The sequence below is a fragment of the Enhydra lutris genome, unplaced genomic scaffold, assembly GCF_002288905.1.
Source record: "Enhydra lutris kenyoni isolate GAN:26980312 unplaced genomic scaffold, ASM228890v2 scaffoldscaffold23, whole genome shotgun sequence".
NCBI classification, from domain to species: Eukaryota; Metazoa; Chordata; class Mammalia; order Carnivora; family Mustelidae; genus Enhydra; species Enhydra lutris.
Genome location: NW_019154107.1, coordinates 24,522,292 through 24,647,207, shown reverse-complemented (window position 1 = coordinate 24,647,207; position 124,916 = coordinate 24,522,292). Strand labels below are relative to the sequence as shown.

Here is a 124,916-nt window from a genome sequence, read left to right as displayed (position 1 = left end):
AAGTGCACTTGAAGTCTGCCAGGCCAGAGAATATCCTCTTGATACTAACGCTTTCATATCAAAATATTAAAAATCGAAGATTCAGTTTCTTCCTTTTCATTTTCTCAGCTCAAGAAACTTTACTTATATCCTAGTTGAACATTTCTCAAAACACAGTTCTTGGGTCACTAACGGGTGAGAAGGGTTCCCCCGGAGAATTGTAAATAGACCTCCAAACGTGTTTCTAGAAACATTGCATGGAATTCTGTAGACTTTAATTTTGTTTCCCTAGTTCTTTTTCTGCTGGCAAGGACAACGACTAGCATCAGGGGCTGTGAAATCTTATGCTTTGCTTAAGTTGTTCTCAGTCACAAAAAGTTGGACAACTACTGCTCTTGGAGCTCTTCTTTGTAATACCTCCCCCTGGGCAGCCTCTGGTCAAGTTGGAAATGTTGCATTCTTTCTCATAGCTACCCCTTACCTACAGATCTGGGCCTTCCTTCAAGACCCATCTGAAATTCTCCTCCCACTGGATGATGCATTCATTTCTTTGCTCGTTCATTACATACATTAAGCAAACATCGGTACCACTGTGCTAAAGGCTGAGAACATAGGAGAACCCTGCAAAGAACGAGTCCCTTAAGTAGCTCATTGTTAGAGGAATTCTGACCTCTGTTAACTTTGCCCTTTCCTTGTACCCCACAACTGAATACTTGTTCATATTCTACTATGCATTACTCTGAAATTGACTTCTTTGTGTTGATTTCTCCTCCTGAATCAGAACACAGTATCGTTTCTGGCTAGGGTTGTCAGAGAAAGTACAGAACATGCAGTTAAATTTGAATTTCAGATAAACAACTAATTTTTTTTTTAGTATGAGTATGTTGCACATGTTGTACGCAACACATTTCTATGAAAAAAGATTACTTGCTGAAATTCAAATGTTAATTGGGCGGCCTGTATTTTTAATTGCCAAACATGGAGACCTTGTTTAGGGCGAAGGTTTGCTTAAATTTTCCTTATATCTCTGAGGACATATGAGAGAAGCCTGGATGTGCAGTCGGTTCTCAAATAAACACTCTTCTGAGCAGCTGTCCATTACTTTGAGGTAGACAGAAAGGTAAAATATTCATCCTGCAAAGGCAGGGACAGTGAATGATGTCTTCTAGCTGGTACTCGCAGCATAGTTAAATCATTTGTGATCTGGAGCTGGCTTCCAAGAAATGGTGGAGTTTAGGGTTTAACTTTTAAAATACCAAATCAGGACAGGAAAGAATCCAGGCCCTAGGGAAATTTTTTCCCCCAGGAGGATCAGGTGGGTGAGTTTGTCTTTTAGTCCTGAACATCCCAAGCCTGAATTTCACATGGGGCATTGGTCTACTGATAATGCCAGGGAATGACTTGTTTCCATCTCAATTGTTTGGATAAATAACCATGGAAATTTAACCCTTAATAGTATTGCTTTATCATCTAGCATTTTGTTATCGATGAACCTTAACACTATTGTTGCAAGGTTGCAGGGTTCTTGTCTCACGGAGTCGAAGAATGAATCTCGCGGATAATAGGGTGAAGTGAAGTGCAAGTTTATTATGGGAAGGTGAGGACAGAAAGGAAAGCTCTCTAGAGTGACGGGGTCCCCAGTGGGTTGCCATCAAGGGCTTTTATGGTCGGACTTTTAGAGAAAACTGACCAGGGAGCTTGGTAACCATGTATAATATTTAAGACAAGCAAGGTGCATTTGTAAAGATTATGCAACGAGCTGGTCTATATTTAGAATAAGCAAGGTGGACTTGTTATGCTCCCTTCTCTCTGGTTATTATGTTGTCTATAACATTTCTCCACATCTGGGATCTCTGTAAGCCTGGTTATGAAGCCCCCTCCCTGTCTCTCCCTACCTAGACTCGCTTGTCCCTTACTCGCTATCTCTGCTGCAAACAGTGTGAGTAAATATACCAGAAGCTGCTCTGGACCAGCGCTGCGGAAACGATCTGACTTTAATGCCCAGACAACATACACAGCTGTTGCCAGACGGTATTCATCCTGATCCCACTGGGTCAAAGTTTTCTATTTGCAACACCGGCTCCAAGTATTGCTTCTTTGGAGCCTGAAAATGCCCGGCTATGTGGACTTCATCAGTAAACTAACACACATAGCAGAATATTCCACAAACAGGAATTGCAGTCGCACAGGATGCCATGGCAACTTCAAAACATTTGAGCTTTTTCATACTTGCGTTTCATAACCAGGAGCCCTGTGTTCTAACCTCAGCTGTAAAAAAAAAAAAAAAGTGTGTGTTGTTGGTTGCAGAAGGAAGGGGTTTCCTATGCATGTGTAATATATATTTGAATTACTATATTCAATATTTTAGTCAGAGAATTACTACATTCAGTATTTTGGTCAGAGATCTGCTCAGGTTTTCTACCTTTTATAATACACATCACGTTTGTGTGGTACATTGCCCGCTTTTTACTTCACTTATTTTTTTTTTTGTATTTTTTATTTATTTAAGTCATCTCTACACCCAACGTGGGGCTCGAACTCACGACCCTGAGATCAAACGTCACATGTTCCACTGACTGAGCCAGCCAGGTGCCCCTACTTCACTTATTTTTATAGTTGTCCATAGATGAAAGCCTTAAAAGGTCTCAACATCCATAGTGAAAAATAAATTTTGTTCTTAAACACCTTCATTTCAATCATGCCTATAAACTGGATTTCTGTTATTCGGAAGACTTCAAGTCAACTCAAGCCCCAGTTGTTAGCATCATTTTGTAATGTGTAAACCACTGGGAATCCTCACGGAACGTGCCTGGTGTGGCAGTCATTAGTAAGCAGATCCTTCTTCTCATCTGATTTCTCAGAGTCCCCAGATTCTTGATTGCGATCGTCATCTCTAATCTGTGGGACACAAATATTTATTTATAAGAAAACACGGAGAGATGATTTCACTCAGGACTACATAAAGATAATCAAAGGATTGATTCTGCATCAGTGACACCCTATGAAATTAGAATCATATACATAAGAGTAATTAATTGAAAATAATGCTGTTCAATCCATAATTACTATCCAGTGGGGCTCTAATAATAGTTTCTAATTTCCTCTTCCCAAAAGAATTTGTGAAAACCTCCACCCCGGTGTTCTTGGGAAATATCTCTTCTGATTGTCTTTTCTTCCTGAACTGAATATTTTGCTGTTTGCTCTTCCTCTGTGTGTCCTACACGGTCCTCGCCATCATCTGTTCTGATATGTCAAACCTTATATAACAAAGGGTTTAGGAGCCCTATTATGATCTGTAGAGATATTCTTAGGCTCAGCAGCAGTCACTGTAAAAAATTCACTTTGGGTACAGTGGGCTTAGCACTTCTGTTGCAAATAAGTTTGTTTGTTTTTTTTTTCAACGTGTTTCGCAATGTGTCTAGAGGTATGGCCTCTATTTTCCTGAAGTCTTGGAGTGTGGTGTCTCTGTCAAGATGTCTGTCCCCCTTTGTCCCTGCCTTGCCTGTGCTATGGAAATTAGGTCACCGGGGAAAGAGCCCTACTCTGGTTCTTTGGGCAGGAAGATTCATTTCCCTTCCCATCTCAACCTTGACTTGATAAGCCAGCTTAGCACATCCTCAAAGCTGTTGGCCTGTCAAGGCAAGTCGTGAGCATCCACCTGTCACCTGTCTTATTCCCCATGAACTCTACTCGAGCCGGTTCCTGACCGATCCCTTGGCCCTGGGACAGGTCTTTCCTTTGGCATCTTATACCAGCCTCCGTACCTTGAGGTGGATCTCTAGCTTCAATCTCAATGTCTAGTGAAAGGCTCTGACTTCAGTCGAAGTCTTGGGCTGCTTGAGGATGCCACTCCCCACCAAACCAGTCGTTGAGGTCAAAAGCAAGGTCTTGGCCTATTGAAAGGGCGCATCTTACCTTCTCATTGTCCCCAAGGAGGGGATTTGGGTGCTCTCTGATTAAGATCCAAGCTGATGTCGGTTACTTCACTGGGCAGACCCAGAGGCCCTGTAACATTTAACAATTGTTAAAATTGTTAAAATTGCAATTTAACATGGTCAAAGAGCTGTCCTGGCTGTCATCATTGGATCCCTGGGTGTATGTTTTTAAAAAGAGTAACAAAGAAGTTGGGAAAAAGAAACCTGTAAGCTCTAGATCTCATTTTAAAACAAATTTTCTAACCCTTGTCAAACTTCCAGTGTTCAAAACCAGTGAAATGTACAACTCAGATAATATCTGGTGACTCTGTTCTGCACAGCCTGCTTCTTTATTGAAACCTCCTGTGGCATCATAAGAAGCTCACCGAAATATCCGTTAATGAAAAGCTGGACAGCAAGAAAGAAGTAATAAGGACATTTTATCTCTTTGGCAGTCTTCTAATAAAAAAAAAATGAAAGGAAAGTAAGTTCCTTTTAATGGACGAAACATGGATATCATCAAGTTGGAAAGGCAAATAAACACTGCTTGGAGCCAGCGACATTCCTGTGTGCTTCTTGGGTTGAGGTGTTGAACTCGACTCCATTGTAGCACAACTTGGGTTCATTAAAATCGTCCGGTTTCATGGTTGTCTTTTCGACGAATAACATCATTTCTTATTTCTAACGGCGTCCTTCCGGTGATGAGCCTAGCGCCTGACACAGACCTGGTGCTCAATAAATCATTCTTAGACGGATGAATAAAGGAGAACGTAAAATCTCTCTTTCTGCAGGAATTTATTATCGATTTGGGAAGAGAAGACTCAAACAGGCGCAAAATTAGATGGCGCTTCCTATCATTTCATTTGTTAATTTTTAACCATTCCTTTCTTATTTTTCACCATTAGTTTCGTGGTATGTGTAACAAGTCCGAAAGGTGGTCAAAGATGGGCTTTGGACACTGGGCTGTGTCCAGTCCTCCCACTGCTCTGGTCTCCACTCTCCCTGGTGTGGTCAGCCTCAATAGCTGATTCACCCCTGTTAGTCCTTCAAGTCCCAGCGGGAAAGCCATTTCCTCCTGGAAGTCCTCCTTGATTGCCTGGGCTAGGTTCTCTAGCCCTGCTATGTGTTCCAGAGCAATATTCAAAATCACACCTGTGATTACTCTTCCTGGATGTCTTCTCTGATGGCGTGTGAGCCCTGAGAGGGCAGAAGGCAGGGGCAAATCTTCTCTTGTTTATCCCTGTCCCAGGCCTCAGCAGAGCAGGTAGGTATCCCATAAATTCTTGTCTAATGACTGAACCTCTTCCCCTTAGGACCACCTTGAGATAGGTCAGGCGCTCTGGAGTGTGAAGCTGGTTCTGGAACCATCGGAAAGTAGAGGCCTGGAGTAGAGGACAACGTGCCCAAGGTGGGTGGTTCATGGCCCAACAGCACCAGCATTCATTACTGGTTGTCGTCAGGGTGGGGCAGTGGGGAACCCATGTTCGGGCCCAGGAGTTGCTTTATACCAAAGCAGGAGAGATGAGGGTTTCTAGAAATCAGGTCAGAGCAGGATCAAGACTTCTGCTACAGGTGACTTAGTCACAGACATGCCCAACCCATCTTCTAGTCTGAGGGCGGCAGAAGCTCAGAATGCTTTGGTAGCAGGTGGATACACGGACTGGGGTGGAATGAGGTGGAGGTTTGCCTCAGAGTTCACCAGACCTGGAGCCAGCAACCCCTTCCCCTTCCCACCTCCAGTCCCACAACTCCCCTACCCTGAACAGAAGCACTTCACACGATTATTTCCTGAAAAGCCACCCTACATTGCTCCTTTCCACTTTTTGAAAGGTGAAGAATGTATTTCTCCTGAAGAAATACACGTCTGTTTTCTTGGGCCATCTCAGCTTAAACACCTTTAATATTGTCGAATCATCCCTATGTTTGGCAAAGCCAGGGTCCCCAGATCCACATCCTAGGGCCACAAATAACTCTGCTCTCTGCTTCACTCTTGCTGAGTTCATTGCGGGCATGAGGGCAGGGGTGAGGGGTAGGGGAAGCACGATGAGAGGGGCTGGGAATCCTTCCCAGGATAGTGATAGCACCGCGCGGTGGATCAAAGTGGGTCTCAGAACTACCGCGCCTTTTACTTTTTTTTCCTTCTGGCTTTTTTTTTTTTTTTTAACCTTGCCTTCGCTCCTCACTGCTTTTATCTCGCTGTCCTCATCTGTAAAATGGGTTGTTGGAAGGCTTAACCGGAATCATGCACGTAAAGCGCTTAATGTGGTGCCTGGGATCTGGAAAGCGCTCGGTGAATACCCGCTATTATTTGTATTGCTCTATTGGGGGACCAGGTAAGGGGCCGAAGGAAGCCATCCCCACGGGCCACCCTCCCAGCGCCCCGCACCCCACCCCAACCCCGGAGCTCCAAAGCACACTAGGGAGGCTGATGGGGAAATACAGACTGTGCAGGAGGCTGGGGGCTAAGGGCCCCCAGGGAGTTCCCCCCGCATCCCCCTCCGCCGTCCCACGTGCAGGCACCAGGTGATCTCTCCGCCCCCGGCGCCCGCCCTCCCCAGGTCTGGGCTGCAGAGCTGCGGGCGGGGGCGGGGCTCGGCGGCGGGGCCCGGGGCGGGCGACATAGCTGCTGGGCGGCGGCGCTACTGCGCTGGGGTAGCAGCGTGGCGGGCGGGGGCCGAGACCTAGACTGCGGAGCAGCGGGCACCCGGGAGGCCCGGAGCGAGGCGAGCGCCATGAGCCGCAAATGCGACGTGGTCGTGGTGGGGGGCGGCATCTCAGGTCAGTCGCGGCGGCGGCCCTCCTTCCTCCCGCGCCGGGACAGGTGGCCGCCTGGGGGGCGGGAGGTGGCGCGCGGGCGGCTAACGGCCGAGGGCCTAGGGCCTTGGGGCGGAGGCTGGTCCCGGACCTTCACCCCAAGACTCTCCGCGCCCTGGCGGGCATTTCGCGTGTCCCGAGCTCCGCGCAAGATCCTCCCTCGCCGGCGGGATATGGTGCGGTCCCAGACAGAAGCGCGGGCAGAAAGTCTGTGGAAAGGCTGGGGCCAGGCTTTGAACTTCTCCCTGCGAAAGCTGCCAGGCCTGCGCTTGGGAGAATTTTAGAGGCGAGGAGAAAGGGGGCCGGCAGATGAGAGATTTCTACTAGGGGGCGACGCCAAGGGCCGTCACTTTTTCCAAGCAAAGGTCAATCCTTTGCTCCAACCTGACCTGGGCTCTCTGCGCCTTCGCTGGAAGCAGGTGTGCGCCACAACATGTTGTAGTTCTTGGTCGCGGGCAAACGCGCTTGAACAGCTCCTGGTTTCGAAAGCAGGGTTTGGACCCTGGGGCGAGCGATTGTCAAAAAAAAAAAACAAAAAAAAAAAACAAAAAAACCCCAAAACAACAAAACAAAACAAAATGATCCCAAGCCTGCTTCTTTGTGTTTCTGTGATTGTCATGGGTCTCCCTGGGGCAGCCGGGACTTTGGGGGCAAAGAGCTCTTCTCCTCTCACCACCTCTTCCCCTCCACCCCCTTAGAGCAGGATTAAGAAGCTGGGTGAACAAGGCCAACAGGGTTGGAATGGAGAAATTTGACTCTGGCCTAGCCTATATGGAGGGTTGGGGACAGATACCACCCTCTGAGACACGGGGATGCGACAGTGCACAAAAGCCAAAGGGAGGGATGGGGTCAGTGGGGAAACTCTGAGGAGGGTAGACTATATGGGGTGGGGTTAGTGGGAATAAGCAGTACTCCTAGAGCAGCCTAACAGACCCCTGCAGATAATTTGGCCCAAACCCCGGGGTCTCCTGGTGGCTGCGAAGTAATTAGGACACTTCCCCAAACCATGGGTGTGTTGGCCAACATTCGCCCTGGCCAGGTCTCAGGAGCAGGCTTGGCCCTTGCTCCCCGGGTGTGGGCAGGATAGAGGTACCTGGTGAATAAACCAAGGCCTTGGATGCCGGGTGCTGATTCTGGTCCCATGCTGGTCCCGTGCTGCTCCCTCCACTCTACCCCTCCTCACCCCTGGGTCAGATCTCAGGCTACCACTTCTGTTTGTGGGGCCCTCCTGAGCTCACTCATGCCAGGCATTGTGTCGGGTGCCGCAGGCCCACAGATGCCTAGGCACAGTGGCGTGCTAAGGTGGGTCAAGGCTATATTGATTCTGTTTCCCTTCAGTATTTTTGGCATCTTATCTCCTCTAGGAACATGGACTTTAAAAGCATATCTACCTAGGTGCTTTAGAAAATATCATTCAGTGCTTTTGGTTGCTGCCTTGCATAACATCCCATCTTACAGAAGCTGAAGGTTTTCTTGCCAGGCCCCCAAAGTCATGTTTTTGCCCCAAGTCTAATGGATTCAGATTTTTCTATTCTGTGCCTCCCCCCTTATTTTGCCCTTTCTGATTCATACGCCAGACCTTCAAGATCACTCAGATTAGTCATGTTGGACGCATTCGGGAAGAGTAGACAAGGGTTTGGCTCTTTTTGCAAGCAGTGGTGAACCTCTGCCTTCACCCTCAAACTCTCAAAAGAGGGGACAAGTGAATAGATCTGCATTTTCTCAAGAACAATGCATGGAATAGGCATTGTTCTGGAAACCAAGAAAGCAGGGCTCCAAGGACTTCACTCAGTTGCTTTATCTGCTACACGAGGGCAATGCTGATTAGTCATAGCTTGCTTTTGCCCTGGAAGACTTGTCCATCTAGGAAGGGAGATGAGATACCCAAATAAAGACTATTCAGGGTCAAAAATGGTACATGCCACAAGAGGAATCCATTCATTAATTCATTATTCATTCATGTAATGACTTCTTACTTCCTGTTCCACATCCTTTCCCGAAAGGAATAAAAGACGAATTAGACAGGGGTGTTGCCCCAGGGGCATTCAGTAGCTAACGTGGGAGACACGTGAGAAACGTGTCCTGATCAGTGAATACTCATGACCTCTGATAAGATGCTTCAGTGCTATAGGCACAGAGTCCCAGGGAAGGTGATTGGAGAGAATGTCAAACTCTGCCTGAGAAAAATCTGGGCAGACTTGACAGAGGAGGTGACATTTGAAGCAGGCCTTAAAGGATGAATAAGGGTTCAGCTGGAGACTACCGGCAGAAAGCAGTTTGAGCTAAGGAACAGCTGATATAAAAACACAAATATGTGAAAGAATATGGTAGCGTGCTTAGGAAGCCTTGAGAACTTCAGTGTGGAGAGTTGCGGGGGTGGGGTCTGGTGGGATGAATTGTGGGGAGGCTGGTACCTCAAACCAAGCAAGTTTAGTTCTTTGTGTGGTCAATGAACGACCACTGAGGGTTTTTCATTCACAGAGTGATGTGTGTCAAGTGAGAGGGATATGGTGATGGTATTAACAAGAAGAGGGGTGTGAAGGGGAAGAGCAGGTTTTGTAGGGGCCCAGAGGACACTGGGGAGAGATGTCTAGCAGGTGGGATGCAGGGAAGAAGTTGGGCTCACTGATGAGCACGGCGGTGAAGGTTTAACTGAAACCACTGAAGCAAATGAAATGAATGGAACCAAGAGAGAATAGGGAGGAAGTTCAGGACAGGCTGGAAGTGGGGCGGGGGTGGAAGGGAGGAAAGTTTCAGTCCTTCTCTGTAGTTTGAGGAGAAAACAGATGCTGAAAGACAGTTAACCTCACATCCTGGCTAAGATATCATCTCCCAGGACTGCCCTCCCGAATCCCCCCAGATTGGATTAGATGCCTCTGTTTTACTCTCCCCTGCCCCCTTGTTCCTTTCCAGGAGTTTGTAATGGCTCACTTTCCCCTCCACTGGGGCTGTGAGCCCCTGGAGCCCAGGGAGGAGACCTTTAACTTTACAGGACAAAATAGCAATTGATTGGCCCCAAAACTCACGTGAAACTCACATTCACTGACTACCAAACCTTTTTGCATTTCCCACCAAATCACATGGGAGGGCGGGAGAAGGGATCAAATCAGAATTTTAGAATTAGTAGGTGACTGCCACAGTGATGGATGTTTAGAAATGCCTGAATTTGACTCTGGGTTTTTAAATTGTGTTAATTATTAGACTTGGGACTTTTTGCTAGCTCTCTGATAGTTTTTTAAGCCATCAGCAAGTTTTAATTGCTCCCTTTAGGATAAACACAGATGTATGGGAGAGGCAGCTGGTTAATATGCAACTTTCTTTTTTGATGTGTGAAAAATTCTGGGGCAGTTGTGGACTAGCTTCTTGAGAAAAGTGCGTGGCCTGGAAAGGCATACCTCCTGAGACCTCCTTTGCCCAAGAGGCACGTGATCTCTGGAGTTTTGACAGAATAACAGCGTTTCCCACATGGAGCTGGAGGGCAGCATACTGTTTCTTGTTCTGAGTCTCAGTTTCAGTGTTTGGGTTGGTGAAACCATGGAAACTTATCTTTTGCCATTCTGGAATGGCTCTTGCTCAGTCCTCAAAATAAAAGCTGGGAAAAAAAAAAAAGGAAGTTCTAAGCAGAAAGGAGGATGTCTTTGCCAGGCTTGAGAGGAGAGTCAGCCATCTGAGGTTGGTTGGTACTCGGCTGAGATCCTGCGATGGTCGGAGCAGCCTGGCTGGTGATCTTTGTGGGCCAGGAGAGCAAGCCTGCCATGGACTGGTGGGCCCGGCCTGGGCAGGGCCTGTCAGAGATGGCCCACGGGGGGATCATAAGTTGAGGGACGCTGTAGGCAGATGCGGCATGTGTGTTAATGGTAAAACTTCATCTTCGCCTTTGATGAAGAAAGGTGGAGGACATCGCTGGGCTCCTAGAACCCCTCTGAATGCTCTGAAAAGTAGTAATGATCTAGAAGTACTCGGCAAACTGTCGATCCCTGTCAAAGAGAGGCTCCAGAGTGAGAGCCAGTATGGCAATGTGATAACAATAGACACTTTAGGGTCAAACAGACCCATTACGGATCCTATTTCCTATCCTTCCCTACTGCGTCACCATAAAAGTCCCATCACTCCCCCTGCTCTTCCGTGGCCTCATCTTCTACATCAGACTCTTAATGCCTTTATTGGTAAGAGGAGGTTGTTGCTAGGATTCAAAAGAATGTACCTGCTGGCCATTACGGCTTCAGTTTATGCTTTTTGGAAAATAGACCCTTGATGAGCCGCTAGGATTTTTCAGTCTGTGGGAGGAGAAGCAGGCATTTCGGTGTGATCACTTCCTCCTGTTCACACACTAATAATTTTTCCTGCCGTGCAGCTTTTATAAGATGGCAGCAGGGGCGGGCATCAGGAGGGACCTGCCTGATTTCAGTCCCCTCCTGTCCCACCCCATCCCTTTACTCCCTCCAGTGAGGGGCCTCCAGAGCTCAGGCTCACGTCAGGCTCTGGGACTCTCTGTATTCGTCATCAGGAGAAACTTCGGCAGCCCCAGATCTGGGTACCAGCCACTGCCTAGCCTGGCTCTTATTCAGATTCTGACCCGGGCCTCATTTCCAGCCACCTGACTCCTGTCTCCCTTATAATCACAAGTGTATGAATAATAATACATGCAAATACTATTGATTCACGAAAGGATTAATTGCTTATTAATAATAAATAAGGGACGCCTGGGTGGCTCAGTGGGTTAAAGCCTCTGCCTTCCTCCCAGGTCATGATCCCAGCGTCCTGGGATGGAGTCCTACATCGGGCTCCTTGCTCAGCAGGGAGTCTGCTTCTCCCTCTGTCTCTGCCTGCCACTCTGTCTGCCTGTGCTCACTCTCTCTGACAAATAAATAAATAAAATCTTAAAAAAAAATAAATAATAACAAAGAGCTGACATTTCGAGTGCCATCCTCATGCTGGGCAAGGCTTTAGGAGCTTGACTTTTTCCAGAAGCTCTGTGAAGGTTAAGAACACCAAAGCCTTGTACCTCCTGCTTGGTTCTAGTACATGGGGCACATTGGTGGGAGGGGCCTGCCGGATGGGCCACGTGGGCAGAGCCAGGTGCCACGAGAAGTGCGATTTCTTCTTTTTTTTTTAAATATTTTATTTATTTATTTGACAGACAGAGAGATCACAAGTAGACAGAGAGATCACAAGTAGGCAGAGAGGCAGGCAGAGAGAGAGGGGGAAGCAGGCTCTCTGCTAAGCAGAGAGCCCAATGCGGGGTTCGATCCCAGGACCCTGGGATCAAGACCTGAGCCGAAGGCAGAGGCTTAACCCACTGAGCCACCCAGGCGCTCCAGAAGCGCGATTTCTAAATCCTTCTGTATCCTCCAGGTTTCAGGCTCAGCTTGGCCATTATCCGTGGCAGCAATTTCCTTTGCATCTGGCAGGACTGTGAGGTCTAGCCCATCCCCCTCTCCCAACCCGCCCTTGTTCTACTGGGCAGTGCTAGAGCCTAAGGTTAAGAGCACAGCGTCTGCCTTGGTTCTACCACGAATTAGCTGTGCCACCTTGAGAGACATCGGTAACCTTCCCAGGTCTTGGTTTTCTCATCCAGAAGAGAGGGATAAGAATGGTATTCCCTTCGCAAAGCGTTGGAAAGGATTAATTGAGAAAATGCAGGCACAGGGCTTGGCATCTGGCAAGCACACAGTGGACACTGGCTACTATTGTTCATCAGGCTGACAAATGGCCACTGACCACAGATGGGTCTGAAATGGCACCGTGTCAGCTGACTCCACTGTCAAACTTCGGGTTGAGGGAACAGTTAGTGGCTGGGCGTGCAGTCCCACACACACACACACACACGCACAGATTCATGGACTATCATCCCGTCTAGGGATGCTGCCTCCCCGCCCTACTTTCTTGGCTTGTACATGATTTACTCACACAGATGATATAAGAAAGCCGGCAGCAAAATTTGAAGAAAAAGCTTAAACTCTAATGACTTTGAAAATATATCGAAGAGGGAAAAGCGTGAGAAATTCTGACTGCAGAACGCATGTCTGTTTTCTGCACACTTCTCATGCATTTGGTGCCCGGCAGACGTTGATGTTAAGATCAGCCCCCCGTTGTTCATTTCAACATTTGTTTCCTTGTTTGATTTCTTCTGCTGCCGGGTGAAAATGTCCTTGCAGAAGCAGCTAGTTCTGGTCTGTTAATCTTCGCCCATTATCAGAGCGGTCCACTTCCTGTGTAACATGAACTTGGGATGTGTTTCCACATCATTTGTTCATGCTCCTGTGGCTCCAGAGACATGCACATCGAGAAGATTTTAGCAATGCGGCCGATAACGAAGGTCATCCAAATTGGTTTTTAAAACACTACAGCTTGTAACTGAAAATCAGCTGCTTCGGCGATTCCTGCATTTTTTAAAAAAGATTTCATTTATTTGACAGAGGGAAAGAGAGAGAGAGCGCGCACAAGCAAGGGGAGTGGTAAGCAGAGGGAGAGGGAGAAGCAGGCTCCCCGCCAAGCAGGGAGCCCAATGTGGGGCTCAATCCCAGGACCCTGGGATCATGACCTGAGCCGAAGGCAGCACCTTAACCGAGGCACCCCGGTGCCCCTCCTGCATTTTTAGAAAAGATTTTACTTATTTATTTATTTATTTGAGAGAGAGAGAGAGAGAGAAGTAGAAAGAGAGCATGAGCAGGGAGGAGAGGGAGAAGCAGTTTCCCTGCAAGCAGGGAGCCCGACACTGGGCTCGATCCCAGGACACTGGGATGGTCCCTCTGGTCAAATTTATCCTATGAACGTGAAGAGCTCATTTAGTTTTAACTTATTTCTCTAACATTTGGACCCGACTCCCATTTCTCATGTTCCTTTGACACAGTAAAGCTCAGAAAATGTTTTCAGGCCAACTGTTACTTTTCCAGATATCCGTAATGATTAACTAGTATGTCATCGCCAAGTTTCAATATGCTAGTACATTTCTTTATTCCTGTCAAGACTCACACTTTATATGCATATGTGTTTGACTGATGATTATGGAAATTGTACTTCTACAGTTTGAATAACATTTAAAATTAGTGACTCTTGGGGCACCTGGGTGGTTCAGTTGGTTATGCATCTCGCTCAATTTTGGCTTGGGTCATGATCTCAGGCTGGTGAGATCGAGTCCCGTGTCGGGCTCTGTGCTCGGTGTGGAGCCTGCTTAAGATTCTCTCTCTTCCTCTCCCTCTGCCCAACCCCCCCATGATGCTTTCTCTCTCTCTAAAAAATAAAAAAAAGGTTAGTGACCATTAAATTATTACAGGTGACAAGACCATAGTCTCATGGCAGATGTCATTCAGCCCCTGGGACAAATGAAATGTGTACAGTTGCTGGTGACCCTGTATCAGAACTACCACTAACCAGGTTCATCTTTGGATTTAATGACTATTTTACTTAGAGTCTTATCAGTTTTAATTTCACTGACCTGTTTAAGCATCTGTGACCCCCTCATCTGACCATAGGCTGCTCAAAATCCAGCACTTTGTGTGCTTTATGTTCCCATCTCTGGTATTTAGTAAGGAAGTATGCCCGCTCTAGCTCCCCAAAATGGAATCACATTGGTAGAATCCCTCCATCAGGCTCATGGGTCCTCCCAGGCTTTGGACCCAGAGAAGGTACACCCCACAGCTAGAAACCTACAGAAAAAAATGGAGTAAACCTTTCACCTTCTTGAGGAAGCAGGGTAACCCAGAAGTTAAATGCAAGGACTCTGGGGGCCTAGGGCTTCGGTTCAAATCCTCCCCCTGTCCCTAACTGTGTAGCTTGGGTTATTACCTACTTCCCCAGAGGCTCCAGATCCTTGTTTATAAAGTGGAGTGAGAGCCCTGGGACTAACTCCTGGAAGGGTCAGTAAGTGTTAACTCTACCATTTTTACAAGTCAACTGGTGGTATTTTTTTTAAAGAGATTTTATTTATTTTAGGGAGAGAGAGAGAGAACACGAGCAGGGGAGAAGCAGAGGGAGAGGGAACAGTCTAGAAGACTCCACCTCAGACTTTGTGCTGAGCACCCAGCCGGTTGCTGGTCTTGATCCCAGGAAGTATTACAAAAATAGTAATTCATGTTTTCCTTCGGAGGTTTTATAACTGGAGTTGAAGGACATGACCGTATTTAAAATTTCCCTCTTTTAAAAAAAAAAATTAAAGAGTTTTCTGCCCAATGGCTGTGAACCCGCTTACTCAGTAACAAACACACGTCTTAGGCAGTCTCAAACACAAAGTGAATAGTTCATCCTATTTGTTATGTCAAAGTTGTCACTGAAACCTACTGTTTTGTGAGAGAAAGGACAAAATCAGAAAGTACCTTCAGGTAGGAATGACCTTTCAAATGTTAGTGGAGTTACCATGGTCCCTGTTTAATGGTATCGTAAGTGGCATGTTCTAGTTAATTTCCACGTCGTGTCAGAAGGTTAAACTCTTGACCTGATGTTCGTCATCTTTTCCATAGGACATTTTTGACTCTGGCCACATCCTCCTCAACATTTATCAGATTTGTGCAATGAGGAAAGTGTCCTGCTAGGTCCTTAATTTGATTTGCTGTCCTGCCAGCGTGAATAACCACTCTCCTTTTGGTTTACAGCTCAAACATTTCCAATGATTCTTTGATGTTGAATTTGGAATCTTGACCTCATGCTTTGGAGTTGGAGCTACTTTTTTTTTTTTTTAAGATTTTATTTATTTATTTGTCAGAGAGAGAGAGAGAGGGAGAGAGTGCATAAGCAGGCAGAGTGGCAGGCAGAAGCAGAGAGAGAGCAGGCTCCCTGCTAAGCAAGGAGCCTGATGCGGGACTCGATCCCAGGACCCTGGGATCATGACCTGAGCTGAAGGCAGTGGCTTAACCGACTGAGCCACCCAGGTGTCCCATGAAGCTACTTTTTAATTCCTGTGATTCCAGTTGTGTTTCTGTCTTTAACTGTGTCTTTATAATTTTGTCTTTAATTCCATCTCGCTGCTTTGGGTTGTTTTTCGGTTTTCTACATTAAAACAGCGAGCTCTTGGGAAAAGCTTTTGTTGTTCAGCAGGGCCCTTTTTTTGTATGATTTAAGATAAAGTAAAGAATTAATAAGCAAATAACTTAATAACCAGAATACCCTCAAAAATGTTTTTAAATTTTTTTAAAGATTTCATTTATTTATTTGAGAGAGAGAGAGAGAGCATGAGAGTGGGGTAAGGGGCAGAGGGAGAAGCAAACTCCCCGCTGAGAAGGGAGCATGGTGTGGGGCTTGATCCCGGGACTCTGGGATCATGACCTGAGTTGAAGGCAGACGCTTAACCAACTGAACCACCCAGGAACCCCTCCCTCAAAAATTTTAAGAAGAAAGGCTATTGATGTAAATGAAAGATGAAATCACAGGGATGCCTGGGTGGTAGCTCAGTCAGTTGAGCATGACTCTTGATTCCGGCTCGGGTCATTATGCCAGAGTCCTGATATTGAGCCCCACACAGCAGGGAGTCTGCTTGTCTCCCTTTCCCTCTGCCCCTCCCCCTGCTTGCACATGCACACAGTCTCTCTCTCTTAAATAAATAAATCTTAAAAAAAGAAGATTCTATCTCTCCCCCTTCCTTTTCTCCCCCCCTCCACTCAAGCATGAGAGCACATTCCCTACCCTTAAAAAAAAAACAACAAAAAGGAAATCACAAAAAAAGGAAAAAAAGAAAGATGAAATCACATTTTTTTCTTGGTGATTTATAGATTAAGGTATTTTTTTTGCGACATTGGAACATTTTTTAATAACACGAATTATAGAAATAATACATATTTACTATGAACATCTGTAAATTGCAGAAAAGGATAAAAGGAAAATGAAAATCACCCATAATTGATCCCCACCAGAAATACCACTGTTAACTAACGCCACCTATATATATATTTTTTCATGTCACCTATTGGATCTGTCTGTTTTTTAGTAAATAATAACACCACTGCTTAATCATGTCTTAACTGCTCATTTCCTATAAGATCTTGGTTACTTTATTATATTTCTTCATAAGATTGTATTTATTTATGCAACTGTCCTATTGCTGAAGATTTGCATTTCGAAACTTCTGCTATTTCAAACAATGCTATTATGAACATCTTTATACCTAAACCATTGTGCATAATTCTGATTATTTCTTTAGGAAGTTTCTAGAAATAAATAATGGGGATCCTTTGAGGGCCTTTAATAATTATCGCAAAATTGTCATTCCCAAGAAAATTTTACCAGTTTACTTTAGGGTGGAATTGTAATAATGGGCTTCTTAGTTACTTCAACAGGCAACCAACAATTGTCCCCACTCCAGCACAATACAGAGAAAGCCGTGGTCCTTCCCCAGTTTGTAGTTGTCACTTAATGAAGATGTAGGGACTAGAGAGTACAAATGTCTTCAGATTTGTAAAATTTCAGTAGTGGCAAGTAAATTTTACTCTCTGCAACTGTTTTTTGCAATGAGTACTTTATGCCCACCATTATCATATTTTTTTATAGTACTTCCAAGTTTTTTGGACACTATTTATCCCATGCATCTAGAAGTTTTTTTTTAAAGATTTTATTCATTTATTTGACAGAGATCACAAGTAGGCAGAGAGGCAGGCAGAGAGAGAGGAGGAAGCAGGCTCCCCACTGAGCAGAGATCCCGATGTGAGGCTCGATCCCAGGACCCTGGGATCATGACCTGAGCCGAAGGCAGAGGCTTTAACCCACTGAGCCACCCAGGCACCCCGCATCTAGAAGTTTGACATCACTAATTAGATCATTCTCTTGTGCTTCAGTGCAGAAAAGGAAACAGCCCTGTAACAAATCATTTTCTATGATTATTTTTACCCATCTAGATAAGACATGGGTATAGCCTTTGTCCAGTTTTTTATAAGAGGATCACACAGCTGTTTCATGTTTTACATTTTATTGTCCTTTCTAGTTTGCATTCCAGTCTGTGCTAGATTTTAGTTTATTTGGAAGTCCTGTAAGATACAGTTGACTGTTTCAGAATAGCCCTTTCAGGCTATGCCAGTTAGTCAAAATCAAACAGCCCTTGTTAAGCACTGATGATAAGTACAAAGGTGTACACGCACATGAGCTCCTCATTTCATCAAATGTGTTTTCCCATCCTATTGTTTCTGCCAGGGAGAAAAAGAAGTCAAATTTGCTCATTCCTTGATGAATTCATTTATTCAATAAATGCTTATCAAATGCCGTATTTACCAAGCATTGGGCTGGCGTGGGAATAGACAGATGGGTAATACAGGTTTCCATCTTTGAGGGGTACGCCAAGCAGAGGGAGACACATACAGCCCCACACAGGTGAATGCTCGGGGGTTGGGGGGTTGCTGAGAAAGATAGGTTCATCTCCAGAGAGGAGAGGAGGATGAAAGCGTCACCTCAGGGCCTCAAAGAACCTGAACAAATATTTAGTGAGAGGATTTATTGGAAAGTTAATTGGCCAATTCAAATATTTTTCCTTAAAGTATAGCTCTACGTGGTTGAAATTTAAATCTGCGCGCTAATATACACAGGCCATTGAAATTTCAGTTTCGCTCTTCTTGTTGTTGGCCCTAAAATGGCAGCGTGGTGGAGGCCATTTGGCTGCCTAAGCCCCCTTTAGGGCAGTTATTCCCCCACCTGCTGAGGGGGCTGGCCGCCTGCTGGTTCACTGTGGAGTCCCTCTGTGGAAATTGCCCTTGACTGAGGGGAGCCGACTCACCCAAGATCATACCCCTTCCTTTGGGGGCACCCTTCAACAGATGCGGGGATACAGAGGCCTGGACCCCTTGCTTCACTTCAGGACAACTCTGATGGACCCTCTCAGCTCTGGAGCTCCCTGTGGGATTGACTGAGGCCTCCGTTGTGACTGCATCTCAGTTCAGCCCTCTGTCCTGCTCCCCTTACTTCTTGACACCTGTTGAACCCTGATGAAGTTCCTATGTGTAGATCTGCCTCAGAGCCTGCCGGCTCTGGACCCTAACCTAGACAGACAAGAGCTGGACGTATTTTCGTTCTGTCCATCACAAGACTTTCTAACCATGAAGTTTGTGTCAGTTGGAGCAGAGGTCCAGGGAGAGTGCTGAGCCCCATCAGTTCTGGATCTTTTAGGTGCCCTGTGCCCCCAGAACAGGGTGGAGAGTGGAGGGTGACCTTTATGTTGGCCCCAACAAACTCCAGGGGATCTAATTCTCTTACCACTCTGGGCTGATTTGAAAACATCTGTGGCAGTGTAGCCAAGGGATAAATAAGGAACAAACAACCATAATCTGTGAGGACGAGACATACAAGGTCATGGACTGTCCATCTATCCTGGGCTACCATTTTGGGTCCAGCACAGATTCTGGGTTCTTTTTTTTTTTTTTAAGTTTTATTTATTTATTTGACAGAGAGAGAGAGAGGGAACACAAGAAGGGGGAGTGGGAGAGGGAGAAGCAGGCGCCCTACTGAACAGGCAGCCCAATGCAGGGCTCGATCCCAGGACCCTGGGATCATGACCTGAGCTGAAGGCAGGTGCTTAACGACTAAGCCCCCCCGCCAGGCACCCCTAGATTCTGGGTTCTTAGCAAAATAGTACTGTTGGTGCGTACCCCTCTTCTTCCCATAATCTTGCTACTGTTTTATGCAGCTTCGCATAGGATTTCTCACAGGGAATTGAAGATACTAAAAGTGGTTGTAAACATGGGCAACAGAATCCAAGATGGTTGAGGGAGAAAGTGAGGGAGCTGGTCGGTAGCGTTTGAGTGGCGAGGTTAACAGGTTGGCGGGCTTTGGTCAAAGGACATTCGTTAATAGAGGGATCTGACAAATGAACTAGAAAAACAAATGAACTAGAAAGATCGTGATCATGAAGGAGTGTGTTGTAGGATTTTGACAGGTAACCTTTTGACTATACTTCTTGGAAATGACCGCTAATAGCATTTAAATGAGTTATAATATTTTGAGTTGGCATGTCCAAAGTTCTATCTTCTGTGCACTTGAACAGATGATTTAAGGAGAGAGAGAGAGAGAGAGAGAGATAAAGATCCTGTTCTTCCCATGCCCCAACAAGCCAAACTAGAGTTAGACCGTTAGTATTACGATGATATTAACACTTTGAGGATTCTGTTCTCTGATTGAAAAAGACAAAACACTTTACTCATGGAGATATCTGTAAAGGAAATCATAGGCTAGTGTCTAATCCTGTGATGTAGCCCCTTATATATTGCTGTTTACCTCACATCTTGGCTGGTAGCAGGCCAAGCTTTTTCTGTGTGCCTGTTGTTAGCCTTTCATCTAGAAAACATGAACGAGTGCCTTCTATGTGCTAGATGCCAGGAATGAACATCCAGAAAGCGTTCCAGCTTAGACACATGCACATACACAAGAAATGAGGTGAAATTACATTTCCTGTGCCTTTTCATTGTTGGCTTGCGCATACCAAAAAAAAAAAAAATCCTTTTTAGATAAAGGATGCCTCCTGTGTACCTTTACAGAGCTCACCTTTGGGCCAAAGTCAGAATGGATGCTGAGATGACTCCGCTCTTGGTTTCCAGGTGCTGTGTCATCTGCTAATTTTTTTCAGGCTTACTCATAGGTGGTATGATCTTTTTGGCCTCCTGAAGGATGAAATATCATACATGCCTTTTATTTCATCGGAAATCGGGCTGCACACAGCTGTGGTCAGAGTCTGAAAGGAAATCACATGGTCCTAGTTGATAAAACGCAGAACATCCAAAGTACACTGCCTGTGATCTGCTTTTCTCCTCTTGTTCCTTTCTCTCTGTTATTGTGGAGAATGTGTCCAAGGGGAAAATGAGTTTTCTGTAGATAAATCAGCCTGTCGGTCCACAATATTGAGCTTCCAGCAGACACGTCTGAGAAATGGGAAAAAGTACAAAGAGGTTAAGATGACTCTAAGGTGTGGCGGGGGAAGCAAAAACAGTTTGTGTGCAGAAGAAAAATTGTCTGGGACTTGGGCTTGCTTTATTCCTGGGTTTTAGTTGGCGAACAAAAACTCTGAAAAGCTGGTGAAAATGACCATTTTTTTTTCCTCCTCCCGTGTTCTTTAAAAGGTATGTTTCAGGAAACCTGTCTTTTAAATCTGGTCCCCTTCCTTCTGGATGAATTCCTTTGGAAGGAATTTGCGGGTTTCAGGATCGCTGGGGAATAAGTTTAAAACCAGTCTTTAAAAGTAAAAGCATTAGTGAATTTAAGTTTCCGGTGAAGATATATACATGAGGGCTAAGATGTATGTATCCTTTTTCTTTGAAAACAGGGCTTGAAAAAAAAAAAAATGTGAGCACTTAGAATTTAAGCCTGTCCTCAAACCATGCGTTCTGTATACAAACTCTTGGCATCATTTTAATATTTTTCAAATATTAGGAAAGCTATAGTGATGATGAGAAGGGACATCTGCAAATAACTTGCAAAAGTGGGATCTTATTCAATTGCTGCTAAAATAATTGCAGGTATGGGCGAAGAACAAACAAAAAACATAGATGCAAAGCGTAGTAATAATATTTGACCGGTATTTCTCAAGGTCCTTGGTTGCATGTAATTCTTGTACACATGAGAAAATCAATATTAGATTTTTTGTTCTCAACAAATCCATGCTTCTTATAAGGTGATATGTGCAGTCTTTCGATCTGTGTAATTTTACATTAAGTGAAAGGTCGGAAAGAGATGAGGAAAGGAAACACAGGTTGAGAGCTTCTATTTCTCTCACACTGTTATTTGTCTGGTTGGATATCGTTGGCTACATCTTTGGTATCTGAGCTTTGTGGTACAGAATGATTCAGGGTATTTGGCCCCTATAAACACTTATTCAACTTTTAGTGTTTTCCAGAGTAGTGCCCACAATCTAAGGAAAGATTTTTCAGCTTCTTATGCTCTGTATTAACTGGACATTTGAAGATATCATTTCTTTTCTTTTCTTTTTTAAGATTTTATTTATTTATTTGAGAGAGAGAGAGGGAGAGAGAGAGCACACAAGCAGGGGGAGAGGCAGAGGGAGAGGGAGAAGCAGGCTCCCTCCTGAGCAAGGAGCCTGATACGGGGCTCGATCCCGTATCTTAAGGTTCTTAAGGTTGATGTGTTCAGCCACATTAAGGACATCCACATTGTTGTACAGCCATCACTGCCATCCCTCCCCAGAATTTTTGTCATCACCCTAAACTGATGTCCTGTCCCCATTAAACATAGATTCCCCATTCCTTGCTTTCCTTAATCCCTAGCAGCCCTCATTCTGCTTTCTGCCCCCCGGCCCCCCGAATTTGACTACTTGGGGAACTTCATATGAATGGAATCATACAGTATTTGTCCTTTTACATATGGCTCATTTCACTTAGCAACATGTCTTCGGGGTGTATCTACCCAATCCATTCTTACACTAAAGGAAGAATAATTTGGTTTTAATGAGGAAAAAAATTCAACTTTTAATATTTTTAAGCCACAAAAAGTGTTTATGGCCAGAAGCGAGGCAAATGAAGTTGTTCAAAGACAAAGCTAATTATCTGTTGGCCTTCGCCACATCCTAACCCTCCTGAGGTGACTCTTACTAATATTTTGGCATATATCCTTCCAGATTGTTCTCCTGGCAGGGCAATCTTTCTAAAATATAAATCTCATGAGTTCCTCCTCTGATTCAGACCCTTTAGTGGCTTCCAGGATTAAGTCCAGAATGATGGCTGTGGCGCAGACACCGGAGGCCTGACCCCTGCCTACCTCAGAAACATCTTCGGCCACCAGTGTCTTGTCTTGGCTCTGCAACCACACCAGCCCACATGTCGCAAGTCCTCAAATAATCCACCTCAGGCTCCCCCCACCGGCCACTTTGGTGACTCTTGACCATCTTTCAGAACTTACTTTAAAACTCATTTTTGGGGACGCCTGGGTGGCTCCATCGGTTAAGCGTCTGCCTTTGACTCAGGTCATGATCCTTGGGTCCTGAGATGGAGCCCCACATCAGTGTCCCTGCTCAGTGGGGTGTCTGCTTCTCAGTCTGCCCTCTCCCCTTCCCCGCACAACTCCTGTGCTCTCTCTCACTCTCTTTCTCAAGTAAATAAAATCTTAAAAAAAAAAAACCTCGTTTTTTTAAGATCTCCATATCTGACAACCTTGTGCAAACTACACTGTGCTCCCCAGTTCTACTCTCCCATGGCATCTGGTTTTACACCATTTCTGTCCTCCCAACTGTAAGGCCCAGGAGGGCAGGCACTCTGTCTCCCACACCACGTTGGATGGTGCTTCTACCTGATGGATTCACAGTCAGTATTAATTTGTTTATTGACTCTTTCCTTAAGAACTACATGAACAACTTTGGTTTTAAATTGCATTTGTATCTTTCTGTGTTACCCACCTCTTCGGAATTACTTCAATACGATTTTTATGATGGGTGTCTACTCAACCCATCATACAAGTATTAAACCACCTAGTTGTAGGAAATTATCTTTTTCATGAAGGGGGTGTCCTTACTTGCCCTGAGTTTTTGTGTCTCGTTTTCGACATCCGGGTCCTCAGCACTTATCTGAAGGCAGCTAGTTCTCAAATCTACCATGCTTTAGAGCACAGTTCCTTATCTGCGCTGCCCACATGCCCAGAACACTGAAAACTGAAACTGTTCTCTCGAGCTTTCAGCAAAACCTGGCCAAAACTGATGTGTTGTGTTTGCTTTTAGTCATATGTTTGACCGCAGACATGATCGGGTGATTTCAAAGCGGTTGTCGCAGCTGTCACTAGGACTGTCCCATAATATATGTCTCTGTACTGGGTTGTCTCTCTAAAATCTGAAAATAATTGAAGTTCTGAAATGTCTTTGTTTCCAAGGGTTTCAGATCAGGGAAGCCTTTTAAAATAGAAAGCAGAAGGGTGGCCTGCAGTGAAAACTGGAATACTGAAAATGAGGCGGCCATATACTGTTATGTTCATCGTGAAGTTTTTGTTTGCTGGTTGGCAGGTTGTTGGTAATGCATGTGGCTCATTGTTCTCAGAAAAGAGACTGTTCTCTGACTATTCTCACTGAACTTTCAGCAAAAAGTTAATGCCTGAGAGTGCCAATAAATTTTCCCAGTTTTAAGCTTTCGGTACTTTTATGGCAACGTTTCCATGGCGTCTGCTTTTCTGCCCCTCTGAGTAGGGCCATCATGTAAACTGAACCCCAGGGATGCCTGGATGGTTCAGTCGGTTAAGCATCTGTCTTCGGCTCAGGTCACGATCTCAGGGTCCTGAGATCAAGTCCCGCATCCGGTTCCTTGCTTAGAAGGGAGTCTGCTTCTCCCTCTCCCTCTCACCTCTGCTCATGCTCACTCGCTCTTTCTCTCTCAAATAAATAAATAAAATCTTAAAAGAAATAAACTGAATCACAGAGGAAAAACTCCCTGTTTAAGATGGGCCACAGCTATTATGGCAATTTAGGGAGAAATTGACATTATTTGTGAACACTTTTAGTCAACAAGATCTAAATTCTAAAGCCATCTCTCTGTGTTGGCTAAACATAACTGCAGAAATCTTCTTTTAATGACTTGACCAATTATCTTTTCAGAGCTTTCTAGTGGGGCAAGGTATGAATATTAGTTGAGAAGAGATGTGTGAGGTGGCCGGTGAGCCTGGAGTTACAGATCAGGATGCCAAATTCAATCCCTTAATTGTTGAACAATAATTACACTGCATTCATCAGTTTAGAAAGTGCAATATAAATAATGTTATTAAGTTCCAAATTTCACAGAACAATTTAATAAAGATGTATTGGTGGTGTTGAAAGAAAAAGCAATTAAGGGAAACAGCTCCCAAGTTTTGAAAAAATAATGTACATCCTTCTCTCCCTTCCCCAATCTGATCATTCGGTTGTAATTGAAGTAAATTATATAAATAGCATGTAGTTCATTTTATTTTTATTTGGTTTGATATACAGTTGACCTTGCGAAAACAGTTCTATCAGTGGGCCTGCATAGAATTTTTTTTCTGAAATCCAGAGGGTTAGTGGCAATATGAAGGAAGATAGATGTGATTTATAGACAGTTTAGGCAATTACGTGACTCTGCTTTATTTTAGGTCTCTAAGAAGTATAAATTTATAACAAAAGTAAACCATTTATGCAGCGAATCCTGGAAATAGTCTAGTAAATAAAACTACTTGCATGAGCTCATGACTAAATAAGTTATTTTTTTATACTACTTCTGGATGAATTATCTGGATGAGTAATTTCATTTTTTAAGTCCTAGCACCCAAAACAACCTCTCTTGGGGCACCTGGGTGGCTCAGTCGGTTAAGTGTCCAACTCTTGATTTCAGCTCAGATCTTGATCTCACGGTCATGCATTCAAGCCCCACGCTGGGCTCCACACCGGGCATGGAACCTACTTAAAACAAAACAAAACAACTGCTCTTAGTAGTTTGGTGTATTTTCTTCCAGCCTTTTTTTTTTTAAGATTTTATTTATTTATTTGACAGAGCGAGATCGCAGGTAGGCAGAGAGAGAGGAGGAAGCAGGCTCCCCACGGAGCAGAGAGCCAGATGCGGGGCCCGATCCCAGGACCCCGGGATCATGACCCGAGCCGAAGGCAGAGGCTTTAACCCACTGAGCCACCGAGGTGCCCCTCTTCCAGCCTTTTTTTTGTGCATTTGTTTTCTCTATGTGTGTGTGTGTGTGTGTGTGTGTGTGCACACCTGTGCCACACATTTATATTGATAGTCATATTACAGACACAATTTTATATCTCTCGCCTGATATAAAAACACAAGCATTTTTCACAATATTGCAGTCTTTCTGAACATAATTTAATTAATATCGAATAGGTGTGTCATAACTTACTTAACCAATATGAGATTATTGGACATTACATATTACATGTGAGTTATTATAAATGACATGGCACTAAAGATCTGTGGAATAATAATTTTTCTATGTGTGGTATTATTTCTTAGAATTGAATCATGGAGTAACAGTTTCTGCTTTAAAGAAATGGACAGTTTCAGGCTTTTGCCAAATTGTTTTTCTCAACTGTTTTACCAGTGATTATTTCAGCCAGAATTTTTCCATCACATTGTTGGTAGCATTTAATATCATAGCCTTCTTTTTTTTTTTCAGTCTTGCAAACTGAGAGCAAAAATGGTATTTCTCAGTGTTTTAAACTGAGAGCTGAAAATGGTTGTTTTTCTTTTTTAATTACTAGTCAAGTTGAAAATTCTTCTTAGGTCTATTATTCAATTATATTTTCTGGGAGGGCTATCTTTAGTTCAAAATTTTTTGAAGATTTTATTTATTTATTTATTTATTTGACAGAGAGAGAGAGAGAGAGAGAGCGAGCGAGTACACAAGCAGGGGGAGCAGCAGAGGTGGAGGCAAAAGCAGGCTCCCCAGTGAGCAGGGAGCCCAAGGTGGGGTCGATCCCAGGATCCTGGGATCATGATCTGAGCCGAAGACAGATTTTTTTTAAAGATTTTATTTATTTATTTGACAGATAGAGATCACAAGTAGACAGAGAGGCAGGCAGAGAGAGAGGGGGAAGCAGGCTCCCCGCTAAGCAAAGAGCCCAATGCGGGGCTCGATCCCAGGACCCTGAGATCATGACCTGAGCCAAAGGCAGAGGCTTAACCCACTGAGCCACCCAGGTGCCCCTCGAAGACAGATGCTTAACTCACTGAGTCACCCAACCATCCCCAGTTCAGTTTTCTTCTTGACTTGTGGTTAGAATCTGGGGTGGAATCCATTCTTCTTTTTGAATGAGCTGGTGTTTCTGTTTCTGAACAGATAGGCAACTAATACTAGAAACATTTTAGCCAAGAGGTTGAAATGCTCATGATGCCCTTGTAATGCATGTAGTCCTCTGTCAGCCCCTCAACCCCTTTTAGTGCAGAGATCTCACACCCAAGGGCTATGGCCATTAGCCACACGGTGATTCTGATACTGTAATTAAGATGGCCTAATCCAATAAGGAAACTTTCTTGAACATGTTTTCCTTGTGGTATTATTCTATGTAAAGTTTGTGTGGTGATTTAACAACTTTTAAATAACTCTGGGGGAGGTCAGTGGTTTCAAAACTCACCCATACTAAGGTCACATGCAAATCTCTGTACACTTTTGGCCACATCAACATACAGGAAGATAGATAAACACTGGCATTGTGTTTGGGTTCATTAGGAGAGACAGAAGGAATTGGGGGGGGTGGATATGGGCCTTGTAAGACACAGAGCTAAGAATGAATGTGGAGACACTGTCACAAAGATCTATACAGAGGAAAGGAACCCCAGAAGTTAGGACTCATGGAATCAAACAGAAATTCAGAGGAATGAAGGGGTACAGAAAAGCATGACATGACAGCATAGCTTTCCAGATTTAAAATCTGCTACTAAACGCTTTTATTTATTTGAAAGAGAGAGAGAGAGAGAGACAGGGTGAGAGAGCACAAGCAGGGAGGAGAGGGAGAAGCAGACTCTCTGCTGAGCAGGGAGCCCAACTCAGGGCTTAATCCCAAGACCCTGGGATTGTGACCTGAGCTGGAGGCAGGGGCTTAGCCAACTGAGCCAGCTAGGCGTCCCTGTGCTACATCAGTTTTTGTGTAGAAATGCGTTCTGATGAAGCCACTGGAGTAAGTCCTTTGTGAAATGAGCCCTTCTTCATCCTTCGCAAATGAGCTCATTGACTTGTCTGAGTTCTTTCCCACCAATAACCGTTATTTCTTGAGGAGACCTACATGCAAGGTGTTCTCCCAGATGCTGGGGATAAAACAGGAAACAGTAGAAGTAAGATCCCTGTCCTCACAGAGGTTATAATCCAGTGAAGAAGGTCACACAATAAATGGCAATGAATCAATCCAATAAATACTACGTACTTACATACATAATACATACCTACCCACATACATACATACAAAGTACCAGCAGGGGTAAGTAGTCCATGAAAAATAAGATAGAGGGAGTGATGGAGCAGAGTCAAGGAATGCCTCTGCCTTAGAGGTCAGGTAGAAGCCGAGACACGAGATGTTGAACATGTAAATATCTGGGGGAAGAATATTACAGGAGATGGGAACAGTCAGTGCAAAGCCCCTATGTTAGGAACAAGTCTGACATGTTCAAAAAGCGGAAAGAAAATCAATATGGCTGGAGTGGCACAAGCCAAGGGTAGTATGACGAGATAGGTAGGCGGGGATGAGGTCCTCCAGGGTCTTGTAAGTGAAGTCATGCCAGGATCACCTCTTTGCAATGTAAGTCACTGGCAGATTTGAAACAGGGAGGTGTCATGAATTTGATGTTGTTTTATAAGATATTCTGTGCTTTGTAAATTGGGAAATCAGAGAAGTAGGAGTGGAAGCAGTTGCAAGGTTATCACAGTAGTCCAGAGGAGAAATGACGTCATCTTACACCAAGGCGGTAGTGGGGGGGGTGCTAAGAAACAGTTGTATTCAGGTAAAATTGACCAGTGGGTGATCAGAGGGTGGGATGGTCAGGTAAAGAAAGATACGAGCCCGATTCTTGAATTTTTGGCCCGAACAACTGAGGGCATTGTGGTACCATTACTGAAACGGAAAAGTCTGGAAAAGAACCAGTTTGGGGGAGGGGACTCGAGCTCTGTTTGGGCTACGTTAAGTTTGAGATGATTATGAAATAGCTGAAGGCACTATGAAGTAGGCAATTTATATATCAAGCTTAAAGGTTCAAGGCTATGGGATTAAGTGAGATCACCCGGGAATGCTTTTTTTTTTTTTTTAAAGATGTTATTTATTTATTTGAGAGAGACAGAGATAGTGAGAAAGAGCGAGAGAGCATGAAAAGGGAGGAGAGGGAGAAGCAGACTCCCCGCTGAGCAAGAAGCCTGATGCGGGACTCGATCCCAGGACCCTGGGCTCAAGACCTGAGCCAAAGGCAGACACTTAACCCGCTGAGCCCCCTAGGTGCCCCTACCTAGCTATGTTTAAAAAAAAAAAAGAGAGATCCAAGAACTGAGTTCTGGTGCTCCTCCAGCATTTAGAGGCTGAAAAGAGAAGGATCCAGCAAAAGATCTGAGCAGGAGCAATGAGTCAGAGAGAAAGAAACTCAAGGAAGTGTGTGGCCCAGATGCAAAGTGAAGACAGTGGGTCAAGAAGGACGAGATCAGAAGCTGCAAAGAGAACCGGTGATTTGAGGACAGAGACTTGACCGATTGGATTTGGCAATAGGAAAATCAGTGGTGGCCTTGACAAGAACAGTCTAGGAGGAATGGTAGGGATGAGGGCCTGACCAGAGTCAGGTGTGGAAAAAGAGACAATGGGTGTAAAGAACTCTTTGCAGAAGTGCAGAGGGGAAGAGTTATAGGCAAAAGGAGATGTTGGGTCACAGGTATTTTGAAGATGGGAGATGCCAGAGCAGGTTTGTGCCCTAATGACTGTGATCCAGGCTAGAGGGAGTGGGAGAAGTACAGGAGCAGCGGAGCAAATCCAGGAGGGAACAGGATCCAGAGTAGGGGAGGGTAGGCTCCCTTAAGAAGCCGCTCATTTAAGGCATAAGAGGTAAAGTAGCGCAGAGAGACACAGGCGAAAGTGTCTGCGCGATTTATTGTGAAAGATGAATGAGTTCAATAAAAAATGAAACAGAGTCATCAGCTGCAAAGGGCTGGGGTGGGTGGTGCCATGTAGGGAGTTAAAGAAAAGGTATGAAATAGCCATTTTGGACAGTGGGAAAGTATACCCTGAAGTTCAAAGGCATCGTTCATTGAGTTACATGAAGGGATCTGTCAAATCGTTCATTGAATTGCAAGAAGGGATCTGTCAAATACAGCGGTCTTAATATTAGCCAAGAGATGTTCAAATATTATTTCTGGTGATGATTAATCAAAAGATACTGCTTAGATTGCACTAGGTGCGTGATAAAAATGTTATCAACAGAGAAAGAAAAATCGCTTTCCCTCCTCTCTGCTGCGGTCAGTGCACATTCATCCAGCTCCTGATATAATTTATCCAGTTGCTTTGTTACAGGTTGAAAAGAAGGTAGTTTAAGGTAATTTTGTGTGTGTGTGCTGCACAGTTTGAAGAAATATTAAAACCTAGGAGGTTATGCTAATATTGTAAGACATGGTTTATAGATAAATCATCTTTACTGAATCAGAAGTTGATGAGATGTTATAAAAAGCCTTCAGGGTCAGTCAGTGTTTGTAGGGCGAAGGAAGGGAAGGAGAAGTAGAGGCATAACCAGTTTCCAGGCCCAGCCTGCCTATCACCCCATAGCAACAGCAGGCCCAGGATATGCAAGTAATTTTGCCCACACCGTCTTTGCATCAACTCCTGCGAGGTATCATCCTGTTTTAGAAACTGAATTTAGGAGGAATTCAGAAGTTCCTTGCCCAAGACTACAGTGTCTCAGAGACCAAGGGCTGGGACTTAATTCTTCCAATTTCAAAGCCAAGTACTTCCCAAAGATGCTGGACTCATTCATTCCCTGAAGAGACATTGTTGGGTATTTACCATGCAACAGGCGATGGGCTGAATACCTTACATATTTTGCCTTAATTTCTTTTCACAACTACTCAGTGAGGTAGGGGATAAATATTTTTATACCTTTTTACAGAGGAAGTTGAGGTTTGAAGAAGGGGATAAATTTGATCATCTTACTAATAGCAGACGCAGAATATGAGAGATGTTTAATTTTGCAGAAAGAGTAACATTTCCTTTTTTTGAGAGTAATATGAAACAATTTAACGTAAGGAATTAAGGCAATTGGATTAGCAGGGGTTGGGGCGCACCCCTCAACATGGAATCTGGCTGAAAGTGCCTGAATTTGTTTTTGATTTGGGGTAACTGAGCAGATCTCCTAAAATGAATGGGAAACTGGATCCCAGTTACAGACACCCCTGAAATAATTTTCCCAAAAAGCAACAGATATTTTGTTTTTCTGTAAATCTTTGCACCAATGTTAATTTTTATGTGACGGGCGCTCTTCTCATAGTGACTCTGACAATTGAATGCAGGATTTCTCACCAAGATTTAGACTGTAATTTTCCCTGAAAAGGATTGAATCTAATCAACATGTAAGTAATTTCATCTGCGTTCATTCTGAGGCCTTATCTTCACAAACACTGCCAGCTTATTTTGGCTTTCTGTTAAGACTTTCATCAGGCCACAAGCTGGGTTTTGGCCGGACCTGAAGAGCTTTCAACGTATCTCTGATCTGTTGGTTTGATATAACAGGAAAAGCCTCTTGAATGGCGTTGATGGGATGAGGGACCAGGAAAACTCAAGGATGAAGCCCTGGTTTTAGAGCTGACTCCTCAGTAGATGACTGGGCCCAAGTCATTAGCCAGAAAAAAACCCTGGGAAAATGGGTAGATTTTGATCATTCATTAGTTTCAGGCTTGTCAATTATCCTTACGTTGTAAATATGAGGAAAGCTAGGAATCTTCTTAGTGGCTTGATGAAGAGCCCTGCTTTGGAACAGGGAGGGCCACCATCTTTGAAGCCATGCAAAGAGCTGAGGTACCAGTGAGGACCCAGGAAAATGGTGCCCTCTGCTGAAACCACATCCTTGTTAATGAGGCGAGGCCCAGAAAGTAGCTTATAGCGAGGTCCTAAACTGGTAGCCCTCAAGCCGAGTCTTCCACAGTTTGGGATGGCTTTCCAGTGCTTTAAAATTTGAGTTTTTTGCAGATTTTCACATAGATTTTTTTTCACATAGATTTTTATTTATTTATTTGAGGGAGAGCCAGATTTTTAAATTTTTATACATTTTTATTTGAGATTTTTTAAAAATTTTTTTATAGATTTTTTTATTTATAGATTTTTATTTATTTGAGAGAGAGAGCCAGAGAGAGCATATGTATGTCAGAGAGAGAGAGAGAGAAGGAGAGAATGAGTGGGGGGGAGGGCTAGAGGGAGAGGTAGAAACAGAAGCAAACTCTTCCCTGAGCAGGAAGCCCCATGAGGGGCTCCATCCCAGGACCCTGGGATCAGGACTTGAGCCAAAGGCAGATGCTTAACTGACTGAGCCACCCAGGTTCCCTTAAAATTTGATTTAAGTACTTTGGTTCAACACACACAGTCTTTATCTCTCCACAACTCTTGGCCCTGTCTCTTATGTTACATCTTCCCACTCACACTTTGCCTACTCGCCCCTCCTCCCCCACTGCTTTTATATTTTCAATCCTTGATTTGGAATGAAAAGGAAAGGCAAGATCTTGCCAGAACCTCAGTATCCATAACTGAGAAGCCCAGGCGATGTAACTTCCAGGGGCTAGCACTTGGGAGGTGTGAGGTAGAAGCAGTTTACCAGAGCATCTGGGAATGTGAAAGAAAAATTCTCTGTAGCCACATCAGCAAGTACTTTTTCTTATTCAGGAAGGCAGAGGCCAGAGTGATACAGGACACGTTTTCTGAAAGTGCTTTTGGGCTGTCAGCTTTGCCTGGAGTTCAGTTATATGTTGAGATAGTCACAGAATGGGCAGCCTGTTTTAAGATGCTGGCAGGAACTTTCTGATGGGGGGGATGCTGGTGGTAGGGGAAAGGCTCTGGATCCACTGCTTTCTATTTTAAAGGAAAAAACCCTGCACATAATTAAAATTTTAGTAAAATGAGACAAATAAGAGAAAATAGAGTGAAAGGACATAAAAGCTTGATGGAAAAGCTGCTATCATTGAATTTTTGAAACACTAGGATTTCAACAGGGTCTTTTATCAAAATTAAAATACTTGAATATTTTAAAGGATTTAAAGGATATTAAAAAATATCCTGTAGGGGTTTTTCTTTCCTCTCCTTTTTCTTTTTGTCCCCTCCTCTCCCCTGTTTTGCCCTCTCCTCCTCTTCCCTCTCTTCTTCCTTTTTTTTTTTGGAGGGCAAATTCCTGAATCCTAGGTGGGATTACCGACTCTTCCTGGTGATGGAAGATGTATTTTGTCTCCTCAGTTGTAGGCTGCTGCCAGAGAAGCCGACCTTGGGCTGGGGGTGATAAAGCAGGAAGGGTTAGCTTCAAGGCTAACAGGTGAAAACAGCTTCTAAGAAAACACGCCTTTGCCATTTGCCCTTATTCCTTCCCACCGGCACGGATCAGCTCACACTCCCCACAGGACACCCACCTTAATGGTGTATGCCAGGAGAGCCATACCTTTTCCTTTTTCTTTATTGCTCCTAGCTTACCGGTTTGGAATTCTAGATACAAGGTCTGTTTGAGTTGAGTCAATTAAAAAACAAAACAAAGAATGAGGACAGTAGCTGCGTGCTGTCTCCCTATTTTGGCAAGAAGAGTGACATGCAATTCCCAGTGACGGGCAGCTTGTGCACCTCTTAGCTCTGTGTCAGCCTGGAACCCCAGTCTAGCACTCCTGGTCATGTGTGCTGTGCAGTTCCAGTACGCACGCTCATGTGCGAATATGCCGGATGCCGAGCACACATCTGCACGCTTCGGTGTGGGTCTAGGTTTACACACTCTCGGGATGCGACTTACAGTCTTAACATGAGTCTACCAGGTTGAAGTTAAAACAAAACAAAACAAAACCAAGAATAGGCACCTGGTGGCTCAGTCAGTTAAGCATCTGTCTTCCACTCAGGTCATGATCTCAGGGTCCTGGGATCAAGCCCCATGTCCGGCTCCCTGCTCAGCGGGGAGCCTGCTTCTCCCTCTGCCTGCCACTCCCCTGGCTTGTGCTCACTGTCGAATAAATAAATGAAATCTAAAACAAACAAACCAACAACCCAGAACTTACTTGGCCTGTGACATTGAGGTCAATGTTTTAATGCTAGAACTGCTTTCTCCACCGCTCTGACTTCTGTTTGAAAGGGGTTGTAAAGACCTAAAAGGACACATTTTCCCCCACACTCATTTCTGAATGGCGCATTTCTGGTTAAGTTCACACTCTTGGCTTGCCGCCATGTTTCCATCCCTCCTGGTCTGAGGGCCCAGAGACCAGGAGCACGTGTTCTGGCAGGCGAAACTTCTCGTATCTGAGCCGTGTGCCACGGCTCTTCCTTGGCCCCGAGAAAAGCAATGAGATTCTGAAGGCAGAATTTTTCTCAGGAAGTTGAATCATTTCATAAATGGCGTCCACCATCATTTAATTTTTGAGTAAAGTTTAATGACAGATTTAACATTTGGCATTCTAAAAATACTACGGAATTTGTATGAAGCGCAGAAATTGTTTAACCTTGGCAAAGTGAATTTCTTAACTCCTATCTCAGAAAGTTCTATTCCTCGTCTCGGTTCTAGGTGATTGACACACCCGGATTATTATTTACTGCTCTGTGTTGAATGCGGCAAGGCCTGTTTTTTTATTTTGCTGCTTACAGCTCAAAGGCTGAAACTCAGATCCTTAAGCTCTGTTACCAGGAGACTCACCCAGCTGCTCATGTAACCCCCGTTTGGGCTGGTGCCCCATTTCCCAGGTCCTGAAATAGCACGGCTGGCCAGCTTCCCTCCCTCTCCACCTAACCCCTACCAAAACCCCAGGGCTCCTCAGCACATAAGAAATGCCAGCCTGGCCTGGCCATCTAGAGCTTTTATCACCATGGTATCCCAAAGAGAGTTCAATGAGCAGTGATGTTACCCTAATATGGAAAAGAAAATTTCCTGTGTGTATTAGTTTGCTAACGCTGCTGTAACAAAGAACCACACACTGGGTGGCTTAAGACAACAGAAGGGTATTGCCTGCAAGTGAGAACTCAAAAATCGAAAAGTGTCAGCAGGGTTGTTCCTTCTGAGCCCTAGGAGGGATAATCTGCTCCGTGTCTTTCTCCTAGCTTCTGATTGTTTGTTGTGATCTGTGACAGTCTGCTGACCTTCAGAGAAGTTTCACCTTGACCTCTAGCTTCATCCTCTCATGGTCTTCGCTGTATGTGCTTGCCTGTCACCAATTTTCCCTTTCTATAAGGACGCCAGTCATACTGGATTAGGTCTTACCCGAATGACCTCATTGTAACTCAACGATCTCCATAACAACCCCATCTCCAAATGAGTTCCCATTCTGAGAGGTTCTGGGTGTTAGGACTTCAACATATGGATTTCGAGAGGGCACAGTTCAACCCCTAACACCACATTGCCCCCAGATTACCTCATCTCATTGTCCTTCGTCTAACTTACAAGACCTGAGAGGTGGCAGCCCACTCTCCCCTCTTCTCCTAGACTCTAGCTGCGGCCCTGCCCCCAGGCCTTCCAGATTCCTGGATTTCCCTTCTCTCTTTGGCCTGCATCCACCTGGGTGATCCTTCTGCACTGCATGTCCTAAGAGAAGAAGGAGAAGGGAAACTTCTATTTCCTATCTTGGTACAATACTGTCTTTTTCCTTCTCTATTCCACCATTTTCCACTTTTCTATAATTTGGTTGAGCCAAGTACATGCCCACCCTCCCCAAGAAGCTCCCTTTTCCAAATACATTGTAGTCACCATCTTCCCACCCCACCGTGGTGTCTCTCCTGCTAAACTTTGCCCTCTTCTAGAAGCAAGCCCTACTTAGACATCAGCTCCTTGAAAACATGCAGCCCAAGGACAATGGTGTAGTTGAGAATATTTGATTTTTTGAGGGAAGAGGGGAGGAGGTTTATTTATTTATTTATTTATTTATTTATTTTGTTTTTGAGAGGAGGATTTTCTGACAGACCTACCACCAATTGTAGCCACACTGACCAAGTGTACTAGTGGCTTTAGGTAGTGTCTCCCAAAATATGTAAGGAGACGTTTCTGCCCTTCTAGAAAATCACTTCCATCCATAGTCCCCCCCCCCAATAAGTTATAGAGATGAAGAATTGACGGAAATAGTATCTCCTGATAGAGACATGCAGTACATTAATTAAAGTCTCTGACAAGTTCAGGTGAACAGAAACTGGTTTAACTTTGTGTGTGTGTGTGTTTATTTTTATTTTATTTTACAGCAGCTTCATAGCACATTGCTAACAACCATCATGGCTTATTACTGACAGCCACTGTTGATACAGGAAAGGTCAGCAAACATTTGTACTTGAACAGTGTTTCATCCATCTTTAAGCTGGGTAAACCTTAAGTATTTTGCAATTAAAAATATATATAATCTAGGAAAATCCACACATTTCCAATTTCAAATAACCAACTTCATAATTTTGATTTTATTGGACAATGTTTTTTAAAACATTGAGATGTAATTAACACATATTCGTTTCAGGTGTACAACCCAATGATTCAATATTTGTATATATTACAAAATGCATCACAAGTCTAGTTAACAGCCACCACATGTAGTTAGAAAAGCTTTTCTCTTGTGATGAGAACTTTTAAGATCTACTCTCTTAGTAAGTTTCAATATCAGTCCTGTATTATTAACTATAGTTGCCATGTTGTATGTTACATCCCTGGAACTTATTTATTTTATAACTGGAAGTTTGTACCTCCTCACCACTTGGCTTAACTTTTTTTTTCCAGAATTTTCTTATTATGAAAATTTTCAGAGAATTATACAGTCAACACTCACATACCAACCAACTGTATTCTATAGTTAACATTTTTCTATTTTTGCTTTTTTCCATTGTAACTATCTATCCATCTCTCTCTCTCTCTCTCTCTCTCTCTATCAATCCGTCTCATTTTTTGATGCATTTCTGAGTAGGTCACAGGTATCAGGACCTTTTCCCCAAAACTACCTTAGCACACCTATCCTTAACCAGCTTTGTTTATGAATTTGTGTGTCATCCCTGTGCAGCAGGGGCCGTGCTAACCTCCTCTGTATTGTTCCAGTTTTAGTATATGTGCTGCCAAAGCAAGCACTAATCAACTTTGTTTAAGTTAGCATTTCTTTGTCTCCCATGAGCACAAAAGTCACATGTGGGTTTTTTTTTAAGATTTTATTTATTTATTAGAGAGAGAGCACGAGCAGGTGGAGGGACAGAGGGCAGAGAGAGAAGCAAACTCCCCACTGAGCAGGAAGTGAGATGTGGGGCTCAATCCCAGGACTCTGAGATCATGACCTAAGCCCAGGACAGACGCTTAACCGACTGAGCCACCCAGGTGTCCCTAAAAGCCATGTGTTTGTTTGTTGTCACAGTAATATGATTAATCTCATCACCTCTTGACACCTGCTGATATCACCCAAATTTTCACAGGAGAGCCTTTGGACACAATGCTTTGGGGTTACGAAATCTCAGCTTATTTAAAATCATTGTCTTGTCTCAGTTAGATTAATCACAGAATGGGAAGGACCAAATTTAATCACAGATGAGGAAAACGAGGCCCAGAAGGTGAGGACTCTTGTCCAAGGTCAGTCATACAGCCAGGCCGAGATCTGTTAGCCTTAGAGCTTTTTCTACAGAATGGTGGTGTTCTGGCTTGTCCTTGAACCTGGCAACATTCCACTCTGGTCGTTGCAGACCGCTGTAGTTGACTTCATTCATCTTTGGTTCACTGGAGTGTTTCAGGGGCAGACAAAGTAAAGCTTCTGGGCCAGGCTCCACACTAGGCTCCCAGAAGATGGAGGGGAGGACCAGACTGTGGCATAGATGGAGTCCTTTGTAACTTCATTTCTTCCAGTTACTTCTTACATCTCACCCCGATTTCTTTTCCCTGGTCATGCCCACATTTTATCCTCTCCTTCCCGAATTCCTAAAATTCATCATCTCGTTTTTCATGAAAAAAGTTTTTTTTAATTTATCTTATTTTATTTTTTTTTATTATGTTCAGTTAGCTAGCATATAGTATATGAAATATATCAAGGTAATCTACAGCAAGCCTCTCACCCTCTTCAGGGCATTTGTAACACCTAGTTCTTTCAGAGACTAGGCTCTAGGGAGTGGGTGAGCCAAAGGGTTCTGAATGATAGCTCTCCCATTTTATATTCCACCTGAAAAAATTTTTGTGATTCTAAAACTCCATAGGAGGGCTACTATCACAGCAATGAGATATGTCCTCCTCAAGTTACATTCAAGGAAATTATCATGGTATTCTATGATTACCCTCTAAACTTAAAAAACAGGGTTTGTTTGGTTTTTTTTTTTTAGTATTTAATTTCTAGCATACTGATTAGATATATCTCAAGAAAATTGCTCTTATCAGTCTAAGATTTCTAGTGGTAACTATTGGTTCCATAGTACTAATCTCCTAAATTTTTGAGGATAAGTACATTTAACTCCTTGTTTTCTGCTACTATTTTCTGATACGAATAGTATTAAAACATTTCTGGGGCATCTGGCTAGCTTAGTCAGCAGAGCACATGACTCTTGATCTCAGGTTTGTGAGTTCAAACCCCATGTTGGGCAGAGATATTACTTAGAAATTCTTCTTTAATTTCATCTGAGAATTCTGTTCTTGATAATCATGACTCTTGGGATCTCAATGATCATTACTTATTAAAGAACCCATAATTATTGAGTGGTTACTATTGATTGATTGATTTTAATTCCAGTATAATTAATGTATGGTGTTCTGTTAGTTTCAGTTGTACAGTATAGTGATTCAACACTTGTATACATTACGCAATGCTCATCACCATAAGTGTACTCTTGATCTCCTTATTTATACATATTCCATGGAATTTCCAAAAGGATTCAAGGCAGGTGATTTAAAAGTTTAGTTTTCTATAACAAGTCTGTGTATTATATTCTTCATTTTAAAAACTGCGATAGACAAAGCTTTAATTTCTGGCTTTGCTTTTTTTTTAATGGGCCTCCATACTGAGGTAAAGTGAAAACAAAGTTTGTCTACCCAGATTACAATATACAAAAGCTGTCCCACTCCTTTCCAGCAACAAAGAGTAAAGATAAAAGCTTGCTTATGAAATAAGATTTATTCTGATTGCTGACATTTTAGGAGAATGTGATCATTTACATATAAAGTCATGATGAGGAAACAGTTTTTATGGCTTTAGACTTATTCTGAAAGGCCTTGGAAGCAATCTCCTTCTGGTATCATCTGGAGAAAGGTTTCTATGGCAACCCACAAACGCTTGATGTTTTTTATTCTTTTCAAGAGCATTAATCATCCCACGGCCTGAGGCTTCGGTAAAGGTCCCCTTCATTTGAGAAGCGATTGTCACTTGGTTTTCTGTTATATATTTTGTTTGTCTTGGGGAAAGCAGAGCAAAGATCTTCCAAGAAGGCTTGGAATCTGTCTTTCTCCTATTTGGCAGCAAAACGTGAATAGTATGGGCCTGGATGTTGTTTCTCAGTGATTGAAATGTTTGGTTTATGTGATGTTGTCTCTCTTTTCCCAAGAGTTGGGTTGATGTGTTCTCCGGACGGAGAAGTCAGTCCGTACTTAAGGAGAAAGAACCATTTGGCCAAAGCACTTAAGCAGTAGTTCAGGGGAGCTGACCTCAAGGACACTGCATGTGTTCCAGAAGCTTTCAGATCGTCCTGTAATACGGGCTCAGGGCTTTGGGCACGGACAGGCTGCAGGTGATTTTTATCCCTGTATTCTTTCCGAGAGAATGAATGAAGATATATTTTAATTTTAAAATTTGACATGCTTTGGAAATATTTTTTTTAACACGGCCATTGTGTATTACAGGAAGTCATGAGACTAATGAAAAACACCCAGGACCTAGAAACAGAACTGGATTTGAGATCTGGCTCTGATGTAGCTGGTTGTGTAATGCCGAGCAAGCCCTCAACTCTCTCTGAGCCTCCAGTTCTTAATCTAAAGAATGGGAATAATAATGCCAGCCTCACGGGTCATGTTAAGGACTGAATGTGTGTGAATCCAGGAAACTACGATGCTATAAACTAGAATGTGGTTAGTATCAGTAGGCTCTTTCTTTCCAACTCTTTCCCTTTGAAAAAGTCAAAGGGGGGCGGCTCCTGGGTGGCTCAGTGGGTTAAAGCCTCTGCATTCGGCTCGGCTCATGATCCTGGGATCGAGCCCCGAGTCTGGCTCTCTGCTCAGCAGGGAGCTGCTTCCCTTTCTCTCTCTCTGCCTGCCTCTCTGCCTACTTGTGATCTCTGTCAAATGAATAAATAAAATCTTTTTTAAAAAAAGAATGAAAAAGTCAAAAGTATCCTTTACCATTTCTTTTTTTAAAGACTTATTTATTGATTTGAGAGACAGAGTTGTGTGCAAGCAGGAGGAGAGAAAAAGAAAAGCAGGCTCCGTGCTGCCAGTGGAGCCCGACCCGGGGCTTGATCCCATGAACCTGAGATCAGCACCTGAGCCAAAACCAAGAGTCAGACACTCAGCGGACTGCGCCACCCAGATGTTCCCCTTTACCATTTCTGGGGCGACTAGAGGAAATCAGTTTCGGTGTGTGCAAATACTTTAGTTTCTTATACTAAATCAAATATACTATGTTTACATAGACACCATTATGGCCGGTTATTTATTTATTGACTAAAGTAATTAAATGTCATCTTTGTTGAAGGATATTAAATGAATCCATTCCGTAATCACCTAAGCGCCAACTGTGTCCTAGCACTGAGGAGACAAAGAACGGATAATTAAATTCTTATCATCCAGGAAATAAGTTTTTTGAGTTTCAGGGCACAGCATGATCCGTTCAGGCAGGTGTCCTACACAAGGTTGCCTGGCTGATGGCAGTGACAGAGAGGGTGCGGTCCAGCCCACATTCCGCCAGCCAAACCATTTGCATGGTTGTGTGCTGCATTTTCCCGAAAGGAAGGGCACCATTTTGAAATTTAGCTAAGGGGTGTGTGCGCATCGTTTTGTAGTTTACACGAAGGCCCAGAATGTGCCGACAGTGACCCTGTTGCTTGTGTGGTCCGTGAGGTTTACTGCAAGGCTCCCAGTGCTTCACCCTTTAGTATGAGGAAAGCTGCTGGGCATGTTTGTTATCTGGAGTCAGAGTGCCTGGATTTGAATACCGTCTCTGCCACTTTTTAGCTGTGTGACCTTGGACATGTGACTTGGCCTCTCTGTGCTTTACTTTTTACATCTACACAGTGTTGTTGCAAGGATAAATTCTTATATGTAAAACACTTCAAAAGAGAAGCTGCCATATGGTCAGTGCTCAAAATGTTAGCTGTTTTGTGACGTTTTTACCTGCCTCTCTACTCTGTGTTGAAAAGTTCAGCAATTAACCATCGAATTCCATCTACAAATACCACTTTCCTTTAATGAATTTATTTCACACAGGCTATATTTTTATCTTACTCAGGCCTTTTGTGTGTGTGTGTGTATTTGTGTTAAATAACTAAAAGGCATTCTCTTTGGAGACATCAAAGAATCCCAGTTCTTTGATCAGAAGGTCACTTGGTTGTTTCTAGAAATTTCTCATAAAACCATTGCTTTGTCAGAAGTGACAGAGGTATCGAGGGCTATTTGCAGATTTTTGGCTTTCATCCTTCCTGGGGGAAGGCTTATATCTTTTACCAGGATTATAAGGTTAGAGATGCTTTGAGGTACAGTGAATTTCTTTGTCAGCCTTTGTTAACATGATACTTTTCTGTGGATGTGGGTAGCTTTAGACTGAGAAAAAAAGTCCTTACGCGGTATTGAAGTACTGATGTTTCATAATGTTGTCAAAACAATTAACTTTTGCATTTTAAAACTCTGAAAAAATTCGTTAAATCTCAGGTTTCGATAGGAAGGACATGAGCCAGAATTGACAAAGCAAAGCACGAGGCGAGACCCGTGGTGATAATGATTTTTCTCTTCCCTCCCTGTCCTAATCCCTCCACCAGTCCTAATACGCCTTGAAAAAACAAAACAAAACAAAACCTTTTGTTTCCAGTACTTTACAGTCTTCCTGTCTCATCTAACTCTTGGGTCGTTTTCCATGACACGACAACTTGGAAGTTTTGAATGCTAATAATTCGACACACCACTGATTTTTGGATATTTAAAATAATCTGGATGTCGTCTGCTCGTGTGGGTTCCAAATCATCAAGATACTCATCACTTTGATGACATCTTTTTCCAGATAAACTGCCTGAGAAGAAAGATGCAATATTTTTATGATTTCATGGCATTAGGCATTAGCCGATCATTACTCACATGTGCTGGGCTCTTTGTCATTCATCCAAGGAAGGCTCTTTGAGCCAAAATACCATAGCCACTGTACCATCTGGAGTCAACAAATGAAATGATCTTATCAGGGACCTGTCAGGACCAGAGGGCTGTCCCTGAATGTGCCAAGATAATTCGGTTGTGAAATATTAATTGATCCTGCATGATCGGCTCCAGTTTAATTAACTTTTTAAAAGTACAAAGTGATTAGAAGCTCATTCCTCAATTGCTTACCGAAGTTAACTATCCATCGAAGAGAACAACTGGCACTTGAAGGGTCCTGTGTTTAGATGGAGAGCAGAATGTTTTAAGATACTTTGCATCAATCAGGGTAATAGGGTTGCCGTATTTTTAATTTTTCCTCTTTGGTCCAAGGGTAGTGGCAAAGAGTTCAGGTTTGGAATTAAGCTGTGACCTGCCATTTACTGAGTGTGTAATCGATGGCAAGTCAGTGAATGTCTCTAAACCTCCGTTGTTGTTGTTTTTTTTTCTTTTTAAAATGAGGATAATAATACCTCTCTGCGCGTTGAAGACCAGAGGAGCTTTGCTTGTAAAGTGCTTCTCCCAGAACAAAACAAGTGCTCCTTGCTTTATGACAGTGGCTATTACTACTGTGAATGTTTTCTTTTTTAAAAACGGCTATTGTTTTTTCACTTGTGTCTGGAAATGATTGCCTAAGTGTTTAAACAGTACCAGTCACGTTACCTAGTGTTTTTCAGGCAAACGTATGTTCGCTACTTTCTGATTTGGGGTTGGTTTCTTTCTTTTTCTTTTTTTCTTTTTTTTTCTTTTCACTCTAGTATGGCATTTTAAAATTCCCAGACTTCCCAGAGAAAGCATCATCCTTCCTATTTTTGTTCTGTGACAAAATGCAGTAAAAGTTCCCAATAACTGGCAGAGGAACGGACTCTTGAGAAATTAACCCTGTTGTAAGCTGGGGCGGCTCTGTGGAGTCCAGTATTTGCTTATTCTTCCATCGGTTAAACCATCATCTTTCCCCCAGTCATCAGTGACGAACCTCTGGTGAGCTACTTCTCAATCTTTTTTTTTTAAGATTTTATTTATTTATTTTGAGAGAGAGAGAGAAAGAGAGAGAGAGCACGAGTTGGGGGGAGGCATAGGGAGAAGGAGAAGCCGACTCCCCATTGAGCAGGGACACCCACCCCCCCGACGCGGGGCTTGATCGCAGGACCCTGGGGTCCCATGACCTGAGCCAAAGTCAGATGCTTGACCCACTGAGCCACCCAGGCGCCCCTTAATTTTAATCATGTCCTGACCAGACTCCCAAGTCCTCAGTTTCTTAGGTTCGCTGAAACTCCCTCCTAAAATTGCAGAGACTTTAAGCCCCCATACATGGACCGGTTATCTTTCAAATCGGTTTTTGCCCCTTGATGTCCAAAAAGCCATTGAACACTGCTCCCCATCCCCCTACCCTGTGAACATTAGACCAGTTGTAAGGTCTGTCCAACCACATGGTCTCATTTTGCCCTATTTAAGGCTATTTTTGTAATTTTCTGTGTATGATCTTTTAAGGCACCTGGGCATGGAGAAGTTGCTATTGAATGGTTTAATAAGATCCTGGCTTGTTTTAATAACTGTTCGTGTTTGGCATCAGATACCGTTGGGTAACTGCGCAGACGAAAAGACAGTGCCATTTGTGGACTACAAAATGCTAGTGTGCATGAGCGATGTCGTATTTCATTCTGAACCCCCTTTGTTTAAGCCTCAGCGTGCTTAGCAGGTCTGAGTTCCACGATAAGAGCGGTTACTACGGCTGCATGTTATTTCATATTTCATTTGTCGAACTGATGCTTGATAAGAGAAATGGCATTGAATTGTCTACAATTTTGAATCTAAATAGAAATGTTTAAAAAATAGATAAATGTAAAAAAAAATTTTTTTTTCCTCATGGAGGTAAAATTAACACTGGAGTTAAAAATCCAAACCTTATCTTTCCAAATGATCGGTTGTGCAATGCTGTGTACACCGTGTGTGGGTGGCCGGGGGCTCTGGCCACCAGCTCAAAGCCCCCTGCCCGGCCTCCAAGGACAGGGCTCAGAAAGACAGATGAACTCAAATAATGAAATGTCAGATCCGGCTCTTTTAAAAAATGGGTTTCCTCGGTTAGGATCGCTGATAGAACAGTGAACGAAGCCTGGGCTTTTCGCTATATCTTTTGCGGTGGGCTCCTATTTTCTGTTAGACGGGTGCTTATCAAAGTGCAAGATACAAGTGTATTTTCAAAACACGCTGAACCAAATAAAGTGCAGATGATCTTCTGAAGTGTAATTTCCCCCTGTAGCAGAACGTGAGAGATGTGATCTATGAAGATGATGGTTCCAAGTCCCCGTGGAAAGCAATATGTGTGGTTTATGAACTCTGAACCTGGACTGAGGCTGCCTGGCTCTTGTGAGAGCTTCTGTGTTTCATTCTCCTCGACCATAAAATGGCAGGATCAATAGTACTTTTTCTCAATGGGTTGTGGCGAGACCTCACTGAATTAGTATATTAAAACAGAACAGCATCTCAAATGTAGTGAGCACTGAATGAGTATTAGCTCTTTTTATAGGAATCTCTCTTTTCTTTTTTTTTACTTTTTTTTTTTTTTTGGACTTGGGGGAGGGCGTCTAAAAATCCCAGAACTATTATTTTTTAAAGACTAAGCTAGAAGCTGTTTCATTTGTCTATAAGGCCCAGCGTCTTGGCATTCCTTGATTTTATTTGATCCCATCAGGCAAATGATGAAGGTAATTAGAATGGAGGAAATTCGGTTATCATGGTGAGAGTTCCAGAGATTTCCTGTCTGAGAACCATCTTACGGAACTCTGTAAGAGTGGTTTTGAAGATATAGGATTTTAAGATCTCTGAGATCAAAAACTTCACCTAGGATGCTTTTATACCAAAAACGACACATACAGATTCTATAGTAAGCTTTATACCTTGTCAAAACTCATTGAACTCATTGAGTAAAGTTTACCATATGTAAATTTTCCTCAATAAAACTTTTTTTTTTAAACTACATTCAGGGTGGTGAGAATGTTCAGGTATTCGTTAAATATTTTTGACTACATTCATAATTAAATAAATCAATGCACCAGGGTCATTTAATTCTTCGGTGATGGGTCACATGGAGAACTAGGACACAGGGTGGGGTTGAATTTCATGTCCTCGGTTTTGAAACTTTACACCAACTTCCAAAAGTTCATGTTGACACAGAATTTAACAATTAATTCTAGGTCCTCTCAATTGCTTTGGAGGCCTACTCTCCCTCTGACTTACTGGGATTTTTTTTTTTTTCAGATTTACTGGAGAATAAAGTCAATTGGCTACGTTTGGTCTGGTGCCTAGTGGGGCTTATACATTTCTCTGAAGTGTGGCCTTTTGTTTTCATTTGTGTTGTCAGACACATAGTCATGCAACTTAGTCCTTAAAGATAGACATGCTGATATAGTAACCAAAGATATTTTAAAGGTTTGGGACATTTACCAGAAATGAAATCCCTTGGGGCCCCTGGGTGGCTCAGTCGGTTGAGCAGCGCCTTCAGCTCAGGTCATGATCGCTGGCTCCTGGGATCGAGCCCCACATCGGGCTCCCTGCTCAGTGGGGTAGCCTGCTTCTCCCTCTCCCTCTGCCTGCTGCTCTGCCTACTTGTGGTCTCTCTCCATCTCTCTAATAAATAAATAAAATATTTTAAGAAAAGAAATGAAATCCCTCTTGTTCTTGCTAGAAATAGCAGCTGGTTTCCCAGACTTGGAATCTGGGCCTCTACTGAGAAACCCTAGGCACGTGTAGGGTGAAGGTAGCAGTAGGCCATGGGAGTGAGCCAACGTGGACCTTTCTCATTGGGGTTAACATGAGGGGTTTACCTGGAGTCCTGTGCAGTGTCTGATTGCGATTTCTTATTGTATTTTCCCCCCAGGCCTGGCGGCGGCCAAGCTTCTACATGACTCTGGCCTGAATGTGGTTGTTCTGGAAGCCCGGGACCGGGTAGGAGGCAGGACTTACACCATCAGGGTAAGACATGAAGGATGGAGATGGAGAAATGGGAGGCTGAAGCTGAGTATTTTTTTTTTTCTTTTCTAAAAGTCTTGAATTTTGTTTGACTCTTAAGAGAGTAGAAATTACTTTGAAACAGGCTCTCTCTCAATTTGCTACCCTTTCCAACATTTTCTTCTGTCTCTTTGTTTACCTAATGGTGCTTGGCACTTGCCTGATGTATTATTGCACCAATAAAGAGGTGTTTAGAATACATCAGTGAATAAAATAAAGATTCCCACCTATGCGAAACTTTGGTTATCTTTGGGGGACAGGGGAGCTAGATGACAAACAAAAAACAGCAGAAAATGACGGATCCCTGACTAATAGGTATCTGGTTATGCTTGGACACCTTCAGGTATAAGGAGCTTTTCTAGTCCCTTTTTCAGAGATCGGTCCTTAGTCACTGGAAGTGAAGCCTATTTGTAGCCATATAGAAAAATTGCTCATGAACATATAAGAACAATTTCAAAGGTTCAAATTATGGCCCAACATTCCCTAATGCTACCTTTCAAATGTCTGGATTAACCACATAGAAGTGATCATTTCCTTTCTTGGTTTTCTCTAGCATTAAGCATCTCAAAATTAGCCTGAAGTACCAAGTAAAGAGAAATTCATCAACAATTCAGAGCTTACAAAAACCAAACCATGATGTGAAAGATGTTGTAAGTGATAGGGTTCAGAAGTCTGTTGCCTATTTAAAGTGCAGTCCAATTTGCTTTAAAGAATGGTTTAATAACTAAGTCACATGAAGGAAGTACCATTGGAAACAGAATCCCATTTTCCATGGATACACCTTAAGGTGTGTCTATAACCCGTGAAATGCCAATTTGCTTATTTCAGAGCTCTTTATATTTATCTTAGGAAGAACATTTTCACAAATATTTTTATTTATTTTTTTCTGTGGGAAAACAGAACCAAAAGGTTAAGTACGTGGACCTTGGAGGATCTTACGTTGGGCCAACTCAGAATCGTATCTTAAGATTAGCCAAGGAGCTAGGATTGGAGACCTACAAAGTGAATGAGGTAGAGCGTCTCATCCACCATGTAAAGGTAAGCCTGGGCCAGCCTTTGGAGTATTTGAAGACTTCTTTCTCGGTCTTTCCATATATGAAGTCCAGCTCCTGCCCTCAGAGAATTTATTGCATTCCTGAATGTTTTCACTATCATTACAGGAGAGCTAACTGGGAATTCTAACCTATTTGGGAGGGTTATTGATGAAGTGGTATTGCCCATTTGGCAAAAAGTTGAACAAAACCAATAGAGAAAAAGATGTTTGTGATTGATTTATTAAATACCTCTATTTGAATAGCTGGGCGCTTTTACATGACACAAAAGCGTGTGTACAGTTTTATAAATACTGCCTTAGACTTCATATTATGAAGGTATTGGTAATATGCCTAACAGTATTTTGAAATTTTGTTATTGTATCCTATATATCATCTAAGGTTACTGTTCTTTGGAGAGTAACATAAAAGTGGCTCAAGCCCTACATTCCATTTTTTGTGGGGAAGCTCCATTGATCTCCCGAAAATTTCTTTGAGTTTACTGGGTCTGCCATTCCCATGATCATTTGTGGCTCATGGTTCCTGCTTCCATGACACCTATATTCATTCACATCTTATAGACTGTGACCCTTGTCTTCCCTTTGATCCATGCCAACCTGTGTTCACATTCACCTCTTTATCTTGATTATCTTCAGATCATCCCAAGCATTTGCAAGCCATAGACTTGACTGAAGTTTTGAGCAATAGGGGTGGGGGGGGGTTAGTTGCAGAAACACAAATAGCTTAGAACTGAATACTGGACATTCTTACTCTAATAAGCATTTAGATCAATGAGCCCCCTGGGGATTTCTCACTGGCCACACTTCTCCATGGATCCAAGTCACCCACCATGTTGCTGTCTTCAGGCTCCCCTCATATCTCCCTGATCCTTATTTTCCGAGCAGCATTGTCTTGGTCCAAAAAGTTACTGTTGTTCTCTGACAAGCAAAGAGTCACCTACTCTGAGTCCAACCCTGGAGTCCCACAGAGAACTGGCAGAGGTTTTGAACTTAAGCTTTTCCTCTCTTCCATACTTGCCCTTTGTGCAAGTGGAAGTGAGCAGTACAAAGACATACTCCTCACTGGTAGAAAGCATCCCTTTTTTAAAAATTTTATTTATTTATTTGAGACAGGGAGAGAGCATGAGAGGGGGAAGGTCAGAGGGAGAAGCAGACTCCCCACTGAGCAGGGATCCTGATGGGGGACCCGATCCCGGGACTCCAGGGTCATGACCCGAGCCGAAGGCAGTTACTTACCCAACTGAACCACTCAGGCGCCTTTGAAATCATCCCTTTAGAAGACAGAAGAAAGTAGCAGTAGTCTGTTTTGATTTACGTTAACAATGTTGACACCCTTATGTTATTTGTGAGTGATAATATCCAGAAGGACATATAACAAACTGTACATTATGAGTCATTTAATAAAACAGGAAATAAGTATCTATCTAATTTGATACAATGAGGGTAATAGATTTCCTTAATTTATACATAAATGTTTTGGTTGACCGTCAGATTTTGCTTTCTAAGACTTACCACCTTGCTTCCATCTGTGTCTAGCAGAAAAAGAGACAAACGAATTAGAAATGAAAGTGTCGCTTGGCGATAGTGCAATGTCTTGCACATCAATCAACAGGCTTAGTAAACATCCGTCATTGGATTCCTTGCTTTTAAATGTAGGTCACGTTGACCTATTTCTTTGTCTTCCCTGTCCTAATATGGAAGACTTGCAGAGAATGATCCAGAACACTGGGCTCTCTTGTAGGTTTTTCCAGACAAAGGAGATGACTAAAGATTATATTCATGTCTCTGTCTTTGTGTGTGCCGGGTTTCTTGGCCGTCAGAAGCTATGCCCAGGATGCTTTGTTCCTCTGGTAAGCTTACAGCTGACATTAACTTCCTTGTGAAAGCGACTGTTTGCAGTCATCAGTTGCGGAAATGATGTTACCCTGGCTACCTGTGCCGCTTTCTTAGACAATTTCAAATAATCTATGTGCAGCTAAGAAAAAAATACAGATAATTAAACAGTGTCTCTGACTTGATACCGGGTAAATACATTATGCCGACAGTGCTCCTTATAAAATATCAGATAAATGTCATTGCTTTTTAAGGATTACAAAAGGAAAAATAGAATTAGAAAATGTGGTTAAAGAAAAACAATTTAAAGACCCTTCCATAACCCTAGCTAGAGAAAATCACTGGAAAATACTCTGGGTTCGTAGATTTTCCTATTTCTCTGTTGCTATTTTCTGACCTCTACTGGAGGAAATGAGAACTATCAGTGCACTTAAAAATATCAGGTACATACATATATACGGATATATATTTGATATACTGACTTACTCTGTAATTAATTCCTACTACCAAGACAACTGAAACACTAATGAGTCTATGAAATAAATGCCTGTTTCGGTCTAGACAGAGGGGTTAATTTGACCTCCCATGGTCAGATCCAGATAATAAATAGCGATAAAGACCTGATGCCTAAGAAGTCCTCCCCTAACCAAACACTTCTCCTCCACTTTCACCGCCTGCATGTGTTCTGCTCATATTTTCTTTGTTTTTAACCTGTGAAAAGCATTTGGGATGGCTGCATCCGTTTCTGGAATTAACGATAACAACTCTGGCTTTCTGTCTCCTTCTACATGCCAAAGAATGCAGTTCTTAAGTTTTTTCCTCTGTCGTGGTAGGCAGTCCTGTAGGCATTTGGCCATTACTCTGTATTGCCTGTTTCTTTTCTTTTTTTTTTTTTAAGATTGTATGTATTTATTTGACAGAGAGAGAGATCACAAGTAGGCAGAGAGGCAGGCAGAGAGAGAGGGGGAAGCAGGCTCCCCGCTGAGCAGAGATGTTGGGCTCGATACCAGGACCCTGGGATCATGACCTGAGCCGAAGGCAGAGACTTAACCCACTGAACCACTCAGGCATCCTCTATTGCCTATTTCAATAACTACTGCTAAGCACAAAATGTAGTTCATGCAAATCTACGATATATTCATGCCTTGTTTCAACAGGAGCCCAACGTGTATTTTTTTTTAAGATTTTAAGATTTTATTTATCTATTTGGAAGAGAGAGAGAGAGCACAGAGGGAGAAGCAGACCCCCCACTGCAGGGCTCGATCCCAGGACCCTGGGATCATGACCTGAGCCAAAGGCAGACGCTTACTGAGCGCCCCAAAAGGCTGTGTTTCTTAAGAAATGATGACTCCCAGTATCACCAGTGCCCTGGCAGCTGTAGAAGGAACAGTTGGCTGATAGATGGAGTGTGTTCATGCCAGCCCCATAACAAGCATCCAGAAATCCCTGCTGTGTGCTGTGATACGCGGAGCCTCTTTACTGTTTGCCTGTAGTGTGTGGGAAATGGTTATCACTACTGAGTGACATTCATTTTTAGTGCTAAGGTTGATCTGTCTTAGGTTGCTACAGTGTGGTTTTCCAAAGCCTCATTCCGGAATAAAAGATGCGATACCAAGCTACATTGGGGTTTCATTGTTGGTGGGGAAAGTGATCACTTCAGCTCAAATCTTTATTAGTTCAGAAGGTGTTTTCCTCACTTCTGAAATCCGTGATGCCTCCGTTAGAGCTTCACAGTCCTGAAATTTTTCATCTGTCTTGCAAATAATCATGCTAATTTCTGCTAGTAGAGTACAGAAGGCGGCTGTTTAGGTACCTTGAAAGTGACTTAGAAGCAGTGTTCTCTTTTAGGGACTGTCTCATTATTAAAGACGGAAAGTCAAAACTTCCTAAGGAACTTCACTATATTTTGATTTACATCTCTTTCTCTTCCATCTAATGTGTGTGTGTGTGTGTGTGTGTGTGTGTGTGTTCTCTCGTTTGTTTTTTATTCTCTTGAAGAAAGTAGAGAACATTTTTGAAGTCTGGTACAATTTAGACTGTCAGCAAATAGAATTTCTCTGTTTCGGAAGCTTTTATGAGTCTGAAGTATGTAACTAGAGTCTAGTCAAACATGAAACTGCTTCAGCCCAACTTCACACTGATAATCATTTACCAACTTAAGCTATCTGGAGAAACTGAGGGGGACAAAAAAAGAGTTCCTCTGGTCTTAGTCGGCTTCCTGGCAGTTAGAAGCCAAGCTCATTGTTAAAGTCCCTCGTGTGTCTCGATGTGGTCAGTGCTTGAAGAGACCTATGAATGAGGACACCTGTCTCAAATATATTGGCTGCCTTTGCTCACACAACCTCTTGAAGGAGGTACCTTTTGGCTCACCACCTCCGTTCATTGAGAACTCCAAAATCAGCTGAAAATCCGGTATACTGAGAGCCCGTAAAAGGGAGCGGAAACTAGGTCTCTTGCAACAAGAGCTGTTGGTGAATTTTGAGAAAGTGATCACAGGTGCTTAACTCACTCTCTGGATCAGGGAACAGCAACAGAATGAGAGCCCAGATATCAAGACATAAAATATTCAAATTACAATTGCATTTGTCACGCAGGACCTCAGCGTCTCCCAGAAATGAGCAAATCAGTGGTGTCCGGTCTTCTTCAGGCTCTTAATATCCCCTTCCTCACACCTCTGCCTCCAGTCCTGTTAATCCAGGGAAATTTCCGTCGAAGTCCAGGTTGCTCTTGCTTCTCTCGTGATGACAGAAGTCCCTGGGAACAGGTTGGGCAGACTCTTGCATTGGGCCCAGGAGCAGCTGCCAGTTTCACATGAATGTCACACGGGCCACACAGAGCTCACTGGCTCCGGGAGTCTGCCCTAGCCGAGATGAGCTTCGTGAACCTTCTCTTCCCCTCCCACCCACATTCCACGACATTTTGTATTTGTTGGAAACAAATATCTCTTATCATTACAGGTTTTGTTTTGTTTTGTTTTGTTTTGTTTTGTTTTTTTAGTGTGGGGAATAGTAATTTCCTCTTCAGAAGAGAAACCCATTTGTCTAGGGATCATTCTAGAAACCGGAGTGCTCATTTGTGTTCTTTAGAAAACACAGGCAGCTTTCGGGCGTGTAATCATTTGCCAAAAATTATGCCTTCAACGGCTGGATTTGGAGCAATGTTTTGAGCTAGGAGATGAATTTATTCTCGGCCTTTGAGTGTTCCATTTGGAACTTAATTTATGATAAAATTAGGAAGCCTCTCCTCTATGTGCAAACACACACATACACACATCTGGATAAACTTGACAGTCGCTAGAATTGCGGGCAGCACATAGTCAGTTTTAAATCACGCTGAAGGCGGAGGGCAGAGAATGTATAGAATTCAGTTACAATGCTGACATTCACTAAAGGAAATAGGCCTTCAGCTTCAGTCTTGTGCCAGATTTGACAGGTCCTATAACGTGTCATCGTGGGGTTCAGCCAAGTAGTCCAAAGAAGATGCAGTGAAAGGGGGCGCTTGGGTGGCTCAGTTGGGTAAGTGTCTGCCTTCGGCTCATATCCTGATCTCAGGGTTCTGCGATCGAACCCCGACTGGGGCTCCCCACCCAGCATGAAGTCTGCTTTTCCCTCTCCTTCCGCTCCTCCCCCCTGCTCGTGCGCTCTCTCTCTCACACACACATAAATAAATAAAATCTTTAAAAAAAGAAGAGGCAGTGACAGGCTCCCAGCTCACCAGAGGCTAATAAGGGCAACCAGGTAACAGTTGGTCAGAGAACGTTAGCAGCCTGCAGTTACCGGGGCATTGTCCGGAAGTACAAGAGGGCCTGGAATGTGCCGCCGTCTCGGCAGCAGCCCCCGGAAAGGCCGACACGTGGATTCCGAGTCTGCTGCTCACGGAGTCCTTGCTTTTCTCCTGGCCTTTGCAACATCCAGCAAATGATAGCAAGAGTGACACTCCTGTGGCACGGACCTCTGGATCCTACCAAGCGAGTGCTTTTCCACATAACATCTTACTTGTGAGTTACTTGGCTGTGAGCTAGAAGTTTTAGCCCCATTTCACAGGTGAGAACATAAAGGCTATGGAGAGATTGATTGCAGAGGGCAGGAAGCGATGGGGTCAGAGCACGATCCAAGGTCTTGGGGTGCCAAGACTACATGGACACCTTGCTGTCCCCTGGATGAGAGGCTTTGCGTCACTTCCTTCTGAGCCCCAGCACTTGGCTTGACTGCTCTCCTTCCTTCCAAACTTACAAGGTTGTGTCTTGGAAAACTCCAGCCGAAGATTTTCCTTTTTGTTAAAATGTTCTGCAGTTGGGGTGCCTGGGTGGCTCAGTTGTTAAGCGTCTGTCTTCAGCTCAGGTCTTGATCCCAGAGTCCTGGGATCGATCCCCGCATCAGGCTCTCTGCTCAGCGGGAAGCCTGCTTCTCCTTCTCCCACTCTCCCTGCGTGTGTTCCCTTACACTGTGTCTCTGTCAAATAAATACATAAAATCTTTAAAAAAATGTTCTGCAGTTGACTACAGTTATCATCCTGGCTCCTTCCCAAGCCCTGTATCCTCCCCACTTTCCTGATGATACCTTGTCCAACCCCGTTTGAAAGTAGGATGAATGGTGTTCCATTATGTGTACCTCAAGATCACATACACACACATACACACACAGCATATTTTGTTTATATTTAACATTCTTGGATTCCTATTTTTATACTTTCACAATTAAAAAAGGTTTTTTAGGTCTGCTTTTTCATGCATGAATATTTCATAGATACTCTCCAATGTCATTAAAAGTACTTTGTTTAAAAAAAAAAGTGCTTTATAGATCCCATTTTAAACAGGTATATAATATTCTGTTGTAAGAACACTCCATAATACAGAGGATATTTTGCCAATCAGTTACTTTCTTTTTTTTTTTTAAAGATTTTTTATTTATTTATTTGACAGAGAGAGATCACGAGTAGGCAGAGAGGCAGGCAGAGAGAGAGGAAGGGAAGCAGGCTCCCTGCTGAGCAGAGAGCCCGATGTGGGACTCGATCCCAGGACCCTGAGATCATGACCTGAGCCGAAGGCAGAGGCTTAACCCACTGAGCCACCCAGGCGCCCCGCCAATCAGTTACTTTCAATAAGGTATCTATACTCTGTTCAAACAGTCCGACATTTATTAAACATCAAACATAGGTCACTAGCATACAAGGTGATAGGCTACATAATTGAATTTGAGACAGTTTGGGCTCTAGCCAGTGTCAGATTTGTGAGATCAAAGGTTCTCTCGTCAGTATAAAAGGAGATTAACCCCCCTACCCAAAAAAGAAAAAAGTGTCAAAGTAAAATACAGCAAACAAAAAAGCAAAACAAAGATTTCCATGCCCCAATCAAACCAGAAAAGATAGCAGCCTCTGATCATAAAATTTGAGAATTGATGGCAAGGAAAACTTTTTAGGTTTCTAATACTGGCTGCTCAAACTCAGAGCTCAACTGTTGCTGAAAGCAGATGTATGACATGTGAAAGCCAGCAATCACGAACTCTTCAACAATTTCCCTCATCGTGCCAAGTCTGGTAAGCACTTGCTGTGCCTTTCAGATTATCCAGACAACAGTCTGGCCAATGCATTCCTACTTCTCTGCCTCTTAATCCTGTGACATCTCCTTCCTGGCTACCTGCACGCTGTCCGCTAAGCCAGTGCCACCCTGTTTATTTATTTAAGTTTTTATTTTCATTCTGGTTAGTTAACATGCAGTGTTATATTAGCTTCAGGTGTACAACAGAGTGACTCAACACTTCCGTACATCACCCAGTGCTCATCACGACAAGTGCCCTCTTTAATCCCCATCCCCTGTTTCACCCAATGGCACCCAATGTAAAATTTGGTCATAACAGCACTCCACTTCAGAGTGTCATCAGATGGGGACTCCAAGAACTCAGGAATCAAGAAGCCTTGGTGAAACTGTTTTTAAACAGTAAACACATTTAAATAAAGAGTTAAATGTAAAGAATAGGAAGAATTATGTTTGGTACTAGAGAATCAACTACAGAATGTATTTTTATTTTTATTTTTTATTTTTACTTACTTATTTGGAAGAGAGAGCACACGAGTGGGGAAGGGGCAGAGGCAGAGAATCTTAAGCAGCCTCTGTGCCGAACACAGAACCCCACGCGGGAGGCAGTCTCATGACCCCAAGATCATGACCTGAGCTGAAAACAGGAGTCAGACATTTAACCGACTTTGCCCCTCAGGCGTCCCCGGACTATATTTTTAAAACAACCTTTATAGGGTAAAAAAACAAAAAAAGAAAAGAAAGAATGCAATCTATAAAATCAGAGTGTGAGGAAGGTGAGAAGAGAAGAAATGTAAGCAAATTGAGTACTAGTGACATCTTCTTTCATAGCATAGAAGCATTCTATACCAAGATTAGACTTGTAGCCAATTAAAAAACCACAGACTCAGATTACTTAATGGTTTTATGATTTTTTTCACTTTTTTTGCTACAGGGGTCTTTCAGGAACCAATATTTCTTGGGGTCATGCAACATTTATTTGAAATTTAAAACTTCCTTCAGTTCACTTCAGTGTGTGTTTCTTCCATTAAATTCAAGTAAGTTTAGGTCATTAAAAATAGCAAATATAGTATGATTTGATTCTCAGATACTTGCATTTCTTTTCTTTGCCCCTTTTTCCCTCCCTACCTCCCCCATTCCTTCCCTCCTCCTTTCCTTTCTTTTTTGTTTCCTTTCTCCCTCTGTCAGTCATCCATTGTGCATTTATCCATTCATTCATCCATCCATCCATCTATCCATCCATCCATCCACCCACCCACTCATCCATCCATCCATCCATCCATCCATCCATCTATCCACCTACCCACCCAGCCACCCATCCATCCATCTTTTTATCTTGTAGATGCTTATAAAGGGGTCTGGAATGTCAGGCACGAAATGCTATAGCTGTTTTTTAACCTGGATGGTGTAATTTGAGATAATTTGCTTCCTGCTTCTTTGAATTTTTTAATACTGCCAGAACTTTTTTTATAAAGAGCTCCTCTTATTTTTATTTTAAAAAATGTAATTAGACTCAGACTCTACCTTTTGGGAGCTCATGGGCCATGAGAAGATGTTTAACTCTGTAATTCACACCTGCCCAGCAGCGATCTCCTGGGTTATATATCCGTTAACAAAGACCAAACTGCTAACAGCTGGGCTTAGTGAGCCCAGCCCTTTGAGTTTAGACAGTCTAGATCCCAAAGCAACTGTTTGAATGCAGAATGTCAAAGCCTCTTATCCTGTTACCAGTGGGCTGCAGAGTTTTCCCAGTGTCTGATACACACACACACACACACACACACACACACACACACACTTCATTGTTGACCCTTTGTGCCACCTTGGCCATGGTATTTATTTGTGCCCTGCTGTCTCCATTTGCAAAAGAAAGGTATTTGTCTTGCTTAGTGCTTTGAGCTTTGAAAGAGAGAAGAGGCTAACTGAAGATACTGGTTAACCTTATCCTTGCCAACGAGGCTGCTCTGATAAACTGAAGTTACTAAGAATGTTTTGATAGGAAGGCTAGAGTCTATTGACTTTGCTTTTGAAAAACTTCTCTAACTATTGTGTGGATTCATAATACTAAGTAAGAATTTGAATGGCAAGGGCACCAGGGAGGATGAAGCTTCTTCGTCTTCTTTTTTTTTTTTTTTAAGATTTTTATTTATTTATTTGACAGACAGTGATCACAAGTAGGCAGAGAGGCAGGCAGAGGGAGAAGGGGAAACAGGCTCCCTGCTGAGCAGAGAACCTGATGCGGGGCTTGATCCCAGGACCCTGGGATCATGACCTGAGCTGAAGGCAGAGGCTTAACCCACGAAGCCACCCAGGCACCCCGAAGCTGTACAGATTCTTACCTAAAGAGAACCAGGCCAATACACTCATCCTGAAAATATTTTTACAGGCTCCTTATACACTGAACTGTAACTCTTCCTTTTAAACCCAGGCTTTTCTCTTTTTTTAAATTTATTTTAATTTTTAATATTTTATTTTATTTTTATTAACATTAACATATATTATTTGTTTCAGGGGTACAGGTCTGTGAATCATCAGGCTTACACAATTCACAGCACTCACCATAGCACATATCCTCCCTAATGTCCATAACCCAGCCACCCCCTCCCTCCCCCCCACCCCCCCCCACCCCCCCTCAGTTTGTTTCCTGAGATTTAGAGTCTCTGATGGTTTGTCTCCCTCCCCTTCTTTATTTGTGTCCCATATTATTAATAGGCTAGGCCATCAGCATTTGGCTACAGCTAAACTTACATGCCCAGACCAACAAGAGAAAATAGATAGTAGAAGAGAGAAAATAAAATCTCCTTTCCTGGTTCTGTTTACCTTCTACGTTTCCGTCATCTCTCCTCTGCGACAATGTCCATATGTGACAATGTTATTGCTAGACCCAGCGAGGCCCTTCCCTTCAGGTTACCGAGTGGCAATGCTGGTATTCTTCTAGAATTGTCAGGAGATAGTAGGTATGTCAGAGTTTACTAAACTCTAAATAACCCAAGGTCAGAGAACCAAAATACATTAATTTTTTTCTTTTTTTTTGACATGTATGTGAAATCTGGGAATACTCACCAAAATAGCTTAAAACAGCACTGCACAGTAGAAATAGATGTGCCACATACGTCATTTAAACTTTCTAGTAACTAGGGACACCTTGGCGGCTCAGTTGTTTGGTTAAGCGTCTGCCTTCGGCTCAGGTTATGATCCCAGGGTCCTGGGATCCAGTCCTGCATCGGGCTCCTTGCTCTGCGGGGAGCCTGCTTCTCCCTCTGCCTGCTGCCCCCCTGCTTGTGCTCTCTCTTTCTCTGACAAATAAATAGATAAAATCTTTAAAAAACATTTAAGAAAATAAATTTTCTAGTAACCATATCGAAAAGTAACAAGAAAGAGCTGAAATCAATTTTAATAATATATTTTACTTAACCCAGTATATTCAAAATAGTGTCCTCTCAGCATGTAGTCAGTATAAAACCTGATAAATGTGGTGTTTTACATTCTTTGTACTAAGCCTCTGACATCTGGTGTGTATCTTGTACTTGTAGCTCATCTCAACTTAGGCTCGCCACATACGAAATGCTCATTAGCCACGTACAGCTCGTGGCTACCGTACTGGGCAGCACAGACCTCATAGGTTAGCAGGGTGCATGTATGTGTGCCGCCATTTCTCAGACATCTTCAATTAAAAAAAAAATAATAACCTGTACCAAACGTACGCCTGGATCTTACACCATCAATCCTTTATCATGCAACAGGTTACCTTCCCTTATGCAACTTCAAATATCTGGCATCACAAAAAACTCGGAAGTAAAACAGAATGATATTCCCTCTATGCATTTTGCTTCCTCATGGCAAACCAGCTTTGAATCACATTGAAAAACTTCTACTGGGGATGCCTGGGTGGGTCAGTCAGTTAAGCATCTGCCTTCTGCTCAAGTCATGATCCCAGGGTCCTGGGATTAAGTCCCGCATCGGGCTCCCTGCTCAGCGGGGAGTCTCCTTCTCCCTCTCTTTTCTCTCCCTTTGCCTTCCCATCTCTTGTGTTCTGTCTCTTTCTCTCTCACTTGCTTTCAAATAAATCAATGAAATCTTTAAAAAATAAAAATAAAAATTCTCTTAGGTGCACAGGGAGGTGCCATGTGTCTGATGTTTTCATGTGTGAGGCAGTAAGCAAATTGGAACTCAGTGAGGTCAAGGTGGTCAGAGATGCTGCCGCGGAAAACTTTTTGAACGCTTCTCAAAACCTTGAAGGACATCGCCGAATGAATTCAAGGGAATAACTTCATGGAGCGTGTAAAACCTTTTTGTAGAGCGTCATTATTACAGCAAAATTGTCAGATGATCCCTAACTCTGACTAACTCTGGAGCAACCATGGAACTGGCCCCAAGTCCTAGAAGTGATTATTGTCTTCAAACACATTTAGAGAAGATTCGCACAAGCACGGAGCTCTGGAGAAGGTAATCCTGCAGATTGGTGGGAGAACTTACTTATCTACGCGTTTCAGCTTTGAGCACAAAGGCTCCTCGTAAAACTCGGAGCAGAGACGCTGCGGAGTGGCATGGCGCCTTTTACTGCTGACATTTACTGTTTCCTCTGTTTTTAAGTTGGCAAATATTAAGGGCCGCTGCCACAGACCGTGTCTGGTCACGTGCAAACCAAGGAAAAATCGTAATTCATAGTCCCCGACAGTTTAGGCTCTCACGTTGAACCAGACACACATGGGCCTTGTGGCCTCTGGCAATTCAGTTAAAGAGTGAATTTAATAATGACAAATAGCCAACGTCTTTTGAGATTTCTCGATGTACCAAGCACCACCCTAAGCATTTGCTATGTGTGATCTCACTGTTAACTCAGAGAAGCCTGATGGTTATGATTCTCCCTTATTTACAAATGAAGTCATGGAAGCACAAAGCCTCTGGGTGATTTGCTCAAGGTCCCCCAGGTGGCAGGTGATGGAGTGTGGGGTCTACAACCCTGATCCATCTCACTCCAGAGTCATAGCCAAGGTGCTGACATGGGAAGAAATCCTACAGAAGGGTGGGGAACGTCCAAAGAAAAGAAGAGGGTAAGGGTGCCAAGAACTGAACTCTCCTCTTCTTCGTGATCAGGTTCTTGCTCCCTCCTGCTGCCCTCTTCTGTCTTACGCCTCGTTTAATCCTCTTTTGACCTCCTGGGACCTACCTGATATCCTAGTGGTATTAGGAGCTCATGGAGGCCACTGACATGAACTGTCCTTTTGGTTAAATCAAGGGCTATTGGGAGACATCGAGTCATCCTATTTCATTCTTCATCCAAACATCTTAAAGTGTATTAAAGGTGCTCATTCTGGGGAAACTGCTAGAACTCTGTGCCATACGAAATAAATATGAGAGTAGACAGCCATACACATGTCTCGGGTTCATTTCATTTTTCCATTGCAAAGTGTAATCATAGTAAGGTTTTAAGAAGCATTGCTTTCTATACAGCTTCAACCATAGGCAGGAAAGAGAAAACTCTATATTTAAGGGTGACCTACGTAGAGTCTGGCAGTCAAGTGATATTCTTATGATACTTGATGACGTTGATCCTTTGGATTAAAAAGGATGGAGTGTCTCTAAAGTCAACTGGTTGTTTTAAGCTGCTACTGCTCTTTCTGAGGCCGGGCTGGTTGTGCCACTGCTATTTTAGGGGCCTCGTATTTTCCCTTCCTGGTTCCAGGCATTTCTCCCAGATCAGTGTTGACCTCTTGTCTACGTATCCAGGCTGAAGCCAAGGTTTCTTGACTGTAGAACCATAGGACCAAAAAAAAAAAAAAAAAAAAAGGCAACAAAAAGTAATTGAAAGAAGGAATAACTAATGTTTTATCACAGCCTCCAAGCACCTATATGATCTACCCCTACCACCCTCGTCAAGCAACACTTTAGTCCCGCCACTCAGGATTCTAGTATGTCCAGTACATTTCTACCCCAGGACTTTTGCACATGGAGACAGATTAAAGATGGCCACAAATTCTCTGATGTTTCTTCCATGGAGAGGCAGAAGCGGGTTCTGTGCTTCCCTTTGAATCTAGGAGGGCCCTATCATTGCTTTGACCAGCAGAGCATGATTGAAGTGATGCTCTTCCAGCCTGGGGGGTCAGGCCTTAAGAAGCTCTCAGGCTCCACTTCTTTCCTGGAAAACTCACCCTTGGCAACTTGAGTGACACTGTGGAGTAAGTCCAGAGACCCTGAGAGCACCCTGCTGGAGAGGACACAGAGAAGCCCACTGGTTACCTGGCCCAGCTGATTCCAGCCTTCAGGCCATCCCTCCCAAGGCACTAAACTAGGGAGCAGAGCTGTCTCGGATTTAACATAGTCCAACCTTCAAATGACTCCAGCCCCAGCTGCTCCACGAGTGACCTCCAGCAAGCACTGCCCAGCTGAGCCCGGTCAACCCACAGAACTGTGAGAGATGAGATGAGATTAATGTTTTAAGCTGTGAAATTGTGGGGTTATGTCTTTCCACAGCTAAAGGTAACCCAAACATACGTGCTATTTCCTCCACTTGGGATGCTCTTTCTCTGGTCTCAACTCAGACACCTCCTCCTCAGGGAGGCCTTCCCTGATTACTCTGTCTTAAGGAGTAGCCTCTCCCCTCCCACCCCCCCACCCCTCGAACTTGTATTCTCTATCCTGAATTTGTCCCCTTCCTGCTTCATTGTTCTCTCACAGCACTTACAAATGCCTGACATCACATCATACATGTATATGTTTTTTTTACCTGCTTTCTCCTGGTAGGTTGCAAGCTCCATATGGGCAGAAATTTTTTTTCTATTTTGTCCACTGCTGTATCTCTGGCACTTGGATTGGGACCCAGCATACAGTAAGCTTTAGATAAATGTTTTTGCATGCATTATTGAAAGAATGGGTCTTTGCCCCTATGTGAGCCTGTCCCTTTTAGAGCACAATTGAGCAGACCTAGATCTGGTGTTGCTTTTAAGGCAAAAGTAAGGACTGTACTAGTCCTATAGAAAAATAAGTGCCTGGGACGCCTGGGTGCCTCAGTTGTTTGGGGCCTGCCTTTGGCTCCGGTTGTAATCCTCAGGTCCTGGGATCGAGTCTTATGTAGGTTTCCTTGCTTGGCAGGGAATCTGCTTCTCCCTCTGTCTGCTGCTTCCCCTGCTTGTGCTCTCTCTCTCTGAGAAAGAAAGAAAGAAAGAAAGAAAGAAAGAAAGAAAGAAAGAAAAGAAAAGAAGGAAGGAAGGAAGGAAGAAGGGAGGGAAGGCGGGAAGGAAGGGAAAAGAAAGGGAGAGAGGGAGGGAGGGAGGAAAGGAGAGGAGAGGAAAGGAAGAAAGAAAAGAGGAAGGAAGGAAGAAAAGAAAAGAAAGGAAAAGAAAAGAAAAAGGAAAAATAAATGCCTACCTTGTACGATGTCAAGAAACCTGGAGTGCCTCCCATCTCAATACACCCACCACCAGCTCCCACCAAAATTCCACAGCTGACGATTACTTTCTTTGTCCCCAAGGTTAAATGACAAACTTACAAATACAGACACAAACAACACAGAAAAATCCTCGTCCTCATGTAACTTACATGTTAGCTGGAGAGGACAGGCAATAAACAAACAAATAAAATACACAGAAAAAACAATTTTTATACCTAAGATAGAATTAGAATTAACCATGTTTGATTTTATATTGCTTTTCACTCCCACTAACAGATACAATGAAGAAAGATAGTAAAGTGAGAAATTAAAAAATGGACGCTTAAGATGAAGTTAATTCAGATGCACCAAAAATTCATAATGCTTTCTCTGAAACTTTTTAAATGTTCTATTTTACCCTCTCAACTCTAACAGGTATATGAGTTCATTTTCAAATGTATTTTAGAGTTAAAATTCAGTTAACCAGAATTATGCAAAAAGCTTTGGGTCTTAAAATCTGTTACTTTTCCCATGTCGAGATTTAATAATTTCTACAAGGGGTTCATACTTTTTAGCCAGATCTGTTAAATCCCTCATATACATTAAAAATGTGCAGTAAAACATCCACTCAGCCACTTTTGAAAAAAATATATACAGTTGACCCTTGAATAACACAGTCTTGAACCACGTGGGTCCACTTATATGTGGATTTTTTACAGTGCTGCAGTACTGCAAATGTATTTCTTTTCCTTATAATTTTCTTTCTTTCTTTAAGAGAGAGAGTTTACAAGGTTTGGGGGTAGAAAATCTTAAGCAGGCTTAAGATAAATATATTCAGCATAGGGCTTGATCTCACAACTCTGAGGTCATGACCTGAGCCAAAATCAAGAGTTGAACACTTAGGGACACCCTGGTGGCTCAGTTGGTTAAGCCGCTGCCTTCGGCTCAGGTCATGACCCCAGGGTCCTGGGAAAGAGTCCCACATTGGGCTCCTTGCTCGGCAGGGAGCCTGCTTCTCTCTCCACCTCTGCCTACCACCCTGCCTGCTTGTATGCTCGATCTCTCTCTCTCTGACAAATAAATAAATAATTAATAAAATCTTAAAAAAAAAAAAAAAAGGCAAAGGCCTTAACCCACTGAGCCACCCAGGCGCCCCCACTTATGATTTTCTTAATAACATTTTCTTTTCCCGAGCTTATTTTATTGTAAGAATATAGTATATAATACATAGGACATACAAAATATGTGTTCATCAACTGTTTACATTATTTACTTCCAGGAGACAGTAGGCCATTAGTAGTTAAGTTTTTGGAGTCAAAAGTTATATGCAGATTTTCAATTGTGTGGTGGTTGGCACCCTAACCCCACATCGTTATATAAAACCAGAAGGTCATGTGTGCTGTGGCGAATGGGGGTGCTTTGGGAGTGGTGTGAGAAAGTGGGATCCTGTTTCAAATAGAGTAGTCAGAGAAGAGGTGATATCTCAACAAAAAACTCTCATCGGTGGGGTTTGCTTGGTGTACATACCAACTTACTGTCACTGGACGGAGAGCTGAGGGATGAGCACAGTTGGTTCTCCTGAGCCAGAATGCACAGGCCCCAACACAACACGGGAAGGTCAGATAGTTGGCATCCAACACTAAATGGTAGAGGGTGTGTAGACAATTACGAGAACATTGGCTTATACGCTAAGTGATAGGCACAGCCATTGGAAGGTATTAAGTTTGCTCAGGAGCAAATAAATATGGGGGTGTGTGTGCGTGCACGCACACACGCGTGTGCCTGCACACCCATGGAAATGTGTGTGTATTTCTTCTTCAAAGTTTCACTTCACTCCAGCCACCGTTCTGCTCTTTTTGGGGGGTAGACACCAAAGAAGAATGTACATCCTTCCGTTTGAAGAGCTGATCCTCTTTCTTCATTCATGCCTTTCTCCAAGAACCCACTAAAATAAAAATGCCATATGTGATCATGGTTTTTAAGACTCTGTGGCTTATTCAACTTGGAGCTTCTCATGAAAGTGAGGTTCAGCACATGTTGGGAAGGCTTACATTATCATCACAATTCGTATATAATACTTCATCTCATTAGTTGGTGATAGAAGTATTCTTAGGATCCTTCTCTGAAGCTCATAACATTCTATTCAAACTGATGTGTATACATTTAGGAAACTTTAGGGTTTTCAACAGATAGTCAGTAATTTTGAAGAGGAACATTTTGAAACTATGCTTAGACCACCCCGTATTTTTCATTGCCATGGTCAGCATTTAAACCAACTGTAAGTCACCGTAAGGTAGCTAGCACCCTGTGGCCTGCCCTGGAATTTGAAGGGATCATATGATACAGTATCCCTGAACAACATTTTAAAATTGAAGTTATGCATAAGCATGGTGTTGGGGTCCTTTTAGGAAACTTCTAAGTTAATTGCTTAATTTGAGGAAGTCTAAACAATACAGATCAAAGAAAAACAAAATATATGTACAGTGACAGATTTCCTGAGCATAAATACATAGGGTTACACATGGAAAAGGCGAAATAGTTGAAAAGAATGTCAGGAAGGAGAAAGAGGTAAGTGCTTACAAATTTAACAGAAGCCATGAATTACAATATATCTTAAACAGCATCTCTCCCAGCTATGAAAGAGATAGCCTTTGTTCCAGTAGTGTTTGCTGATATCTTCTATCTTCCAGCAGCGCCAACATATGTGGGAATGATCATATCAAAGCCTCAAAGCTTCTCATAGCCTTAAAAAAAAAATATATATATATATATATATATATATATATATACATATATATATATATGTATGTATGTGTGTGTGTATATATATATATTATCTAGTGTATTTTGGGGGGCAGTCGAAAGGCAAAACTACTAGTCCATCTGTAATAGTATAGAGATTGAGATCATAGGCTTAGAACCCAGAGGCTGGATTGAAATTTCCGACTCACTACTTTATTAGCTGTGTGATTGGAGGCAAGTTTCTTAAACTGTACCTTTTTGCTTCTTAATCTAAAAAAATGAAGATAATAATAACAACACCGTCTTCCTACAGTCATTGAGAGAGAGAAATGAATTAAATTTGTAAAATCTTGAAAGATTCCCCGGTACCTTACAAGTATTCAGAAAGTGTTAGCCATGATGACAATGGGGGTAGTGGGGGTAATTACTGAGCTTCCCTATCACAATCCTTATTTTTCTTACTCACTTTCTTCTAGCTCATGACTTATCTTTTGCAATGATCTTTTTTCAAGAATATAAAATATAATGGGGCGCCTGGGTGCCTCAGTTGCTTAAGCATCTGCCTTAAGCTCGGGTCATGATCCCAGGGTCCTGGGACTGAGCCCTCCTTTGTGCTCCCTGTTCAGCAGGGAGCCTTCTTCTCCCTCTCCCTCTGCCATCTCCCTACCCCCGCCGACACTTGCGCTCTCTGGCTGTCTTTATCTCTCTGTCAAATAAGTAAATAAAATCTTTTAAAAAATAATATAATACATAAAATAAATAAATCTTTTCAAAAAAGAATATGGAAGTCAATCAAAAGTACCATTTCAGTGAATTTCTTTGAAAAGCTTTCTTCCTGAAAATAATAGTCTCAAATAAGCAGATGCTTCTGGGATAATCCTTTCATCTCAGTACAGTTCATCCCATTTGAATTCCTCAATGGTCTCTAGCGTGTCTTCCACATACAACTCACAAATTGCCCCTTTGCCAGACTTGTCTCTTCCTTTATCTGAATCTCACTCCAGATTTCTCCTGCCGCATCATCTCTTTACTAGACCTCAAATGTTCCTCTAACTGAGATCTGCCCAGCATCCTCCTCACTGTCTCAACAAGGGATTCTCCCTTAAATCAACACAGTTTCACTGCAAGGGATTAATGTTCATGGAGGCAAAACTCCTCTGGGGGCCAAGGAAACCCTTCTATCTGTGCATGGAGTCTCTTTCAATGTATTTCAAAATGGAGTTCTTCCTTCAAAGCGTTGACTTTCTCTTGGGGGAATTTTCTGACTCATCTAAGCGAATCATCATTTTGGTTTGTACCATTAGAGAAAGTAAACATTTTCCTCAAATAATGTATGGAGTGAAAGGTTGGTATGTGTGCCAGTACTGATCAGAGGCTGACTTTGTAACTGTGTGAGTTACGCACTGGAGAGGACAGAGCAGGTTGTAGAGACAGTCAAGGATCTGAATTTCCATCTTGTGAGAACCTCTCTGTAGAGAAATACAGACTAAGTCTGGAGTCACAGGCCTCTGTCAGAGTTCTGGGCTTTTAGGAAATTCACCATGGACCCTCGCCATGTGTAGTTTACTGCTTCCTAGAAACCTCAGTTCTTAGTGTATAATGTGGAACTATTAGTTCCTACCTCCTAATGTGGTCATGAAAAGTGAATATGATAATATATAAAATGACTTCCTATATATATGACTTTCTATACACACACACACGTGTGTGTGTGTGTGTGTGTGTCTTATGTGGCAGAGAAACTCTTTAGGAGGGGATTTTTTTTATATCTAATTTGCTTTTTAGACACAATTTTTCCAGACTTAGGTCGTCACATATCTTCAGATTTCAAAATGATAGTCTAGTAACCCAAAGATGATATTTGACTTCTGAGAAAAAACCCATTTTGAGAAAAATCATTTGTTTTAAAGCCCTAATTTCTCTTTCTTCTTCCTTCCCTTCCTTCCTTCTCTCTCTCTCTTTCTGTCCCTCTCTCTCTCTCCCTCCCCGCCAACCCTCCCCTTCCTCCCTCCCTCCCTCTCTTTCTCTCTCTTTTTCTATTGTACTGTGTCTATACCCAGGTTACAAAAAGCTTTTTCATCTTCTCATTATTCTATACAGTTTAGGGACATCAAAAGCATTTGGATAATGTCTTTGAAAGACCAGGGGTGCACCCATCGTCTAACACGTGTGCCCTCAGGAAAGCTATAGTTGGTCTAGGAAAGCGATGCAGTTGTTGGGGATTGGCGGAGCTGCTCTCTGAGGCTGGGGTTCAGGATCCAGTCCTGGAGGTTCAGAGAGGGCTTGACAGAGAAGGCGACTGGATGAGCACCTTCCCTGACTGGAGGGTGCTGGGATGAGCAGTTAGAGCCTGATTTTTCTGCAAGTAATTCCCAACATGCTGAGTGATGCTGTAAGGGCAGGAAGCTTTGTGCTTCCTCCTCCAAGGTCATCTGCCACGCTCACAGTGGGATTCCCGTGGAGGGTCTGGAGAGCCTCCCTTCGTGGGAGGCTCAAGATAACGACAGCTGGCAATACCTTTCGTGGAATAAAAGTGTAGGGACAGTAGTGATGATATTCATTCGTATTTCCACATTTACTATGTGCGGGGCACTCAGGTAAGAGATGCATACATATTGTCTCACTCATTGCTGACCGTGACACCATGACATTGGCTCTCTTTATATCCACATTATAGAAAGATGTGTTGGAGGGCGCCTGGGTGGCTCAGTGGGTTAAAGCCTCTGCGTTCGGCTCAGGTCATGGTCTCAGGGTCCTAGGATCGAGCCCCACATCGGGCTCTCTGCTCGGCAGGGAGCCTGCTTCCTCTCTCTCTCTCTCTGCCTGTGTCTCTGCCTACTTGTGATCTCGGTCTGTCAAATAAATAAATTAAATGTTTAAAAAAAAAAAGATGTATTGTGAACAAAGAATTTCCTCTGCCCTTCACGGTCCTTCTAGCTGAACTAAGAATCAGATTGACGTGAGACAGATTAACAGCAGAAAATCAAAGTTGATAGCATATGTACTTATGGGGAATCCACACAGACCTGGAAATTCCAAAGCCAGCAAGGCAGCATGAAGCTTCTGTGAGCTAAAGAGAGGGGTAATGGTCTGAGCATACATATAGGAGAAAGACCATTAGGAAGAAGGTGAAAGGAGATGTTCGGAAAAACAAGGTTGCCCTATGATGCAGCTAAGTTTCTTAGGTAAAAGGGAGTCTCTGTTACTAGTTCCCTGCCTCTGGTAAGGCAAGCAGCTGAGGGGGAGGTAAATAGCTTTTCCTGAATCAGCTGGGTTTGGATTGCTTTTAACTCAAGATAATGTTCATGCCAAAGTGGCCCATCTTAGCATGGCCCCCCCCTTGGCCCCTCCAGGTGAGTATGATTGAAGTCACTTGTCTGAATTTATGTGGTTACCTCGTGGCCTGGTGAACACCCCAGGCTGTGCTCTTACCTCTAATGACACGTATGTAGGGACAGAAATGGATCTTTTTCAAGTGATTTCTGGTGTTTGAATATTATAAAATAAGGCTTTGCAGTTATCATGGTTAAGCCAAATATCCCCTTTTTTTAAAGAATTTATTTATTTATTTGACAGAGAGAGATCACAAGTAGGCAGATAGAGAGAGAGAGAGAGAAGCAGGCTTCCTGCTGAGCAGAGAGCCCGATGGAAGACTCGATCCCAGGACCCTGAGATCATGACCTGAGCCAAAGACAGCGGCTTAACCTACTGAGCCACCCAGGCACCCCAACTATCCCTTTTTACTAAGGCTTTTGTATTTGGTTTTATTTCTTTACTGCCCTATAATTCAATTACTGAAAAATCACGTTACCTCCTACTATGAGCTAATTTTTACTCATGACGCTTCCGACACCAGATATGTGGGGATTTTTTCTTTTTTCACACACCTACCAATTCTTTAACTCTCCAGAAACCAACTGGGTGTACTACAATTCAATTTAATTCTAACACTAATTACCCAGAGGTGGCATAGAACCCCAAATTAAGGGCTCAACCCCATAAAATCGCCCCCACTTCAGAGGCCAGTGATAAGTCCCGGGCCTTCTGGTACATCAGTCAAGGTCCGGAAGGGTTGCGAGTACTGGAGCTTCCATCCCCATGGAGTTTGGGGTGGGCCAGCCTCCCAGTACATGGATGTGCCTTTGGTCACCAAACCGGAAGCTCTCTGAACTCCATTGTTTAGGGATTTTTATGGAGGCTTCATTACATAGGCACGATTGACTAAATTGTTGACTAATGGTGACTAGATCAATCTGCGGACTCTTGCCACTCCCCAGAGGACACAAAGTTCCAAGTGTCTAATGACATGGTTGGTTCCTCTGGCAACCAGCTCCCTTCCAGAAGCTCTAGGAGCCCACCAAGAGTCACTTCCTTAGCATAACCTCAGATATGCTTTAAAAGGGGCTTTTATAAATAACAAAGACTCTCTTCTCACCCATATCACTCAGGAAATTCCAAAAGTCTTATAGGCCAGACATTAAGGACAAAGACCAAATATATATTATCACAGTACCATACTTTTGTAGTAAAATATTCCAAACCATAACATATCTATCCAGGCATGGAATTTTACAACTCTTTAATGTTGGCTATTTTTACAAGCACTTTATGTTTTTGTCTGTAAAAAAAACACAACACATTAGATTTCTTAGTTAAACTAGAATATTAGGGTTGGGAAAACTACCTTTTATGTAAATGATTTATGGAGGATCTATGAAGTCTTTCAGTGAGACTAAAAGTGATCTTTTGTCTAAGATTACGGGTAAGCTAACGCAGTTAGCAGAGCATGTTAAAAATACATGGAAGAGAAGATCTCAATATTAAGACTTGTTTAAGATTCATTGGAATTTGGAGGTCATGTGGATTTTAACTCCAAGGTTCTTTCTGAATAACTCAAAACATGTCATAGGAGCTTTCTTAGTTTTTTGTTTTGTTTTGTTTTGTTTTGTTTTTTAGTTCCTTGCAAACATTTTTAAGATGGCAAATTAACTCTGGCTCCTGGCATAAAACTTCACATGAACATTAATGGGATTTTTAAACTATGACCTACGATGTAGAAGTGAGTTTTGCTTTGTTACAAACTTTCTGCTCTCAGTTTCTCCCTTTCGGTCCATAAACCTATCTGAGTACATTTGTGGCTGCTATTGCTATATTTCCCATTTCCTGCAACAAGTCACTGGTGAGGATCATGGGGAAAAAGATTGAGACCTCCCTACTAATCCGACTTCCAGAAAAGCCCTATTCTCAAATGAGGTCCCACTGTGCTCGGTTCTAGACATTTTTCACAAGATTAGCCTGCAGGAAGTAATATGAGGGAGTGCCTTGGGGATCAACAGCTTGGATAGGAGGGCAAGAGCCACAGAGGAAGTCAGACTGTGATGTAGTTTCAGTGGAAGCCTCAAGGGACCCCTGTGTGGCTCAGTCAGTTAAGCATCTCCTTTCCGCTCAGGTCATGATCCCAGGGTCCTGGGATTGAGCACCCCATTGGGCTCCCTGCTCAGCGTGTCCTCGCTTTGCTCTCTCGCTCTCTCTCTCCATGGAAGCCTCAGCCAACCCTGCAAGGAATTCCAAAGATGGGACGACCCTCCAGAGCTGTCCTGAGTGGGGCAAAAGGACAAGAACTTGATACCCTCATATCATTCAGTTGTTGGAAGTGAGTTCCCCAGCGAAGGGGGTGTAACCTTGGATGAAGTGGGTTTTTCGCAGCTGGAGTAATCCCTGAAGGGGGCTAAGGACCAGGGGCTGCCTGCCAGTAATAACGCTAGCAGCTGAAGAAATAACTCCCTTGCTTCTGAATGAGGATGTGGGCAAGCTGATCACAACATCCACCCCATTAGCTACTGGGTAGAGCACTCTTATCTTCAGGAATTCTAGGCCAAGCTTCACTTATCGGGACTTCTGCAGACCTTGCCATTTTGCTAGCAGAATGGACCTGGGCAGAGACTCAGGGTTCCATCAGTGGCCTTTGCCAGATGCAGCCATTTAGCCAAGTGACACCATGAGGCTAGCCACGTGCCACGTTATAATCATGGTGCAGTAATTCTCTGCTTCCGTGACCCTGCCTCTCCAACTAGACTTTGGAACTCCCTGGGACTGTGTCTTATTTCATTTCTTTCTCTTCAGAGCACTGCGCAGTGGCTGTTTCATACCTTGTAGTGAATACATTTTTACCGAGTAAAAGAAGAAATTGCCCAAGTGTCAGTAGCCCTTAAAATTATGATGCTTAGAGATTTTTCTTGGACCCGTCCAAGCCTATCAGTAAGACGATTTTGATTCTCTTCTTCATTTGGCTAAATATAGTGTTAGTTCTAATTTGGTAGTTATCCTTTGCTTTGTCTCGCTGCCTAGGGCTTTTAAAGTTAAATTACATGTAAGCTAGCAGAGTAGAATGGCGATGAGGTGGGCCATGTTGGTGCCTGCCATTGCCTGTGCACTGGGGACCATCCGGATCTTGGATCTCCTGCTGCATGAGTGGTAGCATGAGCAGGGGAACTAGCTTGACTTTAAGCACACCTCATTAACTCTGTGATCCTGGGAAGGTCATTTATCTTAAGACTCACTCTCCTCATCTCTAAAATGGATCAATACACAAATGTTCCTAGAGCATTCCTCTAATAGCCAAAAAGTGAAATGTCCATCCACAGATGAATGGATAAATAAGACATGGTCTGTCCATACAATGGGCTGGTATAGAACCTTGCCACCTGACTCACAGAAATGGCTCTTTAAAAAGAGCCTTAAAAAGGAAGGAAATTCTGATACATGCTACAACATGGATGCATCTGGAAAACACTATGCTACCTGAAATAAATTAAGACACAAAATCCACTTATGGAGTTATCTAGAATAGGCACATTCATAAAAACAGAAAGTGGAATAGAGACTACTAGAACCTAATGGGAGGGGGAAATGAAGGGTTAGTATTCAGTGGGTATGAAGTTTCTGTTTGGGATGGAGAAAATGTTCTGAAAATGGGTAGTGGGGTTGGTTGCCTAACACTGTAAGTGTCCTTAACGGCACTGAACTGTATGCTTAAAGAAAGTTAAAATTGTAATTTTGTGTTATGTATATTTTACCACAATAGAAAAGATTAATTTTAGGATAGGTGAATGATACCTTCAGAAAGCTGTTATTCAAAAATAGGGCTGCGGTGCCTGGGTGGCTCAGTTGGTAGAGCATCCGACTTGATTTCTGGAACAGGTCATGATCTCAGGGTCACAACATCCAGCCCCACCTCAGGCTCTGTGTTGAGCGTGGAGCCTGCTCAAGATTCTCTCTCTCCCTCTCTCTCTCTCTGCCCCTCACCTCAGTTCGCATGTATTCACTCTCTCTCTCTCTCCCTCTACCTCTCTCTCAAATAAATAAATAAATAAAGTTAATAACAGTACCTATCTCACAAAATATTTGTAAGGATTAAGAATGATATACATGAAATACCATACACATGGTGAGTGCCCACCAAAAGGGAGTTGTTACTGGGCATGTCTAATTAAATCAAGCAGTTGCGGGGCGCCTGGGTGGCTCAGTGGGTTAAGCCGCTGCCTTCGGCTCAGGTCATGATCCCAGGTCCTGGGTTCAAGCCCCACATCGGGCTTTCTGCTCAGCGGGGAGCCTGCTTCCTCCTCTCTCTCTGCCTGCCTCTCTGCCTACTTGTGATTTCTCTCTGTCAAATAAATAAATAAAATCTTTAATAAAAAAAAATAAATCAAGCAGTTGCTTCATGCAAAGGAGTGCATGACTGTAAAAGGCACTGTGCTTAAGGAGTAGGGTGTATGGCTCTTTCTTGGGCCTGGAGATGATGTAGGAGTCTTCTCTAATAATAACCCACACCTACACTTGGGTGAGAGCTGTTCTTTCCCAAAGCAGTTCTGCTTCCCCACTGTACCTCACTCCATCCTAACAGAACAGGAGCACTGGTTTACACCTGCCCCTTCCCTCTACTACCCTGGACCTTCCTGTGGTCAGTGGTGATCGCTGTCAAGACAGACTGGGTGGCAATCACCATGGGGCCTTGATCTGACGTCATCAATGAAGAACTCATCACAAACACCTTCCGGACACAGGATCAAGGCACAGCTACCCTCTCGGCATCATCACTATTTGCTGTGACTCTCCTCTAGCCTCTAAAAGTGGCTTCAGACGAACATAGCATCAAATCTTTATTTATTTGTTCATCAGCTATTTATTGAATGAGTAACATTATAGGTACCAGGAGTACACCAGTGAAAAAGACAAAACTTCTACCCTTGCGGGGTCTGCATTCCAGAGGTAGAGGCATTAAACACATATATGAGTAATTCTATCACTTAATCTCATTTGCTAGGAAGACTAATAAAGGGTGCTGAGAAAAACATCTCTGAGGAAGGAACATTTGAGTTGTGATTTGAACACAATGAGGGAGGAGACATGTGAGTATCTGACAGGAAGCTTTGTGTGTTTAAAGACCAGCAAAGAGGCCAGTGTGATCTGAATAAAGGGAGGAAGGTGGTAGATGAGGAAATAGAAGTATGCAATTCTCGTTGACCACGGTAAGGACCTTGGCTTTCTGATAAGCATGATGGAAAGCCATTGGAAGAATTCATTCAGGAAAGACATGCTCTAGTTATATGTTTTAAAGCTCATTCTTGCTGCTAGGAGACCCTGGGGGCCAAAAGTAGAAAGCCAGGGCTGATAGCGGCTTGGACCAGGGAGGTAACAGTGAAGGAGGTGAGACATGGTCGGATTTTTAGATACATCTTTTTGTATAACTGGCAGTGTTTGATGACTGATTCTATTTGGCTGGGAGAAAAAGAGAGGAGTCGAGGGTGATATTTACTCTAAGCAACTGACTTTAGGCACTCTGCGGTTTCACAGATGAATGGATTATTGGTCTCTGACCACTAACAGTGATGGGGAGGCAGGTAGAGAAAAACAATGGAATGAATCAGGAAATTTCACTGGACTCCCTGAAGGGCCATTTCAGCCAGTAGTGAAAACACAGAAATGTAGCGAACAACGATATTGTATAAGAGGATAGTCGTGCTGTCTGTGGAGGATCTCAGGCTCTTGGTGAAGACCACTGGAGACAGCATGGGAGGCTCTGGAAGCCCATGTGTTGAAGAAGATGGACCTTCCTTTGGGAGACATTGAACATGGGCTCAGCCACTCTGCACTCTGAGCACCATGAATTCCCATCTTCGGGGAGGACTAGCAACTGCCTGCCTGACACAGAACGTTGGCAAGGTGTAGGTTACAGATGATGCCAACCACACTGAATGCAACACAACTGGACTCCAGAAAAGGAACTCGTTTTTGAAACTACTTCCTCTTGTTTTGCTCCCTGCAGAAGTCAGTCGGCTACCATCAGTACGGATACTGAGCACTTCTTTCCAAGGAAGGGACCTTAGATAGTGATCTGGAGGTCACCTCGATGCAGCAGCTTGGGCAGGAAGCTTCTCTCCGTGACAGTAGGTCCGTGCTGACTGGGCTGAGATTAAAACCTGAAATTCCTTTCTACTCAAGTAGTCAATGAATTTATGTTTCTTAAGACATTCGGGGGCTGGGTGGCTCAGTTGGTTAAGTGTCTGCCTTCCAGTCCTGGGATCGAACCCTATGTCAGGTTCTCTGCTCAGCGGGGAGCCTGCTTCTCCCTCTCCCTCAGCTGCTCCCCCTGCTTGTGCTCACTCTCTCTGCTAAATAACTATATCAAAGCTTAAAAAAAAAAAAGACATTCCAGGACTCCTTCTTCACCCTGAATTCAGAAGTTACATCAGCCATCAATTTTTTAAAAACAGACTTCTGTCTCAGACCCTAAAGAAGTCCTCTTATTTTTACATGATTTGCCTTAGGTCAGGCTGCTATCACACAATACCAGAGACTGCATGGCTTATAAGCAACAGAAGCTTATTTCTTACGGTTCTAAAGGCTGGAAAGTCGAAGATCAAGGTGCCAGCAGATCCCGTGTGTCTCAAGCCACAGAAGCTCTCCAGAGTCTCTTTTATAAGGGCCTTGTGCTCACCCATGAGGACAGAACCCACCTGGCCCCATGACTTCCCAAAGGCCCCATTTCCTCGTACCATCACACATGGGAGGGTAGGTTCCAACCTATGAATCTTGGGGGGGCAGAGGGGGGACACACAAACATTCAGTCTACAGCTCTGTTCGTCTGGTCTGGTCCGTTCATCCATCCAATCCTTCAAAGCTTGTCAAACACTGATCGAATAGATTACACTCTTCCACGTTGTGGGAGGATGGAAATGTTTGATTCCTTTCCCAGAGGGGCTGGAAAGAGAAGAGATACTCATGTGGAACACTTAGAGAATGCTATCAAGATAATGCGGGCAGGTCCAAGCTAATATGGCAGGGGCTCAAAATGGAGTGAACTTTATATTTAGTGCACTCATTGGGAGTGGGGTGAATCTTGGAAGGCTTCTCAAAGCAAGTGACTGGAGCTGGGCATAGAGAGTAGTTTAAGCTTTTCACTGATGGAAATCTGAAGGGAAAGGACCTTCAAGGGAAGCAGAAGCAATAATGCAGTGGTGACCGATGGGCCGCTGAGATCAGGGTAACTTGTCCCCCTGACCAGAGCACAGAGGCCATCTCCTTGGCAGACATCTTGAGAAACAGGCTCAGGAGTCCGAATTTCATCCAGTGAGCAAGGGCACACACCTGTAGAAGGGAGAGGACGGAGCTGGCCTCCTTCCTATTCCTTGTGAAGTTCATTCATACACCCACCCCAGGATGCTTGCTGGAAGCACCATCCCCCACCTAGACAATCTCATGGTTCCCTCTCTGTCCTTTCTTATCCTTTCCCTCAAATGTCACCTTCTCAGGGAGGCCTTCTTTGACTGCCTTATTTAAAATTGCAGTCAGTCCCAGAGGTGCCTGGATTGCTCAGTGGGTTAAGCATCAGCCTTTGGCTCAGGTCATGATCCCAGGATCCTGGGATCAAGCCCGGCATTGGGCTCCCTGCTTAATCAGGAGTGTCCTTCTCTCTCTCCCTTGCCTCCTCCCACCCCCAGCTCACGCTCTCTCTTTCTCTCTCAAATAAATAAATAAAATCTTTTTAAAAAATCAACCCCAAACCACCAACACTTCCTCTTTGTCTTTCCAGCATTCTTTCTTCAAAGCTCTTACCACCTTCTAATACACTATGTGATTGTCTTATTTCTTTTGTTTAATGCCTGGTTTTTTGTTAGTTTACTTTGCTTTCACCTATTAGAAGGTAAGTTCCCAGGAGAGCAGACACTGTTGTCTGTTGTGGCTCACTTGGCTCACAAATCTGCCCCCGGAGAGGGGAAAGAGTGACAGGCACATGGGAGGTGCTCAGGGACTACTTGAGTGAATGAGGGAATGGGCTGACATGGCAGCCATTTGCAGATGGGCTGGCCTGCTCCTTGCCTGGGAACGGGAGGGACAGCCACAGGAAAGATCTGGCTGATCATTGAGTGCATCATTAGCTCCTACATGGTTTGAGAAACTCAAGTGGTTTCCAGATCGAAATGGCCTTCCAGAGACCTTCTTTATTTTTTTTACAGATTTCATTTATTTATTTGTCAGAGAGACAGAGAGAGAGCACAAGCAGGGAGACAGGCAGGCAGAGGGAGAAGCAGGCTCCCCGCTGAGCAGGGAGCCCGATGCGGAGCTCCATCCCAGGACCCTGGGATCATGACCTGAGCTAAAGGCAGACGCTTAACTGACTCACCCGCCCAGGCACCCCTGGAGACCTTCTTTAAATCAACTGGGCGGTGGCTCATAGAGCAGAGACCTAAGTAAGAGCTTGAGCCCCAAATACACAAACCTGAGGTTAAATTCTCTTCCCACTGCATACAAGCTGTGTGATGTTGAACAATACTCAGCTTCTCTGTGCTTCAGAACTCGGTGGTAAAATGAAACCTATAATTAGCAGTTTACTCACTGGGTTGTTGTGAGAATTAAATTAAATAACTTAATGAAAACTCTTAGCTCCGTGATGTTTCATAATTACTGTTAAGAGGCTGGGGGTGCCTGGGTGGCTCAGTGGGTTATAGCCTCTGCCTTCGGCTTGGGTCATGATCTCAGGGTCCTGGTATCAGGCCCCACATCGGGCTCTCTGCTCAGCGGGGAGCCTGTTTCCCCCTTTCTCTCTGCCTGCCTCTCTGCCTACTTGTGGTCTCTGTCAAATAAGTAAAACTTAAAAAAGAAAAAGAGGCTGGGAAGCTTCCTGATCCAGAGTACTGGCCTTTGTGTGCCTGAATTTAAATCCTGCTGCCGCTTATTAGTTATGAGACCTTAAGCAGATGATCGTTATTTCATCTGCCTCAGTTTCATCAGCTGAAAGGGTCATTGTGCAGATCAAGGAATCCACACATGTAAAGTGCACCAAACAAATCCTAAACAGAGTACACATTCTGTGTTAGCCGTCGTCTCGTTTGTTATTATTGTTCCTGTGGGGCTTTGCCTAATATCTTGGCCATCACCGCCCCCATCTTCCCCATTTCTCCCTACATGGACAATTCCAAGCCTTTCCTGTGCTCCTGGGCTGCTGGCTGGTTCCAAAACCTTTGCCACTGTCTGCCCCTCCCTCCAGCTTCACCATGCAGCGATGCAGTCAGACGACCGTGTCCATGCCAACTCATAGTGCTGAGAAATGTGAATGGGCCCCCCACTCCGGGTGGCTCAGTCGGCTAAGTGTCTGACTTCTGAATTTCTGCTCAGGTCATGATCTCAGGGTCATGACATTGAGCAGAGCATCGGGCTCTGCTGGGCGTGGAGCCTGCTTACAATTCTCTCTGCCTTCCCCTACACTGCTCTCTCCCTGTCCAAAAAAAACATGAACAGAGGAAGAAAGCCATTTGCTACATAGAGTTGACAGGACTTCCTTCCTTTCCCCCCGCCATGGGCGAGATTTTATGTCTTTTCTTCCGAACTGAAAATAGAGATTGAAAGTAAGGCTTGGTCCTCCACAAATTTGTTTATGCCCTAAGCATCGTCCTTGCCAATAGCCATAAAAATGACTGAGTTCTGGAAGGCTGGGTGGTCTGCTCCGACTCCCCACAGGGAGGAAGGGCAAGAGTCCCATGAACAGCAGAGAAGACCTCCTGAGAGGGAAAGGTCGCTCTCGAGGAGCTGGATCTAAGAAGGGCCGCGCCACCTGTCTCTTGGCAGACACCAGGAATAAAATGCCAAAGGGACTTCCTAGATGGGACATAGATCAGGATGTGGGGTCTCTGCCTCCAGAGAACCAGAGTCAGGAGGAGAGCAGGCCATCTGGAGCATTGGAGGTGATGGGAGTGGGGGGGCGTTCCCCAGCCAGCCGGCTTCTGAGAGCCGCTCACCTGCTCACTAACTGGGGCATCCAGCAGGCAGATTTCGGATGTCTTTACTGAGTCCGCTGAGGCTCATGGGCTGCAAAATGAGGTGACGTGACCATCGTGTCCGTTGCTGGGACATAAGCTGCCTACAAGAGACGGCTTTGGGACACAAAGCCTCCTGCAGATTGAAAGTGAGGGGGTGGAGAAACATTCATCATGCAGAGGGAGGTCAAAAGACTATCCAAGTAGCAATACTTACATGGGACAAACTAGACTTTCTTATCTTTGTTTTTATCTGGCTTTGGTATTGGGGTAATACGGGCCTCCTAGAATGATTCTGAATGTGTTCCCTCTATTCCATTATCTGTAAGATGCTGATAAAGATTGTCATTATTATTTTTTTTAAAGATTTTATTTATTTATTTGTCAGAGAGAGAGAGAGAGAGTGAGCACAGGCAGACAGAGTGGTGGAGGGAGAAGCAGGCTCCCCGCGGAGCAAGGAGCCCGACGCGGGACTCGATCCCAGGACCCTGGGATCATGACCTGAGCCGAAGGCAAGACCATGGGGTCTTGGGCTTTTCTGGGCTGGAAGATTTTGAATCCTCATTCAACTTACATTCTCATTACCAGTCTAAGATTTCCTATTTCTTGGATTCAAAATTGATGATAATTCAGTCTTAGGACCTTGTGCAGTTTTAAGAATGATCTGGTTTTCTAAGTGATCTGATTTTTGAGCATATAATTGTTGCTAGTAATCTATTATCGAATTTTTTTTTTTGCTTAGTAGTTAAAGCATTACCATTTTTTGTTTACTTATTTATTTATTTATTTATTTTTTGAAAAACTGGTCATGACTTTCAATGTTATGCTACTGTTTATTCTGCTCTCTATTTTACTTCTGATCTTTGTTATTTCCTTTGAAATTTCAGCTAAGTTTCTTCTCTTTCTAGTTCCTTGTGGTGTCATGTTAAGGTGTTTATTTGAACTCTTTTCCTTTAAAAAAAAAAAGCATATGTAGCATAGATTTCACTCAAACATCTGCTTTTGCTGCAACCCATAGGTTTTGGAATATCATGTGTTCTTTATCTTTTGCTCCGAGACATATTTTGATTACCTCTTTGATTTCTTATTTGGTCCATTGCCTGGGCAGTAGTATGCTGTTTAATATTTACATATTAAATACTTAATATTTACATTGTAGGTTTTCCAGTTCTGTTTTAGTGTTGGGCTTTAGTTTTGTATCATTGTGGTTGGACAATATACTTGGTTGAATTTCCGTCTTCTTTAATTTGTAGTACCTGTCTTGTCTTTTTTTATGTGATTTAACCAGGGGATTCTCCTGTGTGTATTTGAGGAAAACGTGTATTTTATTTTTCTTGGATAGGATGTTTTATTATATATCTTTTAGAGCTATGAATTTTTTTTTAATTTTTAAAAATATAAAAGAAAACAAAAAATCAAACATGAATCTTCAGGCCAAGAATTTTGATTCTGAGAATTTATCCAAAGATAATTAATTGAAAATGTGGATGTGGATTTATAGGTAAGAAGTAGTTGTGTAAATAAAAGGACATTTATCATGATCACCAAACCATTAGCAATGTCTATTTAATGAGCACATCCTGTTTGCTATGTATAAGCCCTTTCACATTATGCAAAAAATTATTGAGAACCTCAAGTAGCCTTTGCTCATGTGACTTTATCTGTATTTGCCACCTTAGAGATTGAAACTGAGAATTTCTCTTGCAAATAAATAAATTTTCTCTCACAAATAAATATAAATCTTTAATAAATAAATAATAAATAAATAAAACATGTAAGTGTATATCATATATTAAAGAGTAACATCATTGTGCTTGCAGACATTTAACTATTTTTACATTGTAGTAAGTGTCCCCTTTTAAAAAATACTCTTGTGTTGGGGCACCTGCATGGCTCAGTCGGTTGATCATCCAACTCTGGGTTTTGGCTTGGATCGTGGTCTTGGGGTCATGGGATCGAGCTCCGGGTCAGGCTCCATCCTCAGCAGCGAGTCTCCTTGAGATTCTCTCTCTTTCTTCTCTCTGCCCCTTCACTCAAGATCTCTCTCTCTCTCTCTCTCTCTCTCAAATAAATAAAATCTTAATAAGTAAATAAATAAACAAATGAAAATACCTTGTATCTCACAGGGCAAATCATACCCCTTCAGCGGCCCCTTCCCACCTGTGTGGAACCCAATTGTGTACCTGGATCATAACAACCTCTGGAGGACGATGGATGCCATGGGGCGAGAGGTAAAGCTTAATAATGCTTCTTTGACTACATTTGTATTTTTCTTTTTTTTTTTTTTTTTTTTAAAGATTTTATTTATTTATTTGTCAGAGAGAGAGAGAAAGCACAGGCAGACAGAATGGCAGGCAGAGGCAGAGGGAGAAGCAGGCTCCCTGATGAGCAAGGAGCCCGATGTGGGACTCGATCCCAGGACGCTGGGATCATGACCTGAGCCGAAGGCAGCTGCTTAACCAACTGAGCCACCCAGGCGTCCCTACATTTGTATTTTTCATAATAAGTTTAGTCCTTCAAAGAAAGAAGGGACAGGGTATCAGCAATGCCTAGCGTGTTGTCTGGAACATAATATCTCTTAGTAAAGATTTAGGAAATGAGCGAATGAACCGATTTTTAACTGCTCAAGGAATGAGGTGTCCAGCAGACCACTGGTCTTACCCCACCAGTGGTGGGGGTAGCAGGGTGGGGAGAAGATCACATATCACTCAGCCTTCCTGGAATGATGTTTCTAATTTAGAAAATCCTCGCAACAGAGCAGAATAAGACTTCTAAGGTCTTTGTGTCGCCATCTTGCTCAACTGTGCAGCCCATAAGTAAGCACACACACAGCTTGACCTGAAAGACTCGTTTAGGCAGCATTTGGTGCAGCTGTCTGACCCGTGTTAAAGAGCCGAATTTATGAATGTTTTCTCTAAATGAGTAACTTAGTGATCGATATTTGGAAAACGGCCCCATTTCATCATAGCCTCCATTTATTGTGCAGGAAGTGTTACTGTAAATTCAATATGGATGCAGTGATATACATCTATAATGGGAAAGCTACACCGACAACATTGTGTTGTGAAAATCATGAATGGGGGAATTTGGAAAGCTTACATTTCCCTTCTTCAACTGGAGTTTCTGGTACTCTTGAAATTGTTATTTGAAATGGAAAATTACATTCATTTTTCTTCTCTGAATCCCTGTCGGACTGTAGATACCCAGTGACGCCCCGTGGAAGGCACCCCTTGCGGAGGAGTGGGACCACATGACAATGAAGGAGCTGCTGGACAAGATCTGCTGGACAGAGTAAGACCCATTAAGCACAGGCATTTACTGTGACCATCTCTCAGGTTTATTTAGCGGTGCCATTCAGCGGGTTCGGAACTGCTTTGTGTCTAAAACCATACCATTTGGCCAGGTGGAATGCTAAAAACTATTGAAACCGGATTCTGTCCCAATGATGTCTATACATCTTTGGAAGAGCGATGCATCACAAAGGTAGTATTACCCCATCAAGTCCTCAGAACAAACCCGAATGTGCCACCATCTTATGTAGAACAACTTAAAGATTGCCAGCCTCCCCGGTGGTCAAGTGTAGAGATGGTGCATTAGTGTATGCATTTGAAACATGTTATGGGATGGTGGGTAACTCTTCAAGGGCTTGAACAGGAACTTCTAGAGAAGTTCTCTCGATAATTCACAGTTGTAGAGGAAACACACATGGCTGGACTAACCGCTCCCCTTTAGCGAAAAACATGTAGCTTTGAGAGCAGGTGTTCATGAGTCATGCATTAAATTCTGGTTGGCAGAGCTGGGAACTGGCTACAAATTGTGGAGGAGACAGAGACAAGATGACATAGAGAGGCTTCACTGCTCTTGGACAGCAGGAAAAAAAGAAAGGATTGTAAGGGTCCCAGCGCATAGTGAATTTGTGGTAAACAGAGTAAGAGAAATGGAAGCCAAATTCAAGGAGATGGTCCTATGATGCTAAACAGCATTAGTTGAGAATATGTCTAGCTCTGGGATTGATTAATTCATTCTTTAGGCATTAGGGAGGGAAGGTGGACACTGAGAACTAAGAATAAGAACAAGTTTTTAGGAATCTCTGAATTTAAGATAATGGAAACAGTCAAAAGACGCAATATTTACAGGGTGTCCGGGTGGCACAGTCGGTTAAGAGTCTGACTCTTAGGTTTCGACTCAGGTCATGATCTCAGGGTGGTGAGAAGGAGCCCTGCGTCAGGCTCCATGCTTAGCACAGAGTCTGCTTGAGATTCTCTCTCCATTTCCCACTACCTCTCCCCCTGCTCACTCACTCTCCAAGATAAATAAATCTTAAAAACATGAAATTTACATACTTCTTGATATACAAATTCAAATTTTTAGAACTTAGCTTAAGAAGGAGAAAGAAAGGAAGAGTTCTGAGAAAGGCAACCAGGGAGAGGGGAGGGAGAGAAAAGGAAAGAAGGAAGTTCAAAGCATTCTTTTTAAAAAGGAAAATCTAAATGTCCAAAAATAAAGGATTGATTAAATTAATAATGAGGCACCAAAAAATGGAATGCTCTACAGTCTTTTAAAATCATGTTATAAAGGGTGTCTGGGTGGCTCAGTCGGTTAAGCATCTGCCTTTGGCTCAGGTCATGATCGTGGTGTCCTAGGATCGAACCCCACATCAGGTTCCCTGTTCAGTAGGAATTCTGCTTCTCCCTCTCCCCCTGCCTCTCACCCACTCATGCTTTCTTTCTCTCTTCCTCTCAAATAAATAAATAAAATTTTTAAAAAATCATGTTGTAGAGAAATATTTAATAGCCTAAAAAATTCATAATGTTTAACACATAGAAAAGCAGGCTGTCATTGAGTATATACAGGATGATACATGATCTCCTTTTTAAAAAGGAAACTGTATATGCAGTGCAAAAACAATGGACATCCATCACAGTGTTTTTTAACACTTAATATTACAGTGCAAACATTTATCCATATCATCGAAAATGCATCATCAAATATTATTATTTTATGGTTGCAGAACATTCCATGGGAAGTGACTACTGTGATGTATTTATTCATCATCATCCTCTTGGACATTCTGGTTACTTCCAGGTTTTGTAATTATTATTATATAATACTCTGTGATAAACATCTTTGTGCTTTTCCTAGGACTTCAACTTTTGAAAGCAACCAATTCTGGAAGAGTAAAACCATATTACTCTCATAAAATTAATGCCTGTTATTAATTATATCTTTTTAAATACTTTAGCTATTTACCACCTTTTTTGAGAGTGCAGTTTGTAATTATAACTTATTTTTATTATAATACAATTTCAGTATTTTAAATTCTATACATTAGATTTTATAAACATAGTAAGTATTTAATTATCTGCATTTGTTTTAGAACTTCCATTATGAAAAACTTTTCATAAATTCAGGGAACTCTTTTCTCTTCAGAGAGTTTTGAAGCCCCTTGAAGCTAGGACTAATTATATTACTTTGGGATTATAGAGATCTGAATTTTTCTACCATAGTTCTTGGCCTAGGCCCACCCCACCACCACGCCCTTAGTGAATATTCTAGGTTGCTGGCTGACAAAATAAAACATTCTGAGATATTAAGATTATATGAACACAAGGTTAATTTTTAACTTTCCCTTTGCAAGATCTACATGCTCTCATTTTCTGGTTTTAAAGAAGTAATCCCCAAAATATCCAACCTATAGTTACTGAAACTGAAGCACAATCATATATTCAAAGAACAATGTTGACCAGTCTTTGAGTTACCATCATTGAAAAAGTGTTTTTCAAAATACAATAAAATAAAACAAATGACAAATAAAACATGTTTTTCAGAAACAGGATACATTTACAGTGTGGTCAAGGCTATGTAAATACACTTTTCAAAACCTGTAACCAAAAAAGAAAAGTCCCAAAATGAAACCAGTGATTATCTTTGGGGGGGTGGGGCAGGAAAATGGAAGATACTCATCCTGTCACCTTCTTACTTTATGAATTTTCCAACTTTTATATAATGTGTATGTATTTTTCATGTAGAAAAAGATAATAACATTTATCTTTTAAAAAGTCAACAGGGCAAAGAACATGAAAATATTATTGCACTAGCTTCCTTGACCTTCCATCCATCAAATGTTGTTCTTCTCATTTCTTTTCTCACTAAAGCTCCCAGAGCAAGTCAAATAAAGGATTAGGAAGGACCTGGCCCTCCAGAGAGAATTGCTTTGAGATCTCCCTCTATTTCAGGCCAGGGTGATTTCTTCCCCACCCAGTTGGCAACAATAACAACTAGAATCACAGCAGTATTTTTGTGCTTAATCTTGGCTGTCTTAGCTGGGCCAGTGTTAAATTTTAGTTGTTGATTACTTGACCTTATGCCCCCCAAGTTTCCTTACAAATTAAGGAAAAAAGGAATAGGACATTGGGAAACAGCAAAGGATGCTTTCTACTTTGAAGTAATATTTTGAATTCATGTCTGGGTGTTTGCTTTAGAGTGATGCCACAAACAGCCTTTGCGAAGAAAACGTGAGTCAGCAATTTCTCGCCCTTCGGTTATCATGAAGAATCTTACAAAACTCACTTTAAGTCTCTTCAACATATGTATTACACTAGTTTCAGGCTAAATGATGGGGACTGTTACAAACACGCTATCAGGTTGTTAGGGCTGCAAACATTGACAGGACCTGGTATGTGTGTTGGGCCTGATTCTGGAAACTTCCAGAGTCAAGGTACTCTAGCATAGAGATGTGGTCCTTGGTGACTATTTGTACTTTTGAGCTTCTCAGCTGCCTAATTAGAAAGCATTTCTAGGTAGTAAAATCATGAGATTTGAATCAGGTATGATCTGGTTTGACATCGTACCATTTAGTAGACTGTGCACGACATACTAACCTCCCTAAGATGCAGTTTTCAGGCTTGTGAACTGGGGGGAAATTGCTGTTTTATAGAATTGTTGTGACATTTCAATAGAGTAGGTTTACTAACCATGGAGAATGAAAGAATTCAATAATGGAAGGCAGTATCATTTATCCTACCCTCCCACCCACTGTCAGCATGACTAGGCGGTAAATTCTGTGTCAGATATAAGCAGATTAACATCACGCAAAATTTATGTTGAAGTCAAAAGGGGGGATTGGCTCTTAGTAAATATGTCCCAGAGTGCACAATCCTACTGGTGAATTTCAGAAATGTTAAATAGGGGCGCCTGGCTGGCTCAGTTGGTAGAACATGCAACTCTTGATCTCAGGGCTGTGGGTTTGAGCCCCATGTTGGGTGTGGAGATTGCTTAAAAATGAAATCTTAAACCAAAAGGTGTTAGATATATCTGAATTGTTGGAATTGTAAGAGATCACTCACTTTGTAATATGCCTCAAGATAGGATATAACTTTTTGCTGTTGACCTGTCAACCCCAAGCAAAAGTTGACCTATCTATGCTCTATTAATTGCTTTCCCCCTTATCCATCCTTTGAGCTTGTCTTACCTTAGACAGTAAAATAACAGAATGAGCTACTGGGACTGGGGTTGCCTGGGTAGCTCAGTCATTTGAGTGTCTAACTTGATTTCAGCTTAGATCATGACCTCTCTCCCTGTGTCAGACTTTGCACTCAGCGCCGATCCTGCTTGCCTCTCTGCCTCTGCTACTTCCCCTGCTCTCTCTTTCACGAAAATAAATAAAATCTTTTAAAAAATAACTGGGACTAATTCCGTACTGGGGACAACACCTAGCATATCCTTTGCACATTATGGATAATTTATTTAATGTTTTAAAAGATTTTATTTATTTGAAAGAGAGAGAGAACAAGCACAAGTGGGAAGGAAGGACAGATGGAGAAGGAGAAGCAGGCTCCCGCTGGGAGCCTGATGAGGGACTCCAACCCAGGACCCCAGGATCATGACCTGAGCCAAAGGCAGACGCTTAACTGACAGAGCCACCCAGGTGCCCCCATTATGGATAATTTAAAAATAATGTTTAACTGATAACCATGTATGCATTCAGTCATCCAACAAATAATTATTGAGTGCTTACTATGTGCCAGACACTAGTTTATTAAAGGGGACACAGGTGAACAAGAAGGTTAAAGATTCCTGTTCTCATTGGTTGATATTGTAGTAGGGGAGACAGGAGTAGAAAATAGTGAACCAGCAATAAAGATAATTTAAGACAACAAGAAGAGTTTTAAAGACACTATACTATGGTAAGATGAAAGCAGATGCCAGGGTACTGGGTAAATGGAAGCTGCTGTTTATTTTCAAGAGGTAGAAGAGTTTGTCTTTCTGAGGAGACATCAGAAGAAGAGAATGTACAGAATGAGGTAGAAAAAGTTGGCCTTGGCTAGATCACTTGGGGCTTTGCAGGCAAAGGTGTAAGATCCAAATCCCACTCTGGTTTCGGTAGGATGCCACTGGTGGGCTTAAACCAAGAGAATGGCATGACTTGATTTATACTATAGAAAGAGCACCACAGTGGGGAGGGCTTAAGAAGCTTCTGGCTTTGAGCACAGTGAATGGACACCAAGGAATGAAGAGTGGAGGTAGAGAGACCAGTCTGGAAGAAATAGTTGCAATACTTCTAACAAAAGATGATGCTTCGTTGATGATGGTAGTGTTGGTGTGATGTAGTGAGAGACAATGGGACTTCCTGGTGGATTGGGCTGGGGGGAGAGTGAGGGAAAGAGAGAAATGAAGGTTGACTTCCAGAGTGTTGGCCTTAGCAGTCGGGCGAATGGTGATGCCTTTTACGGAGGCGGGGATCACAGGAGGAGGAGCAGGCCTGTGGAGAGAAATCATTATACCACAGAATACAGAATACAGGCTGATCCTGAATAAGCTGTTTGGGTGAAGTGGAACATAAATCTCATTCTCACAAGCTCTGATGTCACGTCGTCTAATACTGGATTCTAGGGACAGCTTTCTGCCACCTGCCAAACCGTGCTCAAGTTAGCCAAGGAAATGTATTGCTAGAACAACGTCCAGAGTATGAAGAAGACGTCCTCCCCCTTTTGCTAATTGTGCTCTCGTTTCTTCCTGAGCAGATCTGCCAAGCAGCTGGCCAGTCTCTTTGTGAACCTGTGTGTCACTGCAGAGACTTATGAGGTCTCTGCACTCTGGTTCCTGTGGTATGTGAAGCAGTGTGGGGGCACAACCAGGATCATCTCCACAACCAATGGAGGGCAGGTACTCTCCCATTCTCCCCACTGTTCCAACAGAGGACCACCATGTCTAAATAAAAAGATCGCCACCCTCCTTCAGCCGTGAACAGATGAAGCAAGAGGCAGGCGTGTGGACTTCAGAACTTTACGATGGCAGCTTCACGGGGCTTGTGTGAGGGACAGTCAGTTGTTAGGGACGCAACGTGAGAACCCAGCAGCCAATGGGGCTTTACAGTTACCTAGCTACCTTGCTACACTCTTTTGCAATTTTCCATTTGGATATGCATCGGATTATTTTTCAGAAAGTTTGTAGGAGACCATCCGATGAACATAGCTTGCGCATTTCTTGGAAAGCTCAGAATGGAAAGTCAGAAACAAACGCATTTTCAGTGTCAAACACACACATAACACACAAAATCCATTCTCTCATGCATTCATTCATTCATTCATTCATTCCCTGTTTTCTGAGCCCCAGCATTGTATAAAGCTCTGTGGTAGGCCTAATAGGAATTGAAGTTGAGATCTTAAATAATCTGCTTGCTGGTCATTTTCTTTCCTTTCGCCTTTCTCATTCCCCTCCCCACTCCTCCTCCCTGTCCCCCTCCTTCTCCTTGTCTTTCTCCTCTTTGTCTCTCTCTCCTTCTCCTTCTTCTCAGACCTAATTGAAATATCTTTTACAAAATTACCTGGACTGAAAATTTAAGAGAAGGCAGTCAGCACAACCATGTGCCCAACCATGCAGAACATTCGGAAGCAACAGTCATGTGACCCAGGATGAGACAGGCAGCCTGCAACAGAGTAGGGGGCCTGGGGGTGGGTGGGCCGGGGAGGTTCTCAGCCTGAGTAGCAAGGGATGGAAAAAGAGACTTAGGTGTGCTCAGGCAAATGGTGGTCCAGTGGTGTGTGGGACTTCACCAGACCCAGCAGCCCAACAGAAGAATCTAGATGGGACACCAAACAGGTGTAGTGGCCAGGCAGCTGGGACACGGGGTCAGGCTGAGGACATCCAGCCGAGGATGGAGCGTGGGAATCCATAAGAGTGTGGCATAACAGTCATTTGATTACAAAGTCCCTAATTTTGTCAAAAGCGAGCAATCACTAGTCAGAGAACAAGGGTTGAAGACACGATTCGCAACAGCAAAATGCAATTTACACATCTCACAGAGAGATATGTGAGAAAAACTCACAGCTGAATCTTTGAAACCCATTCCTATATTGTCTACCCATCTCTTGAGTCCTCTTTTCCTTCCAGGAGAGGAAATTTGTGGGCGGATCTGGACAAGTGAGTGAGCGAATAATGGACCTCCTTGGAGACCAAGTGAAGCTGGAGAGGCCCGTGACGCACATTGACCAGACTGGAGAAAATGTCCTTGTGGAGACCCTCAACCATGAGGTGTATGAGGTAACCAAGAGTCTTAAACTAGAGGAAGGAGCCAGAATCCTGTAGATAACCAAAGCTTAAATAAAGCCAAAACTTTCCCAGACTTCATAGACAATCCCTTTGCCGAAGAAGAAAAAGCTACTTCTGTCTGAAAGAAGGGAAAAGAGAACCAGAATATTTGGGGAGAGGGCAGATTTATAAAATCATATGGCATCAACCCTTTGTATTGGGCTCGTATGTAATTAGATACCAAAGAAAATATTTATTTGATAAATATCAAATGCTCTCTGTGTGCCTGGCATTATTCTAGGAGTTGGGAACACAGCAGGGAACAAAGCAGATAAAATTCTTAGCCTTCATTTGGCTTACATTCTAGTGAAGGAGAAAGGCCATAATCAAATATGTGGTTAAGATATAAAGTATCCCAGATGGTGATAAGTACTATAGGAAAAATCAATCAGGGAAGGGGAAGAGGGTGTGCCAGAAGAGGGGGATGAGGGGATAGGTCATGCGATTTTAAATAAGGTCGTGGGGATGGCCTCACTCAGAAGGGGGGATTTTTGCACAGAACCAAAAAAGATGAGGGGTTGAGCCATGTGGTCCTTCCAGGGAAGAACATTCCAAGTAGAATAGCAAATGCAAAGGCCCTGTAGTAGAAGCAGGCCCAGCACGATGAAGAAACAGCAAAGTGGTCAAATGGCAGAATTAAAGGTGTGAGGGGAAGAGTAACAGAAGATGAGATCAGAGCTGTAACAAGGGTCCATTTCTATATATGGCCTTGAAGGTAAGTGTAAGGAACTTGGCTTTGACTCCAATGTGATGAAAAGTCATGGGAGGATTTGAACCAGGGATCAATAAGGGCTGATTTTGGTTTTAACATGATTCGTTCAGTTTTCCTGTTAAGAAGACACACGAGGGGGGGCACCTGGGTGGCTCAGTGGGTTAAAGCCTCTGCCTTCGGCTCAGGTCATGATCTCAGGGTCCTGGGATCGAGCCCCGCATCAGGCTCTCTGCTCAGCGGGGAGCCTGCTTCCTCCTCTCTCTCTGCCTGCCTCTCTGCCTACTTGTGATCTGTCTGTCAAATAAAAAAAAAAAATCTTTAAAAAAAAAAAAAAAAAGAAAAAGAAAAAGAAGACACCCGAGGGGCACCTGGCCAGCTCAGTCAGTCGAGTGTGTGAGCCTTGACCTTGGGGTTGTGGGTTCGAGACCCATATTGGGTGTAGAGATTACTTAAAAATAAAATCTTTAACAACAACAACAAAAAAGACATTCTAAAGGGCCAAGGGTAAAATGAAGGAGAAACATTAGGGAGAAACAAAAACAAAAACAGCCCATGAGCAACGTCTAAGCCTGTTGTTTTTCTTCCAGGCTAAGTATGTGATTAGCGCTGTTCCTCCTATTCTGGGCATGAAGATTCATTTCGATCCCCCCCTGCCAATGATGAGAAACCAGCTGATCACTCGTGTGCCTTTGGGTTCAGTCATCAAGTGTATGGTTTATTATAAGGAGCCCTTCTGGAGGAAGAAAGGTGAGTATGATCAGAAGGTCCAAGAAACTGGGTGCAAAGACATGTATTTGCGTGTAACTGGTTTTATTAGAATGCTGGACATAAAACCTTCCCAGTCCAGGTACTGAGTACCGTTCTAGCCAATTAAATATATTGGCACAAATTCATGGAACTAACTTCCCTTGAACTATGACTCTTTTCATAATCTACTATAAAGTCTTGCTTTATTGTGCCACAAAATCTCGTAAAAATAGTCATTGTCACTTTCTTTTTAAAGTTATCGTCACTTTCTAAAACCATTTTTTGAAGCATGTGTTTATAAAGCCATTCACAAAAGTAGGGATTCTGAAAATTTTCCGGCAATCTTTCATTAGTGTTGAGATTGTACTATATTAAGTTAAGGTGATTCTTTCATTCATGTATATTCAACAGGCGGGCTGTTGTGCCCAGTGAATCACTATAGGGATGCCCACAAAAGTGCTAAATTCCACAACAGTGGAAGTGTTCTAGAGATACTCTGTCCACACAACAGCCACTAGCCACATGTGGGTATCGAAAACTTCAGAGTGGCTAGCGGGGGCACCTGGGTGGCTCAGTCGTTAAGCGGCTACCCTTGGCTCAGGTCATGGTCCCAGGGTCCTGTGATCAAGCCCCGCATCAGGCTCCCTGCTCGGTGGGGAGCCTGCTTCTCCTTCTCCCTGCCACTCCCCCTGCTTGTACTCTCTCTCAAATAAATAAAATCTTTAAATTTTTTTTAAATAAGGAAAAAAATAAAAATTAAAAAGACCAAAGGAATACCTGCTTTAAGAAAAAATTACAGAAGTAAATGTGTTCCCTGTAAAATGTACAAAAAAAAAAAAAGTGAAAATTATCCCTCTCCCTATGGAGAGTGTCCTGGCATGTCCTCCCCTTAGGGAACAACTACTAAAAATTTAAGTTGTTTTTCTTTAGAAATTGATCATATGCAGGGCACCTGGGTGGCTCAGTCCGTTAAGTGTCTGACTCTTGGTTTCAGTTCAGGTCATGATCTCAGGGTTCTGGAATCAAGCCCATGTCGGGTTCCGTGCTCAACAGAGTCTGCTTGAGATTCTCTCCTCCTCCCTCTGGTCCTCCCCTCTTTCTCAAATAAATAAATCTTCAAAAAAAAGAAATTTATCATATACATAGGTAATATTTAAACATATGTATATGTTGAAATAAATATACACTTTGAATATAAATTAAAGAATGTGTGTAACATTTATATGCAAATATAATTTTAAGTAAATATGTATTTTTCCAAAAACATTTTAAAAAAGATACATACTATACTGAAATTCACTTTTTTTTTGGTTAACCATGCACGATAGACATGTCTCCGCATCAGTGAATTTAAATGTACCTCATTTCAACAAGAGAATAAAGAATATTTCACTGTGTGCCTTCATCAAAATTTACCACATAGGTCTGCTGTTGATAGGCATTTCGATTATTTCCAAGCTTTGCCATTACACACAATGCTGCAGTAAATGGCATTCTTCATATAGCTTGGCAAATCCATATAATCAAAAAATCAAAATAAAAAATCAAACCAAAAGTGGAATTTTGAAAGCAATTGACCTGGGTAGACGTTTGAAAATTTTAAAGTTTTATTTATTTGACAGAGAGAAAGATCACAAGTAGGCAGAGGCAGCAGAGAGAGAGGGGGAAGCAGGCTCCCTGCTGAGCAGAGAGCCCAATGTGGGGCTCGATCCCAGGACCCAAGATCATGACCTGAGCTGAAGGCAGAGGCTTTAACCCACTGAGCCACACAGGTGCCCCTAGATGTTTGAAATTTTTGTTAGCATTCCTATCTTCCCAACGTCCTTGCCAACTAGTAATATTTTACTACTAATATTTAAACTTTACCAATCAGCAGAGGAAAATATCCGACTTATCTAGAATGTGTTAATTTTAACCATTAAGAGGCCTTGAGACTTTATTAAATTATTTTGTAAATCACCTATTTATCCTTCACTTGTTCATTTTTTTCTGTATGTGTTGCAAATATTTTGTAAGTATTTTCTGTATGTGTTGCAGTCCTTAACTGTTGTCAGTTTATTTCTGCTTTTGTCACTGTGTCTCTTGTTAAAGGACTTTGTTAAATGTCTAGCTGTCCTTGACTGTCCCTTTCTTTTAAGAGTGAGGCCTGACCAAGCCGACCGGAAGTCAGGTGTACATGGGCTGGACTCCTGAGTGGTCTACCTACAAGTGATAGAAATGTTACCAATGCCACATAGTTTGTCCCAGCACGAACGTGACTTCTCTCTCTGCTCCTTTTTCCTTCATTGCTGCCCAGTGTGCCTTCATGGCTCCGAGGCCAGCTTTGTTCTGGGAAGGAAGTGTCTAAGGAGCCACTCCATCCAGAAAGCAAGGCCTCCATTGAGGACAGCCTGGTATCCTCCACTAGCTCTCTGTCCAGTCTAGCTGACCCCACAGCATCGGTGCTCACGCTCTCTTTTCATCTTGTCTTTCGTGTCTTCTTATAACAGATGATTCCTTGGCTATTTCTCTTGTATCCTTAAGTGTTCTCGAGTTCTTCGATGGACTTAAGACCTTTCTTCTTCCCATACTTCAGTTTCTCTCAACATTTCTTTTGTTCCTGCACACTTGGGGGGCATGCAAACCCCCCTCAATGCAGTGGCTGACTGGGACATTGATTCCTATGGGTGCGCAGTGAGGGAATGTAGAAGAGAGAGAGAGAGAGAAGCAAAGTCAAGTAAAACAAAACAAAACAAAACACCCTTCAAGTGTGTCTGCTCACACACAGGTTGAAGGGGGTGAAACACCCTCAAAGTTCCCTGTTCTTTCTTCCTCCTTTTGAAACCTTCTCATCGGATTTTCTAGACAACATTTGTTCCAGAGTCCTGCATCATAACTTTGTTCATACAACCTCAGATTTGCCTGAAAATGATGGAGGGGAATGAGAGAAGCACTTTGGACCAGAATGAGCTGATGTTGTTTCCAGAGTTGCTCTGGAGATCACGTAATAAATGAGGGTTTGGGAGTCTGTGGAGGCTAGTTTTTCCTGTCCTCTCTGCCCTGTCTCCTGAAAACTGAGAACTAGTTGGCTTAGTCTAAGTGATTCCTCATAAAAAGTGAACATTCAGTCCCTTCTGTTTTACAATAAAGGACTAGTATTTTTTTTACACATCTTTGGTTTTATCTGATTTTTAAAAAAGGATTTCATGTATTTATTTGACAGAAAGAGATCACAAGCAGGCAGAGAGGCAGGCGGAGAGACAAGGGGAAACAGGCTCCCTGCTAAGCAGAGAGCCCGATGCGGGGCTCGATCCCAGGACCCTGGGGATCATCTGAGCTGAAGGCAGATGTCTAACCAGTTGAGCCACCCAGGTGTCCTGGGACACAAGTCTTAATGACAGAGAAGACAAGATTTTATTGAATTGTGGCCTGGATTAATTCATAACATCACGTTGCTTTATTCTGCACCAAGAGGCCTCTACAGTTTGATTTTTCACAAAATGTTGGCTACTCAGCCTTCCTTTTGACATCAGTTTGGTCTGCCTTCGTTATTTAGAGTGTCTCATCTTGGTTTTGGCCTCTATGCTTCCTACATTAAAAACATGTGCTTCACAGTAACTATTATGGGTAGTTTGGTACGGTGATGAATATCTTTTTCCATTTTGCTGTTTTCCAAGATTACTGTGGAACCATGATTATTGAAGGAGAGGAGGCTCCAATTGCCTACACGTTGGATGATACCAAACCTGATGGCAGCTATGCGGCCATAATGGGGTAAGGCGCACTGATGGCGATGCGGGCGCTATTTGGTGTTGACAAAATATTGCGTGCTATTAATAAATGTGCCACAAGGTTTGTTAAATAATTTCTTACCCAATGGATAAACATCTCCAAAATTGACAGTAGAAAAATTCTTAATGCCTTTAAAAATGTATTGTGTTCCAATGGATAATTACTTAGCAAAGACGTAGAATACCAATAACATTTTAAAGTTTGTTATATCCATTTTCTGCTTCATATTTAGTGCTTGGGGTAGATCTATTTTGGTAGCTATCTTTTGTGAAAGCATAATAGAAAGATGACTTAGGGTGTTCTACTAAAAGGGCTTCTTGTGGATCCTGTGTGGACATCAGTGGTCATTGTGTGGGGTGCTGAGATTTTCTGAGTCCCACTAGAGAGGCACCAAGGCCAGCCAGGTCCTCAGCTAGGCAGGGAAAACCAGCACAGACTGGGGATGTCTTGGGGATCAGAACCTGGCCCAGATGGGTGGTTACCTAAAGCAGCCAAAATTGAGATGGGCCCTAAGATATATACAGACTTATTTCCAAGAGAGCCGCTGGGTGATGACAGGGAGCTCAAAGCCAGTTGTCAAGTTGAAGGCAATCAGAGAGCTAGAAACGGAGGCAGATTTTAGAAGGCTGGATGCTAGAGCAGGGGCTGGATGAACTTGGGTGAACATTTGAGACCAAAGGCTCATTCTTGTTGGCCATCACCCACGTGGGGGGAGGTAGCCAATCATTGTATTATCTTAGGCAGAAATTATAGACAGTCATGTGTGTTTTGTCCCTCAAATCCCTGAAGCTGAAGGTGCTTGTTGGTGTCAAGAAAGAACAGAATAAACTAGGATATAATTTGTTTCCTCTGATTGACTTTTCATTTGTTCTCTAGGCTTGTGTGTAGCCATAGAGATGGGGGGGGCACAGAGTAAAAGCAGCCATTAATTTCCCCCTTTCTCTGTTTGTATGTTTTAGATTTATCCTTGCCCACAAAGCCAGAAAACTGGCACGTCTTACCAAAGAGGAAAGGTATGAAACCAAGTGCCTCTTCTCTCTTTCCTTCTTTCCTGCCTACTCGCCTGCCTTTCCATTTTGCTAACTTTTAATTTGAAGACTGCCTCATACCGTGTGTACTGCTAATGCTACGTGTCTGCGATATTAATTATGAAGGTCTTGTAGGAAGGCACAGGGCCAATGACTTAAGAACTAAGTGTTCAAATTAATATTTATTGAGTTTATTGTACATAAGATACCATGCAAGGAGCTAGCTGGAATACAAAAATGGACATAGGCCAGGGGCTGAGAACGTACTGGGGAAGGAGATAACCAGGTAGATAAGTAACTGCAAGGCCGGCCGTCCCTGCATAGCTTGCATGAGTGATGCGTAACAATTAGATTATAAGTGTGGAGGGACACGTTTTCCTGGAGGTGACAATTTCTTCCACAAGTTAATATTCACCCAATTATTTATTCCCACACCTCCCCTAATGCATATTTACCAACTATGAGCCTCTGAATTACTTTATGGCACATTCCTTCCCTGCGTTATCCTGCTTCTCTGTGACTATGGACCCCGCTGCTCTTGGCCGGGGGTATGGATGGACCATTCACCTAAAAAAAAAAAAAAAAAGTCACCACTGGAATATTAAGATCCATCAACGTAGGAGGTTTTGTCTGGCTAATCTACTGCTGGGTCTCCAGTGCCTGGAACAGTGTCTGCAGCAAATCTTTTCCCAGTTTATCTTTTGACCGTATTTATGGTTTATAAGAAAACGTTGACTTTTTATGAAGTTAAATTTATCAGTTTTTAAAATCATGCCTTCGGAATGGCCTCGCATACATTGAAAAGACTTTGCCATTTCAAGATTATTATAAAAACTGCTCACTTTCGGATTACTTTTCTGGTTTCATCTATTACATTGAAGACCTTTGATCCTCAGAAATACATGATGGTGTAAGAAGTCACAGAGGAGGTGAACTTTGTTTCCTTCATGGGGAGCTCTTTGTCCCAGTGCCATTTTATTGAATAATCTGTCTTTCCTTCGTAGGTTTTAATAATACTTTTGAAAATCATTGCCCGACTCTAGATCATCTCTAAGATTCCCTTTAGCATTCTGTAAACATCAGACTTGAAATACCTGTACTCTCACACCTTACCTGACTAATAACTATTGGCTAATGTCCCCAGTCTCCCATGAAAGTAAATTTCTCAAGGGCTACCATTTATTGAACAGCTATTATGTACCACTTCTTCACTGAGCCTCTGTTATGTCCCAGTTATTCTAAAGCATAACTTTCTATGCCATGTACCAGTGGTTCTCAAACCTGAGAATCACTCAGAAGCTTTCTGAGTCAGCAGGTCTGGGGTGGGGTGGGAGAATCTGCATTCCTAACCAGTTCTACAGGAGATGCTGCTGCTGGTGGTGGTCTGAGGACCACACTGTTTTATACCATGGAAGAAAAACAAAATCATGCCCGTTTGTTCAGGGAACTAAAGCTCAGATAGCTTAAGTGACCTGCTCAAGATCTCGTAGTCTTTGAGGGGCGGAAGCAGAATTCAAGGCTATTCCGGCCCCTTCCTCTTTTCACTCGGCCCATTGCCTGGCAGCGGGGCAGTAGGAGGAAGAAGGGAAGCAAGGATCGTGTCCGGATCCCCACCCGCTCCCAGAATCTCTGGCACTTTGCACACTGACACTTAAGAGGTACACAAGGTCATCTTGCAAGAATGACCAAATTGTTGCGTGCCCCCAGCGATGTGGGCCATATATGACTTTCTCTTCCTTCATATTGTTGGTGACCACGTAGAATTCAGACATTTGAAAAAGAACAAAGTGTCCTGTCGAAAAATTAAAATGAAATGGCAAGCGGAAGGAATAGCTCACGGGGTCTTTGAATGAAGGGATGGGTGTCTCTTTTACTTCCTTTCTTTCTTCATTTGCCCTTTTGTCTTTTACTCTCCCCCCACCCATAGGATGAAGAAACTGTGTGAGCTCTATGCGAAAGTTCTGGGCTCCCAAGAAGCTTTGCAAGTAAGACCATGTTTCATCACTTTCCTCAGAGAGAGATCCCTGATTTTGTCCTCAGGGGGCTACCAGGAATAGGCTCATGCAAGTAGGGTTCTAGAAGGCTCCTGTGTTCTCTGATAGTTCAAGAATTCCACAACACTGTTGTGTTGTGGGCGATGCCACACTTGTCCCTGAGTTCAGTGCTCTTCCTGGAGCCGAACACTGGGCCATGCCACTCCCACCTCTGTCAGAAGGTAAGAAGATCAGAGCTTCTGCTACTCCTCGGGAGATCTAGGGTCCTAGCAGCTGGGATGGGAATGCAAACAGTTTCTTTCTCTCTCTCCGATCCTACAAAAAGATGAGGTTCTCATTTGTTTACATGAACTAACATATAAGCATTCCCTAACATCCCCCCCCACCCTCCTCTGTCTCAGAGGTCCAAATCGGGTGGCCTGTCCCTTTCCTGCACATCCCCTTTTCTCTTGTTTTACCCTTGAATATTAGGGGTGCAGAGAAGATATGCCGATTGACTTAGGGTGAACCCTGCCGGCCAAGTTTCACAGACCCCTTTGGAAGTAGTCTGAGAATGAGGACCTTTCGATCTTCAAGTTACACAAAGACTAGCCCCACCCGGCCCAGGCTGGATAGGGTGAGATCACAAGGCCACCGGTGTGATAGGGGCATTTGGTGACCTCCAGAGGGCACACTGTGCCCCTAACCAGTAGATACAGTCACCTCCCTCATCCATATTTAAAGCAATGAATTGGTGTTCTTGTGACATGCACCAGACCGCGGGGGGTTTTAACGTTTGAACATGGATTAAATCACCTTTTGAAAGTGATTATTAGGGGGCACCTGGGTGGCTCAGTGGGTTAAACCTCTGCCTTCAGCTCAGGTCATGATCCCAGGGTCCTGGGATCGAGCCCCACATTGGGCTCTCTGCTCAGCAGGGAGCCTGCTTCCCCCTCTCTCTCTCTGTGCCTGCCTCTCTGCCTACTGTGATCTCTGTCTGTCGAATAGATAAATAAAATCTTTTAAAAAAAAGAAAGTGATTATTAAATGTGGTTATCCATGAAGCATTTGAAGACCATGGAGACCCATGTTCAAATGAGCGGTTAAAGCATGAGAAAAATCTAATGAGGGGGCTAAGAATGTTTACCTTGTTAAGCCTCTTAAATCCAAGTCTCTGCAGTGCTTGCCGTGACTCAGTTGAGCAGCTTCATGGCTTAAACTTCTTACTTCCACACTCCTCTTTCTCAACTTCAAGGCAACTCATTCCCTCCACTCAGGCTAGTGTAGCTTTCGAATCTGTCATGTTTGTTCATTCTTTTAAAGCACAAATTTTTACACCCCTCCCCCCCACACACACATGATGTAGGTGAAACTCATGCTCTTGAGGCTTTGGGGAGTTCCTTTGAACGAGACTGATTGATTGATTGATTGATTTGGAGAGAAACATAATAATAACGAAGAATGTGTTCTGTTTTGGTTTTTTGTGTGTGTGTGCTTCCATAGGCCACTTAACAAGCTTATTTTATTTATTTTTTTAAAAAGATTTTATTTATTTGAGAGAGAGAGTACGAGGGAGGGGAAAAACAGAGGGAGAGGGAGAAGCAGACTCCTCACTGAGCAAGGAGTCCAATGCGAGGCTCGATCTCTGGACCCCAGGATCATGACCTGAGCCGAAGGCAGACACTTGACCGACTGAGCCACCCAGGCAGCCCTAAAACGTTTAAATATAACCGTAGCCTCTAGGCTCAAGGGTAGTGCGAATGTAATAGCAAAACCATCAATATACACACGCTAGAAAAAAATAATTTCATGTCTATTAAAAATGACTGGTTTTTCTGTTTTAAAATGCTGTTCCAGATACTTCCCCTGGGTAGATCCTCAAGCTTTCTTGAAGTTAACGTTCTGAGATATGCTCGGGCTGAGGTGGTGTGTCACTGAGAATCCCTCCAATGACCTGTGAGATGGTTGTTTGGGGAACCCCAGTTGGAAGGGAAAGCAGTTGCTCCCAAATTTAATGTGGGAAAGTCTTTTTTCGAAGAAGAATGTGGATGATTCATTGCGGCTGATAAAAATGAGCTGGTCCTGTCCTTGTTTGCTCTTGGCACAAAGAGGAGCACTTGCTTTAGTCTTGCGTTGGTGTTCATTGTGTGGAAGGAAGCAAGCCCCGGGAGCAGGGAAAGGGGAAAGAGAAAGTCCACCCTCTCTCCTGAGTGGCTGGAAACAGCCAGAGAAGAGTGCTCCCCAGGTGGTGGTTGCCCTCAGATGGAGAGAGGGCACAGGATGTGGCAAGACCACTAGCGACCTGGACCCAGGGACAGCCCTCAACAAGGGCCTTGTGTTCTGTAAACAGGATACATTACACACGACTATCCAACGTGCCCTGGGTGACTGCATATTTCTTAGGCAAAACATTTTTTTCAAAATTTAGTTTCAAGCTGATATTTTTCTCTTAAAACTTACTATGGTGATTTTCATGTCAAAATAACGCTTAATGATAAAGCTTATTTTAGTTATTTTAATAAAGAGCTCGAGCTTTGCAAAATCTTCGCTACTGTTTTGTCTGTTTGTGGCAAAAACATGTTCTTCAGGCCGATAGTTGTTTGCAAGAGCCCAGATCGATAGACGTGTCTCCAGCCCGTGAAAAACACTCATTTTCGTCCATCTAGCTTCCCCTCGCAAAAGCTCACTTCCACCAAAGACATAAGTCTGGTCCTCCTTTTTCTTTTGACAGACATGTTTTTCTGCTGTTCTCTCTGCTCCAACCACTCCAGTAAGCGTAAATCCTTTTTTAAACTTGTCTTGAAACCATTAGGCACTAACAACTTTTTAAAAAGGTAAGACCAATTGAAACGTGGAATGAGACCATAGCAGTTCCTGAATGTTTCCTGAGACATGAATGAACTTTCTCCAGTCAGAATGTCTTCCAAGTTTATTACCAAGGGCATTTACCTGCCCAAAGACGTATCTCTAAGAACATCAGGCTAGTAATAAGGTTCTCTTTCAGACGTATATTGGTACTTCAATATGATGCCCACCAGGCTGTGTTTGATTTATTCTAGAGTAGATAACTTTGTCTGAGTCTCCTCTGAACTCTTGTCTTTCTTTCTTGCAGCCCGTGCACTATGAAGAGAAGAACTGGTGTGAGGAACAGTACTCCGGGGGCTGCTACACCACCTATTTCCCCCCTGGGATCATGACTCAATATGGAAGGTAGAGTAAAAGTGTGCTAAGCTCTCACTGAAATTCCCCGAGCCTGAATCCAAATTCTAAATGGGTTTATGGACCCCTTCTCCTTTTTTATCTTGTAAATGCTAAAAAGGAAGAGAGGGAGAGAGGGAGGAAGGAAGGAAGGAATTCCCAATTTCCTTTGCATCTTGTGAATCTCCTGGGTAAAGTCATTACAACTCTGCCCCATAGAGGTGCCTTGCATTTCTGGAGTCTTCGGAAAGAGCAGTCCCAATCAATATAACCAATGAAGGTGGCCACATAAGAATGGGAGTTTAGATAGTCAGCAGGTTCGCTTACATTGTCAGAAGAATTATCTTTATACCGAGGTTAGAGCTCAGTAAAATTTCCTTCAAATGGAACTGTCGGGGAGCTTGGGTGGCTCAGTCTGTGAAGCGCTGGACTCTTGTTTTTGGCTCAGGTCATGATCTCATGGGTGGTGGCATCGAGCTCCCCATTCGGCTCCAAGCTCAGTGCAGAGTCAGCTTGAGATTCTCTCTCTCCCTCTGCCCCTCCCCCAACTCGTGTGAGTGTGCTCATGCTCTCTCTCTCTTCCTCTCACTCTGTCTCTCCAATAAATAAATAAGTCTTTAAGAAAATGGAACTGTAGAAGTACCTGCATGGGTACAGCATTCATAAAAGCAATCATCAAGTTGGAATTTCTTAGAAGTTTATCACAAAGGACGCTGACCTGCCCAAAGACATATCTCTGAACACATCAGGATAATTAGCCTCTACTTCTGACCTATACTGGTTCTTCGATATGAATTCTAGACTGGAAGTGTAGGGACTTAGGTACAGTCCTGACTCTACCCATAACTAACTTTGTCATCCTGGACAGGTCACTTCTCTCTGGACCTTGCTTTCCTTGGCAGGTGTATGAGAAAGTGCAAGATAGCATACAAGGAATAATAATCAGAATGTTAATGACAACATAAGGAATTTTTTTTAAAAGACTGATTTAATTAATTGGTTTATTTATTTAGAGAGCGTGATTTGGCAAAAGGGGCAGAGGGAGAGGGGGAATCTCAAGCGGCCTCCAGCTAAGCTCAGAGCCTGATGTGGGGCTCAGTCTCACCACCCAGAGATCATGACCTGAGCCAAAAGCAGGAGTCAGACATTTAACCGTCGAGCCACCCGGGTGCCCCAAGAGTTACTTTTTTTTAACACTTTTGCTGAGATATAATTCACATACCATACAATTCACCCAAAGCACACAATTCAGTGGCTTTTAGCATTAACAGTGCGTGCGTCCGAGTAGGACTCACTGGTGTTTAGATGATTGTGTTTGACGATAATGACATGGCGTGGATTGATGATCTACCAGTAACTTTCATGACCATTACAGTAATACTAAGCAAAACAATAATTTTAAGGCAAGAGCTCAATCTCAAAAAGATAAGAAATGTAGGGTAGTGTGAGGAAAAGCCTGTTGGAAGTATGCAGTAAAAAGAGGCTAAGAGTGAATGTGAGCAGATGATCGATCTGTCCACCTAAATCAGTCAAAGAAGGACTAAAAGCTGCTTGTGCGAAGATACACAATGACTTTGGTGAACGCTTTCCTTATCTCCCTGAAGATGGCAAAGTGTCACATACGAGAACATTCTGGGGCCAAAGAGCACCACCTGATTAGCTACTGGGTCATTAAGTTCATTTTTGGATATGCTAAGTATAGAATATGTCCATAGTAATTGCTTCATTCAGGGCGTATTGGCTAAGTGCCAACCGCTTGCCAGCTCCTGTGCTGGAGATGTCCATACCGAGAAAATTCCTCCGTGCTGTGAAGGAGCTGACCGTGTTGGGGGCTGGGGTGGGGATGGGGAGAAGAGAGGAGAGCAAACTTTGACTCTAATGTACTGTGGTAAGTACTCTAATAGATGGGTATACAGATGTCTTGGGTACCCGGGGAGAGATGGGCTAGCCTTACCAAGAGAAATAGAAGAAAGCTTCATAATACACACACTGCCTGAGGAGCGCGGAAGGCAGAGAAGGGTATTGAATGATGCACCCTGGGCAGATGGACACTTACGAGCAAACACTTGGACTCCTTCAAGTTTGTGGGAGGTCTGGGAGAAAGTTCTGTGTGGCTGGGCTCTGAGTCATACTGGGGATTGAATGGAGAATCAGAAAAGTAAATAGGATCCTTTGCCTCCTACAACAGATTCTGGAAGACAAACTTCCCCTTTCAACAAAGAAAGGCCAACCCGAGCAGGACTTTTGGTTTCGGTTTTGTAATGTGATTAGATTTCTGATGGCGGAATGGCAAGCTTCATACTCAGTCGCCTAAGGTGTTGAAGACAATGTCTGTCAGGCCACCGGATGGCGGGGAGCCAAGATTCACCTGCACTGGCTTGACCCTGGCCACACGACAGAAACAGTATAAACCCCATCATGTCAGGCATTCGTGGTGACGGGACAATGCCCTGTTCTCATCTTGATTTCTTCCCAAGGACACGTATCAGGCTTCATATCATCAGCTTCAATTTGGAGGGTAGAGACTAAGGCTCAGCATATCTTGGTGACCTAGCTCCCGGACCAAGCAAGGACTACCTGCCAAAGGGCTTCCCGTGACCCATCAGGTTCATGACATTTGAGGTAGTGCTGTGAGTGAGCTCTTCATGGCCCTGGAAGTAGACAGAAAACACTCTGTTTGCATTTCTAAAGGGTAGACAGAAAAAGGAATTGTAGTGAGGAAGTAATAAAAACATGTAAGGAAAATATTTTACTCCACCAAGCCATGAGAAATATACGTGGAAATAATCCCTTTTTGTGAATATATACTGTCTGCTCACTCACCTGCAAAAGAAGAGACAGGAATTTTTTTTTTTTTAAGAGGCAGAGACAGGGATTTTTGCTTCTCTAGCTGCTGGATTCCACTCCACAACCACCCCCCCCCCGCCACCACAAGGGAAGATTCGCACAGAACAAATAGAGGAAAAATATCTCTTTGTTTGAAATTAATTCTTAGTTTTTACATTCCAATTGTTTGCATGACTAGTTCTCTAAGCCTTTATTCTGTCATCTAATATTTAATTCTAGGATTTGACCAGGCCTTCCAGAGGTTTCCAATTTGTTGTTTGTTCCCTCGATTTGAAAAAAGTGAACATGCACGGGGACCTCTGTGGCTCAAGGAGTTAAGCGCCAAATCTTCATGTTGGCTCAGGTCATGGTCTCAGGGTCGTGAGATCAAGCCCCACATAAGACTTCGTGCTGGGTGCAGAGTCTGCTTGAAATTCTCTCTCTCCCTCTCTCTCTGCCCCTTCCCTCACTCATGAGCTCTAAATAAATAAATAAAATCTTACTAAAAAACAAGAAAAAAGTGAACATGTATAATGTTGATGATGATACATGAGGCAAAGTATAGAGGATAAAAACAGAGACCTTGACATTAAAGCAAGCTGTTTTCCTCCTGTGTAAACAACATTGTTTAATGAACTTGGAAAAAAGGAATTCACCTTCTCTTGCAGGGAATCCTTCCTGAGTACCTTTAGGATCTCCAGGCCTTTCTGGCTGTGGATCGTTCCAGATTATTCCATGTATTACTGGCAGCATTTAATATTCTATAATATCTTCTCTTCTACTTTCTACCCCTTTTTTATTCTTAATGGCTTCAGCGAGGAACAGTGAAGGAAAACCCACCAATTCAAGAAAACCCATTTGGTTTTCTGATAAAAAGTTTGATGGTGTACAGTGTTGACCAGGATAGAGCTTGGGTGTCCACTCTGGACAGCCACATCCCTTCCTTGATATAAAGGAAACCTGAGATAGGATGAATAATGACGGGGCAACAGTGTCCATGTCCCTTATGGTATTTTTGTCAGGGTAACAACAAAGCACCCTTCTTAGAAGCCAAGTTCGGTACACTTCTGTCCCTTTGTATAGCATATGGCCTCTTTTTGCTAACTAGTGTTGATACACAAGGCAAAGCACAGAGGGGGAAAAAAAAACCGACACCAGAGACCTTGACATCTGGTAGACCTAGTTCCAATACTAGGTCTGCTATTTTCTAGCACTGTGACTCTTGGCAAGTTAGTGCATATTTCTTCAAGCGTATTTCTCATGTGTAAAATGGGATAATGATAATAGTAGTTATGTCATGGAACTCTTTAAAAAGGTTAAATAATTCAATAGAGGGAGGAAATATAACTAGGTGACTAAGACTGTGGGTGCTCAGGGTCCCTGGGTGGCACAGTCAGTTAAGCATCCAACTCTTGGTTTTGGCTCAGGTCATGATCTCATGGGTTGTGGGATCGAGCCCCATGTGGGGTTCTGCACTCAGCTGGGAGTCTGCTTGAGGATTCTATCCCTCTGCCCCTGTACTCTCTCTCTCAGATAAATAAGGAAAACTTAAAATAAAAAAAGACTGTGGGGGCTGGAGTCAAATGGCCTGGGTTCAGATATCAGCTCTGCCACCAACTAGCCATAACCTAGAGCCTTACTAGCCATGACCTAGAGTGAATGACTGTCTTTGTTGCTGATTAGATTCCCCAGGAGGCAGACTCTGAAACACAGATTCACATACAGGATATATTCTCGAGACAGCCCTTGAGGTCAGTACTTGCAGAAGTGAGAGGAAGGAAGCAAGAGTGGGCAGAGGGAGAAGTTGTACTGCGGTGAAGGCCTGAGCTGAGCCCATAGGAAGCTCTAGAGCTAGGATGTGCCTTAAGAGTTGTTTCAAGTTGGAGCACAGGGGGAAAGAAGTCCTTATCGCCCCATGGTGCTTAGTCATTGAATGCTCCTGGTTCTGGAAGAAGCATGAGCTTGAGGTGATGCAGTTCTCTTCAGCAGAGCCAATCCCTGGAGAGGATTGACATCCAAAGACATCTTCTGGCAGCACTCCCAGCATCTGGGAATAAATCTTTCATTCCTGAAGTGGGGGGTGGTCTTGGTAGTGTATCACAGTGTCACAGTCCGTGTAACTTAGTATTCTCATCTGCAAAATGGGGATAATCTTAACACTTAATCTTAAGGCTGTGGTGAGGATTAATGCACTTTGAAGAGGGCTTGGCACCCAATAAATCTTAACTGTTATTTAAGCGGTAAAACTCTTAACACAGGTAGCAGTAAGCTCTCAGTGAGTCGCAGGGTTTTTTTGTTTGTTTTTTTGTTTTCAAGATATAGTGAGAGAGAGAGAGAGAGAGAGTGAACAGGGGGAGGGGGCAGAGGGAGAGGGAGACAAGAAAACTCCCTGCTGAGTGCAGAGCCCAGTGCAGGGCTCGATCTCATGACCCTGAGATCATGACCTGAGCCAAAACCAAGAGTCAGATGCTTAACCGACTGAGCCACCCAGACGACCCTAGTGAGTGGTAATTTATGGCCATAGTCAGGCCCACAGATTTGTTACCTGTCACTGATGGAGAAGTCCTTAAAAATCATTGTTCTGTGTCCTCTAAGTGATGGGGAATCCAGAGCTTAATGAGAGGAATTGATTTGCCAAGTCCATTGGTGGACTCCCCAACCAGTAGGGAACTGAGGCAGGTGTCACCTTGCTTGGACCTGGTGAGCCATAAAAGGATTGGGCCCTAATAGTCCCTCATTTCATGTAGGTGAAGCAAATACATACTCCATTGACATCATCCCCTATACCTGTAGGCTCTTGGTGCAGGAGCAGCCTTCAGCTTTTACTCCTTGTCTGTAACAAGGATCATGCAGTAGCTGGAGGCACCTGTGAACGTCATCCCAGAATTGCCCATGAACTCCCAATGCTTAGTATCAGAGGAAACCATCTCTCTGTCTCTCTGAGACTGACCACTTTTACCTCTTCGCTTGTTTCAAGGGTTCTGCGACAGCCCGTGGGCAAGATTTATTTCGCTGGCACTGAGACAGCCACGCACTGGAGTGGTTACATGGAGGGGGCCGTGGAGGCTGGGGAAAGAGCAGCCCGGGAGGTAGGGCCTTGGGTCATGGACTGTGGGAAAGGAGGTAATGCATGGGTCTTATAAGCAGGTCAAAGATGTCTGAGATCCTGGAGGCCAATTCCCCAGTGACCTCCATCTGAAGACCCATGAAACACCATTTTAACAGTATCCTCAAGTGCAATGAACACCTTAACCCAAAAGTAATAATGAAAATATCGATCACATCGCCCAAAGTGAAAAGATCCCATGGGGCAAAAGATCCTGATGGTTATACTTGAGAAATCACCCAGGACTAATGTTATAGAACCCAAAATGTTTTTATGATGACTCAGAATTCATTTATATATTTCCTAACAATCCCTATGTCTCATTCCTATCGAGGCATGTTCATAACTACTCAAATCTATGGTGAGCCCCATGGTTGGGGCTTCTTATGTCATAGCTGAAAGACCTTTCAGAGCCTTTCAAAGATTGAATGAACTATGTTGGCGTTTACCCTGGTGTTTTGGATGGATATCCTGAGAGACAATCAGTTAGTCTTTTATTTAAAGAGGAGATTAGCAGCAGAAAGATGGTGTCAGCTCTGTTACTCACCAAAACCCTCTTTTCAGATCCTGCATGCCATGGGGAAGATCCCTGAGGATGAAATCTGGCAGTCAGAACCAGAGTCAGTGGTAGGTTATTTTTTATTTCATGAATTTTTAAATCCCTTTTCTCTAAAAGCAATTATTTACCAAAAGAACCACTTATAATGGTCATATACCTTTCCCTAAGTGATTTAACGCATGCATGTTTGAAAAGATACCATGAAGGGGTGCTTGGGTGGCTCAGTCAGTTGAGCCTCTGACTCTTGATTTTGGCTCAGGTAAAGATGTATCTTGGAACCCTGAAAAAAATAAGATAAAATTAAGACATTAAAAAAAATTTTTGAAAATTTTAAAAATAAAAAGTACATTAAAAAGAAAACTGAAGGGATCCACGAACTCCCCAAATTGTTTATAGATTTTTGTATATATGTATTAAAGGAGTAAAAGGGGTCTTCTCAAAATTCATGGAAACTACCAAAATTATTTTTAATCAATCTATATTTTAATTTAACTTAATTTCATTAAAATTTTTAATTAAAAAAAAGATCTCAGGATTGTGAGATCGAGCCCTGGGTGGAGCTCATGCTGGGTATGGAGCCTGCTTAAGATTCTCTTTATCCCTCTCTCTTTACCCCCCCCCCCCCCGCCAAAAAAGGGAAGAATTTAAAAAGATACCATGAGCTAGGGTAGATGAGAGATTTAAAAGAAATTGATAAACTTATAGCCTGCCACATCCATTGCAGATTATTAGGAAAAAATACAATTTCTTTTGGTCAGAGAGTTCTTGAACATATTAAGAACTCAATAAACGCCTCCTGAATAAATCTCTTAACAGTGGGTAGGAAATAAAAGGAAAATAAGTCAGCATCCACTGTCTAGGGACCAAGGAGTGGAATGAAAAAGAGCAGATGTAGATTAGAAAAGTATTTTCAATATATGCACTGTCATTTTTGTAATAAAACCCCAGGAAGTTTTCCTGACTGGAAGGAAGGACACAGAGGATAGAGTGAAATGCAGTGCAGAGGACAAGGGTCAAAAAGGTCAAAGTTATTCCTTGATCAGTGTGAAGTCCAAAAGAATAGCCATGCCCGTCCGAGTCATGGCCTCAGTGCTTTTGTCAAAGATGGGACTGGGGGCTGAGTGGACCACAGATCCATTCAACTCAACAAATATTTATCGTGTACTGACTTGGCATCAGCTACCATGCTAAGGGTAGAGCAGTGCTTTCACGGAGCAACAACATGTGGGGAAAAGAGATGATAACCAGAAAGTATAAATGTCATGGAGCAGACTTGTCAAGGTGTAAAAAGTGGAGGCCATTTTAGCCTGGGGTCACAGGAAAGGCTCCGCCAGGAGCCTGTAAAGTAAGACTTGAAGGATGAGTCTGAATTAGCCAAGTAAAGGGCCTAGTGGGGAATGGGGACAAGTGCCATGAGCAGCAGAAACATTGTATTTCCTGGCGTAGAGGTGGGCAGGAGTGGGTCATGTTCAAAGAACTGGAGGAAACAAAGAATTTCTGAAGCAAAGTGAGTAAGCCCCGTACTGACACCAAATGTTCTCTGAACCCAGGACATCCCTGCACAGCCCATCACCACGACCTTCTTGGAGAGACATTTGCCCTCCGTGCCAGGCCTGCTGAGGCTCATTGGGTTGACCGCCATCTTTTCAGCAACCGCCCTTGGCTTCCTGGCCCACAAAAGGGGTCTACTGGTGCGGGTCTAACCAGTGTGTGGGTTTGGGGCAGGGGTTGTAATGAGGTTCCAAAAAGACGTAAAGACTGTAGAATGACGTGGGGAGCGTGAAGATAAGTCAGACTTCTGACCATAAGAAACACGGTATGTCCATTTCCAGTTGACCCCTGCATATAGTCCCTTACCTGGCTTCATGCTCTTTCTTGCCCATTTCCAAGTTTACTGCGCTCAGAATCTTTCTAGTAGTTAAACAGGCTTCCTAAAATCCTCACTGTGCCACAATGCACCTTGCCCATGCACAAAAAACTAGTTTTTTCCCCATCTCTGTGGCTTTGTGCTGGTCCTTTCTCTTAGGTGTAACATCCTTTTTGTCCAAATTCTCTGCACTTGTCCTTCGAATCCTGTATTGTTATAGCTGGGCCTTAGAGAATATCTAGTCTTCACTTTCTTTTGTAGTGTTGATCAAGCCAAGGCCAGGAGAGTTGGAACTTAAATCGCCCAAGTTTCACAATAAGCCACCTGTATCTAGGGGACTAGAACACAAGTCCATTGCTTCTCCCATCCCCCCCAGGGTGTATGCCCCAGTCACCCTCTTCCACTCCCTGCCATGGTCATCGATGGTGTCCCTTTGTGTGGGTTTATGCCATACTAAGTTGTTAGGCGCTCCTCAGTGCTACTCAGTATACATCTTTAAAGTATTACTGTCTTGTGCAGTGTGTCTTCAGCTGATTTCAGTTTCTTTGAGGATAGGAATCTTGCTTTTTCTTCCTTTTGTATCCTCCCATTATGTCTGGATACAAAGTTCAGTATGTATTTGTGCAATTAAAATAAACTTGATTGACCAGATGTCTGTTGTCTTTTCTTTTTGGGTAATGACTTTCAGGGTTTTGACAGATCAAATCAAGACCCAGTATTAGGCATATAATTGTGGCTTTAAACCCTTTGGTCAAAATTTCCTTGAAGCCCAGATGATGATGTGTGTGTGAGCACTTGGTAAATGATTTATAATGATAAAATAAGAATGCTAAAAGACAGCACTCCTTCCTTTCACCCCTCTCAAAAGACCTGTCAAAGTAATTGACATATTAATAAGATCTGTTAACTATTAAGATAATTATAATATTTCAGTTACCCTTTCATATTCTTTATCAGTGCAAAGCTTTACTAGGTACACTCATTAATTTAAAACTACAGTTTCACAGTCCATTAAATCCTATTTAAACTACTTTTTAAATGCTATCATTTCAAAGTATTCATACCTCTCAACTCCCAAGGTCACTTTTTGTCAGAATAGATTTTAAATCCATAAATGACCATTTTCCTACTCTCCTTTAGAAAATGGAATTTATTATTATTAGCATAAATGCAGTTTGAGAAATCTCCACGATTAACCAATAATAGCATAGATTTGCTGATTTTACAGTGACATTTACATTCGTGAATTTATAAGAACTTTAGAGACTAAATGAGGAAGTTAAAGAACCCACTGAGACTATGGGGCACCTGGGCAGCTCAGTCGTTAAGTGTCTGCCTTCGGCTCAGTTCATGATCCCAGGGTCCTGGGATCGAGCCCCACATGGGGGTCCCTGCTCAGCAGAAAGCCTACTTCTCCCTCTCCCACTCCCCCTGTTTGTGATCCCTTTCTCACTGTCTCTCTGTCAAATAAATAAAATCTTTTAAAAAAAAAAAAGAACCCACTAAGACTTTGTATGTAAACAGTGTGATTTTTTGAATCTCTAAAAATGTAATGTACTTGGGATAGAGATGTCTTCTTGAGCATGTTTCCCTTCAAAAAAATTTCCCCCCAAATTTGTCGCATTATTAACTCCCAACACATCCATTAAGAAAGAGTCAAATGGGAATGCAAATCAAAACCACAGTGAGATACCACCTCATGTCTGTTAGAATGACTTACCATCAAAAAGACAAGAGATGGGATGCCTGGATGCCTCCATTGGTTAAGTGTCCAGCTCTTGATTCCAGCTCAGATCATGATCTCAAGGGCATGGAATGGAGCCCCACATCAGGCTCTGCACTGAGTGTGGAATCTGCTAGAGACTCTCTCCCTCTACCTCCCCCCACCCTGCCACTACCCGCTCACGTATGCTGGTGAGGATATGGAGGAAAGGGAAACTTTGTGCATCTTTGGTGGGAATGTAAAATGGTGCAGCCACTATGGAGAACAGTGTGGCGGGTCCTCAAAAAATTAAAAATACAACTGTCTTCTGATCCAGCAATCGCACTACTGGGAATATATCCAAAGAGAATGAGAACACCATGTTGAAGAGATCTCTGCACCCCCCATGTTCACTGCAGCATTATTGACAATAGCCAAGGCATTGGAAACTACCCAAGTGCCCATTGACAGCTGAATGGATAAAGAAGTTGTGGCATTTATATATAAAATGGAATATTATCCAGCCGCATAAAAGGAAATCTTGACATTTGTGACATGGCTGGACCTTGAGAGCACGATGCTAGGAGAAATAAATCAGACAGAAAGACAAATACTATATGATCTCACTTACATGTGGAATCTAAAAACAAAACAACAAAACCCAAACTCATAGAAAAAGAGATCATACTTGTGATTACCAGAGGCAGGGGTTGTGTTGCATGTCAATTATATTTCAATATAACTGGGGGGAAAAGATTTATTGAACTTGCAAAAAGGAAGAATCAAATCAGGAGTTACTTGTTCCAAGAATCTCCCGGACCATTTATCCTCCTTTTGGTCAATGTGGTCCTTATACTTTGTTCTCCAGATGCCCCGTACACAGACCTCGTGTCCGGCATGTACCCCACGGTATGGCCACTGTGCCATCTTGTTGACCTGCGTGATGTCACTGAGGTGCCCAGCCACATTAGGTGCAGTTACCAAGGCAAATCCCAAGATGGACAAAAAATGGGAAACTTCCAAGGAAAGACCTAAAAACTAGTTTCTTCTCTGTTGAAACTCCTTGCCAGTTTTGAGGGTGTAAAAAGAGTGGGGAGAGGTTTATGAAGGGGTAGATTAGTGAAGGGCTCTCTCTGGAGAGAGCTTTTATGCTCTGAGTCCAATGCACCCCAAGAAGGAAGGAGAGGGGTGCTACCTTCTCATCCCAAACCTCGTGAGAGGGGTTTGTTTCCTTTGAGAGCTTGACATACTCCTGAGGAATCTAAAGCCCTAGACTCCGCTCTAGGTGTTTCTGACCAGAGAGCAAGGGACAACCATCACAGAGACGGCCGAGAAATAGAAGCTGAATGGGTATTGAAATTGACCACAAGGAAGGCACTGCCTGTGTTGGGGTAGTCCAAGTCAGAAAGGGCCAGCATGAGAATCTGAATAAAACTCCACAACTGGGGCGCCTGGGTGGCTCAGTCGTTGGGCGTCTGCCTTCGGCTCAGGTCATGACCCCAAGGTCCTGGGATCGAGCCCCGTATCGGGCTCCCTGCTCCATGGGAAGGCTGCTTCTCCCTCTCCCACTTCCCCTGCTTGTGTTCCCTCTCTCGCTGTGTCTCTCTCTGTCAAATAAATAAAAATAAAATAAAATAAAAATAAATAAAACCTCACAAGTGTCCCCACAAGAGTTGGTTCTCATGACAGTCCCAAAGCATATAAATCCATCGTACAAGAGGGCCAGTCAAAGTAGGAGCCTTCACTGAGCCCCCTTGCCTCATCCTTTTCCACACATCCCCCTGAAGTCCCAGAATGTATAGTGGGCAAGCTAAGCAAGGTATACAGAAGGAAAGGAAACGTTAGCCATAGGCTTCTGTGAGTTGGCATGACAGGCCCTGAAATGGGTCCTAACTGGAAGAGAAAAGAAAATCAAACTCTAAATCAAGCTCAAAATAAAATTTAAAAAAAAAACCCAAGTTCAGAGATTTGGTTGTTCTACAATATTGGACATTCAAATTATTGAATTGAAACTGGTTTGTGACTTAAGCCTTAGGACTGCCTCTAATTTAAGAGTGACTGGTAGAGTCACAGACTGCCAGAGTGTTTGAATGCAAGAAGGGGAGGAACATCTCTCCCTGTGCAGGTTTAAATGAACAGTGGAAGAGAAAGAAAGTTGTAATTTCTTTACCACCCATTTCATGTATTGGTGTTCTTATCATCTATTCTTTAGAGCAGAGACTGTTTTTCTATTCATCTTTTCAGCCTTTGTATCTCTTTTTTTTTTTTTTAAAGTTTTTTTTTTTTTGTCAGAGAGAGAGAGGGAGAGAGAGCAAGCACAGGCAGACAGAATGGAAGGCAGAGGCAGAGGGAGAAGCAGGCTCCCCGATGAGCAAGGAGCCCGATGTGGGACTTGATCCCAGGACGCCGGGATCATGACCTGAGCCGAAGGCAGCTGCTCAACCAACTGAGCCACCCAGGCGTCCCAGCCTTTGTATCTCTTATGGTGCCTAAGCCACCATAGTGTCTCAAGATGGATTCCTGTAATTTTCATTGTAGTTCTGCTATTTATAATTCTGACCATCCAGTTACACCTGCTTACACTTTGTAAAGAGGATGTTCCCGTGCCTTCTTTTGCAGAGAGCTCATTTTCATTTTTTCTCAGACTCATTGTGAAAGTACTATCTTCTCGACTGTATGTGAGTCGGCGTAGCACTGATAATGTTTGGATCCAGTTTCCTTTTTGAGTCAATGGAGTCTAAGCAGTGATTCTCAATGGAGGGTGCATAGCAGAATTACTGGGGTGCTTTGGAAAGAACCACATGCCTAAGCTTTACATGGAGAGTTTAATGTAGCAGGTTGGGTAGAGAAAGGGCAAGTGTCTTCGTAAACCTTCTCTGTCAAGGTCCAAAACTGAGCCCTTCTCACAGGACAGCTGCTCTGCCTTCATTCCCTTTCAGCTATCCAGGTATATCAGGGTGAAAAGAAAGTGCTTATAAAACACTTGGAATACGGGCACCTGGGTGGCTCAGTGGGTTAAGCCTCTGCCTTTGGCTCAGGTCATGATCTCAGGGTCAGGATCGAGCCCTACATTGGGCTCTCTGCTCAGTGGGGACTCTGCTTCCCCCTCTCCCTCTGCCTGCCTCTCTGCCTACTTGTGATCTCTCTCTCTCTCTCTCTCTGTCAAGTAAATAAAATCTTAAAAAAAAAAACACACTTAAAATAGAAGGGAACAGTGTCGCCCACTGAAAGCCAAGCATTAAATCCATCACGATAAAGAGTGAGACCTATTTCCTGGATCATAGGAACTACTTGAATCAAGAAGGGCTATCTTTCTATTGGAAAGTATGATTGTCTTTAGCTTGGTCCCAAAGGTTCCCGCAAAGGCAGAGCCTGAAGCAATGGCTTTGATGCAGATCATTTGCTCTAGGAAGTGATCTCAGGGAGCCAAAGGGGGACAAGGAAGAGCGAAACAGGGAAGGAGGGAATGCCAGTCCCCAGGGTTGCAGTATCGAATTGGCCATTGCTGTGGGCTTCTGGGGCTCGGTCCTCCTGGAGAGCCTCTGAGGAGCCACAAGAAATTCATCTCAGACTAGATCACCAGAGGGAGTTGAGGGAGTTAAGGGAGTATTCATCTCCCATCGGCCAAAGTTTTCCGTAGAATGCTTAACTTGCTTTCACTTCCAGGATTGCCCGTGTATCAGAATGGCTGCTGACGGTGCTGTTAGTAACTTGCGCAGCTGGTTGCTGGTTGCTATAGCAACAGCGGGAGTGAAAAGACAGGCTGAGGGGACGTGGTGGTGTCCAAGAGGCGCCCTATAGAGGCTCCTGCGTGGCTCAGTTGGTTAAGCGTCTGCCTTCAGCTCAGGTCATGATCCTGGGGTCCCATCGAACTCCTTGCTCAGAGGGGAGCCTGCTTCTCCCTCATCCTCTGCTCCTCTGGCTGTTTGTGCTTGCTTTCTCTCTCAAAAAATAAAATCTTTTTTAAAAAAAAAGGGTGCCCTATATATAGGGGGCAATATGCAAATTAAAGGAGAAGTGTGGCTTTTTGGGAAGAGCTTCTGAATCTTGGGAATAAATCTGTTTATGTGACATTCTTGTGGGTATTTTAGTTATACAAGTACATTCCAATTTGAGACCTTCGAGACTGCCCAGCTGGGGTAAATCCCATGACTGGTAAGGTCTCATGCAAGAAAGGTGTCTATGAAACACAGTGCTTACCATGCCTGTGGTCTCCTTTCAAAAAGAGTGGTCAGAGGTGGATCCTTGCAACCAGGTCACCTGCTTGTGTGATCTACTACCCTGATGACTGACTGGACCACGGCTGATTCCTGAGTCAAAGAGAGCTCTCTGTGAGTGCTCAATGGCCCATGCATTGACTGGCCCAAAGACTTTCTGTGGCACTGGTGAAGATAAAGGACACAGGTTGCGGGGGAGCCTAAGCCACAGGAATGAGGTGTAATGGTGCCTGATCCTGACACGTGACTTTAGAGTGGCTGCTGTGTCACTTGACCTACTGAGACATCTCAACAATGATGGACGTTCCAGGACATAGTGAGCTGATTTTCTATGGGAACAGAGTGTACTCTGCCAATATTCCTCCCTCCTACCTGCTTTTTTCCAAACTTCAACTCTACTTGTCCTCAGTTACCTAGCCCTCGGTCCTTTAGGCGTTTGTCTCCTGGACAATCTGTCAGGATAGGATCCCTTTATTTCCATCTTCGCCTAGGCCCAGAACTAAAAGGACAAGTCCTCATTTCAACAATAGACTAAACTGGGACACCTGGGTGACTCAGTCGGTGAAACGTCTGCCTTTGTCTCAGGCCATGATCCTGGGGTCCTGGGATTGAGTCCTGCGTCGGGCTCCCTACTCAGCAGGGAGCCTGCTTCTCCCTCTGCCCCTCCCCCCCGTTCATGCTCTTCCTCTCTCTCTCAAATAAATAAATAAATAAAATCTTTAAAAAACAAAACAGAAAACCCAATAGATTTATTTTTTTTTAAGATTTTATTTATTTATTTGACAGAGAGATCACAAGCAGGCAGAGAGGCAGGCAGAGAGAGAGGAGGAAGCAGGCTCCCTGCCGAGCAGAGAGCCCGATGCGGGGCTCGATCCCAGGACTCTGAGATCATGACCTGAGCCGAAGGCAGAGGCCTAACCCACTGAGCCACCCAGGCGCCCCAACCCAATAGATTTAAACCTTGTAAACCAAACAAAATAGTCTAGAATGTTCTGGACTCTAGGGGACTGTGTAGACAAACTGGTGTACTGTGGTGGTGAACTTGCTCTTACTGTTTGTTTCCTGCCAGTTTGTTTTTTAAGTGCTGAGAAGACTCGTTTGAGCTGGAAATTCTCCTGGAGAGTGACCTTAATGACATTTCGGTCTATGGACACTAGAAGCCAAGCTCCTGTATTGGAAATAATTAATCTAATCAGACCTTGCACTAACCCCGGGCTCCTCCTTTCTGATGTGATTGCTCTTGTCATTTCTGCTGAGACCATGCAGTGAGTCACTGATATATCATATACCAGTCCAGCAGAATGACCTTCAGCCTCTGGCCCCCATCCATGATCCCTTTGACCTCTTCTTTCACCTTTCTTTACCTCTCTAATCCCCAACCATTTCTTCCTTAAGCATTCTAGTCCAGTTGATTCTCCTTGAATATTTACTTTCCTGCAAGGCAAAAGGCTGAGTGGCACTGAGTTTTCGTACTTGACGTTGACATATCCAATTGCCTTCCCTCTAGGCCATTTCATTGTATTATATTTTCTTTTCCCTAACTTGCTGTCAAGAGCTTTTCAATACCAAAATCTTCCCTGGGTTATAGAAAAGCAGGGAGAAAGTCCTGGAGTTATGGTGGAGGATTGGGTGGTGGGGGACACTGAGAAAAAGACCAATCACTGTTTCGGAAGAGGGTGAGAGGTGGCTTGGGCCATAAGCCCCTCATCCCCATGACCCATCCCTCTTCTCTGACCTAGTGTTGTCCTCTATCTGCTCTTCTCCTCTTCTTCTGCTTAAACTCCAGTGCTGCCACATGCTTGGGCCCTAGTCCCCTGGTCAAGGCTAGGCTTAGATTAATAGAACTCCTTCTAGAGTCCATGGCTCACAGTGATGCTGGCCCTTCGGACTAGGCCTCTCTATGTTTTAGAAGTACTCCAAGGACAAGACTGTTTTCAAAATCACATTTTTCTAAAAGCTGCTAGGCATGCTAAAATCAGGAAATAAATGGTGTCCTTAGGTAACAGAAGAGCCTCCCTGCCAACCCCCACCTCCTTGAGCCCCATTTATTTTAGGCACCCAATGCCAAAGTTACCACTGAAGCAAAGGACAGGGTAAGCGATGAAACCCACTGTAGAAAAGAGCAGTATAGGAACCACACTCACAGAAGGGGTTCTAGACTTACAGGCCATTCCCATTGGCAATGGCCATGTCTTTTGAGCCACAGATTAGGGCAGAATGTTGGGTATTAGACTTACTCCATATGCATCCTTCCACTCTCTTCCTAAAGGAGTCTGTTTTGCTCAGTTATTCACCTACTGCTCTGCTGCCACACCCTCAGCCCCAAGATGTGGGTACTGTTTAGTCTAAGCCAATGGTGGGGCGTCTGTTTCCTTTGTTAATGAATGACTTAAGCCTCACCATGTTACGTGATTCTGACTCATGGAACAAAAGACGTGTTCTTGGGGGGTATGCTGGAGCCTCCAGGAGAGTAAGTTTTTTTAAGATTTTATTTTTAAGTAACCTCTACATCCAACATGGGGCTTGAACTTGAATTTACAACCCCGAGATCAAGAGTCCCATGCCTTACCAACCAAAACCATCAGGTGCCCCAGGGTCCCTCACTCTTAAAAACAGACGCATGAAATAAAAAGTCCCATCCCATCCTTCCCAGGGACACTGCAAGTGTCTGGATGAGATATTTGTAGTTGCTACAGCCATCTAGCTTTCAAGCCTAGGACAAGTCCTAGCACAGATCAGGTCAGGGCCACAAAAGTCTCAGAGGTATGGAGCTGTATCCCTGATGCACCCTACTTACAGCCTAGACTGTCTCAGGATGGCTGCCACGTGAGAAATAAGTTCAACAAGTTCAAATATGTTTTCTGGCACTTAGAGTCCAAAGCATCCTAAAAGACCCACCTGCCTTAACACAATTTAAGATCTCCTTATAAAACTGTCTTTGGATAATAATTGTGCTCATTATTAATTATATTATAATAATAGCTCCCTTTCATTAAACATGTATTATTTACAAGACATTGTACATCATCTCTTTTAACCCCGAAATCACCCCCATCATCTCCATGTTACAGATGAGGAGTCTGTGTCTCAGAGATGCTATGAGGCAAAGGTCTCAGAATCAGTAAGAGGTGGACATGAGCTTCAGATGCACCCGGGAGGGGTGCCTGGGTGGCTCAGTCAGTTGGGCCTCTGCCTTCAGCTCAGGTCATGATCTCGGGGTCCTGGGATCGAGACCCGCATTGAGATCTGCACTCAACGGGGCATTTGCTCTTCCCTCTCACTCTCCCTCTCCCTCTGTGAGCATTCTCTCTCTCTCTCTCTCTCTCTCTCTCTTTCTCTCTCAAATAGGAAAATAAAGTCTTTTTAAAAAATAAAATTAAATTTTTTTTTAAAAAGAGTTATCTGGAATACCAAGGACCTGATCTTTCTGAGTTACTGGTATTTCCAAAGCTTAGATATTTTTTTTTTGAAACAGCTTTTCTCTTGCTCTCTTACCACTCAGTCTAACCCCAATATCTTCTTCATATGTTCTTCTGCCCATTGCATTATATGGTTTAAAGAATGATTACCATTCAACCACAACTCAGCAAACATACATGGAATACTATTTATCCCAGATCTTTTTCTTGGTGCTGGGAATAGAATCGTGACCAAAACAGAGGCAGCCCCTCTCATGGAACTTAAATGCTAATGGGTAAGTTGGTGGAGAGGAGTGTCATCAAGGAAATGTAAGCAAAGGCAAGGGAAACATTGTGATGTAGGCAGAGGGAGGCTCTAGTAGATTGGGTGGTCCACTGAGGCCTCTCTGAGAAAGTGACTTTTAGAACAGAATCCTAAGTAGAGTAAGGGAAGGAAGCATGATGCTCTTTGGGGGAATAGCGTTCCAGGCACGAGAAACCGAAAGTGCAAGGCCCAAAGGTGAGAGTGTGATTGGAACATCAGAGGAAGAGAATTGGGGCTTTAAAGGCAGGAGTGACAGTCACAGGAACTTAGTGATAAGAAATAAGGTTGGAGGGTTTGACAGAGGCAAGATCACAGAGGGAGGCTTAGGCCATAGCAAGGCCCTGGCTTTCATTCTAAGTGTGAAGACAACCCATTGGAGGGTTCCTAGTAGGGGTACAGGGTTGGCAAATGTTTCCAAGAATTGCTTTGTAGTGGGTACTGTAGTGTGCCACAGAGATCCCTCTTTGGGAGACTGTGGGCACTCATTCTCCCTGAAAGTTGGGAAGCTGACAGCTCCTGGCTGTGTCCCTTTCTGTAAGCTGAAGAAACCGCCCTGGCCCAAAGATCTGTCCCTTGCTAAGGGTAGCCCCCATCCAGAGACTGGGCCCGGTGGGGTATAAGAGACTCTCCTAGCTTCAAAGCTGCCATGGGATCCACTGACACCCCTACAGCAACGAGGGCCTAGTTCAACTTCCCCTTCTGCCCGATTCGTTTCCCTCACTCCCTAATAGGCTTTGATCCCAAGAGCACCCTCCCTCCAGAATCCTCCCCATGCCCACATCTCCATCTTGGAGTAAGCATCCTGGGGAAGTCAGCCTGTGACTTTTTCTTGGTGCTAGGAATAGAATTGTGAGCAAAACGGAGGCAGCCCTTCTCCTCATGGAACTTAAATGCTAATGGGTAGGTCGGTGGAGAGAAGTGTCATCAAGGAAATGTAAGCAAAGGCAAGGGAGACATTGTAATGTGGACAGAGGGAGGCTCCAGTAGATTGGGGTCGTCCGCTGAGGCCTCGCTGAGAAAGTGACTTTGAGAACAGAATCCAAACTTGGCAGTTTGGAAAGCAGGTTATTCTGCAGGAAGTGTGGGAGCAGGAGCACTGCTTAGGAGGCCGGGGCAGCCATCCAAGCCAATGACCCTGGTTGCTCGGTCTAGTGTAATAGACTGGAAACATCTATTACGTATCCATGTACATGCAAGTGGGGACGTCACATAGAATGTTGGCCATATCTTTAGAGTTTAGGGGACAGGTTGGGGCTGGTGAGGTGTTATGGGGAGTGCTGGGATTGAGTAATGCCTGAGGATGATCCCTGAGACATCCAAACATGATATTTGCTCAATTACAAACAGCAGTGATCCCTAAAAGGAACCTATCTGAGAACGATCCCAAATAGCGTACAGAGACGACTGTGACTTCATTCGGATCCCCCACCATACGCTACATTATTACAACTTTTCAGTGATTACGGTAACCCAATGTCAGAAGGTGAGTAGTTATTCCTTGAAGTCTCCTGAAGACATTTCCGGTTTCAACGTCTGGTGTTCTGACACCTGGTTGGGCAATCTGCTCCTGTTATTTATGTTTTTGCTTATTGTCTGTTCCTTCCCAAAGGCTCTGGGGCAACATCCAGCTGTCACTGTAAATATTAAGTTAATAAAGCAAAACAGAAAATCAAGACTCACGCCCCCTCCCCCAAAAAAGTACCAGTTGAGCAGAAGATCGTTGAGGAGAAGGGAGACAAGCAGCCGGACACGGAGAAGGGAAACTGCTGTCCCGGTGGGGAATCTGAAGGCCTCCAGCAAGGACACAGTGACCAAGGCCTGAAGTGTCCCTGTTTTAGTTTGTCACGCTGTGTGAAATATTACAAGAGAAGCCTCTTGGGTAGGGGGGTCTCTCACAACACACATCTAGCCCACCGCCCGGGCTCCTGGCATATCTTACCGTCGTAAGCTTCATCAGGCTGAGGCCAGCCTAGAAATAAAATCTACTCTGCCAAGTGGCTTCAGAACCATAGCCGCACAAGGTGGGTGCTGCATGTTGGGAGACCCCTGATTCCTCCTTCCCCTCCACTTTCCAGCCTCCTGTTTCCATCAGCTTTTCCTCAGGCCTCTCCTTGGCCTCCTCCTCCTGGTGTCCTTTCTGGAGGGTAACCTCCTCTTTTTCGCAGATCCTGCTGACAGAAGGAAGAGGGCCCCCAATGTGCCCCCATGCTTCCCAGGGGTCAGGAGGGGGCTGCTAAAAGATGATTTCATGACTTGACATCAGAAAGGTGTGTTCCCTGTTTGAAAGAGCTTGGTGAGGGGCGCCTGGGTGGCATGGTCGGTTGTGCATTAGACTCTTGGCTCTGGCTCAGGTGGTGATCTTGGGGTCATGGGATCAGGCCCCGCATTGGGCTCTGTGTTCGGCTCGGAGTCTGCTTGGGATTCTCTCTCTCCCTCTCTTGCTCTCTGCCTCTCTCTCCGGTTCTCTCTCTCGTAAATGAAGAAAGAAAGAAAGAAAGACAGACAAAGAAAGAAAGAAAGAAAGAAGGAAGGAAGGAAGGAAGGAAGAAAGAACTCAGTGAAAAAGCACATGGCTGAGCTAGAATAAAGATGTGTGACCAGGGAAAGCGACACTAAGCTCTATTGGCCTTTTGTCCACCCAGCGGACTGTGGCCTGATGACCCTCCCTCGGGACTTATCCCTGCAGACAGCACTATTTCCTCTGTCTTGGGCAACCTCCCTGTTGTCAGCCTGGAGAGTTTCTCCATTTTGTCTTCAGGGGCTCAGCTCCAGAATGTCCCTCCTCAGGAAGCCAAGGGGAGGAGTCCCCCACCACCCATTGCAGCTTGCAGGGCAATCACACAGTAGCCCTGGCTTGGTGACGTCACCTGGGTCGGTGGGCCCAGGTGGAGCAGCAGGGGCACAGGCAGGGCTGGCAGGTGAGTCAGCCAAGGTCCCTGGAGACTTGGGCAGGTGGCTTCAGAGGTCCAGTCCTCAGGAAGGGTGGGAAGGGTCACTGCGCGCTGCAAGGCAAGGGCACGAGATTGGAAGCACCTGGGTTCCAGCTATACCCGGGGCCTGGTAGGGAGATGTGGTGAGAACAGGGAAATTCAAGCACCCAGTGCAGACCACTGGCCTAAGGCTGGGTCCAAACCCCATCCTCTGACAAAGATGGGTCTGCCTTAGGGAACAGGACTGAGGCTCTGTGGTCTGTAACTGTCTCTGTTCCTTGTATGCGGGGCCCTCTTGCCCGAGCCTGACAGCGTGCCCTGTCCTGGATTCAGATTTCCTATTGCTGTCTTCTGCCGGCCACCCCCACCACCCCGCAAGACACCCTGGAAACCCAGACCGAGAATGGCAGGACCCTGGCGTGGAAAGCCCACCTTTCCCTCTGAGCGTTCCCTGGCCGCCAAGGCTGTTGCCCTTTGCTCTTCCTCGCCACCCACCATGTTGCCTCTGCCCGAGGAGACGATGTTACACCGAGCATGGACTCTTTTCTGCTCTGAGGGAGCAGCCACGCAGAGCCAGTTTTCCTGGACGTTCATCCACATAGCACTGTTGTCTACAGAGTGCTTGAAAGCACTTACCTCATGCTAAACAGCCCTCATAACGTCTCAATGCTGTCTTCTTTCTTTACCCAACCAGAAATATCTACCGTGGGTGGCTTCACGTGTGTCACTGGGAGTGGGGGTCGGCGGGGGCAGGGGAGAAGGTTGGCTTAACTTGGAAGAACCAGGGGCGCCCTTCCTGGGTATGCCCAGTGTCAGTCCCAGCCCTCGAAGCAAGCGGGGGCGAGATTGGATTTGTTCCTTTCTGTGCTTGTTAATTTTAATTTGTTAATTTTATATTTCAGCCGGATACCCAGCTTCCCCTCAGGACTGGGCATGTCATAAATGATCGAGGGAAATAAATAATGAATAAATGCTTCGCTCTTAGATTCCAATTTAAATCCAAGGAGCCCTGGTGAGATCCGAGGCCTGCTCCTGTCAATTATTTCTTCCAGACTGACCTCCGGATACTAATTGGCTCATTTAAATTCCTTCTTTTGAGGGCTTGTTGCAATGGAAGTGAAATAATTAAAGAGCAGCAAACTTGAGTTTGTGGCTGGATACGTTTGAAGCTATGTCATTACCATGAAGATGCCAGGAACCATATGAAACTGTGGTCCAGGGAAATGACAGTGGGTTTTAATTTTACTCCTGCAAGTGATGTTGCTTAGGATAAAAATATGAATATTAATGATGATTCTTTTTTTTTCAAGATTTTTTTATTTATTCATTTGACAGATAGAGATCACAAGTAGGCAGAGAGACAGGCAGAGAGAGAGGAGGAAGCAGGCTCCCCGCTGAGCAGAGAGCCCGATGCGGGGCTCGATCCCAGGACCCTGGGATCATGACCTGAGCCGAAGGCAGAGGCTTTAACCCACTGAGCCACCCAGGCGCCCCTTAATGATGATTCTTGATCCTTGCTTGCTTGTATCTTGATGTGTGCCAAAAATACTGGCTTAAGCCAGTGCTTTTCACAAATGACATGGTTGTGGGTGGGGGGAGGAATGATTGCGCATGTGTGGCATACTGGGTAAATGGCTAAGGTCACTCCATGCCTGGAAGTGAGCAGCTTAGGAGCTCTGGCCACCCAAGACCCCGTCTCTCTGCCCAGAGGGTTGATGGCCCCCAGGTCCTTGCACACATACACCCAATTTGTGGTGGGACCTATCACTGGGGGAGAGACTAAACATCACTTAAACACATGTGTGATTTCAAAGCTTTAGCAGGGGAAAGACAATGATGAGAGATTATGCTGAAGAACGATTTGTGACAAAGGGATTGTCAGGAAAGGCATCATTGAGGAAATGATACATCATCAGTGATCCAAAGGATTTAGCCAAGTGAAGACTGCATCAAAGAACTTTCTAGAGAGAAGGAGCTGAGACAGAAAAGGACTGGATATATCTGAGGATTTGTAAGCAAAGCTAGATGGCTAGAAGTTTCTAAGGGACAGAAGAGTGCCTTGAGGCATGGAAGCAGGCAGGGAGAGAAGAGAGCAGAAAGAGCCTTCTGTGCCGCCATATGTAGTCTTATCCAAAGGGCAACCAGCAGCTATTAGTGGGACTTGAGTCCCAACTGACAGGACCAGACTTGCATTTTTGAAAAGACCACTCGGTCTACTCAAATGGTATGATAAAAGAGACACCTGGACGTTTGGGCAGGAAATAACCAGAGAGATGGTAGTTGAGGAATAAAGTAATTCAAGGTGTATTTTTGAAGTCAGAGTCCTCATAGACTACAAACTGTGATGTCGAATCTTCTTTTCCTTCTTAAGGCTACCATGTAACGTTACTAACAGCTTTCATCCACATTATCCTAATGAATGCTTCGAACCACTGAAGAGCTCCATGGAGCAGGTGAGAAAAAGCATCCTCAGGTACCAAGATTCAAACCCAGTTGACCCCAGAGACCCAGCTCTTAACACGCATGCTCGTCTGCAAAGGAGGATGACTTTACAAGGAATCAGTTCCTTTTTTTAAAAGATTTTATTTATTTATTTATTTGACAGACAGAGATCACAAGTAGAGAGGCCGGTGGAGAGAGAGAGATGGGGAAGCAGGTTCCCTGCTGAGCAGAGTGCAGGATTTGGGGCTTGAGCCCAGGACCCCGAGATCATGACCTGAGCTGAAGGCAGAGGCCTTAACCCACAGAGCCACAGAGGCGCGACCAAGGAATCAGTTTCTAAAGACAGTTCTCAAGGCCAAGAAATCAACATGTGCGTGTCGCAATCCTGAGTATGCTCAGTGCTGCATTATATCTAAGAACTGAAACCAACAGCTTTCCTGGCCCCGAGCTGAACCATACAAGAACCAGTCAAAACAACTTGGCATCTTGTCCCAGGAAAGACTTGTTCCTGGAATACAAAACTTTGAACTGCCAGCAATAGCCTATATCTCCAGACTAACAGCTTGCTTGTCAAGACTCATTTCAAAGACACGGACCTCACTGTGCCTAGCCATTTTAAACTATGATGTCATAGATTGCCAATCCCAATGAGCCTTCTTTAAAACATATATATATATGTTTTATTTATTGGAGAGTGAGAGAGCCAGAGAGAGGACATGAGCCTGGAGGAAAGGAAGAAGCCAGCTTCCCGCTAAGCAGGGAGCCCGACGTGGGGCTTGATCCCAAGACCCCGGGATCATGACCTGAGCCCAAGGCAGACAGACGCTTGATGGACTGAGCCACCCAGTCGTCCCTCCCAACCAGTCTTCCACCTTGCAAGATCAGCCTTAAGAATCACCCAGAAGCCTATAAACCCTGCCCTAATATCTTTGCTTTGAGGACACTGCTAACACTGCTGATATGATGTCCTTCTTCACTGCAGCAAGTCTAATAAACTTAGCTTTGCTCGATCGGCACATTGCCTCGTCTTTTGGGAGGTGACAGGTTGACAGGTGCCTGGTAGGTTACTTTTACTTTGAGGTCCTACTACCTGAAGGGAGGACCAACAAGGTTTCTACAAGAGCCCAGTACTCAGTCATGTGCAGAGTCTGAAGGAACTTGGCTTAGAAGAATTTCTCTTCTGTTGTTCATGGAAGGGGCAACACTGGGGCCTGGTTTTGTGCTTATCAGAGACAAATACCTTTGCTTCTGAGGATCACAGTTTCCAGCCTTTTTGTACCTAAAGGACAAAACCAAGAAATGGCTCTCCTCAGATGTGTGTGTGGTGGAGTGGGGCAGGGGGGTGGGGGACGGCATTCGTGGAAGCAGGAGAGAGCTTATTTGTTTTTAAATCATTCAACATTCTACTTGCTGCTCCAGATTCAGGCCCCCAAAAGAGCAGGAATCTGAGGACTGAGCAATGCTGGCATTTAATTCTTGGTTTTCAAGAGCATTATGGTCCATGCTGTAGACTGAACAATGACCCTAACAAAGACGTTTGTGTCCTACACCTGGAACGAGGAATATATTACCTTCCATGGCAAAAGGGACCCTGCAGATATGATTAAGTTAAGGATTGTAAAATGGGGAGACTACCCAGGACCCAATTATTTATTTATTTGTTTGTTTGTTCATTTATTCATTAAATTTAAATTTTTTTTCAGTGTTCCAAGATTCATTGTTTATGCACCACACCCAGTGTTCCATGCAATACGTGCCCTCCTTAATACCCACCACCAGGCTCACCCAACCCCCTCCCCCCCTCCCCTCCAAAACCCTCAGTTTGTTTCTCAGAGTCCACAGTCTCTCATGGTTCCTCTCCCGCTCCAATTTCCCCCAACTCACTTCTCCTCTCCATCTCCCCATGTCCTCCATGTTATTCCTTATGCTCCACAAATAAGTGAAACCATATGATAATTGACTCTCTCTGCTTGACTTATTTCACGCAGCATAATCTCCTCCAGTCCTGTCCATGTCGATACAAAAGTTGGGTAATCATCCTTTCTGATGGAGGCAGAATATTCCATTGTATGTATGGACCACATCTTCTTTATCCGTTCGTCCGTTGAAG

The 124,916-nt window shown here is 43.6% G+C and overlaps 1 protein-coding gene across 1 annotated transcript; it reads left to right on the top strand.

Annotated features, from left to right (window-relative positions):
- Nucleotides 1-6,631: 6,631 nt before the first annotated feature.
- LOC111150485 (amine oxidase [flavin-containing] B) lies at nucleotides 6,632-108,245 on the top strand. The gene is made up of 15 exons (XM_022507954.1): nucleotides 6,632-6,671; nucleotides 45,444-45,538; nucleotides 46,475-46,612; nucleotides 79,542-79,646; nucleotides 80,615-80,706; nucleotides 86,439-86,580; nucleotides 87,808-87,957; nucleotides 89,305-89,464; nucleotides 93,121-93,217; nucleotides 94,195-94,248; nucleotides 96,191-96,248; nucleotides 99,349-99,446; nucleotides 105,238-105,349; nucleotides 105,931-105,993; nucleotides 107,476-108,245. Exons 4-15 carry the CDS (start codon nucleotides 79,626-79,628, stop codon nucleotides 107,626-107,628), a joined length of 1,200 nt encoding a protein of 399 aa, XP_022363662.1. The 5' UTR covers nucleotides 6,632-6,671; nucleotides 45,444-45,538; nucleotides 46,475-46,612; nucleotides 79,542-79,625; the 3' UTR covers nucleotides 107,629-108,245.
- The last annotated feature ends 16,671 nt before the right edge of the window (nucleotides 108,246-124,916 follow it).

What these genes read in the sequence shown, in the direction of transcription:
- LOC111150485 (XM_022507954.1), top strand. Translation starts at nt 79,626, where the DNA reads ATGGATGCCATGGGGCGAGAG. An exon ending in TGGATGCCATGGGGCGAGAG is followed by an intron (nt 79,647 to 80,614) that starts GTAAAGCTTAAT and finishes GTCGGACTGTAG; the next exon opens with ATACCCAGTGACGCCCCGTG. An exon ending in GCCCTTCTGGAGGAAGAAAG is followed by an intron (nt 89,465 to 93,120) that starts GTGAGTATGATC and finishes CTGTTTTCCAAG; the next exon opens with ATTACTGTGGAACCATGATT.